A 121,896-nucleotide genomic window follows, 5' to 3' on the forward strand; every position below is an offset into this window, starting at 1 on the left:
ACCACTGTGCCACCATGCGAAGGTCTGAGGTTCAGAGTCATAGAAATCATAGAAATCATAGAAACCCTACAGTGCAGAAGGAGGCCATTCGGCCCATCGAGTCTGCACCGACCACAATCCCACCCAGGCCCTACCCCCACATATTTACCCACTAATCCCTCTAACCTACGCATCTCAGGACTCTAAGGGGCAATTTTTAACCTGGCCAATCAACCTAACCCGCACATCTTTGGACTGTGGGAGGAAACCGGAGCACCCGGAGGAAACCCACGCAGACACGAGGAGAATGTGCAAACTCCACACAGACAGTGACCCGAGCCGGGAATCGAACCCGGGACCCTGGAGCTGTGAAGCAGCAGTGCTAACCACTGTGCTACCGTGCCGCCCATGTCTGCTTTATGTAGTGCTACCGTGCCGCCCATGTCTGCTTTATGTAGGGTTGATTGTCTTCATATAGGGTCCCAACTAACCACTGTGCCACCATACTGCATGGTCATGCACTCAGCAGCTAGGTGCACAGATATTCCATAAGAGCAAAGATGGTACGATGGCAAGTTTTGGGAACCCTGGATAACAAGAGAGATTGAGAGTTTGGGGAAAAAGGAGGAATACATAAATTTCAGGAAATTGAAAACGGATGTTCTTGAGGGCGAAAGATAGCAGGAAAGAGCTTAAATGGGACTTAGGAGGGCTAAAAGGGGCCATTAGATGTCCTTGGCAGGCAGAATAAAGGAGAATCCCAAGGCTTTTAATGTGTATATGAGGAAGAGGGTAGCTAAGGAAAGGGTAGTCTACTCAAGGACAGTGGAGGGAATTTGTGTGTGGAGCCAGATGAGGTGGCTGAGGTCCTTAACTAGTACTTTGCATCATTATTCACATAGGAGAAGGATGTGGTGGATGGGAAGTAGAAAGGACATGTTGAGATAAAAAAGGAGGTATTGGGGGTTTTGAAATGCATTAAGGTGGACAAGTCTCCAGGGCCAGGTAGGGTCTATTCCAGAATACTGAGAGATGCGAGGGAAAAAATTGCTGCGGCCTTGGTCAAAATCTTTGTATCCTCTTTAGCCACAGAAGAGGTACCAGAGGATTGGAGAATAGTAGTGAATGGCAGTAGCCCCCGCCCAGTATCTCCAAGCATAAAGACCGGGGTGGTAATGTGTGGTGGTACGCAGTTAAAGAAATGCCTTGACTAGAATCCAGCTGGACAATAAGTAGGGCCAACGGAAGTGTTGTTCAGCCATATATGCGCATCGGTAATTGGATGGCAAGACATTTGGCTAACTCATAATGCACAATTTAGTGGCGCCTAATCCGAGTATTAGTATGGCTCACCATGTTGTCCCTTCCAGAAGTGACCGCAGCCAGGGGTCTAACTTTTTAGAGAGGGGGTTGACGGTAACTGATCGTGAACTTCAATGTTGATCAAATGTGGAATATCCGCCTCTCGCAACACATTGTAGAAAAAAATCCTGTTTTTTTTTATCCATTCGTGGGACATGGGCATCATTGGCTGGGCCAGCATTTATTGCCCATCCCTAGTTGCCTGAGGGCTGTTGAGAGTCAATCACATTGCTGTGGTTCTGGAGTCAAATGTCGGCCAGACCAGGTAAGGACGGCAGATTTCCTTCCCTGAAGGACATTAGTGAGAAGTTTAACAACACCAGGTTAAAGTCCAACAGGTTTATTTGGTAGCAAAAGCCACACAAGCTTTCGAGGCTCTGAGCCCCTTCTTCAGGTGAGTGGGAATTCTGTTCACAAACAGAACTTATAAGACACAGACTCAATTTACATGAATAATGGTTGGAATGCGAATACTTACAACTAATCCAGTCTTTAAGAAACAAAACAATGGGAGTGGAGAGAGCATCAAGACAGGCTAAAAAGATGTGTATTGTCTCCAGACAAGACAGCCAGTGAAACTCTGCAGGTCCACGCAACTGTGGGAGTTACAAATAGTGTGACATAAATTCTGATTCTAGGATCGCATGATAAAGACTCAGGAGGAAAAAAGCAGAAATATTTATGTGAAATAGTGTGACATAAACCCAATATCCCGGTTGAGGCCGTCCTTGTGTGTGCGGAACCTGGCTATCAGTTTCTGCTCCGCGACTCTGCGCTGTCGTGTGTCGCGAAGGCCGCCTTGGAGAACGCTTACCCGAATATCAGAGGCCGAATGCCCGTGACCGCTGAAGTGCTCCCCAACAGGAAGAGAACAGTCTTGCCTGGTGATTGTCGAGCGGTGTTCATTCATCCGTTGTCGCAGCGTCTGCATAGTTTCCCCAATGTACCATGCCTCGGGACATCCTTTCTTGCAGCGTATCAGGTAGACAACGTTGGCCGAGTTGCAAGAGTATGTACCGTGTACCTGGTGGATGGTGTTCTCACGTGAGATGATGGCATCTGTGTCGATGATCCGGCACGTCTTGCAGAGGTTGCTGTGGCAGGGTTGTGTGGTGTCTTGGTCACTGTTCTCCTGAAGGCTGGGTAGTTTGCTGCGGACAATGGTCTGTTTGAGGTTGTGCGGTTGTTTGAAGGCAAGAAGTGGGGGTGTGGGGATGGCCTTGGCGAGATGTTCGTCTTCATCAATGACATGTTGAAGGCTCCGGAGGAGATGCCGTAGCTTCTCCTCCCGGAGCGGAGAAGCTACGGCATCTCCTCCGGAGCCTTCAACATGTCATTGATGAAGACGAACATCTCGCCAAGGCCATCCCCACACCCCCACTTCTTGCCTTCAAACAACCGCACAACCTCAAACAGACCATTGTCCGCAGCAAACTACCCAGCCTTCAGGAGAACAGTGACCAAGACACCACACAACCCTGCCACAGCAACCTCTGCAAGACGTGCCGGATCATCGACACAGATGCCATCATCTCACGTGAGAACACCATCCACCAGGTACACGGTACATACTCTTGCAACTCGGCCAACGTTGTCTACCTGATACGCTGCAAGAAAGGATGTCCCGAGGCATGGTACATTGGGGAAACTATGCAGACGCTGCGACAACGGATGAATGAACACCGCTCGACAATCACCAGGCAAGACTGTTCTCTTCCTGTTGGGGAGCACTTCAGCGGTCACGGGCATTCGGCCTCTGATATTCGGGTAAGCGTTCTCCAAGGCGGCCTTCGCGACACACGACAGCGCAGAGTCGCGGAGCAGAAACTGATAGCCAGGTTCCGCACACACAAGGACGGCCTCAACCGGGATATTGGGTTTATGTCACACTATTTCACATAAATATTTCTGCTTTTTTCCTCCTGAGTCTTTATCATGCGATCCTAGAATCAGAATTTATGTCACACTATTTGTAACTCCCACAGTTGCGTGGACCTGCAGAGTTTCACTGGCTGTCTTGTCTGGAGACAATACACATCTTTTTAGCCTGTCTTGATGCTCTCTCCACTCCCATTGTTTTGTTTCTTAAAGACTGGATTAGTTGTAAGTATTCGCATTCCAACCATTATTCATGTAAATTGAGTCTGTGTCTTATAAGTTCTGTTTGTGAACAGAATTCCCACTCACCTGAAGAAGGGGCTCAGAGCCTCGAAAGCTTGTGTGGCTTTTGCTACCAAATAAACCTGTTGGACTTTAACCTGGTGTTGTTAAACTTCTTACTGTGTTTACCCCAGTCCAACGCCGGCATCTCCACATCAGGACATTAGTGAACCAGATGGGTTTTTCCAACAATGGTTTCATGGTCAGCAGTAGATTCTTAATTCCAGATTTTTTAAAAATTGAATTCAAATTCCACCACCTGCTGTGCCGGGATTCGAACCCGGGTCTCCAGAACATTAGCTGAGTTTCTGAATTAATAGTCTAGCGATAATACCACTAGGCCATCGCCTCCCCTCTGTAGTTACAACAGCGACAAGAATGGAGGACTGGACTTCCCGAAAGCAGAAATCTAGCTATCAGCCAGAAACTGGAGTGGTCACCAGATGCTTTTATTCGAGCCACCTTTGAGTACAGTGGAACTAAAAGAGCGGCAATTGAATCTCAGAGAAATCGAGAATGCCCTGGGAACTAGAGAGAGACACCCAAGACAAGGATAACCCCAATTACCTCTTAGACATGCAGTCCAGCGCAGAAATCATCCCAACAGCAAATCCTAAACGGATTGTTACAATTGCAGTGGTTAGCACTGCTGCCTCACAGCGCCAGGGACTCGGGTTCGATTCCCAGCTTGGGTCACTGTCTGTGTGGAGTCTGCATGTTCTCCCCATGTCTGTGTGGGCTTCCTTCAGGTGCTCCGGTTTCCTCCCACTGTCCAAAAGATGTGCTGGATAGGTGCAATGGCTATGCTAAATTCTCCCTTGGTGTACACCGGAATGTGGCAGGCCACTAAGGGGATTTTCACAGTAACTTTATTGCAGTGTTAATGTAAACCTACTTGTGACACTAATAAATAAACTTTAAACCTTACGCGGCTTGGAGGGAGGTTGAATATGTAAAGTGGGCTGATCTTCAAAGCCAAGGAACCTGTACTGAGTATTATGTCAATGACTAGCGATCAAACACTTGACTGCAAACAATGAGTGACTGGCTCATATCTCTGGTATCTGGGGTGGCACAGTGGTTAGCACTGCTGCTTCACAGCGCCAGGGACCTGGGTTTGATTCCTGACTTGGGTCACTGTCTGTGCAGAGTCTGCACGTTCTCCCCCGTGTCTGCGTGGGTTTCCTCCGGGTGCTCCGGTTTCCTCCCACAGTCCGAAAGACGTGCTGGTTAGGGTGCATTGACCAGAAGTGCCGGACTGTGGCGACTAGGGGAATTTCACAGTAACTTCATCGCAGTGTTGTGGCTAATAAATAAACTTTAACTTTTTTATTTGTCCATTCGTTAAAGGCTGCAAGAATAGAATGCCAAAATAACATTTTGGATCCACTTGTAGCACTTTGCCGCAAATCTGGCTGGAAATCCTACCTTGAATCAAGAGCCTTCGTCAAGGATGGGACACTTTGGAAACCTAGCCTGGGGCTGGTGAAATGTGAAGAAGTGGAAGCAGCGGACAGAACAGCACAGTATGAAGACATTAACAACCCGTCAGAGAAAGCCTGGTCCCAGAAGCAGGGAAAATATCAATGAGAAAGATAAGGGAGGTCTGGACAAATACATGAATAGGATGGGAATAGAGGGATATGGTCCCCAGAAGGGTAGGGGGTTTTAGTTCAGTTGGGCAGCATGGTCGGTGCAGGCTTGGAGGGCCGAAGGGCCTGTTCCTGTGCTGTAATTTTCTGTGTCCTTCGAGATACGAGAACTAACCTGCATCCATTAACTTCTTTGGATTTTTTTTTTGAGGGAAGCTTGTGGAAAGTGGCTGAAAATGAACAATGGTCTCATGCATTTTAAAGTCTATTTATTATTGTCACAAGTAGGCTTACATTAACACTGCAATGAAGTTACTGTGAAAATCCCCTAGTCGCCACACTCCGGCCCCTGTTCGAGTACACTGAGGGAGAATTTAGCACGGCCAATGCACCCTAACCAGCACGCCTTTCGGACTGTGGGAGGAAACCGGAGCACCCGAGGAAACCCACGCAGACACGGGGAGAACGTGCAAACTCCACACAGACAATGACCCAAGCCGGGAATCGAACCCGGGTCCCTGGCATTGTGAGGCAGCAGTGCTAACCCACTGTGCTACCCGGCATTCCCTAAGAATTCAAAAAGTACAAGCCTTTTGACCAGCTTTGGTCAAGACGAACAATCTCTCCGACACTTACAAAATCTTCAGAGACAAGGTGATTGAACAATTGTTGAAACGAGCCCAGCCTGGAACAAAGTCACAAACCCGAGGATCGGATGTGCAGAAGACAAGAGTGTTGTATATTTCCAGCGCAGGTAAAGACAAAAGCTAACACCCGAATCCTGGCGTTTGGCATTTTGTTTTGACGGCACCTTAAGCTGTTATTCTGGGTGGTGGGTGCATGTTTGGAATTATCTTTACATTAACTCTGCTTTTCCTGTGTTGATGCAAATAATCCCCGGCCTTAGGGGCGGCTCGGTGGCACAGTGGTTAGCACTGCTGCCTCACAGCTCTAGGGACCTGGGTTCGATTCCCGGCTTGGGTCACTGTCTGTGTGGAGTTTACACATTCTCCCCGTGTCTGCCTGGGTTTCCTCCGGGTACTCCAGTTTCCTCCCACAGTCCAAAGATGTGCGGATTAGGTTGATTGGCTATGCTGAATTGCCCCTGGTGTCAGGGGATTAGCAGGGTAAATATTTGGAGTTAGGGGCCATTGGGCCTGGGTGGGATTGTTGTCGGTGCTGACTCGATGGGCCAAATGCCCTCCTTCTGCACTGTAGGGACTCAATGATTCTCTATGAATTAAATAAAAGTGGGAATACAGATTAGATTAATTATTGCGGACTATCTACAAGATGCACTGCAGCAACTCACCAAAGTTCCTTAGACAGCACCTTCCAAACCCACGACCACTTCCATCTAGAAGGACAAGGGCAGCAGATACATGGGAACACCACCACCTGCAAGTTCCCCTCCAAGCCACTCACCATCCTGACTTGGAAATATATCACCGTTCCTTTGCAGGTGCTGGGTCAAAATCCTGGAATTCCCTCCCTAACGGCATTGTGGGTCAACCCACAGAACATGGACTGCAGCGATTCAAGAAGGCAGCTCACCACCACCTTCTCAAGGGGCAACTAGGGATGGGCAATAAATGCTGGCCCTGCCAGTGACGCCCATGTCCCACGAATGAATAGAAAAAAATATATAAGAGTGGGTCTTCAGACCACTAACGCTGCAAACAGCTACCCAGTCACTAGTACCTGCTGGGGTATTCCACATTTGATCAACATTGAGCTTCACAATCAGTTACCGTCAACCCCTTCTCTAAAAAGTTAGAAGTCAATAACTAATAAATAAATAAACTCCTGAAGTAAGTCACAAAGTTAATACTCAGATTAGGCGCCACTAAACTGAGAGTTATAAATTAGCCAAACGATGCATATGTATGGCTGAACAACACTCCCAACCTACTATCCAGCTTGATCGATCAAGGCATTGCCCTGGGGAATGGACCAGCGAATGGCCGCCACTTACTTTGTTTAGCTGAAACAGACGCAATGTCCTTTCTGCCTGCAAAGAACAGGGCCCTGTGTATTAATAGATGTAGGTACCACTATGTGCCAATGTGCCACACTGCAAGCCCGGCTGAATCTTCAACTGGTTGTCAGCATAATGCTTAGCACGGAGGAACATTTAGCAAAGATTGCCCAATCGCAGAATCACATCTAACGTTGGACACTACTTTCGAGTCCAACGCTGGTTGGGTACAGTCTGCACCTTGTCTGTTGCCTAGTTGTGAATTTCTGCTTACTCCCTCTCTCAAAAAGGTGGGGGGGGGGTCATTTAAATATTTTTAAGGCAGAGGTAGAGAGATTCTTGAGCAACAGGGTGAACGGTTATTGGGGGGCAGGTGCAAATGTGAAGTAGAAGTTACATGGGGGGCACAGCGGCACAGTGGTTAGTTCTGCTGCCTCACAGAGCCAGGGACCTGGGTTCAATTCCCGACTTGGGTCACTGTCTGTGTGGAGTTTGCATGTTCTCCCCCGTGTCTGCGTGGGTTTCCTCCGGGTGCTCCGGTTTCCTCCCACATTCTGAAAGACGTGCTTATTAGGGTGCATTGACCCGAACAGGCTGTGGCGACTAGGGGGAGATTTCACAGCAGCTTCATTGCAGTGTTAATGCAAGCCTTACTTGCGACTAATAAATAAACTTCAAACAATCAGATCAGCCTTAGAAACATAGAAAAACTACAGCACAAACAGGCCCTTCGGCCCCCAAGTTGTGCCGAACACATCCCTACCTTCTAGACCTACCTATATCCCTCCATCCTATTACGCTCCATGTGCTCATCCAGGAGTCTCTTAAAAGACCCTATTGAGTTCGCCTCCACCACCACAGACGGCAGCCGATTCCACTCGCCCACCACCCTCTGTGTGAAAAACTTACCCCTAACATCTCCCCTGTACCTACCCCCCAGCACCTTAAACCTGTGTCCTCTCGTAGCAGACATTTCCACCCTGGGAAAAAGCCTCTGAGAGTCCACCCGATCTATGCCTCTCAACATCTTATACACCTCTATTAGGTCTCCTTTCATCCTTCGTCTCTCCAAGGAGAAAAGACCGAGCTCCCTCAGCCTATCCTCATAAGGCATGCCACTCAATCCAGGCAGCATCCTTGTAAATCTCCTCTGCACCCTTTCAATCTTTTGCACATCCTTCCTATAGTGAGGCGGCCAGAACTGAGCACAGTACTCCAAGTGGGGTCTGACGAGAGTCTTATATAGCTGCATCATTATCCCCGGACTCCTAAACTCAATCCCTCGATTGATAAAGGCCAGCACACCATACGCCCTTTTCACCACCTCCTCCACCTGCGGGGCCGATTTCAGAGTCCTATGGACCCGGACCCCAAGGTCCTTCTGATCCTCTACAGTACTAAGAGTCTTTCCCTTTATATTGTACTCCTTCATCCCATTCGACCTGCCAAAATGGACCACGACGCATTTATCTGGGTTGAAGTCCATCTGCCACTTGTCCGCCCAGTCTTGCATCCTATCTATGTCCCTCTGTAACTTCTGACTTGATCTTATTTGAATGGTGGAGCAGGGTCGAGTGGCCTGCTCCTAGTAACCCCCCCCCCTCTCTCCGCCCCCAACCCCCTTTCCCCCTGTGATGGAGCAGCTATAATTCCACTATTGCTTCTGGAACCTCAATACATTGTCACCCAAGTTGTGTGAACATTTAAAATTGTACTGCAGAACGTTGAATGGTTGGATTCCACATTAAGTGCTTCACGTTTCATATCCCACCTTACAAAGCTTCGGTACATTATTTGTTAGGTACAAAGGAACATACGGGATAATTTTAGTGCCTTTTCATTAATAGTTAAGCCTCGTTTCATATTAACACGGGGAAAAAAACAATGAAACAACTACTTAAATTTACTCATTAAGTGCTTTAATATCTCTCGAGTTTAAATAGAGCGTTTACCATTTCCAGAGTTAATCGACATTGGTTTGGTTTTACCAGCCCCTGCCCTGCTCTTGGCAGCAAGACCCTGGAAAGCAAGCGATTCCTGCAGGCTCGGTTGAAGCCAAAACCAGCCCCACACCAGACAAACTCTGGCTGTTGAATGCCCTCTTGTTGCAGCAGGATTAGAGACTCGCTCCACTTGTACTGACGCAGCAGCAAGGTATTCCTTCCCCTCCCTCGGGGTTTTCCTCCTCGAGGAGCCTTTAGCAGCACAGCCAACGCCAGAAATTCCAAACAACCATACACACCTCATCGGCATTGCCCTTCAAAATCAGTTCTACAGCACAACCATATCAGAAGGTTAAGGAAATTCTATTACTCAATTATTTCAGTAAATATGGGGTGACATGGTGGCACGGTGGTTAGCACTGCTGCCTCACAGCACCAGGGACCCGGGTTCAATTCCCGGCTTGGATCACTGTCTGTGCGGAGTCTCCACTTTCTCCCCGTGTCTGCGTGGGTTTCCTCCAGTTTCCTCCCACAGTCCGAGAGACGTGCTGGGTAGGCGCATTGGCCATGCTAAATTCTCTCTCAGTGTACCCGAACACTGGCATCTAGGGGATTTTCACAGTAACTTCATTGCAGTGTTAATGTAAGCTTACTTGTACTAATAAATAAACTTTACAAAATTTGGCATGTCCACTGCAACTCTCACCAATATTTACAGATGCACTGCAGAAAGCATCCTTTGCGGATGTATCACAGCTTGGTATGGGCTCCTGCTCTGACCAAGATCACAAGGAACTACAAAGGGTTGTGAACGTAGCCCAGTCCATCAAGCAAACCAGCCTCTCATCCATCTACACTTCCCGCTGCCTCGGCAAAGCAGCCAGCATAATTAAGGACCCCACGCACCCCGGACATTCTCTCTTCCACCTTCTTCCATCGGGAAAAAGATACAGAAGTCTGAGGTCACGCACCAACTGACTCAAGAAGTTTCTTCCCTGCTGCCATCAGAATGGACCTCCCTTGCATTAAGTTGATATTTCTCTATGCCCTAGCTATGACTGTAGCACTATATTCTGCACTCTCTCCTTTCCTTCTCCCCTATGTACTCTATGAACGGTATGCTTTGTCTGTATAGTGCGCAAGAAACAATACTTTTCACTGTATCCCAATACATGTGACAATAATAAATGAATTCAATGTCAAATTCACCCGTGAAATTTTCAAAGCAACAAGAACGGAGACACTACAGCACAAGTGCTTTGAATGGAAAGCCTGCCCCAATAAAGCAGATAAGATTCCACATTGACACTGGTAGAGGACTAGAAACGCAAGTCTATCTTACAAACGGGGCTGAAACAGTGTACTACAGTAGTTTCATAGGATCCTTACAGTGCAGGAGGCCATTCAACCCATCGAGTCTGCACCGTCCACAATCCCACCCAGGCCCTATCTCCATAACCCCACGCATTTACCCTCGCTAGTCCCCCTGAGACTAAGGGGCAATTTATCATGGCCAATCCACCTAATCCGCACATCTTTGGAGTGTGGGAGGAAACCGAAGCACCCGGAGGAAACCCACGCAGACACAGGGAGACTCCACACAGACAGTGACCCGAGGCTGGGAATCGAACCCGGGTCCCTGGCACTGTGAGGCAGCAGTGCTAACCCACTGTGCCACCGTGCCGGCCTACTTCAACAGAAATTCCACAATCCACTGCAACTCACGATCGAAATGGCAGCCACCTCTCCCGATTAAAGCAAGGGTATTTCTCCAGCGAGATACAGTGAGTGGAGGATAGCTACAGATCAATTAGATGAATAAAAGCACTTACAGAAGTCGCTCGGTCTGACCGATGGGAGAATTATCCAATCATATCCATTCTGCCCAGAATCAAAGCGTCACCCTGTTCCCCTACTGGAGTGCAAATGATGGCAAATAAAAATTTCTTCAGCCATTCAGGTGCACTTAAGCTGGCGTCAGTGCCAGGGAGAACTGGATTGTACTCTAGGTGTTGTAACTGTCACCGGATTCATCTGTTCTGTTTCTAGCTGTGTGTGGGAGAACCAAGTAGAAAAGCACAGAAGGGAAAAGCAGAACTGAGAGTCTGAGATAACGTGATCCAGGTCAAGGAGAGCAGCAACCAAAAAGTGTCTTGGAAACGAGGTGAAAGGAAGTTGAAGGGAAGTGAAATAAAGGAACTTTTAAAAAGTCTCACAAAGCTCCCTTCACCAGAAGCTAACTTCAGTTACGTATAGAATTGCCATTCACAACTTGCTTTTTCCCCCCATTGCTGATCAGATCACAGAAACCCCACAGAGCAGAAGGAAGCCATTCGGCCCATTGAGTCTGCACCGACAACAATCCCACTCCAGGCCCCTATCCCCACAACTCCACACATTTACCCGACTAATCCCTCTAACCTACACAACCTGGAGCAATTTAGCACGGCCAATGCACCTAATCCGCACGTCTTTCGGACTGTGGGAGGAAACCGGAGCACCCGGAGGAAACCCACGCAGACACAGGGAGAACATGCAGACTCCACACAGTGACCCAAGCCGGGAATCGAACCTGGGTCCCTGGTGCTGTGAGACAACAGTGCTAACCACTCTGCCACCGTGCCACCCACTTTATTAATTCCGACTTTTTACACTGGCAGAAATCTGGAGGCAAAGGACAGGTTAGCAGTGTGGGTGGTCAACATGTTCTTGATGCAGGTCACAAAGCATGATTTATTCGGGATTTTCATTTTGGATCAGGTCAAACACACTCACGTGGGGGGGCGCAAAATAAAGAACATTTCTCATACATTTCCGACAGTGCAGAAGGAGGCCATTCGGCCCATCGAGCCTTACTCCGACAACAATCCCACCCAGACCTTATCCCTGTAGCCCTACGTATTTACCCTGCTAATCCTCCTGACACCAATGGTCAATTTAGCATGGCCAATCCACCTAACCTGCACATCTTTGGACACTAAGGGGCAACTTAGCATGGCCTATCCACCTAACCTGCACATCTTTGGATACTAAGGGGAAATTTAGTGTGGCCAATCCACCTAACCTGCACATCTTTGGATACTAAGGGGCAATTTAGCATGGCCAATCCACCTAACCTGCACATCTTTGGACACTGAGGGGCAACTTAGCATGGCCTATCCACCTAACCTGCACATCTTTGGATACTAAGGGGCAATTTAGTGTGGCCAATCCACCTAACCTGCACATCTTTGGATACTAAGGGGCAACTTAGCACGGCCAATCAACCTAACCCGCACATCTTTCGGACTGTGGGAGGAAACTGGAGCACCCGGAGGAAATCCACACAGACACGGGGAGAACGTGCAGATTCTGCACAGACAGTGACCCGAGGCCGCAATTGTACCCGTGTCCCTTGCTAACCACTGTGCCGCACATTTTAATTTACAAGCTCTTGCGCCTTTGGGAGCCGGTCTGTAAAAGCTGAGTCAAGCGGGGGTGAAAACAAGGACAGGGCCAGGCGAGAAATAAAATCCGAGGAGATGGATGATAGCGGAATTTTTTTTTTTGTTCGTATGGGTGGGGGTGTGGGAAAGAGGAAGAGGCAGGGAAAGCACACTTTCAACACACCTACAAGTTAATAATGGTTGATAAAAAGCACGTTAGTGAAATCTAACAGCTGCATGCCAGCTTTTGCTGCCCTATAAATAACAAATAACGAAAGCGATCACAAAGGTACTCAAAAGCTCAATATCAAGTCACTATTTCAAAAAATTAAAATATGAAAACTGCAAGCGAGAGAGTTAAAAGTCAGCAATATTTGAGAATCAGACAGAATCTGTATAAAATAAATGGCCCTTCTGTGTTACTGGGTACACTTGTTCCTGGCACACAGTGGCCAGGTGTCCTACAAGTTAAGAATCCTTAATAAACAATCAGCAACAATTCATGGAGATGACTTGGAATCTTAGAATCCCTACAGTGCAGAAAGAGGCCATCCAGCCCATCGAGTCTGCACCGAATTTCCAAAAGAGTATCTCACCCAGGCCCACCCACCCATACATTTCCCATGGCTAATCCACCTAACCTATATATCTTTGGACACTAAGGGACAAATTAGTGTGGCCAATGCACCTCACTAGCACGTCTATCGGACTGTGGGAGGAAACCGGAGCACCCGGAGGAAACCCACGCAGACACGGGGGAAGAACGTGCAAACTCCACACAGTCACCCACCCAAGGCTGGAATCGAACCCGGGTCTCTGGTGCTGCGAGGCAGCAGTGCTAACCACTGTGCCATTGGGCTGATGAATGAAGCAATGAGATTGTGGAAGAGATTTCATGGAATCCCTACAGTGCAGAAGTGCGCCATTCGGCCCATCGAGCCTGCACTGACAACAATCCCACCCAGGCCCTATCCCCGTAATCCCACGTATTGACCTTGCTCCCCCCCCCCCGGACACTGAGGAACAATGTTATACGGCCAATCCACCTAACCTGCACATCTTTGGGGTTTCTGTTACACTGTGGTAAAGACCGTGTGGGGTAATACGCAGCATTAACATACCTGGCCAAATTGGAAAACTGCTTTGTGATAAACTGAAATGAGAAGCCAGCAGATGATGCAATACCCTATGGCCCGATGTGAAGATAGAAAGATTTACGGGACACGAGGAGGGCATTCGGCCCATCAATTGTGCTGGTCAAAAGCTTTTGAGTCTAATCTCACTTCCCAATCCTTCGTCCCTACAAGTCTCCATGGAGAAACTTTAATCATCTCTTGCAAATGATGGAAAAAATACAGGCACGGCTCAAAAATAGTTACATTTTCAGTCTTTGAGTTAACCTGTGAGCAAGAAGTCTGATTCTTGCTCATAAGCAAAGTCGCCCGTCCCATGATTGCCATCATAAAGTGCTTTGTTTCTTTTGAAGTATTAGGCAATTGTTACCCATTTTCAGAATTAGATTCTCAGTGGGTTACCACAAATGGTGCGGCAGTAACTGCCAAAAGGCTGCTTTCATGGAATGTAATTGCATAAGATAGGCTTGGCCAAGAAAGTATATCACCAATTCTACCTCATTCTTCTAACTTTCCATCTTCCTATTATAGCTTAAATGCCCACCTGTCGATATTACAAGCTCAAGATTTGGTAAGACACATTAACCTCCTCATGTCTTTGAGAGTTTCCTTTGGGTGCTCCGGTTTCCTCCCACAGTCCGAAAGATGTGCTGGTTAGGGTGCATTGGCCATGCTAAATTCTCCCTCAGTGTACCCGAACGGGCGCTGGAGTGTGGCGACTGGGGGATTTTCACAGTAACTTCATTGCGGTGTTAGTATCAGCTTACTTGTGACACTATCCTTAAAACTTATCCTACAGCCTTGGTGGTGCTATACAAATTTGGTGCCATCGGTAATTCAAGCTGACATTCTCCACGCCACCTGCTTTTTAAACTCTCACCGACATCAAGGCCTGTCTCCCGTTGGCTGAACAACCTTAGTGATCAATTAGTTAATGCAGGACCCAATTCCCCCGAAATAATCTTCTTTGGATAATATTCGGGAAGGAGTGGACGTTGTTCCATTAGCCTGAAGAACTTTGCTTACTTTTCTGTTAGCAGTTGGTAGCATTGTCAGTGCTATAGAATCATAGAATAGAATCCCTACAGTACAGGAGGACGGCATTTGGCCCATTGAGTCTGCGCCAATCACAATCCCATCCAGGCACTATCCCCATAATCATACCCAATCACCCCGTCAGTCCCCCTGACACGAAGGGGCAATTTAGGATGGCCAATCCATCTAACCTGCTCATCTTGGGCCAGTGGGCTGACGGATGGCAGATGGAGTTGAATTTAGATAAATGTGACGTGGTGCATTTTGGTAGATTGAACCAGGGCAGGACTTACTCAGTTAATGGTAGGGTGTTGGGAAGAGTTACAGGACAAAGAGATCAAGGGGTACATGTTCATAGCTCCTTGAAAGTGGAGTCACAGGTGGACAGAGTGGTGAAGAAGGCATTCAACATGCTTGGTTTCATTGGTCAGAACATTGAATACAGGAGTTGGGATATCTTGTTGTACAAGACATTGGTAAGGCCACACTTGGAATACTGTGTACAGTTCTGGTCAATCCATTATAGAAAGGATATTATTAAACTAGAAAGAGTGCAGAAAAGATTTACTAGGATGCTACTGGGACTTGATGGTTTGAGTTATAAGGCGAGGCTGGATAGACTGGGACTTTTTTCCCTGGAGCGTAGGAGGCTGAGGGGTGATCTTATAGCGGTCTATAAAATACTGAGGGGCATAGATCAGCTAGATAGTCAATATCTTTTCCCAAAGGTAGGGGAGTCTAAAACTAGAAGGCATAGGTTTAAGATGAGAGGGGAGAGATACAAAAGTGTGCAGAGGATGGCAAGTGTCTGGAACAAGCTGCCAGAGGTAGTAGTAGAGGCGAGAACAATTTTGTTTTTTAAAAAGCCTTTAGACAGTTACATGGGTAAGATGGGGATAGAGGGATATGGGCCAAATGCGGGCAATTAGGATTAGTTTAGTGGTTTAACAAAAAAAGGGCGGCATGGACAAGTTGGGCCGAAGGGCCTGTTTCCATGCTGCAAACCTCTATGACTATCTTCGGACTGTGGGAGGAAACCCACGGAGACACGGGGAGAACATGCAAACTCCACACTGACAGCACCCAAGTCGGGAATCGGACCCGGGTCCCCTGGTGCTGAGGGACAGCAATGCCACCCATGCGTTTAACTTAGCCATTCATAGGACATACTGGTGGTGGGATTGGGCACAAACTGCAGCTGAAATCTAACCAATGATTCATTAAAAGGTAAAAATAAAATACTACAGATGCCGTAATCTGAAACAAAAACAGAAAAATGCTGGAAAATCTCAGCAGAGGTCTGACAGCATCTGTGGAGAGAGAATAGAGCCAATGCTTCGAGACGGAATGACCCTTGGTCAGATGATTTAAGGTTTAACATTATTCTTTTGCACTCTTATAAAGCCCAAGATATCGGATGTTTTTTTTTTAAAAAACAGCTCATCAATTTGATTCATTTTTTCTATGCCCCATTTTGACCACCCGGTTGTCCCAGTGCCATCAATAAAAAAAAACAGTAAGTCTCACAACGCCAGGTTAAAATCCAACAGGTTTATTTGGTATCACGAGCTTTCAGAGCACTGCTCCTTCATCAGGTGAATCACTCCGAAAGCTCGTGATACCAAATAAACTGGTTGGACTTTAACTTGGTGTTGTGAGACTTCTGTGCCCACCCCAGTCCAACACCGACATCCCACCATCATCAATAAACACAACTCTACAATTCAATCCAGGAAATACCACTAATCAAACAACTTGGACAGGACTAGTTTGAACAAAGGGATGTTCATTCTAAAAATCAGGATGTTGTCATTGTGTATCGGATGCATTATCTCCTGGGGCGCCCGGCGCTTGCAGAAGTCACCACATGTACCCCACGCTCTCGATCTGAAAGTAGACCACAGATACTCCAATCACAGAGGAAGCTAGTGGGCAGAATGGCCCAGGAGCGATTCCGGAGAGAAAGTAGCGCTGAAATCTTGCTGCCATTCATGTTGGCGGGGTCTTATGGTCCCACTGACTGCACCCCACCCACCCCCCCCCCCCCCCCCCCCCCCCACCCCCCGTGGGTTTCTTGGCAACGAGAGTTGCGTTCAACTGGACAACCCCATTGACAATGGCAGGACCATAAGATCCCACCGCCAGTAAACAAAGCGCCACCTCCAAACACACCGTGGAGAAACATTTCACTCTATATCTTTGCGCGGCCATTAAGTGAGGAGAGGGTCAGAAGGCTACAGTCCAACAGGTCAGGAAAAGCCTGCTAAACACTTCACTCCAGCTTCATCTATGAGCAACGGCAACTTGGGCAAGGTGCTGGCACTCATTTTTAACAGAAGGCAGGCAAACAGTGGAAGCAAACCTGCGAACACTTCCACAAAGTATCCCACATGTACAATTTGATAACAAGACTAGCAGTTTGCTTCTTTGGCAACACTCTTGGATTAGACAAACTCCTCAAAGCTTGTGCTCCATTTGATACCATGGCTTAAACAACCTTGAACAAGTAATGTTAATAATATTACACTAATTTATAATATCCTACATTGCAGGTTAACTCAAGTCAAAAGATGCACATGGTTAAGTGGATTGGCCATGCTAAATGGCCCCTTAGCGTCCAAAGATGTGCAGGTTAGGTGGATTGGCCATGCTAAATTGCCCTAGTGTCAGGGGGACTAGAGGGGGTAAATATATGGGGTTATATATGGGGATAAGGCCTGGGTAGGATTGTGGTTGGTGCAGAGTTGATGGGCCGAATGGCCTCCTTCTGCACTGTAGGATTCTATGACTCTCTCGTGACATTGCTCACCAAGTTGGAGGAAGGTTCTCAAGACCTTGGAGGATGCAGAGGTGGTTTACTAGAACGGTACGAATGATGTGGAGAGGCTGCGATTGTTCTCCATAGAGCAGAGAAGGCAAAGGCAAGATTTACTAGAGATGTCCCAAATGTAAAGGGTTTAGTTAAGAGCAAATATGAAGACATGTTTTCCATTGATAGAAGGATCTATAATCAGAGCACAGATTTAAAAGATAATGGACAAAAGATACAGGAAGGGAGATGAGAAGGCATTTAGACAGTGAGCTGTGAAGTGAATGCACTGCGCAAAGAAGATTAAATAGTAACATAAAATTGAAAGTAAAAGCATCGACTGCCTAAGCGGCAACAGCATGCAAGAGTGAAGCTTATTGGACAGCTCTTGAAAAGGAAGAATGTTATGGGGAGAAGGCGGGGAATTGGCATTGGTGCATTGTTCAGAGATGGGCAGCACTGCTGCCTCACAGTGCCAGGGACCCGGGTTCAATTCTCGGCTTGGGTCACTGTCCGTGCGGAGTCTGCACATTCTCCCCATGGGTTTCCTCCGGGTGCTCCAGTTTCCTCCCACAGTCCAAAGATGTGTGGGTTAGGTGAATTGGCCATTGCTAAATTGCCCCCTTACTGTCAGGGGGATTAGCTAGAGTAAATGCATGGGGTTATGGGGATAGGGACTGGGTGGGATTGTGGCCGGTGCATAATTGATGGGTCGAATGACCTCCTTCTGCACTGTAGGACTCTATGATTCTATGAGATTCAGACGTGATGGACTGAAAGGCCTCCTTCTGTGCTGTAACTCAGATTCTGCAATATCCAAGTAAATCAGAATAAAATTTCAGTCAACTCAAACATCTGAGTACTTCTTCCACACCAGATTGAGATGAAGCATGTCAATAGGTTTCTGAATATGCCATTTATGTTTAAACCAAAATTTGAGCTATTATGCTTTTGTCTGGAACGCTAGTGACAGCTGTACAGCCTAGGATCTTTCCTCAAATTACAAATAGTCACTATTACATCTGTCATTTGATACCATTGCCTCAATTTGATGCCATTCATACAAAAAAACTCAGCTGCTATGCTAACTCAAAACAAGGTGTACACGGTCATTTTACACAAAGAATTGGCCTAATCTCAATGAACCAGCTGGTGCACAGAATGATTAATCCCAATATAAGCATAGAATGGATGGTTCCTGAAAACACACTGGACAGAATTTCCAAGTCAGTTTTTTTTATTCATTCGTGGGACATGGGCGTCGCTGGCTGGGCCAGCATATGTTGCTCAACCCTAGTTGCCCAAGGGCAGTTGAGAGTCAACCACATTGCTGTGGCTCTGGAGTCACATGTAGGCCAGACTGAGTAAGGACGGCAGATTTCCTTCCCTAAAGGGACATTAGTGAACCAATTGGGTTTTTCCGACAATCGACAATGGGTTTCATGGTCATCAGTAGATTCTTAATTCCAGACATTTTTTATTGAATTCAAATTCCACCATCTGCCGTGGTGGGATTCGAACCCGGATCCCCAGAACATTGGCTGAGTTTCTGGATTAATAGTCTGGCGATAATACCACTAGGCCATCGCTTCCTCTATTTCTAAGTCAGTGTTGAAACAATAACTGACATGAAGAAAGCTGTCCACAAAAGATCAGGTTATGGGTGGCAGTGATTAGCACTGCTGCCTCACAGCACCAGGGACCCGGGTTCGATTCCTGGCTTGAGTCACTGTCTGTGTGGAGTCTGCACGTTCTCTTGGTGTCTGTGTGGGTTTCTTCTGGGTGCTCCGATTTCCTCAATCTGAAAGACGTGCTGGTTAGATGCACAGGGGCAGGAGCGTGGTGATTAGGGGATTTTCACAGTAACTTCATTGCAGTGTAAAGTAAGCCTTACTTGTGACTAATAAATAAACTTTTTGTTTTGGTTTTGATCTCTGTGGCAGAGATTTCCCCTTTCCCAAAGAATGGATGGTTCCTTAAAACATTCTGGACAGAATTTCTGAGTCAGTTTTTTAAATTCATTTGTGGGGGGATTCATTTGTGGGGGGATTCATTTGTGGGGGGATTCATTTGTGGGGCGGCACGGTAGCACAGTGGTTAACTCTGCTGCTTCACAGCTCCAGGGATCCGGGTTCGATTCCCGGCTTGGGTCACTGTCTGTGTGGAGTCTGCACATTCTCCTCATGTCTGCGTGGGTTTCCCTCCGGGTGCTCCGGTTTCCTCCCACAGTCCAAAGATGTGCAGGTTAGGTTGATTGGCCATGCTAAAATTGCCCCTTAGTGTCCTTGGATGCGTAGATTAGAGGGATTAGCGGGTAAATGTGTAGGGATATGAGGGTAGGGCCTGGGTGGGATTGTGGTCGGTGCAGACTCGATGGGCCGAATGGTCTCTTTCTGTACTGTAGGGTTTCTATGATTTCTATGATGATATGGGCATCGCTAGCTGGCCAGCATTAATTGCCCATCCCCTGTCGAATCCCGCCACAGCAGGTGGTGAATTTTAATTCATTAAAAAGATATCTGGAATTAAGAATCTACTGATGACCATGAAACCATTGTCGATTGCCGGAAAAACCCATCTGGTTCACTAATGTCCCTTTACGGAGGGAAATCTGCCATCCTTACCCGGTCTGGGCTACATGTGACTCTGGTTCCGAGTCAATGGGGTCTCCTAGTGTACAGCAACAATGATGTAATCAAATGGGGTAAGCAGCCAATCACAGCTAAGTAACCTCCTAGACAGCAAATCAGGGAGTAAAATTCTTCCATTTGCAAAATTAACATTTTACAGAGTGCAAAATAAATGATTTTGACTTGGGACTAAGCTGGAAACAAAAGTATCATAAACTTAAAATTAAAGATATGAATCGAAATGGAAACATTCTACAAATACAAGATTAAGCTGTTCAGTAATGATTCGGTTAGTACACCACTGAAAGTCCCAGTTACACCTTGTTCAACAATCCATCACGCAAACCAGCCTCCCATCCATTGACTCTGTCCACACTTCCCGCTGCCTCAGCAAAGCAGCCAGCATAATTAAGGACCCCACGCATCCCGGACCGGACATTCTCTCTTCCACCTTCTTCCATCGGGAAAAAGATACAGAAGTCTGAGGTCACGTACCAACCGACTCAAGAACAGCTTCTTCCCTGCTGCCATCAGACTTTTGAATGGACCTGTCTTGCGTTAAGTTGATCTTTCTCTACACCCGAGCTATGACTGTAACACTACATTCTGCACTCTCTTTCCTTCTCTTTGAACAGTATGCTTTGTTTGTATAGCGCGCAAGAAACAATACTTTTCACTGTATCCCAATATATGTGACAATAATAAATCAAAAATCAACAAGGGCAAATTTTTCCAAAGGTTTTTTACCGAGATGAACACTGTAAAAGGGCACCTTTCCATCAAGTCCTGTGATTCCTACACATTTGCATACTGGGTCCAGTTCTAGTATGCACCAGTTAATCTGGTGTTGTAGGACTTCTTACTGGGACCAGTTCAACAGCATGCCAGTAACTCACTGACAGCAACTTTTGGATTTAACTGCGCACGTGTGATTTCCAAAAGTTGCTGCCAGTTTCAGAGAAGCACTGGCAAAACGGTCACTGCTGTAAAACTCAGGCCACTGGTTCGAATTTTACTTCTTCCAGATTCTTCAAAAATAGAGATGCTATATATAATACATACTGGCACTTGTATTCCTTCCAAATACAGAACAGTACCTACCAGCATCTCTCTTGTTCCCCTTTACTGAAACAATACCAGTTTGGACTCTCAACTACTTGCTTCCTTGTCCTTTCATAGAATCAGAATCACTCCACAGTGCAGAAGGAGGCCATTCAGCCCATCGAGCCTGCACCGACAACAATCCCACCCAGGCCCTTTATATCCCTGCAACCCCACGTATTTATCCTGACAGCGCAGGGGGAATTAAGGGTCCATTTAGCATGGCCAATCGACTTATCCCGCAAATCTTTGGGACGTGGGAGGAAATCAGGAGCACCCGGAGGAAACCCACGCAGACACGGGGAGAACATGCAAAGGCAGTGACCCAAGGCCAGGATTGAACCCGGGACCCTGGCGCTGTGAGGCAGCTGTGCTAACCACCGTGCCGCCAAAATGAGATGGTAGGCCAAAAGCCTGAGCGTCTATTTGGGTGGATCCCAATACAACAAAAGGGTAGAGTTCTCCTGCTATCCTAGCCAATATTTCTCCTTCAGCCATCCACACTTTACTCTAGTCAGTTAGTTCATTTATTTGTGGTTTATGGGACCTTAGAAGTCTGCAAATTGGCTCCCACATATGCTTACCAACATAATTACAACGACTACACTTCAAAGCGATTCACTGGTTGTAAAGCACCTCCAGGGCAACCCCAATACATGATAATGTGCTGATATACGGAGCGGCACAGTGGTTAGCACTCACAGCGCCAGGGATCCGGGTTCGATTCCCGGCTTGGGTCACTGTCTGTACGGAGTCTGCACGTTCTCCCTCCATGCCGGAGAGAGTTTCCTCCGGGTGCTCTGGTTTCCTCCTGCAGTCTACCCGAACCAGCGCCTCAAAACTAACTCTTTGACCAAGGGTAGCACAGCAGTTAGTCCTGCTGGCTCACAGCACAAGGGATCTGGGTTTGATTCCTGGTTTGGGTCACTGTCTGTGCAGAGTCTATATGTTCTCCCCCACTGTGTCTGCGTGGGTTTCCTCCAGGTGCTCCGCTTTCCTCCCACAGTGCGAAAGACGTGCTGGTGAGGTGGATTGGCCATGCTAAATTCTCCCTCAGTGTACCCGAACAGGAATAACCTCATTGCAGTGCAAGCCTACTTGTGACACTATTAATAAATAAACTATAAATCAAAGTTCTTTCTTTTAGCGTGTTAATCGCAAATGTAATTTGGCAATATAACTCATAGAATATGCAAGCAGTTTATTACAAAGAGCATTGCAATGTGGGCCCACGATGAATACCACGATTAGTGATTTTCATCAAAATTAGAATTTAAAAATCTCTACTTCCATTTGCTTACCAAAGAACAAGAGTAAACACAGGATTCCAACCCATAGATTCCCACGAAAATCAGTGCCCTGCTCCCCCCGCCTCAAAAAAAACTTCACACATTAGAAAGAACTCAATCTTCACATTTGGGGAGGGAGGCTCAGCATTCATTAGCAGATCTTGTGGGTAGATGGGAGTTGTTACCGGATTAAAAGATATTGTACATACAGTGACATTTCCAGTTAAAAACTCTCCGTGATAACACGTATGCTAGAAGCTGTGCATTGAAAGAGACAGATTGTTTTTAAATATACACACACACACACGCAGTAGAAACCACCACTAGCAACAAACACAGCAGCTAGGGCGGCACGGTGACACAGTGGTTAGCACTGCTGCCTCACAGCGCCAGGGATCCAGGTTCGATTCCAGCTTTGGGTCACTGTCTGTGCGGAGTCTGCACATTGTCTGCGTGGGTTTCCTCCCACAGTCCAAAGATGTGCGGGTTAGGTTGATTGGCCATAATTGACCCTAGGTGTCAGGGGGATTAGCAGGGTAAATATGTAGGGTTATGGGAATAACGCCTGGGTGGGATTGTGTTCGGTGCAGACTCGATGGGCCCAATGGTCTCCTTCTGCACTGTAGGGATTCTATATTTCGGTGCCGACCATTGCAGGGACACGGCTAGCCTTAGTCGCCACTCTCACATCCTTCCCATACCCTTTAAGAGAGTCACTTGCAGCTGTAAGATGATGATGTGGAGATGCCGGCGTTGGACTGGGGTGGGCACAGTAAGGAGTCTCACAACACCAGGCTAAAGTCCAATTGGACTTTAACCTGGTGTTGAGAGACTTCTTACTGTACCTGTAAGATAGAGGGCTGGCAATCTATCCGGTTTTGTCACTGATATTCAGGAGCGGAGCCTAATCAGTTTATTTCATTTCCTTCTCGTGCCAATTGCATCGGTCAGGCAAACGGCACCGTCTACACAGGAGCCCAGGGAGTGCTCGGTTGGCGGGCTTGCAAGGGCAGGCCATTCAGCCCTTCGCGTCTAAGATCGTGGGCCGATATGATTGTGGCCTCCAATCCACTTCCCCCTCCCCGTCAGCCCCTCATAACCCTTTCCTTTGCCTATCAAAAAAAAATCTATCGACCCTCAGGCCTCAAATCAACGCGAGAGAATTTCTTCAAGAATGAACGCAATTGCATTCTAACCAAAAGGAACCACAAAATGTCCGTCATCGACACAATCATCTGTAATGTACAACACATCGTGAAACACTCCCTCCATTCCTTTCTGTAAAAAAGGAAAAGCAATCGCTCAGTTGCAACTGACCAAAAAAAACCAACAATGTTGCTCGTACATCAGAATGACAGCGCGTGCAGCGGCCATGTTGCCTTCCTTGGTGACCGTACATTTTAAGTTCAGTGAATCACTGCCGGCCACGAAGGAAGGTGATTTTATCCATCACCGGCGCGGCTCGATACATTCTACGGCGTAATATTGTTTCCTAGTAACCAGCATTGTTCGCCAAGCTAAAACGGGAGAGTATAATTGGTCAAAAGCTTCAATTTTAGGGGATGTTGGAGGAAGAGTGGCACCGGAGCGTTACTGAATTCAAATTCCACGCGCCTTTCCCTTCATTTCCTCTGTTCCATGTCCTGTTGGAACGAGCACCGCGGGGGCTCCCTGCTCTGCAGTCTTTCATCCTTCCCCTCTTGCGTTCCTTCCATGAGTCCCCTATCAAAAAGCAAGTGGCATCTCTTGTCTCTGTCCTCCTGCATCTCCTGCTGGGTGAACTGTCTCATTGCCTCCCAAATCCGGCACAACATGTCTTCCTTCTCGCCCTCGTTCTTCTGCTGCCGCCGGTTCTTGATCCCCTCCCAGTTTTTGCGCAGCCGCTTCTGCCGCTGTTCCTCGGTCTCCTGCTCGCGGCGCCTCTTGATGCCGTCCCAGTTGCGACGCAGCCTCTGCTCCCGCTCTTCCTCGGTCTCCTCCTGCCGGCGGACTTTGGTCAGTTCCCAGTTTTTCCGCAGTCTCTCCTCCCGCTGCTCCTGCGACTCCTGCTGCCGCCGGCTTTTGATGGACTCCCTATTTTTGCGCAGGCGCTCGTCTCTCTGCGCTTCCGTTTCCCTCTCGCGGAACCGTTTCATGGCCTCGCGGTTCTTGCGCAGTCTGTCGTCCCGCTGCTCCTCGGATTCCATCTGACGGCGGACTCGCATGGCTTCCCGGTTTTTACGCAGTCTGTCCTCCCTCTGCTCCGCCGTCTCATCTTCCCGGTGCTTCTTCATGGCTTCTCTGTTCTTCCTCAGCTTCTCTTCTTTCTTCGAGTCCACGGCCTGTTTCTCAGCTAACAGCTCTCCAATCACTGGATCTTTAAAAAGACAGACAGACAGAGCTAAGGGCATTTAGAATTGAGACAGCACCTAGATTTGAGACCCAACATTGATAGTCTAAAAAGTTTATTTTATTAGTCACAAGTAAGGCTTACATTAATGAAGTTACTGTGAAATTCCTCTAGTCGCCACACTCCGGTGCCTGTTCGGGTCAATGCACCCTAACCAGCACGTCTTTCAGACTGTGGGAGGAAACCGGAGCACCCGGAGGAAACCCACGCAGACACGGGGAGAACATGCAGACTCCGCACAGAGTGACCCAAGCCAGGAATCAAACACAGGTCCCTGGCGCTGTGAGGCAGCAGTGCTAACCACTGTGCCACCCCATGTTCATGTTTTCAATTTGCGGAATAATCCTGTCCTTTTGCTGGTTTTAACACAAATTATCTGACAACAGATATTTCAAAAAAGGAATTGGAGAGATTAATACTACCCGTATTATCAGAACTGGACCAGGAGGCCTTTTTAAAAAAAAAATTCATTCATGAGATGTTGCAACTGAGTGGGATGGGCTGGGCCAGCATTTATTGCCCATACCTGAGGGCTGTTGAGAGTCAACCACATTGCTGTGGCTCTGGAGTCACATGTAGGCCAGACCGGGTAAGGACGGCAGATTTCCTTCCCTAAAGGATATTAGTGAAGCAGATGGGTTTTTGCGACAATGGTTTCATGATCAGACTTTTAATTCCAGATTTTTTATTGAATTCAAATTTCACCATCTGCCGTGACGGGGTTCGAACCCGGGTCCCCAGAGCATTACCCTGGGTCTCTGGATCCTCCCCCTCCAAGCTTATCTATGTAGCCAGGAGGTCTTTGTGGATGACGCAGATAAAAATTTAAACAGAGCATAAACAGCAAGAGAAAGTTGAAGAAAGCAATTTCTTTCCCCATCTAATGATACTTGTCTGAACCTCAGGGTAATACGATTGGAGGCTACTGACCCCTAAACGTACAGGGAAGCTGAATTATCACGTGTACATTTGAAAGAACTAAACTCAGCTTTGAAGAATCATGGAATCCTGCAGTGCAGAAGGAGGCCATTCGGCCCATCGAGTCTGCACCAACTCTCCGATAGAGCATCCCCATAACCCCATGCATTTACCTCATGCTTTCCCCTGATCGGCACATCTTTGGACACTAAGGGGCAATTTAGCATGGCCAATCCACCTAACCTGCACATCTTTGGAAGAAGGGACACAAAGTCAAAATGTTAACTCTTGTTTCTCTCTCCACAGATGCTGCCAGACCTGCTGAGATTTTTCAGCATTTTCTGTTTTTATTCCAGATTTCCAGCCTCTGCGATGTGTTGCTTTTACCTCCTGAAGGAGTTTGACTATTTATGTGCTGACGTCAATTCAGCCCCCTCCCTCAGCTGGAGCCTGTAGATCTGGCCAACCAGTCCACCCCGTGCAGGGGAAACCAAAAAGGATTCTTTTGTCATGGGAAGAAAGGAGAGAGAGAGAGAGAACATGCTGGCGAAACTATCATAACCACACAAGTTATTTTTACACTACTTTGAGAAACTACATCACAAAACGTCAAAGAAGAAATCAAAGTTGAAATTAAAAATTGCCCGTCAGTAATGAAACACTGAACAGCACGAGAGAAAACATTCAGAACCAACCCAAAAAAAGGCCACTTTTGCCTAAAACACCTGTGCCAGCTCTCAAACAGCTAGCCACTTAATCCAATTTCACTTCACTTTTCCCAAACCCTTTAAAATTTTTATTTTCAAATAGCTAGCTCCTAAAAGGGAAGTAGATATCATGTCCCTTCTACTGTTTCCATTAGGGCATTAATCACAGCAACAATATTTTCCTGAACACTCCCTTCATTCTGTTGGTGATTAATCTTAACTTTATGCCCTTATTACCTCCTCAACCGTTACTGGGGATACCTTTTCTTTATTTTTTTTTATTATTCATTCGTGGGACATGCGTGTCGCTGGCTGGCCAGCATTTATTGCCAATCCCTAGTTGCCCTTAGAGGACAGTCGAGAGTCAACCACATTGCTGCGGCTCTGGAGTCACATGTAGGCCAGACCAGGTAAGAATGGCAGATTTCCTTCCCTAAAGGATATTAGTGAACCAGATGGGTTTTTCCAACAATGATATCATGGTCATCAGTAGATACTTAATTCCAGATTTATTTTTTAAAATTGAATTCAAATTTCACCATCTGCCGTGGCAGGATTCGAACCCGGGTCCCCAGAACATTAGCTGAGTTTCTGGGTTAATAGACTAGCGATAATACCACTCGGCCATCACCTCCCCTGTTTGACACCTTAATTAAACCTCTCAATGTCTCACATCATTATTAGATCTCTTTTTACCTATTGTTCTAATTAATTGAAAGGTTGACATTTGAAACATTAACTTAACATTACTTTCAGATACTGCTCAAACTGCCATGCACCTGGGCCAAATTGCCCCTTAGTGTCCAAAGATTTGCATGTTAAGTGGATTGGCCATGCTAAATTGCCCCTTCGTGTCCAAAGATTTGCATGTTAAGTGGATTGGCCATGCTAAATTGCCCCTTAGTGTCCAAAGATGCAGTGAGTCTCACAACATCAGGTTAAAGTCCAACAGGTTTATCTGGTAGCATGAGCTTTCGGAGCACTACTCCTTCATCAGGTGATTCACCTGGTCAGGTGAAGGAGCAGCGCTCCGAAAGCTCATGATACCAAATAAACCTGTTGGACTTTAACCTGGTGTTGTGAGACTTCTTACTGTGCCCATCCCAGTCCAATGCCAGCATCTCCACATCATGTCCAAAGATGTGCGGGTTAGGTGGATTGGCCATGGTAAATTACCCTTTGGTGTCCAAAGATCATAGAATCATAGAAACCCTACAGTGCAGAAAGAGGCCATTTGGCCCATCGAGTCTGCACCGACCATCCAGGCCCTACCCCCGTATCCCTTTATATTTACCCACTAATCCCTCTAACCTACGCATCTCAGGACACTAAGGGGCAATTTTAGCATGGCCAATCAACCTAACCCGCACATCTTTGGACTTAGAGGACAGAAGATGTGCGGGTTAGGTGGATCGGCCATGCTAAATTGCCCTTTGGTGTCCAAAGATGTGCAGTTTTGTTACATTTTTCTTTGCTTGTGATGTTTTAATGTTATTCTTGTGCCCACTTAGCAGTTCAATTTGCTATTTCTTGGTTCAGGGTAGACGGAAAATAATTATATAGTGATTCTATTCTCGAGTTTATACAGCACATTGGAATCTGCAGCAACTCTGCAAGCGGTGCAGAGGAGATCCACCAGGATGCTGCCTGGGATGGAACATTTAAGTTATAAAGAGAGGTTGGGTAGGCTTGGGTTGTTTTCTCTGGAGCAGAGCAAACTGATGGGCGACCTGATCGAGGTGTTCAATATTATGAGGGGCACGGACGGGAGGATAGGGAGCAGCTGTTCCCCTTAGTTGAAGGGTGAGCTACGAGGGACACAAGTTAAAAAAGTGAGAGGTGGGAGATTTAGGGGGGATTTGAGTAAAAACTTTGTTTTAAACAGGTGATGGTCTGGAATGCATTGCCTGGGAGGGATTAGTGGGTAAATATAAAGGGATACGGGGGTAGGGCCTGGGTGGTCGGTGCAGACTCGATGGGCCAAATGGCCTCTTTCTGCACTGTAGGGTTTCTATGATTCTATGATCTTTGAACACCAAAGGGTAATTTACATGGCCAATCCACCTAACCCGCACATCTTTGGACATGATGTGGAGATGCTGGCGTTGGACTGGGGTGGGCACAGAAACAAGTCTCACAACACCTGGATGAGTACTTGGCACGCCATAACATTCAAGGCTATGGGCCAAGTGCTGGCAAGTGGCGTTAGGTGGGTAGGTCAGGGCCTTTCATGCGTCGGTGTGCAGACTCGAAGGGCCTCTCCTGCATTGTAGTATTCTGTGAACTCAGAGTGTTAAGCACATGCTACTGTTGTGACGCAAGCTCCTATTGTTGGACCACTGGAGATTCGAGGAGGAAAGGTGAAGCAAGGGAACAGCGGCACATTCTCAAGACACCACCTTAACATTAGCAGGGGGGACAAGCAAAGGGTAGAGCACAGAGCTCCGCGCCTAAGCCTCGATGGCAAATTAACCCAATATTTCAATCAAGGAGGTTCTGCAGTCCATTGCTACTTCGTACTCGACTTCCTAACACCGTCCGATTTGTCAGTGGCCAACCTGTGCCACAAAACACCGGGGGCCAAGTTCCTTACATACCAAAACTAGATTGCCTCTGGAATCACTAGCCAAAAAAAAAATTCAGGTTGTAGGACTTCACTTCCGCTGTCAGGACAGATTGCAGACTCTGATAGCAGCACTTACACTGATTCAGCAAGATGTCATTTCCTCCCCTCTCCCTTCATATAGGCAGGCTACGTACAAAGAAATACAATGGGTTTTAGAAAGGAGTGGGAGGCACAAAATATGTGCTGATATTTATTAAAGCAACGCAAAGCAGGCAGGGCTGGAAAGTTCCAGTTAATGACGAGCTGACTTACTTTCCAGATTCAAGCTCAAAAGCAATGTTTGTAGTAACTTGATGTTTATTCCCCAACTTCAATCCCTTGATTCCTTCTCTATTTTCCCCCGAGGATTCTGAGCGTTTTGAGGTCTGTTCCAGTTCTTTACTACACAACTATCACACCTACACAGAAAGGGCGCAATTTATATTCCTTTTCAGGATTCAATTGGTCTACTTGAAGATTTCAGTTAAAGTTTTTTTTAATAAAGTTTATTTATTAGTGTCACAAGTCAGCTTGCATTAACACTGCAATGAAGTTCATAGAATCCCTACAGTGCAGAAGGTGGCCATTTGGCCCATCGAGTCTGCACCGACAACATCCCACCCTATCCCCAAAACCCCGCATATTTACCCTGCCAATCCCCCTGACACCAAGGGTCAATTTATCATGGCCAATCCACCGAACCCGCACATCTTTGGACTGTGGGAGGAAACCGGAGCACCCGGAGGAAACCCACGCAGACACGGGGAGAATGTGCAGACTCCACACAGATAGTGACCCAAGCCGGGAATCGAACTCAGGTCCCTGGAGCTGAGAGGCAGCAGTGCTAACCGCTGTGCCACCATGCCACCCTTTTCACAAGTTACTGTGAAAATCCCCTAGTCGCCACACTCCGGCCCCTGTTCGGGTAACACTGAGGGAGAATTTAGCACGGCCAATGCATCCTAACCAGCACGTCTTTCGGACTGTGGGAGGAAACCGGAGCACCCGGAGGAAACCCACGCAGACACGGGGAGAACGTGCAAACTCCACACAGACAGTGACCTAAGCCGGGAATCGAACCCGGGTCCCTGGCGCTGTGAGGCAGCAGTGCTCACAGAACCACCGTGCCAGCCTTGGTCAAAGAGTTAGTTTTAAAGAGTGTCTTAAGAGGGGTGCTGGGTATGTAATGCAAAAGAGGATTATCTGCAGTGCTATGGGGAAAGAGCGGGGGGGGGGGGGGGGGACTAATCGGAGACACCCTTCAAAAGAGCCCGCATAGACACAATGGACCACATTCTGTGGTTGACAATCCAATGATTCAACAAGTCGGCAACTTTGACGCTGACATAAGTGCATGCCAGAGATCAGATTCTTTGTTAATTACGAAGCAATCTGACTTGTCTGTGCTTGCAGTGATCTGTACTTGTGTAAAACAAGAACAAAACGGGCGGCATGGTGGCACAGTGGTTAGCACTGCTGCCTCACAACGCCAGGGTCCCAGGTTCAATTCTGGCCTCGGGTCACTGTCTGTGTGGAGTTTGCACATTCTCCCCGTGTCTGCGTGGGTTTCCTCCAGGTGCTCCGGTTTCCTCCCACAGTCCAAAGATGTGCGGGTTAGGTTGATTGGCCGTGCTAAAATTGACGCTAGTGTCAGGTGGATTAGCAGGGTAAACGTGTGGGGTTGCGGGAATAGGGCCTGGGTGGGATGGTGGTCGGTGCAGATTTGATGGGCCGAATGGCCTCCTTCTGTACTGTAGAGATTCTATTCTATTCTAAAACTGTATGCATTTTACATTGCAATAGGGGTCAAGATAGGGTTGCCAACCCTCTAGGATTGGCCTGGAGCCTCCAGGAATTGAACATCAATCTCCAGGACACTGATGTGCTCAATCCTGGGAGAAATATCAGCGGGACAATATTGTCACTTATCTGGGAAAGCTTTTCCCTTTACCAGATATAAAAAATTACTAAGGGGGGGGGGAGAGAGAAAGATTGGAAAAACTACTATTTGGCATCATCCAATTGGTGTAGGAAAGTCGTGCGTCACAAGGATGGATGTGTCAGCTGACTAACGACTGGAGCGTGCCTGCAGGAATACGTTTAATCACGGCTGGGCAACCCTACTTAGCAGGGTTACAACACCGCCTCTGGAGCGGGGTAAGAACGGGGCATGTCACTTTAAAAAGATAGAGAGGGACCAGAATAATAAGCTGGTGGTGTTACGCACCGATTTCAAAATACCAAGTCACAACAACATAAATTGGAGAAAAAAAAAGGCTTAGATTCTTAAAATTATTACAGATAGCTTTGCGATTTAAATTCTACCAGACACAGAAACAACTTACCATGCAGAAGTGGAAGACCTTTCAAAGACAGCTCGGTCATAGTCCTCCTGAGGTTATCCCAATCTACAAACATGTAAAAACAATAGCACAACTTTTGTGAATACAATTGCCAAATTTCTAAAGAGAAAATTACAGTTTTCAGGGGAAGTAGCAGAGATATAACAGAAAATCATAGAAATCATAGAAACCCTACAGTGCAGAAGGAGGCCATTCGGCCCATCGAGTCTGCACCGACCACAATCCCACCCAGGCCCTACCCCCACATATTTACCCACTAATCCCTCTAACCTACGCATCCCAGGACACCAAGGGGCAATTTAACATGGCCAATCAACCTAACCCGCACATCTTTGGACTGTGGGAGGAAACCGGAGCTCCCGGAGGAAACCCACGCAGACACGAGGAGAATGTGCAAACTCCACACAGACAGTGACCCGAGCCAGGAATCGAACCCGGGACCCTGGAGCTGTGAAGCAGCAGTGCTAACCACTGTGCTACCGTGCCACCCCAGGACTTTACTGCGAGGCACCCTGAAGGATTCTCACTATTGAACAGTGGAGGGCTTGATGATGCCCTTTTGCTTTCTGCAGCAGTAAGTACTGATAACTTCGTCAGCCTCAAAGCAGTTGCCCAAGGTCGACTGCGAAAGGATTACTACAGAGCTTGGAAGATTTAGCGTGGGTGGCATGGTGGTGGCACAGTGGTTAGCACTGCTGCCTCGCAGCGCCAGGGACCCGGGTTCGATTCCCCGGCCTCGGGTCATTGTCCGTGTGGAGTTTGCACATCCTCCCCCATGTCTGCGTGGGTTTCCTCCGGGTGCTCCGGTTTCCTCCCACAGTCCAGAGATGTGTAGGTTAGGTGGATGGGCCGTGCTAAATTGCCCCTTGGTGCCAGGGGAAAGTAGCTAGGGTAAATGCATGGGGTTATGAGGATCGGACCTGGGTGGGATTGTGGTCAGTGCAGAAGCGATGGGCCGAATGGCCTCTTTCTGCACTGTAGGATTCCATGAAGTCTATTAATTTTGCACCTTCATGATTCAAAGCAGCCGTTCTGATTATGCCACCAGTACTTAGCAGCAATTGCTGCTTAACCAAAAGCATTTTAGAAACAAGTGAAAGGGGGCACAAGTTCGCAGTGGGGGGGGTGGAGGGGGGGGTTGAGTGGAGATGTGCAGGGGAATTTTTTTTTTTAAACAGAGGGTGGTGGGGGCCTGGAATGCGCTGCCAAGTGACGTGGTTGAGGCAGATATGCTAGCGACATTTAAGACTTATCTGGATGGACACATGAACAGGTGGGGAATAGAGGGATACAGGCGGTTGGTCTAAATAGGACAATGGGCAGCATGGTGGCACAGTGGTTAGCACTGCTGCCTCACAGCGCCAGCAGCCGGGTTCGATTCCTGGCGGCATGGTGGCACAGTGGGTTAGCACTGCTGCCTCACAGCGCCAGGGACCCAGGTTCGATTCCCGGCTTGGGTCACTGTCTGTGTGAAGTTTGCACGTTCTCCCCGTGTCTGCATGGGTTTCCTCCCACAGATAGTGACCCAAGCCGGGAATCGAACCCAGGTCCCCTGGTGCTGTGCGGCAGCAGTGCCAACCACTCTGCCACTGTGCTGCAGGGTACACTGAGGGAGAATTTAGCATGGCCAATGCGCCCTAACCAGCACGTCTTTCACACTGTGGGAGGAAACCCATGCAGACACGGGGAGAACGTGCAAACTCCTTAGTCCAAAGATGTGTGGATTAGTTTGATTGGCCATGATAAATTGACCCTAGTGTTAGGGGGATTAACTAGGGTAAGTACATGGTGTTACTGGAATAGGGCCTGGGTGGAATTGTGGTCGGTGCAGGCTCGATGGGCAGAATGGCCTCTTTCTGCTCTGTAAAGATCCTATAAACGTGATCGGCGCAGGCTTGGAGGGCCAGGAACAACTGTCACATCTCAGGTTCCTGTGCTGTACTGTTCTTTGTTTATACGGAGAAACAAAATGTCAAAAGATTCCTCATTCTTTGCAATTGCTGATTTGTAAACCGGCTCATTTACATTAAGGCAAAAATGGAAAATTATAATAATTCATCTGAGTGTATGGAATTCTGATTCCAATCTGTTCGTCCTCCTGAAACCCAAATGTTACTGAACTTCCCCTGGACTTCCCACCAAATCAAAACCTGGCACATTTCTTTTAGAAACAGTGCCCCTGCCCCCAGCTCTTGGCGGGTATGGTTCTATGGTTGCTAGCAGTTCTCCAATACTCCACCCAAACGGTTATTCATTCTTCATGGCGAGCCTAGATAGTCAGTGGGCCGCTCGGCCAAGGGAAGCGTCACAGTTGAACCCTGTCCTGTCTGGTGTTCTGTACCTTGGGTAAAGCAATGAAGAGCCACAGGCAGTTGCGGAGCCACACCCCAGCAGGAGTCATCACCTACAGGAAAGGCAGCGAGGGAACAATGTTTAAAAAAAAACACAACATGTACCATTTAGCATCGTCTCCCACACAGCTGCCAATCTCTACTGCTCCCAAACCTCAGGCTCCGAATCCTCCTCCCTCGTACCAACCTCTAACCCAGATTAGCACTGCTGCTTCACAGCGCCAGGGACCCGGGTTCGATTCCCGGCTTGGGTCACTGTCTGTGTGGAGTTTGCGCCGTGTCTGCGTGGGTTTCCTCCGGGTGCTCCGGTTTCCTCCCACAGTCTGAAAGACGTGCTGGTTAGGTGCATTGACCCAAACAGGCGCCGGTCAGTGGCGACTAGGGGAATTTCACAGTAACTTCATTGCAGTGTTAATGTAAACCTTACCCATGACTAATAAATAAACTTTACTATAGGTGCAGCTCAACATCAATGCGGCAGAGAAAATGAAGGGCTGTGTAAAATTTAGTGGAGCTATAATGAAGCCTGAACATTTTAGCTACAGGAAAACACCAGTTGTCTGTTGTACAAAGAACAAAAAACTAGCTGAAACCAGTGACTGCTACCGCTGAGGTTCACACGCTCGGATATCAAACCCCCCCAAGTTGGTTGCAGCTCACTTCTAACCTTTATTCTCACAATTTTTTTGAGGTGACTGTCTTGTTTCCAACACATTTCCTCCATTAGTAGAATTCCACGAGTGCGCCGTTTCCTGATTTAATCTAATTAGCTAGTTTTCAAAGCACTGCAACGTAGTTACCAGGCAGTCCCTCCCCTCTTCCTTAATATTCTTGCCTACTTTCCTCTCCAGTAGCCAGCAGACACAATGGCCTGAATGGCCTCCTTCTGTGCTGTAACCATTTTATGATTCTTGCTAGGGAAAGATCCCAAAAGGTAACACCTTTCCTGTAACACCCATTTCCCATGGAATAAATCTCAGCGAGCGTCAGCAGGCTATTTGACTGCAGTGGGCATCAGAGTCAATCTCCAAGCACACACACCCGCACTTCCAGCAGGCATCACTTTGTGGAAATCCAAAGTGGGAACACTGGCTGGTTTTCCCACTTCCTGATTCCTGATTGCCAGGAACAACTGTCACATCTCAGGTTACAGCAGCAAAGAGACATGGCGGCAGTGGTCAGCACTGCTGCCTCACAGCACCAGGGACTCGGGTTCAATTCCTGACTTGGGTCAGTATGCGCGGAGTCTGCATGTTCTCCCCGTGTTAGCACTGCTGCTTCACAGCTCCAGGGACCTGGGTTCAAATCCCAGCTCGGGACGCTGTCTGTGTGGAGTTTGCACATTCTCCCTGTGTCTGCGTGGGTTTCCTCCGGGTGCTCCGGTTTCCTCCCACAGTCCAAAGATGTGCAGGCTAGGTTGACTGGCCATTCTAAATTGCCCCTTAGTGTCCCAGGATGCATAGGTTAGAGGGATTAGTGGATAAACATGTGGGGATATGGGGATAGGGCCTGGGTGGGATTGTGGTTGGTGCAGACTCGATGGGCCGAATGGCCTCTTTCTGCACTGTAGGATTCTATGACATCTATGTGTCCGCATGGGTTTCCTCCGGGTGCTCTGGTTTCCTCCCACAGTCCAAAAGACATACTGGTTAGGTGCATTGGCCGTGCTAAATTCTCCCTCAGTGTACTCGAACAGGCGCCGGAGTGTGGTAACTAGGGGATTTTCACAGTAACTTCATTGCAGTGTGAATGTAAGCCTACTTGTGACACTAATAAATAAACAAAACTTTAAACTAAACAGGGGATCTTCCTGCCCTGCATGACTCGGGGAATTACTGATTTAATTAACTTGAAAAGCACCAAATAAAATTCCTTCAATACGAAACAGCACAAATAATCTTTTTATAAGAGGTGTATCAAAATTTGAATCAGTAACTCTAAATTCTTGTATTTTTTGGCATTTCAGGTATTGTTACTACTCATTCATAGAAACATAGAAAAACTACAGCACAAAACAGGCCCTTCAGCCCCACAAGTTGTGCCGAACATATCCCTACCTTTTAGGCCTACCTATAACCCTCCATCCTATTAAGTCCCATGTACTCATCCAGGAGTCTCTTAAAAGACCCTATTGAGTTTGCCTCCACCACCACTGACGGCAGCCGATTCCACTCGCCCACCACCCTGTGTGAAAAACGTCCCCCTAACATTTCCCCTGTACCTACCCCCCAGCACCTTAAACCTGTGTCCTCTCGTAGCAGCCATTTCCACCCTGGGAAAAAGCCTCTGAGAGTCCACCCGGTCTATGCCTCTCAACATCTTATACACCTCTATTAGGTCTCCTCTCATCCTTCGTCTCTCCAAGGAGAAAAGACCGAGCTCCCTCAGCCTATCCTCGTAAGGCATGCCACTCAATCCAGGCAACATCCTTGTAAATCTCCTCTGCACCCTTTCAATCTTTTCCACATTCATATAATTCATAGAATAATGTCTGTTATTTTTACTGTTCTTTCTCTAGCTCCAAAGCCTCATTGTTACTTCAAATATTCCATTTATATCTGGCCACATTCATCAGGTAAAGATAGGCGTGCACAATTAATTTTCCAAAAAAGAAAACGTCTTTTACCATTTTCGCGTTAAGCAAAATGTACACTGCGAACCCAGTGGGTGGAATTTAACCGGCGCGTCCGCCCACTGGGTTCATAAGGATCAGGGCGGGTGTGCTGATAAAATTCCGGCCAGGGTGTCAAGAATTCTGTATTTATTCACTCATTAAAAACTTGCTTTCACAACAGCACGATTTCCTTTGGGTAGCCAGCACAGTCTTTTGGACATTTCTGCATTTACAGATAATCGGCAGCACAGTGGTTAGCACTGCTGCCTCACAGAGCCAGGGACCCAGGTTCGATTCCCGGCTTGGGTCACTGTCTGTGCGGAGTCTGCACGTTCTCCCCCGTGCGTCTGCGTCGGTTTCCTCAGGTTTCCTCCCACAGTCCGAACGACGTGCTGGTTAGGGCGCATTGGGCCGTGCTAAATTCTCCCTCAGTGTACCCGAAGTGTGGCGACTATCATAGAATCTATAGTGCAGAAGGAGGCCACTTGACCCATCGAGGCAGCACCAACAACAATCCCATCCAGCTCCCATTCCCGCAACCCCATATGTATTTACCCTCCTAATCCCTCTGACACTAAGGGGCAATTTAGCATGGCCAATCCACCTAACCCGCACGTCTTTGGATTGTGGGAGGAAACCGGAGCACCCGGAGGAAACCCATGCAGACATGGGGAGAATGTGCAAACTCCACACGGACAGTTCATCCGAGGCTGGAATTGAACCGGGTTCCTGGCGCTGTGAGGTCGCAGTGCTAACCACTGTTTCACCATGCCGCCCATAGATTGGGGGATTTTCACAGTAACTTCATTGCAGTGTTAATGTAAGCCTGCTTGTGACGCCAATAAATAAACTTAAACTTAACCCCGTTGCCAAATGCAGAGAAAAATCACAGGTCTTTTCACATTGCGCCAATATGGGCTCAATTATTTCTACGTCTTTGCTGATTTAAAACAGTGACTACAGTTGAGAGAATTTTGAAGTCTTACCACAAAGAAAAGGATGCCCATTCGAAGACAGTTCATTCATAATTCTTCAGGGATAATCCTGTCTCTACAAAGAAAAACCCTTCAAATGTTACAACACAGGTGTCTCCAGGCTGAAATAAAACATTTTAACTTGCAACAGAAGTGTTATAAATCTACATGTTAGCTCTTCAAGAGGGGGAATTCCTGCTCAGGGCGACGCCTTTGGATGACAAACTGGAGCAAATTTTGTCCTTGTAAAATAGTCCAACAGTGACTGCGCTCCCGAGAGTTCCAACATTGGTTTGTGAAGCTCTTTGGGGCATTCTGAGGTTATGAAGTGTCGTATCACAGAATACCACAGTGCAGAAGCAGCCCTTCAGCCCATCCAGCCTGCATTGACACGTGAAATGCCCCGTCCTGCCCACCTAATCCCACTTGCCAGCACTTGCCGCATAGCCTTGAATGTTATGATGCACCAAGTACTCATCCAGGTACTTTTTAAAGGATGTGAGGCATCCCGCCTCCTCCACCCTCCCAGGCAGCGCATTCCATATGAATGCAGGATATATACATATAGGCTGCTTTTAACATAGTAAATCGTCCCAGGAACTTCATAGGCTTGTCAATGATCAATAGCTCGGTCAGAAATAGGTTTGCGGGAACTTCCTAAAGGAGGCGAGGGAGGGAGAGAGAGAGAGCAGGGAACTTTAGGGATGGAATGGAATTTCAGAGCTCAGCTGCTGAGGCTACGACTTCCCGTATTGGAGCGATTAAAATCAGGGATGCTTCAGTAGCCAGAACCAGTGGAAATCTCAAGAGGCTACAAAGATACTGAGGGGGCAAAACAATAGAAAGATTTGAAAACAAGGATGGGAATATGTAAGTCAGTGAGCTCTGGAATGATGGGTGAAGAGGAATCGGAGAGAGTTGGGATATTGGCAGCAGAGATTTGGATGAGGCCAGACAGAAGTGCTGGGGAATAGTCACGCCTAGAAGCAACATGGATGTTATAGAAAATAAATCATAGAAACCCTACAGTGCAGAAGGAGGCCATTCGGCCCATTGAGTCCACACCTACAACAACCCCACCTATCCCTGTAACCCCACATATTCACCCTACCAATCCTCTAACCTACGCATCCCGGAACACTAAAGGGCAATTTAGCATGGCCAATGCACCTAACCCGCACATCTTTGGACTGTGGGAGGAAACCGGAGCACCCGGAGGAAACCACGCAGACACGGGGAGAACGTGCAGACTCCGCACAGACAGTGATTCAAGCCGGGAGTCGAATCCAGGTCCCTGGAGCTGTGAGACAGCAGCACTAACCATTGTGCTGCCCTGAATAAGGAGTAGTATTCACCAACAGTCAGGTAATGTTATGGAGATTCGAAGTAGGTAACTGCCATGATGGAGGGGACACATGGTTAAGGGGAGGCAATGGCCTAGTGGTATTATCGCTAGACTATTAATCCAGAACCTCAGCTAATGTTCTGGGGATCCGGGTTCGAATCCCGCCACGGCAGATGGTGGAATTTGAATTCAATAAAAAATATCTGGAATTAAGAATCTACTGATGACCATGAAACCATTGTTGGAAAAACCCATCTGGTTCGCTAATGTCCTTTAGGGAAGGAAATCTGCCGTCCTTACCCGGTCTGGCCTACATGTGACTCCAGAGCCACAGCAATGTGGCTGACTCTCAACTGCCCTCAGGCAACTAGGGATGGGCAATAAATGCTGGCCCAGCCAGCATTTGACTCAAACGAGATGGGGCAACTCAACACAAATGAATTTTAAAAACTCATCTCAGGATTATCAAGGCCATAAACAGTCTGGTTCAGCCTCAGACAGTTGCAGGATTAAGGGTTGGAGCTTGTAGTTAACGAATGGAGTTTCCGAAGCATGACCGAAAAAAGTGGCTTCAATTTTTCCAAAATTGAGTGGGAAAGAGATTTCCGATCGTTGACTAAGGACAACCGAGAGACAGCAGAGGGTTCGGGTGAAACCAGGGCTCCTTTTAAATTCACAAATGGTTTTGTGCTGCCAGACAATGTTACCAAGAGATGCTATGTAAATGGGAACTTATGGTAGGCAACAGATAGAAGTTATAATGCAAACAGAAGGTGGTACGGTGGCCCAGTGGTTAGCACTGCTGCCTCACGGCGCCAGGGACCCGGGTTCGATTCGCGACTTGGGTCACTGTCTGTGCGGAGTCTGCACGTTCTCCCCGTGCCTGCGTGGGTTTCCTCCAGATGCTCCGGTTTCCTCTCAGTCTGAAAGTTGTGCTGGTTAGGGTGCATTGGCCGTGCTAAATTCTCCCTCAGTGTTACCCGAACAGGCACCGGAGTGTGGCGACTGGGGGAATTTACAGCAACTTCATTGCAGTGTTGATGTAAGCCGACTTGTGACATTAATAAATAAAAAAATATTACAGACTAGATTCTAGGGGGGGGGGGGGGGGGGGGGGAGGGAGAGAGAGGGAGAGAGAGAGAGAGAGAGAGAGAGAGAGAGAGAGAGAGAGAGAGAGAGAGAGGAAGAAGCGATCAGAGCTATAGATCAATATGCAACAACCCTTGCTGAAAAGTACACGTGGGTTCCAAGTTGGGGCAACATTGTGCTCAACTGTGATGCCACTGCAGTTGAATAGTCTAACACGCACTGTCTAGGCTCACGTGGCAACTTGTCCGAGTGTCAAAGCACCATTGGTACCTGTAGCGAAGAGTCAGCAAGAGGGGGAAAAGCAGATCCTAGAGAGAGTCAGTGTCCTCTTCTGCATCAGTGTTAGCGACAGTCTGGTCACGCAAAGATGTGGTGGGTCACATTTCATAATGGCTTCTCATGTCAAGAGAGGAACTCATTACACTCAACAAACATTAAGGAGGCAGACAATTTAAAAAGTGTGAATGAGGGCCATAATTCTGAATTGGGTAAAACTCCTCCGATTTTGACCATTTGACATCAATTAGTCCCTACGTCAGACACCATTGCCTGGCTAATTCTGACAAGTCAGGCAATATGAAATGACTTTTTTAAACAATTTCTATGAGGGAACTCACTTCACCAGCAACTCGAGAGACATTGGGGGGAAACTTTCCCACCCCGCCCACCATGGGAATCGTAGCGGGCGAGGGGCAGAGCATGGAAAGGTCCCATGACCTCGGGTGGGATTTTACAGTTTCTGGATCATAAAATCATAGAATCCCGACAGTGCAGCAGGAGGCCATTCGGCCCATCGAGTCTGCACCGACCACAATCCCACCCAGGTCCTATTCCCGTAGCCCCACACACTTACCCTGCCAATGCCCTGACACTAAGGGGCAATTTAGCATGGCCAATCAAACTAACCCGCACATCTTTGGACTGTGGGAGGAAACCGGAGCACCCGGAGGAAACCCACGCAGACACGGGGAGAACGTGCAGACTCCACACAGACAGTGACCCACGCCAGAATTGGACACGGGTCTCTGGCGCTGTGAGGCAGCAGTGCTAACCACTGCGCCACTGTGCCGTCAAAATGAGCAAGGTCATAAAATCCTGCCCATTATCTCTTCTGCCAGCAGGATATGTGCAGCAAGGCCGCCAACACATCCAAATTCCTATTCAGGTCCAAGACATGATGACGCACAATGTATATATTTTTTCTTTATTGTTTCATGGGACCTGGGCATTGCTGGCAAGGACAGCATTTGTTGCCCATTTCTAACTGCCCTCAAGTGACAGGGCAGTCAAGAGTCAACCATGTTGTTGTGGCTCTGGACTCAAGTAGGCCAGACCGGGTAAGGACAGCAGATTTCCTTCCCCTAAATGACATTAATGAACCAGATGGGTTTTTACAACAATTGTTAATAGCTGTCACCATCACTGAGACTCGCTTTTGATTGCAGCCACTGGGGTGGGATTTGAACCCAGGTCACTAGAGCATTGGTCTGAACTTCTATCGTTAAGAAAGCCCACCAACGCCTCTACTTTCTCATAAGAGTAAGGAAATTTGGCATGTCAGCTACGACTCCCACCAACTTTTACAGATGCACCATAGAAAGCATTCTTTCTGGTTGTATCACAGCTTGGTATGGCTCCTGCTCTGCCCAAGACCGCAAGAAACCACAAAAGGCCATGAACGTAGCCCAGTCCATCACGCAAACCAGCCTCCCATCCATCGACTCTGTCTACACTTCCCGCTGCCTCGACAAAGCAGCCAGCATAATTAAGGACCCCACACACCCCGGACATTCTTCCACCGGGAAAAAGATACAAAAGTCTGAGGTCACGTGCCAACCGATTCAAGAACAGCTTCTTCCTGCTGCTGTCAGACTTTTGAATGGACCTACCTCGTATTAAGTTGATCTTTCTCTACACCCTAGCTATGACTGTAACACTACATTCTGCACTCTCTCATTTCCCTCTCCATGAATGGTATGCTTTCTCTGTATAGCGCGCAAGAAACAATACTATTCACTGTATCCCAATACACGTGACAATAATAAATCAAATGAATCACCAGTCCAGTATTGGCACGGCATCACCATCTCCCCCAAGGTATTGCATCTCCTTCATCTATACTGAGTCAACATTCTGAAAACCCCGATAGGTTAACATCCCAGAAACTACAGTGCAAGTAGATTCACCCCAAAGCTTCATTTTAACACCATTTTTGTGACATGTGGAATTCCCGACACAGGCAGAAACATCACTGCATCCTCAACTTCAAAATGACTCGAGGCCCAACTTTAACTCTTGATCTGTGCTAAATCAATTGGGACCACAATACAAACTCGCACATTGAAGGGGAGGACAGTGATTTTAGCAATGGCTTTCATTGTTAATTGCTAAGGATGCTACAACGGCAGAATCAAAGTCACATTTTCCATCGGATCAAATAACTGTACAAAATGCATCCAGCTAAAACGTGTAGCAATCTGAAGGTTGTCCTCTAATTACTCTAAAATTAAGCAACTCATGAATGACTTTCAATCCCTACAGTGCAGGAGGAGGCCATTCAACCCATCGAGTCTGCACCAACTCCAAAAGAGCATCTCACCCATGCCCAATCCCCCACCCTATCCCTGTAACCCTATTCATTTACCATGGTCAATCCACCCAACCCACAAATCTTTGGACTGTGGGAGGAAACCAGAGCACCCGCAGAAAACCCACACAGACACGGGGAGAAAGTGCAAACTCCATGCAGACTGTCGCCCAAGGCCAGAATTGGACCTGGGACCCTGGCGCTGTGAGGCAGCAGTGCCAACCACTGTGCCACCATTCTTTGTATAAATACACTGACATGTTAAAACTTGGAAACACTTGTTTCCAATTAAAGACCGCAACTCAAATTGTTAAGAATGGGATTAGGGGTTAAAAATAAAAATCGCAGGCACATTTCAGATTTTACAGAAAAGTTCTCTCGCGAATAAGAAACCTCATGGAAGGGGGAAACATTATTATGGGGTACAAATCACAAGGTCCATATCATAGAATCCATACAGTACAGGAGGCCATTCAGCCCATCGAGTCAGTACCAACCACAATCCCATCCAGGCCCTATTCACACAACCCCAGGTATTTACCGTGCTAACCCCGCCCCCCGACACTAGGGACAATTTAGCCTGGCCAATCAACCTAACCCACACACCTTTGGACTGTGGGAGGAAACCGGAGCACCCGGAGGAAACCCACAGAGACACAAGGAGAATGTGCAAACTCCACACAGATAGTAACCTGAGGCCGGAATTGAACCTGGGGCACTGTGAGGCAGCAGTGCTAACCATTGTGCCACCCATGGTGAAGGAAAACCAGAAAGGTGCTCACATCATGCAACCATTTCTTAAATGATTCAACACTACTAACCTACCTGAAGTGTTGATCACCACATTAAGATAACTTCAGACCTATACATGCATTTGGCTACTGTTACCCCTTGGTCTAACTATCACCATTTAGATTTAAGTGGAGAAATGACATACTTATGACAATATGATAAAAAGAGCCATTTGGAATTGGATAAAAGATATGGCGTATAATAATGTCATCACACATTCACCAATCTGTCCAAAACTAGAGGGTATAGGTTTAAGGTGAGAGGGGACAATTTAAAAGGGACCCGAGGGGTGACTTTGTCACACAGACCATAAGACATAGGAGCAGAATTAGACCACTCAGCCCATCGAGTCTGCTCCACCATTCAATCATGGCTGATATTTTTCTCATCCCCATTCTCCTGCCTTTTCCCCATATTTGGAATACTGCGTCCAGTTCTGGTCGCCACACTACCAGAAGGACGTGGAGGCTTTGGAGAGAGTACAGAGGAGGTTTACCAGGATGTTGCCTGGTATGGAGGGACTTAGTTATGAGGAGAGATTGGGTAAACTGGGGTTGTTCTCCCTGGAAAGACGGAGGATGAGGGGAGACGTAATAGAGGTGTATAAAATTATGAAAGGCATAGATAGGGTGAACGGTGGGAAGCTTTTCCCCAGGTCGGTGGTGACGTTCACGAGGGGTCATAGGTTCAAGGTGAAGGGGGGGAGGTTTAACACAGATATCAGAAGGACATGTTTTACACAGAGGGTGGTGGGGGCCTGGAATGCGCTGCCAGGCAAGGTGGTGGAGGCAGACACACTGGGAACGTTTAAGACTTATCTAGATAGCCATATGAACGGAGTGGGAATGGAGGGATACAAAAGAATGGTCTAGTTTGGACCAGGGAGCGGCATGGGCTTGGAGGGCCGAAGGGCCTGTTCCTGTGCTGTATTGTTCTTTGTTCTTAACCCCTGATCCCTTATTAATCAAGAACCTATCTATCTCTGTCTTAAAGACACTCAATGACCTGGCCTCCACAGCCTTCTGCGGCAAAGAGTTCCACAGATTCACCACCCTCTGGCTGAAGAAATTCCTCCTCATCTCTGTTTTAAAGGATCGTCCCTTTAGCCTGAGATTGTGCCCTCTGGTTCTAGTTTTTCCTACTAGAGGAAACATCCTCTCCACATCCACTCAATCCAGGCCTCGCAGTATCCCGTAAGTTTCAATAAGATCCCCCCTCATCCTCCTAATCGCCAACAAGTACAGACCCAGAGTCCTCAACCATTCCTCATATGACAAGAGAGGGTGGTGCGTGTGTAGAATAAGCTGCCAGAGGTGGTGGTAGAGGCAGGTATAATGACAACATTTAAAAGACACTTGGACAAGGTACATGGATGGGAAAGGTTTAGAGGGATATGGGCCAAACGCAGGTAAATGGGACTAGCTCAGTTTAGGAAACCTGGTCGGCATGGATGGATGGGGCCGAAGGGCCTGTTTCCATGCTGAATAACTCAATGACTATCTCATTGATGCAAAGAAATTCAGAATTCAATTTGGATTATAAAAATTGGGGGAAGAGGTGCCAAATCAGAGGAATGGATGAATTATTTGGAAAGTTGATGGGGGGGGGGGGGGGTAGAGAGGGAGGAGGCACAAGGGGGAGGGGGGGGATAACAGGACAATCATGTTACTCTTCCTCAGGTTGAACTTTGGACAAAAGAAATAGAGAAAATTTGCTGCTTTTTCTGTGGAAAAGCAGAGCCTGAGGTTTAAAGAAAAGGCCTTTTGTTTGACAGCAGGATGGAGGCTGCTGCAGGGTGAGGGACGCTTCCTGCTCCCTAACTGGGTAGAGGAGGGCAGTGTTTTGGGGGAATAATGAGGAGGGGAGAGGATTCTGGAAACATCTTACCTGTGCGGCTCTGGGTTAGAGTTAGCTCAGCACTCCCTCCCCCCCATCACCACCTCCTCCTCCTCCTCCACCCGCTTCATCCCCCTCAAACATCAGGGAAGCTTCTCATTCAGGAATTCCAGTCTCTCTCTGGGGGTGGGGAAGCAGCAAGGCCGCGGCTCCGGCTCCCGCTGCTGCTGCTACAGCCGCACCAACTCGGAACAGGCGATCGCCGAGGACAACCAAAAGCGGAAGGTCGACGCAGGCGCATTAGGGGAGGTTGCTGATGGGTTGACGCAGGCGCATTAGCGGGGAGGGCGATCTGGTAGATTGACGCAAGCGCATTAGCGGGGTTGGCTGTAGATTGACGCAGGCGCATTAGCGGGGGTTGGCTGGGAGGTTGACGCATGCGCATTAGCGGGGTTGGCTGTAGATTGACGCAGGCGCATTAATGGGGTTGGCTGGTAGATTGACGCTGGCGCAATAGCGGGGTTGGCTGGGAGGTTGACGCAGGCGCATTAGCGGGGTTGGCTGGTAAATTGACGCAAGCGCATTATCAGGCGTATAGGGCGGTCGGTAGATTGACGCAGGCGCATTAGCGGGGTTGGCTGGTAGAGTGACGCAGGCGCATTAGCGGGGTTGGCTGGTAGAGTGACGCAGGCGCATTAAGAGGATTGGCTGGTAAATTGACGCAGGCGCATTAGCGAAGAGGGGGGACGGGCCGCTAGATTGACGCAGGCGCATTAGCGGGGTTGGCTGGGAGAGTGACGCGGCGCATTAACGGGGGAGGCTGGTAAATTGACGCAGGCGTATTAGCGAGGAGGGGGGGGGCGGGCCGGGCCGGTAGATGGCTGGTGTTGTTGGCGGTTGGTACGGATGCCGGTGGGGACGGGTTGCGCGAAGGCGAAACGAAGCGTGAGGGACAGGAGCGCGAGAGAGAGAGCTGCCAGCGAGGAGGATTCGGTGGCGTCGTCGATAAAATAGCCCCGCTTTGAAAAAGGAAAGGATGAGCTTGGACAAAGCCGAGCTGTGCGACAGCCTCTTGCTATGGGTGAGATTGATAAGCGGTAGCTTTTTAAAGAGGCAACAACTGCCAAGTGGCAGCTAACGCTTCAAATGGCAGCCCCCAGCCAGGAGGATGTGAGTTAATGTTCTTTCCCCAGAGCTGGAAGATATCACCGCTGGAAGGGCGCCAGCTGCAGGGAGACCTGAGTGAAAGCCAGGAGCTGGCCGCACGGGATGAGGAGAGAAGTGGGAGACAATCCACGGGGGGGGGGGAGGGGGGCAGAGGATGAAAACAACAAAGACCTGCATTTATATAGCGCCTTGCACCGCCTCTGGCTTCTCCCAAAGTGCTTCACAGCCAAATATAGCACCACCTTTTGAAGTGTAGTCACTGTTATGGACAACAACCAGCAGCATATTTACACACAGCAAGCTCTGACAAACAGCAGCAAGGCAAAATACTGACTGGAATCTGAAACTAGAAAATGCTGGAAAATCTCAGCGGGTCTGACAGCATCTGCGGGAGAGAATAGAACCAACGTTTCGGGTCTAGATGACCCTTCGTCAGAGCTAAGAGAATCAGACGAGATTTATACTACAAGGGTTGGGGGGGGGGGTGTAATTGGACAAAGGAAATGTAAATGATTTGATTTATTGTCACATGTATTAGTATACAGTGAAAAGTATTGTTTCTTGTGCGCTATGCAGACAAAGCATACCATTCATAGAGAAGGAAAGGAGAGAGTGCAGAATGTGGTGTTACAGTCATAGCTAGGGTGCAGAGAAAGATCAACTTAATGCGAAGTAGGTCCATTCAAAAGTCTGATGGCAGCAGCACGGAAGAAGCTGTTTTTGAGTCGGTTGGTACGTGACCTCAGACTTTTGTATCTTTCTCCCAACGGAAGAAGGTGGAAAAGAGAATGCTTGGGAATGCGTTGGGTGCTTAATTATGTTGGCTGCTTTGCCGAGGCAGCGGGAAGTGTAGACAGAGTCAATGGATGGGAGGCTGGATTGCGTGATGGATTGGACTACACTCATGACATTTTGTGGTTTCTTGCGGTCTTGGTGATGATGAAGGAGGCTGAGAAAGGTGCTAAAAGCGTCTTATTAAGTAATCAGAATGTGTGAATGGCAGAACAAAGGTATAGATTGTTAGGGGGCTACCTGAGGAATGTGGCAGTTGTCACAGAGGGGGGAGGGCGGAGACAAGATGGAGAGCAAGAATGGAGAAGTGGAAAAATGAAGGGTGATAAAAATGGATGAATGAGATGAAACGAAGAAATGAAATAAAATAAATGGAAATGGAGTGAAGGTGGAGGGGAGAGTTCATGCTCTGAAGTTGTTGAACTCGCTCTGGAAGGCTGTAAAGTGCCCGATTGGAAGATGAGGTGCCGTTCCTCCAGTTTTCAACGGGGTTCGCTAGAACATTGCAAAAGGCCAAGGACGTACATGTGGACTGGAGAGCAGTGTGGTATGTTGAGGTGGCAAGCGACAGGAAGGTCTGGGTCCTGCTTGCGGACAGACCAAAGGTGTTTTGCAAAGTGTCACCCAGTCTGCGTTTGGTCTCTCCGATGTAGAGTAGCCCGCATTGGGAGCAGCGAATGCAATATAGACCAGATTGAAGGAGGTGTAGGTGAAGCGCTGCTTCACCTGAAAGGAGCATTTGGGCCTTGGGATGGTGAGCAGGGAGGAGGTAATGGGGCAGGTGTTGCACCTTCTATTGCATGGGAAGGTGCCATGGGCAGGGAGTGAGGTGTTGGGTGTGATGGAGGAGTGGACCAGGGTGTTCTGGAGAGAACGGTCCCTACGGAATGCTAACGGGGGTGAGGGAAGATGTGTTGAGTCGTGGCATCATGCTGGAGTTGGCGGAGTTGTCCCCCTTCAGGATAACTGTCATATTCCTCAGGTAGTCCCTTAACAATCTGTACCTCTGTTCTGCCATTCACACATTCTGATAAATATTGGCCAGGAGACTGGGGATAAAATTCCTGCTTTTCAAAATAGTGGCCATGGGATCTGGTGGGCCGAGGTAGAATGTTCTTTTGGCGAGTCAGTGCAGATTCGATGGGCTGCATGTCCCCTTTCTGCACTGTATGGATCCTATGGGCTGGAAATTAGGATTAAAATGAACACAGATTTCATTTTTTTCTCTTTCGGCTGGTGCAAACCTGATGGGGCTGAATGGTCTCTCCCTGAACCGTAACTTAACTCCAGTTCTATCGTTAGCGTGCAGGATAGAGGAACGGTGGCACAGTGGTTAGCACTGCTGCCTCACAAGGCCAGGCACCCCGGTGCGATTCCCAGCTTGTGTCACTGTCTGTGTGGAGTTTGCGCGTTCCCCCCGTGTCTGTGTGGGTTTTCTCCCACAGTCCAAAGATGTGTGGGTTAGGTTGATTGGCCGTGCTAAATTGACCCTTAGTGTCAGGGAGATTAACAGGGTAAATGTGTGGGGTTACAGGGTCTGGGTGGGATTGTGGTCGGTGCAGACTCGATGGCCTGAATGGCCTCCTTCTGCACTGTGGGGATTCTGTGATTCTATGATTTGTGCATGTTTGTATGTGCCAAACCTGACCCCTGACTCTGATGTTCTCTGATTCTACAACACAGGCATTTGTTTGAAGAGAGCAGTATAAATATTTTATGATCCAAGCGTGCGATTTTTGAGGTCAACCAATGCAGGTTAAATTTTATCCACAGAATTTACAACTTAGAAACATGTCTTCAATTTAAACAAATTCTGGTGTTGAGCATTGATGAGGTTCCTGATGTGAAACTGGAGACCCAGTGATGTGGCAAAAGTTACTGAGGAGCCCAGGCGTTCTTGAGTATAATCTGAGCTGACACGTCAGGGTGGTGCTGCTCTGCTGTTGCATCATCGCAGTTGCGAACCTTCAGCTGAAATGTTTAAACCAAGGCTTTAACTGCCTGTCCTGAGTTAATTGTGCATTATGGGTGCGCATTGTATTCTGTAAAGAGGGGGAAGCGCGCTCTCCCAGCCTTTTAGCCAGTGTTCATTCCTTAAATAATGCCCATAAGGGAAGAACAAATGATTCTTTTGTCTGGTGGGAAACAGCATTGTTCCTCCACGGGAAACACTAGTAAAGAATGTTAAACTTGATTAAGTTTAATGCTCTCAATCTGAGTCGTTGAGTCAAATAGCAAGGATGCATTGAATAGAAAGTTAGCAAGTACATGAGGGAGAAAGGAATAGAAGGATGTCTTAAAGTAAGATATGAAGAGCATCAACTCGGGTACAGATCTGTTGGGCTTGAACGACGTTTCTATCTAATCTTTTAAGTGTCAGTCTGGCTCTGTTGTTTGCACTTTTACCTCTGAATCAGCTGCTGATTCGTGCCTCATGTGATTTCATTTTTATTATTTGATTTAGGGAGGGCGGCACAGTGGTTAGCACTGCTGCCTCACAGCGCCAGGGACCTGGGTTTGATTCCTGGCTTGGGTCACTGTGTGTGTGTGGAGACTGCACGTTCTCCCCGTGTCTGCGTGGGTTTCCTCTGGGTGCTCCGGTTTCCTCCCACAGCCTGAAAGACGTGCTGGTTGGGGTGCATTGACCTGAACAGGCGCCGGAGTGTGGCGACTAGGGGGATTTCACAGTAACTTCATTGCAGTGTTAATGTAAGCCTTACTTGTGACTAGTAAATAAACTTTATTATTGTCACATGTATTGGTATTCAGTGAAAAGTATTGTTTCTTGCATGCTATACAAACAAAGCATACCGTTCATAGAGAAGGAAAGGAGAGGGTGCAGAATGTAGTGTTACAGTCATAGCTAGGGTGTAGAGAGAGATCAACTTAATATATAGTAGGGCCATTCAAAAGCCTGATGGCAGCAGGGAAGAGAACCTGAGCTCATGGTCTATGCTGACACGTGAATTCAGCATTGAGGGAGGAGTGCTGTTTATTAGTGCCAAAAATGGGCTTACATTAACACTGCACTGAAGTTACTGTGAAGATCCCCTAGTCGCCACACTCCGGCGCCTGTTTGGGTACACTGAGGTAGAATTTAACATGGCCAATGCACCTAACCAGCACGTCTTTCAGACTGTAGGAGGAAACCCACGCAGACACGGGGAGAACGTGCAGTCTCCACACTCACACACTGACCCAAGCCGGGAATCGAACCCGGGTCCCTGGCGCTGAGGCAGCAGTGCTAACCCACTGTGCCACCGTGCCTGTTCCTGAGAACGTTCAAGATCCTATCACACTGCTTGTAGGATCGGAGCAAGGAGTTCTTCAGGTATTCTGGCCAGCATTCTCCTTCCACAAGTAGCTCTTATGGGCTGTTACTATCTGCAATTTGTCTGTCATATTAGCCCAGGTAGCAGTTACTGCACTTCAGTGATTGGTTATGAAGCATTCGGGATGTGCTGAGCTGCGATACAGCTGCTGCATTTTACCTTTTTTAAGCAGTGACGATTGAATGATTTAACCATCAAATTCAGAAATAGTTTTATAAAAATCACCATCGTTAGGGCAGCACAGTGGCACAATGGTTATCACCGCTGCCTCACAGCACCAGGGACCCGGGTTCGATTCCCGGCTTGGGTCACTGTCTGTGTGGAGTTTGCACATTCTCCCCGTGTCCGTGTGGGTTTCCTCCGGGTGCTCCGGTTTCCTCCCACGGTCCAAAGATGTGCGGGTTAGGTGGATTGGCCGTGCTAAATTGTCCCTTAGTGTCAGGGGGACTAGCTAGGGTAAATGCATGGGGTTGTGGGGATAGGGCCTGGTGGGATTGTTGTCAGTGCAGGGTCGATAGGCCAAATGGTCTCCTTCTGCACTGTAGATCGTATGATTCTATCCTAGTGTACGGCTTTAACCCAAGTGTCTCAATAACAGTGTTAAGAAAGGCTTCCTACTGTTGTCTTGCCTTTTGGTTTAACATTTGTATCTTTCACCTCTTAGCTCCAGACATTCCATGTGCCGTCGCCCTGCATTACAAAACAGCAGCTGACCAGTGGAGTTGCAATCGCTCAGGTCCTTAATCATATGTAAGTTGTAAAAGACGTTTTGGTCGTATTTCAAAGTTAACATTTTGGAAGTGAGAGTTGCTGGTGTGAAATGTTCTTGAATTTCCCCCACTATCAACATCCTGGGGGGTTACCATTGCCCCGAAACTGAACAGGACCAGCCATTTAAATACTGTGGCTACAAGAGCAGGTAACAGAGTAACTCACCCCCTGACTCCCCAAAGCCTATCCACAAGGCACAAGTTAGGAGTGTGGTGGAATACTCTCCACTTGCCTGGATAAGTGCAGCTCCAACAATACTCAAGAAGCTCGACACCACCCAGGACAAAGCAGCCCCGCTTGATTGGCACCTTGTCCACCATCTTCAACATCCACTTCCTCCACCACCGGTGCACAGTGGCAGCAGCGTGAACCATCTACAAGTTGCACTTCAGCCACTCACCAAGCCTATGTTGACAGCACCTTCCAAACTGGCAAACTCTACACCGAGGACTAGAGCAGCAGACACATGGGAACGCCGCCGCCTGCAAGTTCCACTCCAAGCCACTCACCATCCTGACTTGGGAAATATATTGCCGTTCCTTCATTGTCGCTGGGTCAAAATCCTGGAACTCCCTCCCTAAACGTATTATGGGGGGGAACCTACAAATCATGGACTGCAGCAGTTCAAGAAAGTCTTTCACCACCACCTTTCTTGAGGGTAATTCAGGGTAGGCAGTAAACACTGGCCTAGCCAACGATGCCCACATCCCATGAAAGAATGAAATGAAAGAACGCTAATATGTAATGTTATATAATTATTTGAAAATGGTTGTAAGCCAAGTTTAGACAGTGGGATTAATGGTTTTCTAAGTGGTATCTGAACAGGACTATTGACTTTGAAGCAATTTAAACTAGACGGGGATGGGCATCAGAACAGTAGGTCAGCAAGTGTAGAGACTGGGGATGAGTATGGTACCAAGGCCAGGCTAGCTAATAGGAAGAGCAGGCTGGGGGAGGTCGAACTCAGTGGGCCTGGAAGTCTGGAGTGCATCTGCTTCAATGCAAGGAGTATAACAGATAAGACAGATGAACTTAGAGCTTTGATTCCTGCGCGGAACTTGGATGTGGTTGCGGTAACGGAGACTTGGTTAAAAGAGGGACAGCTAAATTTTCCGGTTAGATGAGACAGAGGGAAAGGCAAAAGTGGGGGAGTTGCAATACTGGTTAGGGAACATATTACAGCTATTCAGAGGGAGGACACCTTGGAAGAATCATGTAATAAGGCACGGTGGGTAGAGCTCAGAAACAGGAAGGGGGCAGTCACTATGATGGGGGTATACCACAAGCCTCCCAACAGCCCACAGGAAGTTGAAGAGCGGATATGTAAGCAGATTCTGGACAGGTGTAGAAATAATAGGGTTGTTATAGTGTGAGACTTTAATTTTCCTCTTATTGACTGGAAATCCCTTGGTGCTAGGGGTCTGGATGGTGAGGAATTTAAGTGTGTCCAGGAAGGTTTTTTGGGACAATGTGTAGATAGTCTGACTAGAGAGGGGGCTATACGGGACCTGGTACTAGGAAATGAGCCCGGCCAGGTCATCAGAATTGCAGTGGAGGAACATGTGGTGAACAGTGACCATAGTTCTGTAACTTTTTGGATGCTCATGGAAAAGGACAAGTGTTGTCCTAGGATTAAGGTGTGAAATTGGGGGAAGGCTAACTACAACCGGATTGGGCAGGATTTGGAGGCTGTTTGAGGGTAAATCCACATCTGGCATATGGGAGTTTTTTAAGGAGCAGTTGATTGGAGTGCAGGACAGGCAAGTGCCTGTGAAAAGGAAGGCCTGTGAAAAGGAAGGACAGGAAAGGCAGGATTCGGGAACCATGGATGACCAGGGAAATTGTGAGTCTAGTCAAAAAGAAAAAGGATGCATACATAAGGTCTCGGTAACTAAAATCAGATGAAGCACTTGAAGAATACAGCGGAAGTAGAAAATAGCTCAAAGTTAGGAGGGCAAAAAGGGTCACAAAATGTCCTTGGCAGGCAGGATTAAGGAGAATCCCAAGCCATTAGGAACAAGAGAATAGCTCAAGGAAGAGTTGGTCCACACAAGGACAAAGGGAGATTATGCATAGAATCAAAGGAAGTGGGTGAGATCCTTAATGGGTACTTTGTATTCACAAAGGAGAGGGGCGTGTTGATTGATGGAGTCCCGGAAGGATATGTAAACCCTCTAGAGCAAGTTATCATTACGAGGGAGGAAGTGATAGGTGTATTTAAAAAGCATCAAAGTAGACAAATCCCCAGGGCCAGATAGCATCTATCCCAGATTACTGAGGGAGACAAGAGACAAAATTGCTGGGCCTTTAACAGAAATCTTTATTTCCTCGTTGGCCACAGGTGAGGTCCCAGAGGACTGGAGGATAGCCAATGTTGTCCCGTTATTTAGGAAGGGTAGCAAGGATAACTCGGGGAATTATAGACCAGTGAGTTTGACGTCAGTGATACTGAAATTGTTGGAGAAGATACTTAGGGATAGGATCTATACACATTTGAAACTGAATGGCCTTATTAGCAACAGACGGCATGGTTTTGTACGAAGGAGGTCATGTCTCACTAATTTGATTGAGTTTTTTTGAGGAGGTGACAAAAATGATTGACGAGGGAATGGTCATGGATGTTGTCTACATGGACTTTAGTAAAGCATTTGACAAGGTCCTCATGGCAAGCTTGTGCAAAAAGTTAAATCACACGGGATCAAGGGTGAACTAGCTGGATGGATTCAGAGCTCGCTTGGCCATAGAAGACAGAGGGTAGCGGTGGAAGGGCGTTTTTCTGAATGGAGGTCTGTAACTTGTGGTGTTCCGCATGGATCAGTGCTGGGACCTTTGTTGTTTGTAATATATATAAATGACTTGGAAGAAAATGTAGCTGGTCAGATTAGCAAGTTTGCGAGTGATACTAAGCTTGCTGGAGTTGCGGATAGTGATGAAGATTGTCAGAGAATACAGCAGGATATAGATAGGCTGGAAAATTGGGCGGAGAAATGGCAGATGGAATTTAATCCAGACAAATGCAAGGTGATGCATTTTGGTAGATCCAATTCAGGTGAGAGCTATAAAATAAATGGCAGAACCATCAGGAACCTAGACACACACAGAGATCTGGGAGTACAGATCCACAGATCCTTAAAAGTGGCAGCACAGGTGGTGAAGAAGGCATACAGCATGCTTGCCTTCATCAGCCAGGGCATCGAGTATAAAAGTTGGCAAATTATGATACAGTTGTATAAAATGTTGGTTAGGCCACATTTGGAATACTTTGTCCCATTCTGCTCGCCACACTACCAGAAGGACATGGAGGCTTTGGAGGGAGTACAGAAAGGTTTGCCAGGATGTTGCCGGGTATGGAGGGTATTAGCTATGAGGAGAGATTGAATAAACTGGGATTGTTCTCCCTGGAAAGACGGAGGCTGAGGGGTGACCTGATAGAAATTTATAAAATTATGAGGGGTATAGATAGGGTGAACGGTTGGAAGCTTTTTCCCAGGGCAGAAATGACAATTACAAGGGGGCACAAGTTCAAGATAAGGGGGGAAAGGTTCAGTGGAGATGTGCGGGGGAAGTTTTTTACACAGAGGGTGGTGGGGACCTGGAATGCGCTGCCAAGTGAGGTGGTTGAGGCAGACATGTTGGTGACATTTTAAGACTTATCTGGATAGACACATGAGCAGGCGGGGAATAGAGGGATATAAGCAGTTGGTCTAGATAGGACAACGTGATCGGCACAGGCTTGATGGGCCGAAGGACCTGTTCCTGTGCTGTACTGTTCTTCGTTCAGTTGGATCTCACGCACCTTGCACATAAGCAGTAAAGATGTGGGGATGCTGGCATTGGACTGAGGTGGGCACAGTAAGAGGTCTCCTGGTGTTGTGAGACTTCTAACTATGTGCAGTAAAATTTATGCAGTGTTTAGGTAATGTAGAGTTAGTGACTGATTAATTGAAATAAAGTGTAGAGATCATAGAAGCCCTCTCGTGCAGAAGGAGGCCATTCAGCCCATCGAGCCTACACTGACGACAATCTCACCCAGGCACTATCCCCATCACATGTGTCCTCTGACTAAGGGGCAATTTAACATGGCTAATCAGCCTAACCCGCAACTCTTCGGACTGTGGAGGAAACGGGAGCATCCGGAAGAAACCCACGCAGCCACTGGGAGAATGTGCAGACTCCACACAGACAGTCACCCGAGGCTGGAATTGAACCTGGGTCCCTGGCGCTGTGAGGCAGTAGGGCTAACCACTGTGTCACCTTAGTATCCTTATACCTCATATTACTTCCATTATAAATTCCTCATCCTACATTTTAAATACAACTGTCCAATGTCGTGCTGCAGTATTTCCATTGCCAGGCAAGTATAGTTGCAATTTTACATAGTGTCTATTAAATATGCACGCAGGAATTGATAATGGAGGCTGTTGACTGGAAATGTGCACTTAAGGTTTTTAGGAGGCAGTAGTATAATTGAAACAGGATCCTCTTCATTATTTCCAAGACACATTACCACATCATGAAATTGTTTCTCTCCCGTCTCTGGAGGGCAGATTGCTGGCAGTGGTAAAGGCAAGTTTATTATTTCACGGAACACGGGTGTCACTGGCAAGGTCAGCATCCTTATTGCCCAGCCCCAATTGCCCTTAAGAGGGCTATCGTCTTGAACCCCTGCAGTCCATGATACAACCCACAGTGCTGTCTTAGAATCCCTACACAGGTCACTGAAAGTGGCAACGCAGGTGGAGAAGGTAGTCAAGGAGGCATACGGCATGCTTGCCTTCATCGGCCGGGGTATTGAGTTTAAGAATTGGCAAGTCATGTTGCAGCTTTATAGAACCTTAGTTAGGCCGCACTTGGAATAGAGTGTTCAATTCTGGTCGCCACACCGCCAGAAGGATGTGGAGGCTTTGGAGAGGGTACAGAAAAGATTTACCAGGATGTTGCCTGGTATGGAGGGCATTAGCTATGAGGAGAGGTTGGAGAAACTTGGTTTGTTCTCACTGGAGCGACGGAGGTTGAGGGGAGACCTGATAGAAGTCTACAAGATTATGAGAGGCATGGACAGAGTGGATAGTCAGAAGCTTTTTCCCAGAGTGGAAGAGTCAATTACCAGGGGGCATAGGTTTAAGGTGCAAGGGGCAAGTTTTAAAAGAAATGTACGAGGCAGAATTTTTACACAGAGGGTGGTGGGTGCCTGGAACTCGTTGCCGGGGGAGGTAGTGGAAGCGGAGACGGTCGTGACTTTTAAGGGGCGTCTTGACAAGTACATGAATGAGATGGGAAAAGAGGGATATAGTCCCCGGAAGGGTAGGGGGTTTTAGTTAAGTCGGGCAGCATGGTCGGTGCAGGCTTGGAGGGCCGAAGGGCGTGTTCCTGTGCTGTAATTTTCTTTGTTTTTTGTACAGTGCAGAAGGAGGCCATTTGGCCCATCGAGCCTGCATTGACAATCTCATCCTATCCACGAGACCCCTTTGTATTTACCCTGCTAATCACCCTGACTCTAAGGGGCAATTTTTCACAGCCAGTGTGTGGGAGGAAACCGGAGCACCTGAAGGAACCCCACGCTAGGGAGGGATTTCCAGGATTTTGACCTATGAAGGAACAGCGATATACTTCCAAACCAGGATGGTGTGTCGCTTGGAGGGGAACTTGCGAGTGGTGGTATTCCAGTTGCCACTGGTCCCTACCATTTGAAGCTGTCATTCTGTTCTGGTAGGACTGGGTGTAGGTTAAACTCTTAAGCGCACTTATCCAAGAGCGCGTTCCTCTTTCCCTCTTCTGTCTGACAGAGCGAATGTCCGAAGCCACTTCAAACAAATGAGCAACATTATCTCCAGCATATCCAGTGATTTCTTATCCCGAGTCTACTCCACAATATAAACTGTGAATTTGGATCATGTGAAACTGTATTTACAGTCTGCGATGCCGCAGGTGGGAGTTTGAAAAGTGGCGCCAGCACAAAGTAGTGATTTTAAATTTGGGGGAGGCAGTGGCGTAGTGATATTATCACTGGACTAGCAATCCAGAGACTTAGAGCAATGCGCTGGGGACTGGAGTCAAATTCCACCAAGGCAGCTGGTGGAATTTAAATTCAATCAAAATCTGGAATTAAGAGCCCGTCTCAGTGACCGTGAACCCATTGTCGATTGTCGTTAAAAACCCATCTGGTTCACTAATGTCCTTTAGGGAAGGAAATCTGCCGTCCTTACCCGGTCTGGCCTACATGCGACTCCAGCAATGTCGTTGATTCTTAAATGCCCTCTAAACCGGCCCAGAAAGCCCTTCAGCTGAAGGGCAATTGGGGATGGACCATAAATACTGGCCTAACCAGTGATGCTAACATCCTAAAAATAAATGTTTTATCTGTTTACTATGTGGAAATGGCCACCTTGTACTGAGTGTATGACAGGAAGAAGGGGATCGGTATTCCTTTGCATTGCAATTAGTGGATTAATGTTTTTCATTGCACTATCGAAAAGCTTTCTTCAATCTCCCCATTCATGGGATAAAATTGTCACTGGCATTTATTGACCATTTTTAATTGCCTTTTGGGAAGGTTGGGGTGAACAGTCTTCTTGAATACCATTCAGAAGGGTAGTTGAGACATTTCTGTGGGTCTGAAGTGTGTAGGTCAGACTGGGTAAAGATGGCAGATAGAGTCATAGAGGTTTACAGCATGGAAACAGGCCCTTCAGCCCAACTTGTCCATGACGCCCTTTTATTAAACACTAAGCTAGTCCCAATTGCCCGCGTTTGGCCCATATCCCTCTATACCCATCTTACCCATGTAGGGCAGCATGGTGGCATAGCGGTTAGCACTTCTGCCTCATAGCGCCAGGGACCGGGGTTCGATTCCCGGCTTGGGTCACTGTCTGTGTGGAGTTTGCACGTTCTCACTATGTCTGCGTGGGTTTCCTCCAGGTGCTCCGGTTTCCTCCTACAGTTTAAAGATGTGCAGGTTAGGTGAATTGGCCATGCTAAATTCTCCCTCGGTGTATCCGAATAGGCGCCGGAATGTGGCGACTAGGGGATTTTCACAGTAACTTCATTGCAGTGTGAATGTAAGCCTACTTGTGACACTAATAAATAAACTTAAACTTAGCTATCTAAATGCTTTTTAAAAGACAAAATTGTGCCCTCCTCTACTACTATCTCTGGCAGCTTGTTCCAGACACTCACCACCCTCACCCGGGGAGAATGTGCAAACTCCACACAGACAGTGACCAAGCCGGGAATCAAACCTGGGTCCCAGGTGCTATGAGGCAGCAGTGCTAACCACTGTGCCACCGTGCTGACCTACGCATGTGGGACGTGCTACCACATGGAGTTGCTAATGTGAACCGCGTCGAGGTATTTAGGGGGGAACTGAATAAACACACGAGGGACGAATGAGGTTATACTGATAGGGTTGGATGAAGAAGGGTTGGGTGAGGCTCTTGTGGAGCATAAATACCAACATGGACTAGTTGGGTCGAATGGCCTGTTTAATTCATGCTCTAGAGCAGTAATGGGCAACCTAGGCTAGTGAGTGGGCCGCACGAATCATTGGGTGGGATATTACGACCTCGCTCGGGCGAGGCTCATAAAATCCTGCCCGAGGTCAAAGGAGAATTCCATTCTGCGAGCCTCGCCCGCCCTGATTCCGGGGCAGACGAGGCGGTAAAATTCCAGCCAAAATGTTTACAGCGTGGAACGGGCCCTTCAGCCCAACTTGTCCTTGCCGCCCATTTTTTACCACCAAGCTAATCCCAAATGCAGGCATTTGACCCATATCCCTCTATACCCATCTTACCCATGTAACTGTCTAAATGCTTTTTAAAAGACAAAATTGTACCCGCCTCTACTACTACCTCTGGCAGCTCAGTCCAGACACCCACCACCCTCTGTGTGAAAATATTGCCCCTCTCAACCCTTTTGTATCTCTCCCCTCTCACCCTTAAACCTATGCCCTCTAGTTTTAGACTCCCCGAAAGGGCATTAGTGAACAAGATGGATTTGAAATGACGATTGGTAGTTTCGTGGCTGCTGTCACTGACATTTTTATTCAATTTATTTTTTCTCAATTGATTTTAAATTCCCCGGCTGCCATTTGAAATCCTGTCTCTGGAGCACTGGTCCAGGCCTCGAGATTACAAACCCTGTAACATAACCACTGTGCTATTGTTCCTGCAGTAAGTCCTCAGAGGCCAGAGTCCCTTCCCTTTATTTACAAACTCAATTCCACTCCTAAGAGTGCTTCAGGCACAAAGTCAGAATCCGGAGTGCCAGTAGACTTGACGTTCCCATATTTATTTAGAGGAGAGAGTCTCTGTTGTGGAGTAAATTGAGATGGCTGGTACTGTCTTTAACTACAGACAATACAAAACCCAAGAAGCGGATATCTCTGTATAAAGACGTAACACTTATTTAACAAAAACACACCAAGCAACTGATCGGAGATCATGAAAACAATTAAGCAGCCCTGTGATAGGGCGGCAGAACCTCTCTGATGAATCTGACGTTTACAATCAAAAACAGATCAATTATACTTTTTCTTATCAATTATTCCTGCCTCATATTAGTTTTAAATCAATTACTTTCAGTAAACATACATCAATAATAATTCCTGACATACACCTCATCCAATTGCATTTCACCATCCAGCATAATGATATCTCATTCGTCCATTTCATCCGGACGCTAACTCCCATCTTGGCTAACGCCACTTCTGACGCTCATCATAGAGGTCAAAGTGAACATTCCCCTCGGCTCAGTGCCAAACTGGATAGACGTGTGATCCTGCGTTGAGGTACGTATTTACTCAATGTCTAGACAATGAATATCCCTATTCATAATGTTGTAAGATATGTTCGCTCACCAGAAACTTTGATATGTATTTTGCTAACTACAGGGTTCCCAGGCCTTTGGCTGTGAACTCTTCACCTTTGCCATCATCCCTTACGCTAACCGGCTTTCGGCTGAGCAAGAATTCATTCATTTAAAAATATCAATATAGATGTTTTAAAGTCATAATGATTTGTTCAATTCTCTTACTGCATTCACATACGTGTAAACTATTAGTCTCATTGGCTTACTAAGTTTGTTTCAAGGATCATTTAACTTTACTGGTAGTCTTTTCAGTGTCTAAATGTATTTTGAAACCAAAAGAGAAAATGCTGGAAAATCTCAGCAGGTCTGGCAGCATCCGTAAGGAGAGAAAAGAGCTGACGTTTCGAGTCCAGACGACTCTGTCAAAGCTAAAAGGCGTAGAGAAGTGGGAGATATTTATACTGCAGGGAGAGGGAATGAAAGATGAGTCATAGCCGCAGAAGCCAGGGGAAAGGCTGCTAATGGCAGTCCACCGAGAGAATAAAGGGTGTGGATGGCCAAACGGCAGAGAAGCTAAAATTAAGATGTTGGGGGAGGTGGTGGGGGGAGGACAGAGGTAAGATTTAGAAAAGGAGAAGCAATGGGGGGGGAAAGGTAAGGGAAAGGGGATAAAGTAGGGGAAAAGAGTGGGGGGGGGAAGAGAAATGAAGAAAGACAATAAAGAAATAAAAGGTCGAGAACAGTAAAAAAATAAAATAAAATAGAATGAAAGCAAAGGGGTGGAGCTGGGGTAGAGCAAATCATCTGAAGTTGTTGAATTCGATGTTGAGACCGGAAGGCTGTAAAGTGCCGAGCCGGAAGATGAGATGCTGTTCCTCCAGTTTGCGTTGAGCTTCACTGGAACATTGCAGCAAGTCAAGGACAGACATGTGGGCATGGGAGCAGGGTCGTGTGTTAAAATGGCAGCAACCCAGAAGGTCAGGGTCCTGATTGCGCACAGACCGGAGGTGCTCAGCAAAGCGATCGCCCAGTACTTTTCCAGCATTTTCTCTTTTGGTTTCAGATTCCAGCATCCACAGTAATTTGCTTTTATCTAAATGTTATGTATCTTATTAACTAATTAGCAACTTCCCACTTCACTCCCTGATTGAGCAGACAATAATGGGTCAATCAGGGAGCTCATACTCCAAGAGGCCAACCTCGTGGACCTCGCCATTACAGTTCCCTGTATGGAATATGCCAAGTTAAGTCTTTCAGAGTACCTGAAACGCCACTCGCTCTCCATTTTCTGGGGTCATGTCATCTGTTGCTCTCGATTGTGCTGAAAGATTCGCACGCTTTTCTGTATTGTTTCCTGGAACTAGTTTCAGTTATCCTCTGTTTCTTTTTTTTTTTAAAACAGTGATCCCTCCTGGTTTAATGAGGCCTGGTTAGGGCGCATTCGGGAAGATATCAGTGACTGGAGGCTGAAGGTATGGTGATAGATTATGATTATTTTTACTCGTTTGGAAAAAAGGTCAACTTAAACAAGCATGGGTTTTGTAGGCCGATTAGTGTTAAAGCCTAGTCTGTTGGTGGACCCTGAATTGTACAGAATGACCGAAATATTCAGTATAATGTGGAAATGGAACAAAATTCTAGTACTCTCCATTGATGTAGATAGCAGCTTTAATCACTGCTGAAATGGGGGCACTAGGTCACAATAGCCTTTCAGCAAGCAAGGGAAGCAGCTGTCTGTGGTTCCACGTTGGATCGTTATCTGCAGTCACCTGCTGTAAGGTGCTCACGTCACAGGGGGTCCTGCTTGGCTGTAATACCCATTCAAAGTTTGTCTCGGAAGGCAGCTATTTGGAAGGTGCACTGGTAAAGTAAGTAAAGCTCAGTTGGCTGGATAGCTGGTTAGTGATGCAGAGCGACGCCAAGGACACAGGTTCAATTCCCGTATCAGCTGAGGTCAGCCTTCTCAACCTTGCCTGAGGTGTGGTGATCGTAGAACCGTAACGGAGGGAGCAGGAAAAGACTCCTCCTTGAAGTTTTATATCCTCCCTTGCCAGTATTTTATTTTATTTAGTGTGACAAGTAAGCTGACATTAACACTGCAATGAAGTTACTGTGAAAATCCCCTCGTCACCACACTCCGGCGCCTATTCGGGTTACACTGAGGAAGAATTTAGCATGACAATGCACCCTGACCAGCATGTCTTTCGAACTGTGGGAGGAAACCAGAGCCCCCGGAGGAAACACATGCAGATACAAGGAGAACGTGCAAACTCCGCACAGATAGTGACCCAAACCAGAAATCGAACCCGGGTCCCTGGCACTATGAGGCAGCAGTGCTAACCACTCTGCTACCCACGATGACTTGGCAGCCTGTAACCTATCTGATAAGAGTGTCAAAGAAGTAGTGTGTTTTTTTGTACTGTGTATGTGTTCACCTACTGTGAAGCTTGTTCGGATCTTTTTTTCCCCCTCAGCTATGCGCTGGAAGCACTTTTGATCCCAGCTGTCTTCCCAGTGCCACAGCTGTGCAACAGGTCAATTCTCAAGAAAATCTGTTTTTGGTATAAAGTTACACAATGTGGTGGACTGTGATTCGTATTAGTGATTCATAAAGTTGATAAAAGTGAATTGGCGACAAAGGATTGATTGATTAATGGGTTTGTTCTGTGCATCTGCTGAGATTTAAGTGAGAGATGACATTGTACACTCTGAGGGACTGCAGTCCGCGACCATCGCTTTGTACTGATGTTGCAGTGAGGCCTTGAAACCTTTAACAAGAAACTTAGTAGTTCACTGGATGAACGCACCAGCTAAGAATGAAAGATTCCAGCCTCGAGTGAGTTAGTTGATCTCAATTGAATCAACAACATCAACTTACAGTTTCTGGTAGAAAAAGGGGTCCCAACACCTAATCATCATTCATTGACATTTATTGGAAGTTTGTACAAGCGGTGATACAGTGAAGGTAGGTTCAGAACATAAGAACTTGGAGCAAAGCAAAATTAAAGTTTATTCATTCGTCATAAGTAAGGCTTACATTAACACTGCAATGAAGTTGCTGTGAAATTCCCCTAGTCGCCACACTCCGGTGCCTGTTCGGGTCAATGCACCCTAACCAGCACATCTTTCGGACTGTGGGAGGAAACTGGAGCACCCGGAGGAAACCCACGCAGACACTGGGAGAATGTGCAAACTCCACGCAGATAGTGACCCAAGCTGGGAATCGAACCCGGGTCCCTGGCGCTGTGAGGCAGCAGTGCTAACCACTGTGCTACCATGCCGCCCCGATTAAGGACATACAATGTTATGTTCTTAGTCATGTTATGTCCTTAATCAGGGTGGCATAGTAGCACAGTGGTTAGCACTGCTGCCTCACAGCGCCAGGGACCCGGGTTCAATTCCAGCCTCACTATCTGTGTGGAGTTTGCACGTTCTCCCCGTGTCTGCGTGGGATTCCTCCTATAGTCTAAAGATGTGTGGGTTAGGTTGATTGGCCATGCTAAATTGACCCTAGTGTCAGGGGATTAGCTAGGGTAAATATATGGGGTTATGGGGATAGGGCCTGGGTGGGATTGTGATCGGTGCAGACTCGAAGGGCCAAATGGCCTCCTTCTGCACTGTAGGGATTCTGTGATATGAGAACTTGGAGTATCAGTGGCCGTTCGGATTAAGGCTGATTTTCTATCTCAATTCCGCTTCCTGCACCATCTCCATATCACTTTAATCTCTTAGTGTTCAAATAATAAGCATAATGCTCTTTTTATTGGACATGTTTCAACAAAGTGCAGCACTTTGAAATAAGGACTAGTTAGAACATGGCCAAGTTTTTCTTTCCCACCCTTTAGAATCCAACAATCTGTTCAACAATGGTTTACCAATAGATTTTTTTTCTCTCTCAAGAAATTTGTAACTCAGGCAACTATTTTCTAATTACAAACCATGCAATTCACCGCATTCCATGCCTACCTTCAGTTTCTGGAAATCTAGTTGATCTTTGTTTTTCTCCCTTTTATTTGTTTCTCATGGCCTGTGCCCCACGCAATCAGATGATCTACTAATATTCATTCTCTGCCCCCAAGCATGAAGAGTGGGCAACATCCAGGAGACCCAACCATGTTTGTCAGCCCATATTCTAGCAGGAACCTAGAGCTCCAAGGAGAAAAGGGGAAGAGTTTTATCCTTGGCTATTGTAAATTGGGGCGACCGCCTTTTTCCAGTCCCAAAAATCATGTTTTTGCATATACTTGGAATACAAGTTGACACCCCCTTTTTAGATATGATCTTCTTGCATTAAAATTTATTTATTAGTGTCACAAGTAGGCTTACATTAACACTGCAATGAAGTTACTGTGAAAATCCCCTAGTCACCACACTCCGGCGCCTGTTCGGGTACACTGAGGGAGAATTTAGCACGGCCAATCCCCCTAACCAGCACGTCTTTCAGACTGTGGGAGCAAACCGGAGCACCCGGAGGAAACCCACGCAGACACGGAGAGGTTAATGTGTATTATCAAATCTTGACCTTGTAATGTAGACTGACAATGCTCAACCTCAGTTTTTCAGTTATAATTTTTAAATTGTACTCGTAAGGACAAGCAGCAGGATCGGCCGTTCAGCCCCTCGAGCCTGCTCCACCATTCAATACGATCGTGGCTGATCTCATCTCAGCCTCACCTCCACCTTCCTACCCGTTCCCAATAACCCTTCATCCCGCTACTAATAAAAAAAAAATCTATCTCCTCAAATTTGTTTAGTGTTCAGACATGCACTGTACTCTGGGCTAGAGAATTCCACAGATTCACCACCCTTTGAGTGAAGTAATTTAGAAGACAGCGCTTCCAACAGTGCAGCTCTCCCTCAGAACAGCAATTGAGTGTGGGCCTTGATTTTGGAGCTCAGATCCTGGAGTAGGATTTGAACCCACGATCTTCGGACTCGAGGCGACAGTGTTGCAAACCGGGCCATGGCTGAAAATCTCGGCGCACAAGTCAACCCCTATTTTTGGAGGGATCTTTGAGACTGACATCTATAGAATCATACAGAGCAGAAGGAGGCCATTCAACCCTTCGTGTCTGCACCAACCACAATCCCACCTATCCCCATAACCCTATGCATTTACCCTAGCTGGTCCCCCTGACACTAAGGGGCAATTTAGCATGGCCAATCCACCTAACCCGCACATCTTTGGACTGTGGGAGGAAACCGGAGCACCCGGAGGAAACCCACGCAGACACAGAGAGAATGCGCAAACTTGGGCAGCATGGTGGCACAGTGGTTAGCACTGCTGCCTCACAGCGCCAGGGACGCAGGTTCAATTCCGGCCTCGGGTCACTGTCTGTGTGGAGTTTGCACGTTCTCCCCGTGTCTGCGTGGGTTTCATAGAAACATAGAACAGTACAGCACAGAACAGGCCCTTCGGCCCACGATGTTGTGCCGAGCTTTATCTGAAACCAAGATCAAGCTATCCCACTCCCTATCATCCTGGTGTGCTCCATGTGCCTATCCAATAACCGCTTAAATGTTCCTAAAGTGTCTGACTCCACTATCACTGCAGGCAGTCCATTCCACACCCCAACCACTCTCTGCATAAAGAACCTACCTCTGATATCCTTCCTATATCTCCCACCATGAACCCTATAGTTATGCCCCCTTGTAATAGCTCCATCCACCCGAGGAAATAGTCTTTGAATGCTCCAGTTTCCTCTTACAGTTCAAAGACGTACAGGTTAGGTAGATTGGCCATGCTAAATTGACCCTAGTGTCAGGGGGATTAGTCGGGTAAATGTATGGAGTTACGGGAATAGGGCCTGGGTGGGATTGTGGTCGATACAGACTTGATGGGCCGAATGGCCTCCTTCTGTACTGTGGGGGTTCTATGATTCCACACGGACAGTGACCCAAGCCGGGAATTGAACCCGGGTCCCTGGCGCTATGAGGCAGCAGTGCTAACCACCATGCCGCCCTGTCGTACATTAAATGGACAGTTACAAGTATTACAGTAAAATTGAATTTGGAGAAGCTGAATCAGTATGCGTATTTCGTACGGTATCTTGAAGTGTATTTGTTGGACTGTGCTTGCTAAAGTTGTCTTTTGAATCCATCATTGGACGTAAACCTGAATTATCAGAGCAGAGTTAAATATTGCAAATGGTAATCTGCAGGATGTACTTCACGTTTGTGCCTGTGGCTATAAAAAGAAGTCGGGAATTGAGACTAACCCTGTTGATTATCAGCAGGGACAAGTATGAATGACCTTTAACCTTCTGTTGAAATGAAATATGAACTTTGAACCTTGGTTTTTAAGAGTATCAATTACTAACAAAACAAACCTAAACTCTGTATAATATTTGAGTAAATGTTTTCTCCATTAATAACACCCAAAAGAGAAAAACAAATCCGTGTTAATAGTGTTTTTTGCACTCGAGAACTTTCTTGCTAATGGGCAAGAGGGTAAAGTAAAGTTTATTTATTAGTCACAAGTAGGCTTACATTAACACTGCAATGAAGTTACTGTGAAAATCCCCGAGTCACGACACTCCGGCGCCTGTTCAGGTACAATGAGGGAGAATTTAGCATGGCCAATGTACCTAACCAGCATGTCTTTCGGACTGTGGGAGGAAACCGGAGCACCCGGAGGAAATCCACGCAGACACGGGGAGCACGTGCAAACTCCACACAGACAGTGACCCAAGCCGGGAATCGAACCCGGGTCCCTGGTGCTGTGAGGCAGCGATGCTAACTGCTGGTAAAATGGTCGCGTACGCTGCTGATAACTTGCAATGTTCCATTGAGGTGCTAAAAGTTTGAAATCACACTATTGCGGGTGTATGTGAGCAAACTTTAAATTACATATGACAGTGCAATATAAAATGATTTTTCCATACTCTCGTTGGAATGTAGTTCTAGAGAAGGTTGTGGTATTGTCGCTAGACTAGAATCCGGAGACCCAGGGTAATGCTCTGGGGACCTGGGTTCAAATCCCACCAGGGCAGATGGTGAAATCTGAATTCAGTAAAAATCTGGAATGAAAAGTCTAATGGTGACCATGAAACCATTGTCGATTGTTGTAAAAACCCATCTGGTTCACTAATGTTCTTTAGGGAAGGAAATCTGCCGTCCTTACCTGGTCTGGCCTACATGTGACTCCAGACCCTCAGCAACATGGTTGACTCTCAAATGCTCTCTGAAATGAAGGGCAATTAGGGATGGGCAACAAATGCTGGGCCCAGCCAGAGGCACCCACATCCCGTTAAATGAATATTAAAAAGAAATGTTTGAACAATACTTTTATTTTGAGTTTGCAAATTGTGATCTAGGGATGAACCAAAATCCTGACTATTGCCTTCCCATGTGCTTGCCTGAAAGATTCTGACTGTTTAAATCTCTTGTATTACAGGTAAGCAACCTGAAGAAAATCCTTCAGAGCATGTTGGAGTATTATCATGATGTAAGTATACCTAAATCAGCAGCACACTAGATTGTTTTCAGAGTATGTCAGCCATGGGAAATTTGCGAATGTTGCCATACGTGGCAATAAACCATAGTTGCGAGCCTCTTCGAAACACTAAGGGCGGGATTTTCCGGCCACATTCACCCCAAGACCGAAAAAACCCACCAGACGACAATGAACTTTTGCATGGTCTGTGTCCCGCCCGTTACGATTCCCGTGGCAGGATGGGAAATTTCCACCCTCGGAGTGGGACAATGCTGACTATAGTTTGGGAACTTGAATATGCCATTTTTCATTCAGAAAGACTCTGGGTCAAGCACAGCGAACGGTGTAATGTTCTGCAGTGTGGTTTGTCTCCATAAGACATTGGAGCAGAATTAGGCCACTCGGCCCATCGAGTCTGCTCCGCCATTCAATCATGGCTGATATTTTTCTCATCCCCCATTCTCCTGCCTTTTCCCCATAAGCCCTGATCCCCTTATTAATCAAGAACCTATCTATCTCTGTCTTAAAGACACTCAATGACCCGGCCTCCACAGCCTTCTGCAGCAAAGAGTTCCACAGATTCACCACTCTCTGGTTGAAGAAATTCCTCCTCATCTCTGTTTTAAAGGATCGTCCCTTTAGTCTGAGGTTGTGCCCTCTGGTTCTAGTTTTTCCTACTAGTGGAAACATCCTCTCCACGTCCACTCTATCCAGGCCTCACAGTATCCAGTAAGTTTCAATAAGATCCCCCCTTATCCTTCTAAACTCCAGCGAGTACAGACCCAGAGTCCTCAATCGTTCCTCACACGACAAGCTCTTCATTCCAGGGATCATTCTTGTGAACCTCTTCTGGACCCTTTCCAAGACCAGCACGTCCTCCCTTAGATACAGGGCCCAAAACTGCTCACAATACTCCAAATGGGGTCTGACCAGAGCCTTATACAGCCTCAGATGTACATCCCTACTCTTGTATTCTAAATGTGCATGTGTTCTATTAAAAAAATAATTCCCATCCTTGGTGCACCTTTCATATCTTCAGTATGTGTCAAAGTTATTTCAACACCAATTCATTAATATTCAAAGTGTATTTATTCCTTTATGGGCAAAAGGATACAAAAAGACATTTGTTGTAAAGTTTGGTGTGTAATCACAACTTCCGACTTGGATGGTATTAATATCATTGTGGCTTTTGTGGTAGCATTTTTCTCATCTTCCTTAGACTTGTGTTTTCATGGATGCTTTTACCGCAAATTATAAAATGCTGACTTGCAATGTGTGAAAGTCGGGATATTTCACTTTTCATTATCTTGACAGCTGCATCTTCATTGACTAAGAGCATCACTTGTAGTTATTTAGCCACGAAGAATCATAGAAGCCCTACAGTGCAGAAGGAGGCCATTCGGCCCATCGCCTGCACTAACAACAATCCCATCCAGGTCCTCTCCCCATAACCCCATGTATTTACCCTACTAATTCCCCTGACACTAAGGGGCAATTTAGCGTGGCCAATCCACCTAGCCTGCGCATCTTTGGACTGTGGGAGGAAACCGGAGCACCCAGAGGAAACCCACGCAGACACTGGGAGAATGTGCAAACTCCACACACACAGTCACCCGAGGCCGGAATTGAACCCGAGTCCCTGGTGCTGTGAGGCAGCAGGGTGGCACGGTGGTTAGCACTGCTGTCTCACAGCACCAGGTACCATAGTTCAATTCCCGGCTTGGGTCACTGTGCAGAGTCTGCGCAGACAGTGACCCAAGCCGGAAGTCGAACCCAGGTCCCTGGCGTTGTGAGGCAGCAGTGCTAACCACCGTGCAAAGGTCTGCGGTTCAGAGTCTGCTTTAAGTTGAGTTGACTATCTTCATATAGGGTCCCAACTGGAGCATTGCATTGGACTTTATTGTCCCCAAGCCAGGAAAGGAGAACCATCCAGGAGTTCCTGATTTACTGCCCAGTGGCTGCTGGAAAATGTACAAATGTGTAGCCTTTTGGTTACTATATTAAACACCTTAACAATTCTTTCTATGAGGTCTTAAAAAGCCACTTATGCAAAGGTGAACCCAAGCCTGTGTAGAATTGCACCCATCAGATCTTTTGGAAAAGAAGAAATGTGAATGCAAAAACGAAAATTGTAATAGACTGACCTGTGTTCTCTGCATTGGCTGGATAGATTAGGTGAGAAAAATGGTCATAAAAGACAGCAGTAAACCTTCAAAACTAAAGACTAGAACATCAGTTTTCACATATTCTGTAACACTAGACTAGCAATCACCATTAGCTGCGTACATTGATACTGAACATTGCAACTTTTAAAACACACCTTCAGAACAAAAGTCAGTACACCTACCTGTGGAAGCGTTCTCCAAATGTTAAATTTTGGATTTTGACACGCAGTCTGTTGCCCTGAAAGTAGAGAATTATTAATGAGTGCTTCAAGTTAACTTTGTTTCAATTGTTCTACTCTTCAGGTTCTAGGTCACCAGATTTCCGAGTACAGTCTGCCAGAGGTTAATCTAATAGGAGAACACTCGGATGCAGCCGAGCTCGGTCGAATGCTGCAGCTTGTGCTTGGCTGCGCCGTCAGCTGTGAGAAGAAGCAAGGTGAGGTGCCAGCCGGTATAGTGGGCCATACAGTACCTCCTAACTTGCTGCTGTGCAACTACCACAACATTACAAACCGAGGAACAGGGATGCTGCAGTGGATTATTGAATGCTGTCCTTTCCGATCCAACACTTGGCTTCCAACGCATCCCAAGTTTCCTAGAATCCTAGAATATCTACAGGGTAGAAGGAGGCCATCGAGCCTGCACTGACAACAATCCCACCCAGGCCTTATCCCCGTAACCCCACGTGTTTAACCTGGGACGGGTCAGTTTAGCATGGCCAATCCACCTAACCTGCAAATCTTTGGACACGAAGGGGCAATTTAGCATGGCCAATCCACCCACCCAGCACATCTTTGGAGTGTGGGAGGAAACCAGAGCATCCGGAGTAAACCCACGCAGACACGAGAAGAATGTGCAAATGCCACGCTCGAGTCACCCAAAGCTGGAATTGAACCCAGGACCCTGGCACTGTGAGGCAGCAGTGCCAACCACTGTGCCGCTTGTACAGGATGACGGTCTGTTCGGCCATTCTTGGTCATGAGCTTTTTTTTTTATTTCATAGGATGTGGGCACCACTTTCAAGTATGGCATTCGTCACCCATCCCTAATTGCCCTTGAATTGATGGCTTGCTAGGCCATTTCAGCAGGCAGTTAAGAGCCAAGCAGGGTCTGTGGGTCTGCAGCCACATGTAGGCCAGATTAGTTAAGGTCAGCAGATTTCCTTCCCTATGGGACCTGATGGGTCTTTATGACAATCGATGAAAGTTGTCGCAGTCACCATGACTGAGACAAGCTATCAATTCCGGATTTTTATTATTTGAAGTTAAATTCCACCAGCTGCCGAGGCGGGATTTGAACCCGTGTCTCCAGAGCCTGGGTCTCTTTTTTTTAGTTTATTTATTATTGTCGCAAGTAGGCTTACATTATTACTGCAATGAAGTTACTGTGAAAATCCCCTAGTCATAGAAATCATAGAAACCCTACAGTACAGAAAGAGGCCATTCGGCCCATCGAGTCTGCACCGACCACAATCCCACCCAGGCCCTACCCCCATATCCCTACATATTTTACCCGCTAATCCCTCTAATCTACGCATTCCAGGACACTAAGGGGCAATTTTAGCATGGCCAATCAACCTAACCCGCACACCTTTGGACTGTGGGAGGGAACCAGAGCACCCGGAGGAAACCCACGCAGACACAATGAGAATGTGCAAACTCCACACAGACAGTGACCCAAGCCGGGAATCGAACCCAGGTCCCTGGAGCTGTGAAGCAGCAGTGCTAACCACTGTGCTACCGTGTCGCCCCTGTATTACTAATCCAGTGACATTACCACTGTGCCACCATCTCCCCTTAAGATGAATTGGACTTGTGCAATTGTGAGCAAGTTCCCCAATGCAAAACTGCCCTTCGTTTGTCACTGTGTGTTATCATTGGTGCCCATCAGCTGAAAATATCACCAACTTCAAGAACATTCACGTATAAATAGGGAGTAGAGTAGCACAGCCGTTTACTCTGCATCGAGTCGCACTTCACATATCTGAGAATGCTTGATGCTGTCACAACAGATTCCTGTAATAGAAAGTATTTCTGCATTAAGCAGCAGCCATTTGCTGAAGACTTAAAAAAAGAATGCACGAAAATGTCATTAATCAAATTTGAAATTTGATGCTTCTAGGGAATTTGAAACTTAATTTTGGGCAGTAGGGCGAGGGATGAGGGGGACACAACACCAAGCTGCTCCAGGAAGGCTCAGAAAAGGCAAAGAATTCCACATATATATTGTCCATTGTCTCTTTCCCCAAAGAGCTGTGCTACTTTCCAGGGCGCGGATCGCTCTGGATCTGCTATTAAGCCAGTTGTTTTTTCATTTGCAAAGTCCTTTCTTTTTCTGCCTCTAACCCGGCCCACAAATGGAATGCTGCGTTGGCATGTGGCATTCCATGAAACTACCCAGCTGCTCAATGGCAAAATCCAGCACGGGGAGAGTGCCGAGTTCAAATGGCACTGCAGGCTAGAATTAGAACTCTGCCCTTGAGGCGGGGGACTTTTAGGCTCTAACGCAGCACTTGTTAGCTCGGGTTTCTTCTGGAAGTTCTCCACTTAACCGAGGTTCTGGTCCCTGCGATTACTTCAGAGCCATTTATACAATGCATTTTTTTTTTAACGCGGCGAATGTGATACCGTTCGATGGCTGAAGCACTTTTCCCTTTCAGAATACATCCAGCATATCATGACGCTGGAGGAGTCCGTTCAACATGTTGTCATGACGGCCATCCAGGAGGTAAGCACAATGTAGCTGTGGGCATTTATAAAACGTTAATATTTTTCTAACATTGTAATGAATTAACACCGGAGAGAGCAGACACTGCTGCTTCCACTAACTAGAAGATGAATTTGATTCTTTAGTAAGACTCTGCGCTCTTAATTAATATTTTCTTGTTTTCTGTCTGGTGTTTTTAATGAATTGATAATTAAAAATGAAATTAGTGAAATTACTAATGTGTTAATGATGAATAATTCAATTATAATCTCTAGAATTTGGACAAATTTCACTTCAAAGGCTTGTTTAATGTCAAGCCCTTTTTAAAATGTTTCTGTTGAGATGAATGTTTAAACCCCTCTTTTTAGATAAAAATAAACCAATGTAACTCTAAGACAGTGGGCAGGGGGCCTAGGAAGAGCAGTCATGAAAGAAAGAAATGGAATTTAAAAAGCACTGTTGTCCTTGGGACATCCCAAATGTGTTTTACAATCAACACTTTTTTTTTTAGCATACTCACAGTTGTTTTGTACAGAAGCGCAACAACTAAATGTACTCAGCAGGGTATGGCAAACAATGAGTAAATGGTCGGTTATTCCGTTTCTTTTTGGGTTGCTTGAAGTGCCCGGTGGCGAATAGTGCCACCAGGTCTCTTATTTCCACCCTGAACCCGCAGACTTGGTTCCCGTTTTACTCCAAAAGAAAGCCTGACCACGGTCGCACCTTGGCACTGCTGCCTCTCAGTGCCAGGGACCCGGTTTCGATTCCTGGCTTGGGTCACTGTCTGCGTGGAGTTTACATGTTCTCCCCGTGTCTACGCGGGTTTCCTCCTGTTTCCCCTCTCAGCCCAAAAGACGTGCTGGTTAGGGTGCACTGGCCGTGCTAAATTCTCCCTCAGTGTACCCGAACAGGCGCCGGAGTGTGGCGACTAGGGGATTTTCAGAGTAACTTCTTTGCAGTGTTAATGTAAGCCAACTTGTGAAACTAATAAATTAACTTTGTGTGTTCAATCTTGAGTGGGGTTCAAATCCAAGTGGGGTTCACCACTGTGTCATCATGCTGCCCTGGTCAGGGCTTCCTTTGGAGTAAAACCGGAACCAAGTCTGCGTGTTCAGGGTGGAAATAAAAGACCTTTAAACTTTGAGGCGAGTTGATTCTTGGTTCAACTGATCGCATTCATGCCTTCTAATTAGGAACCCCACATTTGATAGAAGCTCAGTGATGAACAGAGGACATTTACATTACTTGTGAGATTCTAGTAATCTTCCTGTGACCAGGTCTCTTTAATACCCGCTGTCCTGTTTTACGATGGTGCCTCTCTGTTGAATTCATTATGCAGTTGTGGAACTGAAAATTGGATATTTTCTAAAGGCAAAATAATTCTATTAAAAATATCCAATTTTATCTTTTGAAGCTCTACTACTGATTATAAACCTCTTAATCAGTCCATCTCTCTTGTTACCACCCACTTCCTGCTACCATCCACTGGCATTCATTACTTCGCTGTTATTAATAATTTTTCTTTTTGTTCCAGCTTTTGACCAGGGACCCATGTGAATCAATGCATAGCGACAATTATAGTGATGTGGATTGCCAGGTAACCGACTTTTGAATTTAGCTATTGCTCGGCATGGTGGCACAATGGTTAACACTGCTGCCTCACCGTGCCAGGGATCTGGGTTCAATTCCGGCCTCGGGTGACTGTCTGCCTGTGTGGAGTTTGCACGTCCTCCCCGTGTCTGCGTGGGTTTCCTCCAGGTGCTCCGGTTTCCTCCCACAGTCCAACGATGCGCTGATTGACCATGCTCAATTGCCCCTTAGTGTCAGAGAGATTAGCAGGGTAAATACGTGGGGTTACGGGAATAGGACGTGAGTGGGATTGTTGTTGGTGCAGGCTCGATGGGCCAAATGGCCTCTTTCTGCACTGTACAGATTCTATGATTCATACTAATCCATTAGAAGTTGGTAGTATTATGCATGGAGGCCTTGTGGCACAGTGGGTAGCGCCCTACCTCTGAACCAGTAGTTCCGGATTCAAGTCAACTTGATGACCACAGAAGGTGCATCCATAAAGTGGTCGTACAGGTTGCTTATCAGCCTGTTCATCCTTTTGGTGCAACTATAGCAGGAGTGTCTCCCGATTAGCCGTTGATATGGAGTGAAGCCCCTCCAGTTCTACCCTCTAATGACGGGCTGGTGACTTGTTCCAGCTACAAAAGCAGATGCCTCTGTCTCGTGCGGCTCCACGCTCAGGAATTGTTTTGCGTATAAAAGAGTAAATACTGGGTTGGCATTTACAGTGGAGGTCAGTGGACCATTTACTTCACGGATTTGTTTAGATCCCGATGTCGCTGTCAGGTTTGCTACACGGCCGCTCTCCTATACCGAAGAGTGAATAAAGTGATATGTTGAGATTAGCGAATTGAAGTAATCTTTTCCTTCCAGTTGAAGAAATTCAGCTTGTGTGACGAGGTGGAATCGAAGGATGAACTCTCTCAGCGCTGCCATGAACTGGATCTCCAGGTGTGTGCTTAAAAATGAGTTGGATTTTTAAGGTGGCTCAGTAGAACTTGAGATATTTGAAAGTGGCCAATAACTGATCTCACCCTGATTTGTTTAACTTTATGACTAGCTGGGTTTTTTCTCACTCAACCACCCACTGCACTCACCCTGGGCAGCACGGTGGCACAGTGGGTAGTACTGCTGCCTCTCAGTGCCACGGACCTAGATTCCATTCCCGGCTCAGGTCACTGTCTGTGCGGAGCCTGTGCGTTCTTCCCGTATCTGCGTGGGTTTCCTCCGGGCGCTCCGGTTTCCTACCACGGCCCAAAGATTGGCCGTGCTAAATTCTCCCTCGGTATACCTGAACAGGTGCCGAGTGTGGCGACTAGGGGATTTTCACAGTAACTTAAAGTTCATTTATTTATCACAAGTAGGCTTACATTAACACTGCAATGAAGTTACTGTGAAGACCCCGTAGTTGCCGCAATCCGGTCCCTGTTCGGGTACACTGAGGGAGAATTTAGCATGGCCAATCTTTTGGAGTGTGGAAGAAACCAGAGTGCCCGGAGGAAACCCACGCAGACACGGGGAGAATGTGTAAAGTCCACACAGACAGCGAGTGACCCAAGCTGGGAATTGAACCCAGATCCCTGGCGCTGTGAGGCAGCAGTGCTAACCACTGTGACACCGTGCTGCCCATTGCAGCATTAATGTAAGCCTACTTGTAGACACTAATAAATACACTTTAAGAAACTAGCTACACTATCAGTGGCCGCCTCATGTGGAGGAGATTGAGCTTCAATCCCTTTTCCCTAAATACATTGAACATTCTACTCTATTAAAGGTGATATATAAATGCATGTTGTTTGGGAGTAAGAGATAAAATAGTCCTCTAGACATTATTTCCCTGTTAACAAAACATTTCACCCCGTATACAATGTCTCAGAAGTTACTTCTTCCAATATAAAATTGCGACACTAATACCGATTTTCTTTTTTATTCCGGACCCAACCCCTACTGTCATCTTTTCTGGGGTCTGCAAAGATCCGACGTTGCGTGTGATGTCAGCCTGCCCAATGTTGCAGAGCACTGCGCAACACTTCTGTTGAACCTTTGCGCGCAAACTTGAATTGTTATTTTTAATGAGAGCCAGTGATACCCTTAGAGAGTACTAACTCCTTAAAACGAAACTAGATTTTAAATGCGCTCTGCTGGGGGTGGGTCGATGGTGTTCCTTGGAAAACTCTCTGCACATATAGAACATAGCACATTACAGCGCAGTACAGGCCCTTCGGCCCTCAATGTTGCGTCGACCTGTGAAACCAATCTAAAGCCCATCTAACCTACACTATTCTAATATCATCCATATGTTTATCCAATGAACCTTTAAATGCCCTTAATGTTGGCGAGTCCACTACTGTTGCAGGCAGGGCATTCCATGCCCTTACTACTCTCTGAGTAAAGAACCTACCTCTGACATCTGTCCTATATCTATCACCCCTCAATTTAAAGCTATGTCCCCTCATGCTAGCCATCACCATCTGAGGAAAAAGGCTCTCACTGTCCACCCTATCTAATCCTCTAATCATCCTGTAAAATCATCTTATAGACTTGTACATTGTTATGTTTTCACAATGCTGTAACCCGTACAGAACCATGGAGAATTAGCTGGAAAGAGAGTGCCCTGCAGAGCTTGTAAACCCTGTTGCACAGCACTGTCTTGGTTGCAAATTAGATTCCAAGCTGGGCTTCCTGGGTTGGAATAAATTCTGTAGCCAGCAGTTTTGGTTCAACAACAGCCGACGTAATCACCAAGTTATTTATCACCTATCTCGCAGGATAAAAGCTGAGTTTATGTCCAGTTACGGGAAGGCAATGACCTCGTGGTATTATCACTAGATTATTAATCCAGAAACTCAGTTAATGTTCTGTGGATCCGGGTTCGAATCCCGCCACGGCAGGTGGTGGAATTTGAATTCAGTAAAAAATAAATCTGGAATTAAGAATCTACTGATGACCATGAAACCATTGTCGATTGTCGGAAAAACCCATCCGGTTGCCTTTTAGGGAAGGAAATCTGCCGTCCTTACCCGGTCTGGCCTACATGTGACTCCAGAGCCACAGCAATGTGGTTGACTCTCAACTGCCCTCGGGTAACTAGGGATGGGCAATAAATGCTGTCCCAGCCAGTGACGCCCACGTCCCACGAATGAATAATTAAAAAAAGGTTTTTGCTCTCCCCTCCACTGCCCACTTGAAAAGTGACATTGGTAAATACCTGTAATTAGGTTTGCAGTCCTTTTTCCCAAATAGTAAGTAGTTGAAAGGGTTCTCTTTCAAATGGAGGATTGTCCAACCAAAAGTATCGATGTATACCTAAATAGTGACTCCGGTTTCTCTGGTGTTTTGCAAACAGCTGCAGTTCTGACCATTTTTTACTTGAGACTAAGACCATAGACACAGGAGCAGACTTGGGCCACTCGGCCCATCGAGTCTGCTCTGCCATTTAATCATGGCTGATATTTTTCTCATCCCCGTTCTCCTGCTTTTTTCCCCATAACCCCTGATCCCCTTATTAATCAAGAACCTATCTATCTCTGTCTTAAAAACACTCAATGACCTGGCCTCCACTGCCTTCTGCGGCAAAGAGTCTCACAGATTCACCACTCTCTGGCTGAAGAAATTCCTCCTCATCTCTGTTTTAAAGGATCGTCCCTTCAGCCTGAGGTTGTGCCCTCTGGTTCTAGTTTTTCCTACTAGTGGAAACATCCTCTCCACGTCCACTCTATCCAGGCCTCACAGTATCCTGTAAGTTTCAATAAGATCCCCCCTTATCCTTCTAAACTCCAGCGAGTACAGACCCAGAGTCCTCAATCGTTCCTCACACGACAAGCTCTTCATTCCAGGGATCATTCTTGTGAACCTCTTCTGGACCCTTTCCAAGACTAGCACGTCCTCCCTTAGATACAGGGCCCAAAACTGCTCACAGTACTCCAAATGGGGTCTGACCAGAGCCTTATACAGCCTCAGATGTACATCCCTACTCTTGTATTCTAAATGTGCATGTGTTCTATTAAAAAAATAATTCCCATCCTTGGTGCACCTTTCATATCTTCAGTATGTGTCAAAGTTATTTCAACACCAATTCATTAATATTCGAAGTGTATTTATTCCTTTATGGGCAAAAGGATAAAGGTATCCTGTAAGTTTCAATAAGATCCCCCCCTCATCCTTCTAAACTCCAACCAATACAGACCCAGTGTCCTCAACCATTCCTCACACGACTAAGGTTTATATATGATATCATTTGAAGCAAAGAAGAACTTGTTTTTAAAAAAAAATGTTTTACTGGATCATGAATGTGGTATGGCACCGGTAAGTTTGTACAACTGTAACGTCTCTGAGAGACTTTATTCAGCTTGTAGTTGTAGTGGCTGCATCAGTGATCTATTTAACCTGTGAAACCATGCGTACAATGCTACTGACATTGCATTCCTTCAACTAGCAGAATAATACGATTGCTGGTACGCCTCTGGTAATTGTGAACTGATTTTCTGATTGACGAATCTAATTATTATAACTAGAGAAAAGTGTTTCTGTGGAAATGGCTCCTTTTATTAATTTGGGGAGCTGGGAAGGCACGCCATGTGGAAAGCTTGGCTCCTTTGCAAATGCACTGTTGCCACCGGACATCTAATAATATTAGAACTAAACTCTGCCAGCTGTGTTGATGCTATTCCAAAGTCTGACCTTTTACTTAACTATTTAAAAGCAGGGACGTTTTTAGCTGTCTTTATGCTGAAGCTTCTAATGTGGCCACTCTGCTGATTTTAAAACGACATGCTCCCATGATAATCATGTCACCAAATGGCCTTTGTCTTTGAATGCAAGGAAGTTAGTTAAAATCACTAAAGGAATAACTTTCCGAGGTGAAATGGCAGCACTCTTTAAGAAAAGGAGCAAGATCAAAAGGGAAAATGCTGGAAAATCTCAGCAGGGCTGGCAGCACCTGTAAGGAGAGAAAAGAGCTGACGTTTCGAGTCCAGACGACCCTTTTGCTGCCAGACCTGCTGAGGTTTTCCAGCATTTTCTCTTTTCTGGTTTCAGATTCCAGCATCCGCAGTAATTTGCTCTTATCAAGATAAAAAGACATTGGGGTGGAGAGAGTAAAATAGCAGAAGCCTAAATCTGTGTCCATTTACAAGTAGACTTGCATTGATACAACAAGCGCAGGTAATTCATGTTTATTCCACCTGTAAACCTCTTTATTTGTGGCACAGTGGGGTTAGCACTGCTGCCTCACAACGCCAGGGACCCGGGTTCGATTCCCGGCTTGGGTCACTGTCTGTGCAGAGTCTGCACGTTCTCCCCGTGTCTGTGTGGGTTTCCTCCGGGTGCTCCCGTTTCCTCCCACAGTCCGAAAGACGTGCTGGTTAGGGCGCATTGGCCATGCTAGATTCTCCCTCCGTGTTACCCGAATAGGCGCCGGAGTGCGGCAACCAGGGGATTTTCACAGTAACTTTATTGCAGTGTTAATGTAAGCCTACTTGTGACACAAATAAATAAACTTTTATTTTATTCAATAAAGAAAAGATTGGCACAGTTCAAACCAACATGGAGAAGACTATGATCTGCCTTCAGACAGAGCACACACAATGATGGTGATTAGTTCTTGCTGTAACGTGTGCAGACTTGTACTTGCAAGGAATATAGCACAGTACGTGACAAAAATTGCTGTACAACATTGGAAAAATGACATTCATTTAAATCAAGGTTGCAGAGGTCGGACAGCAGGTTAGATTCTTACAAGGGACAGGGTTTTTATTTTCTCCAGTCAATATTGTAAGACATGATAACATATACATGACCCCTCTCAACATTTCGACTGTTTACGCAGCACTTGTCTTCCATAAAAGGATGAGAGATTCGCACCATGAAACTTTTTAATGATGCTCCCTAAAAGCCAAAGAAACCGGTTTTTTTTTGTTCTCAATGCCCTTGAGGATTTGTTTGTGCGAAATCTGTTTGGCTTTTAGTGGCAGAACCTTGGGGGCAAAGTACAGAACTCATCAGACTAAGTATACAAATGGATCAAGTGTACAGAAACATCATGTGGACTGCAGCGGTTCACTGGGTAACTCACCACCACCTTCTTGAGGGCAGTTAGGGAGGGATGGGTAACAAACGCTGGCCTGGCCAGAAGCGCCCATTTTTCACTGTATACTAATACATGTGACAACAAATCAAATCAAATCACGTCAAACAAACACTTTTTTTTAAAAAAAAGTCCAATCCTGAATTTGAACTATCCACGTGAAAGGTTGATGATTCTAGAAAGAGATAATCATTCTGTCACCACACTACAGGGCGGGCACAGTGGAGTTAGCACTGCTGCTTCACAGCGCTAAGGACCTGGGTTCGATTCCTGACTTGGGTCATTGCCTGTGCGGAGTTTGCACCTTCTCCCCGTGTCTGCGTGGGTTTCCCCCGGGTGCTCTGGTTTCCTCCCACGGTCCATGTGCGGGTTAGGTGGATTGGCTATGATAAATTGCCCCTTAGTGTCAGGGGGACTAGCTAGAGTAAATGTATGGGGAAAAGGGTCTGGGTGGGATTGTGATCGGTGCAGACTCGATGGGCCAAATGGCCTCCTTCTGCACTGTAGGATTCTATTCTATTCTACCTTAGCTCCTATATGGTGAATGTGACACCTTTTAAGGAGAGAAGGGTCTTCCTGTAAAGTGTGTTCCAGAATGTTTCAAAATTGCCCAGAGCCACTAGCTGGATACTCGAGAGGGAGAGAGAGAGACACACATATCTGGAATTTGAATATTTGTGAATACATCACAGACGGGTGGCACAGTGCTGCCTCACAACTCCAGGGACCCGGGTTCGATTCCCGGCTTGGGTCACTGCCTGTGCGGAGTTTACACGTTCTCCCCGTATCTGCGTAGGTTTCCTCCGGGTGCTCCGGTTTCCTCCCAAACTCCAAAGATGTGCGGGTTAGGTGGATTGGCCAGGCTAAATTGCCCCTTAGTGTTCCAAGATGTGTAGGTTAGAGGGATTAGTGCAGACTCGATGGGCCGAATGCCCTCCTGCACTGTAGGGATTCTATGTTTTCTATGGGATTCTATGATGTACCATTCAAAGCAAAGTTACGTTATTCAGTTCAGTAATTTGTCTAATACATTTGCTTCATAAAGGCAAAAGAATAAATGGCAAAAAAAATCTCACTAAGGGAGCCAGGTTAAGGTAAGGTTTTAAAAACAGTAGAGTACTTATTTTTTTAAATGTACAGTTTTAACAACGGTACCTTACACTGCTGGACAAGTATATTAACCTACTTGGATTGGAGTCAGAGTTCGGCATGAGTAAAACTCTTATTAACAGTGTAACGCAAATGCTACCTTGAGCATGGCTTTTGTAATAGTGACTTACTTTTTCTTTTTGCGATGATATCAGTTATATGCAGAATATGTTATAATTTGGAGCGGGATCTTGAACCCCAAGATTGCCGGCATGGGCTCAAGGTGTGAAACCTGGAGGTCACGGACCTCGCCTGTGACGTAATTAGGTTTAGGCCCACGATGGCGTGAACCTGATTTAAATACACTTTAATAAATTTTAATATCATTAACCCTCCCCGCCACAACCCCCGGCCAGACATTGACTCCCCACTATATATTCCCACTGCACTGAAGTGATATCATGTCCGTGTTTCTTCAGAAGGAACTCTTCAAAACGCAGCTAATGAAACAACAACAAAACTTACTCCAACTTATAAATCAAAGGAAGGGTTTAATAAAGAAACTTCATTGCTCCAAACTTGGGGCCTCGCCCTGGGCTACTCCAAACTCCCCACAATTCTACATAGTTCCTTATTTATAGTGAATCAGTTGGTCAGCTGACTATTACATCACTCTCTGATTGGTTCCATGTTTTACTGGGTCAGCTGACCCTTACATCTTGTTCCCATTGGTCACATTACATCCAATACAAATTTGTTACTGGTTACATTCTAATACAGTAAGAAGTTTAACAACACCAGGTTAAAGTCCAACAGGTTTATTTGGTAGCCTGTTGGACTTTAACCTGGTGTTGTTAAACTTCTTACTGTGTTTATCCCAGTCCAACGCCGGCATCTCCACATTGTGACTACATTCTAATAGTCAGCACAGTTTACAAGAGGCTCACCTAGATGTGAACCGGTTTTAGGAACCCCCCCCCCCCCCCGGGGCTAAAGGTCAGTATAGCCCCTGGGGGAAACGAGCATGGTCAGGCAGTGGCACCATGACAACCAGCAGTGCCAACCTGTGCCAGGGGACAGTGTCGGGGAGGATGCCAGTGGGAGCATCATGGGGAGGGGGAGGATTCAGTTGTATGTGGCAGTAGCTAGGAGCGGATGTGGGAGCTGAGGATGCTGGCGATGGCCTGGCCAAGTTCTGGAGAGAAAACCTACCTGTGCCGTTTCTCTCTTTCTTTCCCCCCCCCCCCCCGCCCTCACAGAAGGAGACCATTTGGCCCATCAAGTCTTCACTGACCACAATCCCACCCTGGCCCTCTTCCTGTAACCCTACACATTTACCCTGCCAAACCCCCTGACACTAGGTCCATTTAGCATGGCCAATCAACCTAACCTGCATATCTTTGGAGTGTGGGAGGAAACCGGAGCCCTCAGAGGAAACCCACGCAGACATGGGGAGAACGTGCAAACTCTGCACAGACAGTGACCCGAGGCCGGAATTGAACCCGGGTCCCTGGCGCCGTGAGGCAGCAGTGCTAACCACTGTGCCACCATGCTGCCCAATGCCCATTCATACACTGGGGTATTACAGGTGCGTTGTTTTTTTAAAATTCTTTACTCCATCCTTAACATTACAAAGCCAATGCTCAGAATGGACCAGGCAAACCCAAACCCATTCCTTGCTTGCTCCAGAAACCAAATTCCAATTGCATCCAATTCGTGGTCCCCACAAGACAGACAAACAAGATCCAAGCTGACAAGATAAGGCCATCTTGTGCTTGATCCAACGCTTGACCTTAACCAAAAGGCTGAGAAATGACACTTTCGTGTTTGGTTCACTTTGGGCCCAAGCACCTCCATTTCTTCTCTTTTCCCCCTTCCCAGCTCGTCGTCCTCAAGCTCAGTAATTATCCCGCCCTCACTGCCTCTCTAATAGAAATAGTGTTAATGTAACGCATGCAGGGCATTAAGGTGGCTCTATTCAACCCTTGGCGAGGGGAGACAGGGATATAATGGGAATGTCAATGGACTGGTAATCCAAAGGCCCAGGCTAACGCTGCAGGGAAGTTTCTGCCCATCTTGGCTAAAGAGGAACCAAGTGATCGGCAAGGAGTCAAAGTTGACTTCAGAGCTTAGTTTGTATTAAAATGGCTGTGCATGATTATTTGGCCTAATTGCTGCTTCTCAAGCGTGCATGCAGTTTTGTTAATATTTATAAACCATGAAATGCCACCACAGCACCGTCCTGATGCTTCTGTTCCCTGTCATGTGCTGTGTATGCTATTGCCTGTGGTGGTTTCGTTTATTCAGAGCATTGGACAAGCGACATTTCAACTGGGGGCCTCACCGTCCGTGCCAAGCGAGACCTTGGCATAGAAGGAGGTGAGTGAAGGAAAGGGAGGTAGTCTGCTGCTGCAGTTACTTTGTGGAGACACCTGACAGCTATGTTGTGCTGTCCTGCTGAAAGGTGAACCTGGGGACTGGAAAGCAGATGCAAGAACAATACTGAGAAAGCGGTTTGAATCTTTATTATAATGTTGTCTCTGGATGGTAACCTAAATCCCACCCAGATACAGGTCCTTTTTAACAGCAGCACAGTCTGTGTAAATGAGTGCATTAATCCATCATATACATCCACTTTTGATTTGATTTATTATTGTTACATGTATTAGTATACAGTGAAAAGTATTGTTTCTTGCGCACTATACAGACAGCATACCGTTCATAGAGAAGGAAATGAGAGAGTGCAGAATGTAGTGTTGCAGTCATAGCTAGGGTGTAGAGCAAGATCAACTTAGTGCGAGGTAGGTCCATTCAAAAGTCTGATGGCAGCAGGGAAGAAGCTGTTCTTGAGTCAGTTGGTCCGTGACCTCAGACTTTTTTATCTTTCTCCCAACGGAAGAAGGTGGAAGAGAGAATGTCGGGGGTGCGTGGGGTCCTTGATTATGCTGGCTGCTTTGCCGAGGCAGCGGGAAGTGTAGACAGAGTCAATGGATGGGAGGCTAGTTTGCGTGATGGATTGAGCTACATTCACGACCTTCTGTAGTTCCTTGCGGTCTTGGGCAGAGCAGGAGCCATGCCAAGCTGTGATACAACCAGAAAGAATGCTTTCTATGGTGCATCTGTAAAAGTTGGTGAGAGCCGTAGCTGACACTTCATCCTTCAGGCCAGGCACGTTCTTAATGTCTCATTTTCACTTCACTCTGGAAATAAACCTAGTGGGAAGAAAGTATTTTTATTTCTCCTCCAGGAGATGCTCGCTTATGTGATGGGTTTTAACAAAAGGGTTTAGAGCGCTGGAGACGAACGTGCCAACCAACCAACCCCTTCTGGTGCCAAGGACTTTCCAATCGCTCTTCTCCGCTCCACCCAAGGCATTGACCCTTACAGATTTATCCCAACAGGTTGCAACTCTGCTGGATGAAAAGAGCAGTTTGATGGCTGAGAACAAAGTACTGCGTGAAAAGATGAACCGCTCGGACTTGTTCGAGGAATCGACCACTATCACCAACAAAAAACTCCTCCTACTGCAGAGCCAACTGGAGCAGTTACAGGAGGAGAACTTCAGGTAGCTTTCCTACTTTTCTAAATTTATTGAAGGTGTTTTTTTTTAATCTTTGAACACGCTTGGACAAATTTGCATTTCAAATGCAGCAATCGTAGAATCCCTGCAGTGCAGAAGGGGGCCATTCAGCCCATCGAGCCTGCACCAACGACAATCCCACCCAGGCCCTATCCCCGTAACCTCACGTATTTACCCTGCTAATCCCCCTGACACTAAGGGGAAATTTACCATTGCCAATCAACCTAACCCGCACATCTTTGGACTGTGGGAGGAAACCGGAGCACCCGGAGGAAACCCACGCAGACATGAGGAGAACCTGCAAACTCCACACAGACCCAAGGCCAGAATTGAACCCGGATCCATGGTGCTGTGAGGCAGCAGCGCTAACCATTGTGCCACAGAAAGTTATTAAAATATTGCTGAAAATAGACACATGTTGCCGAAGTTTTTCACCTTTGTACTTATAGGACAAAAACAAAAATGCCAAATTTTCAAACAATCACTATATATATAATACAGTAGTAGGTGCTGATTGGTTGACAAGTTGACACTGATTGGCCGGAGCATTGCTGTGGAGAAAGCAGTGAGGATCCCCAAGCTCCCGCGTAATTTCAAAAAGGTGCAAGGCTTGGCCATATTCCTTTTGTTTGCAGAGGATGGGTCCCTAGAAATGAATGAACGTTGCTTCTAGCAAGTGTATAATGAGCCACCTTACAAGCTCTACTGATTATCTTAAACATTGTGGCCGGAATTCTACCACGCACCCGCCACGGGAGTCAGAGCGGGCGAGGGGGCGGACAATGGGAAGATCCGTTGACCTTTCGGTTGGGATTTTTCAGTCTCAGATCGAGTAAAATCCCACCCTGTCTCCTGCCAATGCAAGATGGTCACAGCTACCCGAATGTGCATGTGCACCGGTCCGGGTGAGCACAGAAATCCAACGATGCCATGTCTCAAGGGCAGCAGGACAATGTGCCACAGGCTTGTTGTTTGGAAAATTCTGGGTGCAAAGAGACAGCCAACGTTCCGGCACGGCGGCACAGTGGCTAGCACTGCCGCCTCACAGCTCCAGGGTCCCAGGTTCGATTCCCGCCTTGGGTCGCTGTCTATGTGGAGTCTGCACGTTCTTCCTGTGTCTGCGTGGGTTTCCTCCGGGTGCTCCGGTTTCCCCTCTCAGTCCAAAGGTGTGCTGGTTAAGTGCATTGGCTGTGCTAAATTCTCCCTCGGTGTATCCGAACAGGCGCCGGAGTGTGGCGACTAGGGGATTTTCACAGTAACTTCATTGCAGGGTTAATGTAAGCCTACTTGTGACTAATAAATAAATGAACTATAAAACTATAATGCCCCACCTTCTTCCTTCGTAAGTGAAATCCTTCCGTGTTTTGTCCTCTCTCCCCCAGGTTGGAAGGAATCAAGGATGATTTCCGTATCCGGTGTGAGGTGATGGAAAAGGAGGTGTATGATCTACAGCACAGGAATGATGAGCTCACCAGCCTGGCGGAGGAGTCCCAGTCTCTCAAAGACGAAATGGACATTTTGAGGTACGATTACAGCCTCTGCTCACTAATTTGTCAACATAAGTTGCATGGTCGCAAAATCTTGTACGTACGGCTTGGTTTAAGTGTGTTATAGCGTGAGTAGCAAAGAACTGAACCCCAACCAGCATTAACAGAAATGCCCCCAGCTCAGGGGCCTTCCATTCACCTCAGCCAATTCACAGATGGTGCCTGAATAGAGGGTTGCTGTTGGCATTCCTGTTGCATAGAAACATAGAAAATAGGAGCAGGAGGAGGCCATTCGGCCCTTCGAGCCTGCTCCGCCATTCATCACCATCATGGCTGATCATCCAACTCAATAGCCTAATCCTGCTTTCTCACCATAACCTTTGATCCCGTTCGCCCCAAGTGCTATATCCAGCCGCCTCTTGAATACATTCAATGTTTTGGCATCAACTACTTCCTGTGGTAATGAATTCCACAGGCTCACCACTCTTTGGGTGAAAAAATGTTTCCTTATCTCTGTCCTAAATGGTCTACCCCGAATCCTCAGACTGTGACCCCTGGTTCTGGACTCCCCCACCATCGGGAACGTCCTCCCTGCATCTACCCTGCCTAGTCCTGTTAGAATTTTATAAGTCTCTATGAGATTCCCCCCTCATTAGTCTGAACTCCAGTGAAAACAATCCTAACCTAGTCAATCTCTCCTCATACATCAGCCCCGCCATCCCCGGAATCACCTGTTCGTCAACAGCCACGGTTATTCTTGTTCATCTTTGTGAGTCTAATGCCTACGTCTCCTCATCTGCTCAGTTTGTTATTGCAATCCTCCACCGTTGGTTGCACTTTCTTTGTGACCTGGGATAGAACAACAGTTCCAGTGGTGATGGTTTTTAGGAAACACTTGTTCACACACAGTTACTGTTAAATACTCAAGTTAGTGAGTGGAAACTTCCACGGTTCAGTTAATGGGGTATCTGTAAAACCTCCTGTAACATTGGAAAGTTTCAAGTGGCATACAAGATATTTTGAAATAAGCTTTTTAGAACATAGAACATTACAACGCAGTACAGGCCCTTCAGCCCTCGATGTTGCGCCAACCAGTGCTACCAATCTAAAGCCCCTCTAATCTACACTATTCCAATATCATCCATATGTTTATCCAATAACCATTTGAATGCTCTTAATGTTGACGAGTCCACTACTGCTGCAGGCAGGGCATTCCACGCCCTTACTACTCTCTGAGTAAAGAACCTACCTCTAACATCTGTCCTATATCTCTCACCCCTCAATTTAAATCTATGTCCCCTCGTGCTAGCCAACACCATCCGAGGAAAAAGGCTCTCACTATCCACCCTATCTAATCCTCTGATCATCTTGTACGCCTCTATTAAGTCACCTCTTAACCTTCTTCTCTCTAACAAAAACAACCTCAAGCCCCTCAGCCTTTCCTCATACGATTTTCCCACCATAAGAACATAAGAAATAGGAGCAGGAGTAGGCCATCTGGCCCTTCGAGCCTGCCCCGCCATTCAACAAGATCATGGCTGATCTGAAGCGAATCAGTTCCACTTACCTGCCTGCTCCCCATATCCCCTAATTCCCTTATCGATCAGAAAACTATCTACCCGTGATTTAAACATATTCAACGAGGAAGCCTCCACCACTTCAATGGGCAGAGAATTCCAGAGATTCACTACCCTCTGAGAGAAGAAGTTCCCCCTCAACTCTGTTCTGAACAGGCCCCCCCTTATTTTGAGGCTGTGCCGTCTAGTTCTGGTTTCCCTTCTAAGTGGAAAGAATCTCTCCACCTCTACCCTATCCAGCCCCTTCATTATCTTATATGTCTCTATAAGATCACCCCTCATCCTTCTAAACTCCAACGAGTACCGACCCAATCTGTTTAATCTCTCCTCATAAGCTACACCCCTCATCTCCGGTATCAACCTGGTGAACCTTCTCTGCACTCCCTCCAAGGCCAATATATTCTTTCGCAAATAAGGGGACCAAAACTGCACACAGTACTCCAGTTGCGGCCTCACCAGTGCCTTGTACAGTTGCAGCAAGACCTCCCTGCTTTTATATTCTATCCCCCTCCATACCCGGCAACATCCTGGTAAATCTCCTCTGCACCCTTTCCAACACTTCCACATCTTTCCTATAATACGGCGACCAGAACTGTACGCAATACTCCAAATGCGGCCGCACCAGAGTTTTGTACAGTTGCAGCATGACCTCCTGGCTCCGAAACTCAATCCCTCTACCAATAAAAGCTAACACACCGTATGCCTTCTTAACAACCCTATCAACCTGGGTGCCAACTTTCAGGGATCTATGCACATGGACACCCAGATCCCTCTGTTCATCCACACTACCAAGTATCTTACCATTAGCCCAGTACTCTGTATTCCTGTTACTCCTTCCAAAGTGAATCACCTCACACTTTTCCGCATTAAACTCCATTTGCCACCTCTCAGCCCAGCTCTGCAGCTTATCTATGTCCCTCTGCAACCTGCCACTTCCCTCCGCACTGTCTACAACTCCACCGACTTTAGTGTCATCCGCAAATTTACTAATCCATCCTTCCACGCCCTCATCCAGGTCATTTATAAAAATGACAAACAGCAGTGGCCCCAAAACAGATCCCTGCGGTACACCACTAGTAACTGAACTCCAGGATGAATATTTCCCATCAACCACCACCCTTTGTTTTCTTACAGCTAGCCAATTCCTGATCCAAACCACTAAATCACCCTCAATCCCATTTCCCCCCCCCATTATGCCAACCAACTTATCAGTTTTGAATCCCTGCTGGTTTATTTTCTCCCTCGCGTATTCTGTTATGTACCATTTCTACAGGCAACAAAACGATGTGGTGTCAGCCTCCTCCTTCTGCCTTTCCAACTGAACACAAGACAATGCCTAGCTCTCGGGGCATTTCTTCTACTTCACCTATCATGGAATCCTGCAGTGCAGAAGGAGGCCATTCGACCCATCGAATCTGCACCGACCACAATCCCACCCAAGCCCTATCCCCCATCACCCCAGGCATTTTTCCTAGCTAGTCCCACTGACACTAAGGAGCAATTTAGCATGGCCAATCCACCCAACCTACGTAGAACTGTCTGACCTCCCAATGTCTAAACCTGACTAAATACCTGTTGGAAAGTGTGGTGAAGACAGCATGAAGTGGTTGGAAGGTTAATGAAGATCATAGGATCCCTACAGTGCAGAAGGAGGCTATTCGGCCCATCGAGCCTGCACCAACAGCAATCTCACCCTATTCCCACGTATTTACCCTGCTAATCTCCCTGACACTAAGGACAATTTAGCATGGCTAATTCACCTAACCTGCACGTCTTGGACTGTGGGCGGAAACCAACGCACCCGGAGGAAACCCACGCAGACATGGGGAGAACATGCGAACTCCACACAGTCACCCAAGCCGGGAATCGAACCCAGGTCCATGGTGGTGTGAGCCACTGTGCTGCCCATATGTATGCCATCATTTGAATTCAATTTTTAAAAATCTGGAATTAAGAATCTACTGATGACCATGAAACCATTGTCAATTGTCAGAAAAACCCATCTGGTTCACTAATGTCCTTTAGGGAAGGAAATCTGCTGCCCTTACCTGGTCTGGCCGACATGTGACTCCAGAGCCACAGCAATGTGGTTGACTCTCAACTGCCCTCAGGTAACTAGGGATGGACAATAAATGCTGGCCAGCCAGCGACACCCATGTCCCACAAATGAATAAAAAAAACATAGAACTGCTGCAATAAGCACATACTTTCTCCTTCCCAGTCGATACAAGGAGCTGGTACTCTCCAAGCGCACAAGTTGTTGTAGCAGTAGGTGTTTTTTTTTAAGTTACTAAAGGACTCAGACTGATGAAGGTTTTGCGGATGTTGTTGACAGGCACTCTTCCGACAAAGTCAATAAGCTGGAGGCTACTGTGGAGGCTTACAAGAGAAAACTTGAGGACTTGGGGGACCTGCGTAGACAAGTCAAGCTCCTGGAGGAGAGGAACACCGTGTACATGCAGAAGACCTTTGACCTGGAGGAGGAGTTGAAGAAAGCCAACTCGGTGCGCAGTCAGCTGGAGGCTTACAAGAGACAGGTAATGTGAAACGTGCCGATTAACCTGGGCTCGCTGCTTCTGATTTTGAACCTACTCCACCTGCACCACAACCTTCTCCCCCAACACCCCACTCAGCAACACTTCATTCGCCTGACAGGTGGTATTTCCATTTTCACATTAATCCTCTCGTGGTTGTATAACTAGATATTACGTCACATGTTGGCCCATCCTTACTATATTGTGACAATCTAAAGTAATTTCACGAAGGATCTGTTTATTCATTCGCGGGACATGGGCATCACTGACTGGCCAGCATTTCTTGCCCATCCCTTGTTAACCTTGAACTGAGTGTCTCGTTTGGCCATTTCAGAGAACAGTTGAGAATCAACCACATTGCTGTGGCTCTGGAGTCACATGTAGGCCAGACCGGGTAAGGACGGCAGATTTGGTGCTGGGGGGTAGGTACAGGGGAGATGTTAGGGATAAGTTTTTCACACACAGGGTGGTGGGTGAGTGGAATCGGCGGCTGTCAGTCGTGGTGGAGGCGAACTCAATAGGGTCTTTTAAGAGACTCGTGGATGATTACATGGAGCTTAATAGGATGGAGGGTTATAGGTAGGTCTAGAAGGTAGGGACGTGTTCGGCACAACTTGTGGGCCGAAGGGCCTGTTTGTGCTGTAGTTTTTCTATGTTTCTATTTCCTTCCCTAAAGGACATTAGTGAACCAGATGGGTTTTTCCGACAATGGTTTCATGGTCATCAGTAGATTCTTAATTCCAGATTTTTTTTTTATTGAATTCAAATTCCACCACCTGCCGTGGCTGGATTCGAACCCAGGTCCCCAGAACATTAGCTGAGTTTCTGGATTAATTGTCTGGCGATAATACCACTAGGTCAACGCCTTGAGCTTGTTGGACACTAGTTTGGGCTAATTTCCCTGTCGAGCTGGAGCCGATTCCTTGGGTCACTGTCTGTGTGGAGTCTGCACGTTCTCCCCCTGTCTGCGTGGGTTTCCTCCGGGTGCTCTGGTTTCCTCCCACAGTCCAAAGGCGTATTAGTTGGGTGCATTGGCCATGCTAAATTCTCCCTCAGTGTATCCAAACAGGCGCCGGAGTGTGGCGACTAGGGAATTTTCACAGTAACTTCTTTGCAGTGTTAATGTAAGCCTACTTGTGACACTCATAAATAAACTTAAATACGCTGACTTTTTTTGTTCATTTCCCCTTTGTTTTTAAATATGAAGGTTCACGAGCTTCACAACAAGCAGTCGGAGGAGTCGATGAAAACAGAAAAGTGGCAGTTTGAGTTCAAGCACCTACAGGAGAAACACGACGCACTGATGAAAGAGAAAGAGGTAAGCGCAGGACAACGAGATACACTCAGAAATGCACAGAATCAGCGCGCGAGAGAGGAAGACCAGTGTTTCGAGTGATCACATCAGGATCTTCAGAAACAGAAAATCCTGACAGCACAGAAAGAGGCCATTCAGCCCATCATGTCTGTGCCAGCTCCATGCTCAGCAGGTCAAGGCAGTTCCTGTTAACTGTGCGGGATGATTTTGACCTGAAACTTTAAACTCTTGTCTCTCGCTCCGCAGATGCTGCCTGACCTGATCATTCCAGCACGTACTGTTATCATTTCGGGCTTCCTTCCTCTGCAGCATTTTGCTTTTGTAGTAGGATCTTGAAAGGGTGTGTTTTTGTGGGAAAGGGGTCGAGAGTTCACAGTACCTCGGGTATGAAGGACTTGAACTGATCGCATAATAAATTGATGCGATTATGCTTGAAGTGCCAAGCAGTGACTAATACGGTAACTTCCCCCACAATCAGATCGTAGACTCCCTGCATTGCAGAAGGTGGCCATTCAGCCCATCAAGATAGATGGGCTTCTTGATTAATAAGGGGATCGGGGGTTATGGGGAAAAGGCAGGAGAATGGGGATGAGAAAAATATCAGCCATAGAATAGAATCATAGAAACCCTACAGTGCAGAAGGAGGCCATTCGGCCCATCGAGTCTGCACCGACCACAATCCCACCCAGGCCCTACCCCCACATATTTACCCGCTAATCCCTCTAACCTACACATCCCAGGACTCTAAGGGGCAATTTTTAACCTGGCCAATCAACCTAACCCGCACATCTTTGGACTGTGGGAGGAAACCGGAGCACCCGGAGGAAACCCACGCAGACACGAGGAGAATGTGCAAACTCCACACAGACAGTGACCCGAGCCGGGAATCGAACCCGGGACCCTGGAGCTGTGAAGCAGCAGTGCTAACCACTTTGCTACCGTGCTGCCCATGATTGAATGGCGGAGCAGATTCGATGGGCCGAGTGGCCTAATTCTGCTCCTATGTCTTACGGTCTAAGTCTGCACCGACCCTCCGGCAAGAACACTAGTTCAGGGTGGGCTGGAAGTGAGACTGCGGGGAAGAATGTGTTTTCCCGCATCTCTTTTAACATTCCAGGATTTCCTTTTACGCTACTGGCTTATTTGAATTTGGAATGAGGGCAGATCAGCGAGTTCTGCTCGCATCGCCAGTTTTTTTTTAGGTTTCGTCCTCCGATGAGGGAGAGGACTGAACAAAAGTTGGTGGAACCACTTTTTATATAGAAGGAGGAGCACTGCCTGAAATAGGAGCAGGGAATTTTATCAGTCTTTCAAGGCAAGGAATTTTGTTAGCCAAATTCCTACCTTGCCATATCATGGGATACACCCGGGAGCTGCTGCAGCCATGAAACGAAGGATACCCTGGAAAATTCCTGCTGTAATGCAATGCGGTGTTCCACATTTCAAATGGTTAAATTGCACGTTTAATTGTAACCACAAAACAGCAGCTGATGCCACGCAAATACATTTGTTTTTTCAGCGGCTAATAATGGAACGAGATGCCCTCCGGGAGACCAATGAAGAACTTAGATGTGCGCAAATGCAACAGAAATTCCTGAACAAACCAGGTACACCAACTTGGGGAGTGGGGGGGGGCAGGAATTTGGTAGCCTAGTGGTTCTTTTGCGAGACTGCTAATCCAGAGGCCTGGACTAATGATCATGAGGTGTGGGTTCCAATCCCATCATGGCTGCTGGATAATTTTAATTCAATTCGATTAATCTGGAATTAAAACCAGTAATAATGAACACATACTACTGAATTGTTCGTAAGAACCTGTCTGCTTCAGTTGCCTCCTTTTTAAGGGAGGATATCTGCTGTTGTGACCTGATCTGGCTCCATACCAGCAGCAATGTGAGTGGCTCTTAATTACTCTCTAAAATAGTCCACCATAGGGCAGCACAAGTGTTAGCACTGCTGCCTCACAGCAATGGGACCCAGGTTCGATTCCCGGTTTGGGTCACTGTCTGTGTGGAGTTCGCATATTCTCCCCGTGTCTGCGCAGGTTTCTTTCAGGTGCTCCGGTTTCCTCCCACAGTCCAAAAGACGTGCTGGTTAGGGTGCATTGGCCATCCTAAATTATCCCTCAGTGTTACCCGAACAGGAGTGTGGCGACTAGGGGATTTTCACGGTAACTTCGTTAACATAAGCCTACTTGTGACACTAATAAATAAATTCAATTGTGTTGAAGGAGGAGGTTCGCCAATGTCTCAGAAAAAATCAGGGACTGGCAAAATCTGGCCTAATGAACAATTCGTGCAAGTTTCACGCTCGCCCTCGCCCTCGCCCACTCGTTCACTCGCTCAGGGAATTTTATGATTTTACTTGGTTAGGAGCGCAGACCTGTTAAAGAAGCAGCCCGCAACACTAACTTGCAATAGAACAATGGGTGCCCAAATCAGAAAGGTGACAGTGCTACCATTAAAACTGGAAGCTTGGATATCACTGCATATTCACATTTCTTGTAAAAATAAATGTTATAAATGTCTCCTTTTTTTTTTGCAAGTACACTAACTGGAAGAAGAGTTCTGTATGCACCTTACATTTTACAGTAATTATTGTTGTCCTGCTGGTATCAATGACTAGGTTTCATCCCATTTCCTGTGTTGTTTCCCATGTACATTGCATTTTTACCCCTTTTATTTCTGAACTTATCCATTCAGTTCACAATACTACTTTTCTACTTTGCTGTTTTCTGTAGTATAGCTTTCGGTGTCTCTCAAACTAACGATTTAATTAAAACACCACTCGTGTATATTGTCCTTGCTTCGGGAAGCTATTACCTGTTGGCCTCTTTAAACCACCAAGAACGTGCATACTGCTCTGCACGGTGGCACAGTGGTTAGCATTGCTGCCTCACAGCACCAGGGACCCAGGTTCGATTCCCAACTTGGGTCACTGTCTGTGCGGAGTTTGCACGTTCTCCCCGTGTCTGCATGGGTTTCCTCCAGTTTCCACCCACAGTCCAAAGATGTGCGGGTTAGGTTGATTGGCCATGCTAAATTGACCCTGGTGTCAGGGGAATTAGCAGGGTAAATATGTGGGGTTACGGGAATAGGGCCTGAGCGGGATTGTGGTCGGTGCAGACTCGATGGGCTGAATGGCCTCCTTCTGCACTGTGGGAATTCTATGATTTTAATATCACTGATTCTGCACTCTGCAAATGTGGGGAAATGTCAGTAGCTTGTCTCACGAGACACATCCAGTGCATGTAACTTTGTCGGTCTGTGTTTTGTACTCCAGATACAACGTTTGACGAGGATTTATCAATAGGCAACCTTGCAGCCGAGATGGTTCCTGCGGACCTCCAGTAAGTCTGTGTTTGACTGTAAGGTAGGGAGGTGGTAATGTCACGGGACTATTAATCCAGAGGCCCAGGCTAATGATCTGGGACGTGGGTTCAAATCCCACCATGGCAGCTGGTGGAATTTAAATTCAATTAATAATTCTGGAATATAAAATCATTGCCCGTCTTCTTCAGTAATGTACTTTAGGGAAGGAAATTTGCTATCCTTACCCAGTCTAGCCTATATTAGAATCCTACAGTGCAGAAAGAGGCCATTTGGCCCATCGAGTCTGCACCAACCACAATCCCACCCAAGCCCTATCCCCATAACCCCATGAATTTACCCTAATGTTTCCCCTGACACCAAGGGGAAATTTAGCATGGCCAGTTCACCTAACCTGCACATCTTTGGACTGTGGGAAGAAACTGGAGCACCCGGAGGAAACCCACACAGACACGGGGAGAACGTGCAGACTCCACACACACACACACACACAGTGACCCAAGCCGGGAATCCACCCCAGGTCCCTGGCGCTGTGAGGCAGCAGTGCTAACCACTGTGCCACCGTGTTGCCCCACGTGACTGCAGACCCACACCAAAGTAGTTGACTTTCAACTACCCTGCTTGCGAGCAAATGCTGGCCTTGCCAGTGACACCCACGTCCCACAAAAGACTCAAGAAATCAAACATTTCCTCCCGCAGCCCTTCTGGTCCCTTGTCCTTGCCCAGTTCCTCTCGCCAGTGTTCATGTTTGTACTAGCTTGTTGTCAGTGTGCAGATTCCATCAGTTGATGGAGCTCCCCTTGTGAATGGCACAGTGCACCTCTCACCAATGTTCCAGCTGAGCAGCACAGTTACAGGGTGGCACAGCAACCCGGAAGGCAATGGGCAGGCCTGGGAATTGAAAGCTACGGAGCATTGAAAACACCAGGAAACACACAACTACCAAAATAACAAAACATTGCCTCAGACGCCGCAAGTAAAAATATTGTGACTGCATGAGCAGCACGGTGGTTAGCACTGCTGTCTCACAGCGCCAGGGACCCGGGTTCGATTCCCGGCTTGGGCCACTGTCTGTGTGGAGTTTGCATGTTCTCCCCGTGTCTGCGTGGGTTTCCTCCGGGTGCTCCAGTTTCTTCCCACAGTTCAAAGATGTGCAGCTTAGGTGGATTGGCCATGCTAAAATGCCCCTTGGCGTCCAAAGATGTGCAGGTTAGAGGGTTTAGTGGGTTTACAGGCCTGGGTAAGATAAAAAATGTGGTCAGTACAGACTCGATGGCCCAAATGGACTCCCTCTGCACTGTATGGTGCTATATGGGTTAAACTTAAACAAAAAAGTGAAACAAATATCCAGAATATTCTGCTAATCTTGTCTGAGCTTCCTCTAGTTGGCACTGTTGTTGTTCAAGTGTTCCATGCTCACCCCTAACATTCCTATGTTTGACTTCTTTCCCCCGCTGAGTTCAAGGCGAATTACTGCAGATGTTGGAATCTGAAACAAAAACAGAAACTGCTGGAAAATCTCAGTGGTCTGACAGCATCTGTGGAGAGAGAACAGGGCTCTGATCTGTCTCTCCCTGCTGAGTTAACTTGAGGGGTTAGTGGTGTAAATATGTGGGGTCATGGGGATGAGGCCTCTTGCAGAGAGTTGGTGCAGACTCAATGGGCCAAGTGGCCTCAGTTGAACTGTAGCAGGTACAAGATGCAGTGCAACAATGCAATAAGGCTCCTGTGGCAGCACCTTCTGAACCCACAACCTCTACCATCTAGAAGGACGAGGGCAGCAGACACATGGGAACACCACCACCTGCTCTGAGCCGCTCACCATCCTGACTTGGAAATATATTGGCCGTTCCTTCACAGTGGCTGGGTCAAAATCCCCCTCACGCCACCTGGACTGTAGCAGTTTCCAGAAGGCAGCTCACCATCACCTTCTCGAGGGCACTTGGGGGACGGGGAATAAATCCTGGCGAAGCCGGCCATGCCCACAGCCCATGAACAGATCTAACAAAAAAAAGTACAAATTTACATCACACAATGATTTTTCACCTGGATGCAAAATTAGTTTTTAAACATCTGGGGCTCGGGTTTTCCCGGCTCGCTGCACTGCTGGGAATCGGCGCAAGGCTGATTACAATATTGAAATTGGCATTTCCATCTCATTAGCGAGCCTGGGCGATACTGTCCCGGGCTCGCTAAGGTTCCTGACCCCATCGAGGGAGGTTCCCACTGGCGGGGTTAAAGATGGTCCCCAGCTACAGGGAGCTGGCCTGTTGTACTCGCTAGTGGGGACAGAGGCCATTGAAGCCCGTGGGGGGTGGGGCGGGAACCACCTTGCATCCTGGCACTGCCCACCAGGCACGGAAGGGGGATCTTGCAGGAGCGGGGCGATAGGCGGGGAGGTGAATCGCTGCGCACTGTGCACAGCGATGGGTGGGGGAGGGAGGGGTGCGATCGGGGCTGGCATTGGGGGGAGGGGGGGGTTGGTGGCGATCAGGGAATCCATTGGGGGATGTGTTGGAACCAGCGATCAGGGAGGGGGGCACAGTCAGGGAAGCCATTGGGAGGCCTGCGATCGGGGTGGGTTAGTGGGGTGGGGGGGCCACTGCTCAGCGCACTGATGCTGGCCTCTCGGACAGGATTAGCCCACTCCCACACTCCTCTTAGTGGCGTGAATTCCCCGGCGGACTCCGTGAAGCACAGAGTGCCAGAAATTCAACCAACCAAGTTCACCCAAAAATAGGGGTTTCCCGTCCGTTGGACATTTAGATTATTTTTGGGGGGAAAATTGCCCCGCTCAACTTGAAGAAATACAAATAATATTCTCAGTTCACGGTTCAAGGCAACGTAGCGATGTGATATATTTTGTGTGAAAATGGGAAGTGTAGTTTCCATTTCTACCACAAGAGGATATTACTAAGCTGTCAAAGTGATCCAGAAGTTAATATTAACTACTGCAGGAGTGTATATTGTTGCTGGTTTCAAAGCCTGTCAAAGTTTGGACGGTACCCTGCAAGTGTGTCTTAGCTTTCCCTTCCTCCTCCTCTCTCTGTAATGTCCCATGCCCCAGCTCTCATTAAAAGAACCCGATTTTGCAAATGGGAATATATCAAAAATATTTAGAGGGATCCTATGGCATTGTTGGCGGGTTTTCTTCCCCTTGGCCTGGCTGGTGTTTATCTCATGAGAGATTTTGCTCCAACAGAATTTTTTTTACATCAGATAAACGCAAAACACTGCGGATGCTGGAACCTGAAACAAAAAAACAGAAAAATGCTGGAAAATCTCACCAGGTCTGACAGCATCTGTGGTGAGAGAATCGAGCCAATGTTTCGAATCTGGATGACCCTTCGTCAGAGCTCTGACGAATATATTTGGCTGACAAATTAACCAAATACATTCAGCAACATGTGAAACTACATAGATGTGTGGCATCATTATAATTTGTTAACAGGGTCAAGTATGGATTTTTAACATTTGCAAGCACAAAATAACTTTATTAAGAAATTGTCAGTGGTCCTTTTTCAGCTGTTGGGCAGCTCAGTTTTCCATCTAATGTTCAATTACTTCGTTTAACTTACTGCTGCAGACAGAGCTCTGAACGAAGGGTCATCCAGACTCGAAACATTGGCTCGATTCTCTCCCCACAGATGCTGTCAGACCTGCTGAGATTTTCCAGCATTTTTCTGTTTTCTGTCAGAATTCCTTTACAGTTTGTGGGAGCCCTGTGCGCAGGATGGCTGTCACACTTATCGAAGTGATAGTGAGTATGCTAGATTGCTAGCCTAGAATGATGAATCGTTCAGCTGTTTGTGGGGATGAGAGGCCTTGACACGGTGTTGTACAAATGCAATTCCTTTATTGTGTGACTGGATCAGAAATTTTCGGGCATTACCAAGGGATTAATTGGATAGATCTTTCAAAGACTTGACATAGATGGGCTGAAGGACTTCCTTCTTCATTATTATCTGAATGGCTAGAGATTGGGAGAGTGGAGTGTGCAGTGGGACCTGGGTGTCCCAGTCGTTGAAGGTAAGCATGCAGGTGGTGAAGAAGGCAAACGGTATCTTGGCCTTCCTGGCGAGATGATTCAAGTAGGGATGTCGTGCTGCAGTTATACAATGCTTTGGTGAGATTAAGTGCACTAGTGTGCAGTTTTGGTCTCCTTTTTATATGAGGAAGGATGTTCTTGCTATGGAGGGAGTTCAGTGAAGGCTTACCAGACTGATTCCTGACTAGCAGTTCAAGAAGGCAGCTCACACCCACCTTCTCGAGGGCAATTAGGGACTGACGTTTGAGGAAAGATTGAGTTGATTAAGATTGGATTCACTGGCGTTTAGAAGAATGAGGAGGGATCTCATGGAAACCTATCAAATTCTAACAGGACTAAACAGGAAGGATGTTCCCAATGTTGGGAACCAGAGGTCACAGTTTAAGGGGTAAACCATTTAGAACTGAGATGAGGAGAAATTTTGCACTTGATGAGCTTGTGGAATTTTCTACCACAGAAAGCAGTTGAGGCCAAAACATTGTATGTTTTCAAGAAGGAATTAGATATAGCACTTGTGACTAATGGGATCAAAGGACATAGGGGGTAGGAGGTGGGGGGGGATCAGGTTACTGAATTGGATGATCAGCAATGAGCATAATGAATGGCAGAGCAGACTTGAGGGGCCGAATGGCCTACTCCTGCTCCTATTTTCTATGGTTCAGTCTGAGTCTGTAACTCCAGTCCATTGTTTGGGGGGATCTTGGTATCATGAAGGACGCTACATGAATGCATGTTCCTTCTTTCTGAAAAGTTCAGACTGCTGGTATCTTCCTAAAACAAAAAGTACCATTCAAAGTACCTTGGCACTTAGCTTGGTGATGCTGACTTGTACTTTGTAATGCTTTCAGGGAGAACATCATTCAGCTGCAACGGGAGAACAAGATGCTGCGTGTCCAACAAGAGGAGACATACAACAATCGGATAACAGAGTTCCAGAGTGTGCTGGATGATGCCAACAGAAACAAACACAAACTGGAGAATGAGAACAGGTTAGCAGCGAGGTGGAAGTGTGTTCCTGCCTGAGGGGTTGGATGGAGAGGTTACACCCAATAAGACTGTACCAGTACTTGTCCCTGTTTGTGTTCGAGTTGCACAAGCACGTGGTTGAACCGTGTTTCTGTAGATATGGCTCTCGGGGCTGAGGGATATGGGGTAAAAGATGGGATCAGGAAATTGAATTTGGTGATGTGCCATGATGCAGGCTGGAAGGGCCTAATGGCCTACTCCCGCTTCTATTTTCTGTGTGGCTGGCTGTATAGAATTAAGCCCCGTGAATACATAATTTACTGTTACAGAAGTGGATTTGCTCCATTACATGAGATCTGTACAGATTCTGTAAGCCCCACTGGAGCAAATAATCTTTTGTGTCTGTGAATGTATAATATAAATGTGAATGTGTGCATAATATACACATATAATATATATACACATACATTACAACACATATATACTTGCCAAATGGAAAGTCTCTGCAATCCAGGCTTTACACAAGTGTAGCAAGAACACCTTTTGGACTGTGGGAGGAAACCGGAGCACCCGGAGGAAACCCACGCAGACACGGGGAGAACATGCAAACTCCACACAGACAGTGACCCAAGCCGGGAATCAAACCCGGGTCCCTGGCGCTGTGAGGCAGCAGTGCTAACCGCTGTGCCACACGGGCACAACCCCACCTGCAAGTTCACCTTCAAATCCACTCGCCATCCTGACTTGGAAATATATTGCTGTTCCTTCACTGTCACTGGGTTAAAATCCTGGAACTCGCTCCCTAACAACACTGTGGGTGTACCTACCCATTCTAATTCGCATTCTAATCAGTATTCTGCAACTTGATTTTGTGTCTGTGCCCTGTTTGAGAGCACATTTCCACTCCATCTGACGAAGGAGCAGTGCTCCGAAAGCTTATGGTATTTGCTACCAAATAAACCTGTTGGACTTTAACCTGGTGTTGTGAGACTTCTTACGGTGTACCTACCCACAGGGACAGTGCCACCTTCCCAAGAGGCGCTTATAGATGGGCAACAAATGCTGGCCTAGCCAGTGACACCCACATAGAATCATCATAGAATCCTACAGTGCAGAAAAAGGCCATTCGGCCCATCGAGTCTGCACCAACCACAATTCCACCCAGGCCCCTATCCACATATCCCTACATATTTACCCTCTAACCTGTGCATCCCGGGACTCTAAGGGGCAATTTAGAATGGCCAATCAACCGAGCCCGCACATCTTTGGACTGTGGGAGGAAACCGGAGCACCCGGAGGAAACCCATGCAGACACGGGGAGAATGTGCAAACTCCACACAGACAGCGACCCGAGCCGGGAATCGAACCCAGGTCCCTGGAGCTGTGAAGCAGCAGTGCTAACCACTGTGCCACCGTGCCGCCCCAATCAAATAAACTGAGGGATCTGTTACTAAGAATAACTTTCAATTCCAGATTTTATTAATTGAATTTAAATTCCACCAGCTGCTGTGGTGGGATTTGAACCCGTGTCCCCCCCAGAGCCTCTGGTTACTAATCCAGTGACAATACCATTACACCACTGTCTTCCCTTACTGTCATCCCATGAACATCTTATTTATTCTAATGAATACAGAAGCTTAAGGGTTGATCTACTTGTGGTAGGAATAGGGTAGGCAGAGAAACAGTTTCCTCTAATGGGAAGTCCAGAACAAGGAGCATAATAATATTAGAACAAGGCCATTCGGGACCAATGTCAGAAGCACTTCCCGCACAAAGATTAATGGAAATCCGGAACTCTGCCCCCCAAAAAGCTGTGAGGCTTTAATTAAAAATGTTAGATCTAAGATTGATTAGTGTTTGTTGAGTGAGGATGTTGGGGAGCGGGACCATGTCTCGTAAATAAAGTTGAGACGCTGGTCACCTAACCGGCAGAACAAGCTTTGCGGGTTTATGCCTTCGTCTTGTTCCTATATTCCAAAGTAAAGCACTTCCCTGGAGGTCATCGTGACCTTTTTGTTGTCGATGCTATAACCTTTCTTTAAAAGCAGGAGTCACCGAAACCACGTGAGCATTTTTTGGGAAGCTTTAACGTCAACGACTGCATTTTTAACCCTGGCAACCAATAGGTTAAACCGGCAGCAGATCACTGAGTTACGCCAGCAAGTGGAACAACTCCAAAGGGCTCTACAGGAGCAGGGAAGCAAGGCTGAAGATGTGAGTACGAGTGCTGGGTAATTGTCTGGCCTGGTCTTGTAGAAAGTGGATCTTTGAGGAAGAAAGTAAAAATATATTCGGTCTTTTGAAATACTGGAGGGAAACGAGCCGATTCGAGTGACGTCTTGAATTCCTTGAAGTACCCCCCCACCCCCACTCCCGCACCACCACCCCTCCTTTCCTCTGTGTATGTCTGTTTGGCTGTTGCTTGCTCCATAAGCACTCCCGTCTTTGCATTTGTGCCACACCCTAAGTGAGGTTTAGCCTGAGGTAAGTTCAAGGGCCCGGATCCATTGCGCTAATTTTGCCTGCAGACCTAGATGTTGTTTGACATCCCGCGCAGATGATGAAAGATTTGCCCCTTTGTGATTGACTGTAGCTGAGGAATGTTGTTGGAGCGGTTTGCTGATGTTTGTTCAAACGCAAACAAGAATTATTGCATATTATATCGTTATCCTCCTTCATTCTACTGGCGTTTAAAGGAAGATCAGTTGTGACAAACACCTTTTAATCTAATGAACCATCTGGTTCACTGATGTCCTTTAAGGAAGGAAATCTGCCGTCCTTACCCAGTCTGGCCTACATGTGACTCCAGACCCACAGTAATGGGGGAGGCGATGGCCTAGTGTTATTATTGCTAGACTATTAATCCAGAAACTCAGCTAATGTTCTGGGGACCCGGGTTCAAATCCCGCCACAGCAGTTGGTGGAATTTGAATTCAATTTTTAAAAAATCTGGAATTAAGAATCTACTGATGACCATGAAACCATTGTCGATTGTTGGAAAAATCCATCTGGTTCACTTAATGTCCTTTAGGGAAAAGAAATCTGCCGTCCTTACCCAGTCTGGCCTACATGTGACTCCAGAGCCACAGCAATGTGGTTGACTCTCAACTGTCCTCCAAGGGCAAATATGGATGTGTAATAAATCCACAGAGGCGAAGGTCCCGTCACCAAAAGTTCCTTTTTTTAACAAGACATACCATACAACAGAGTGCTGTCTGTGTGCTCCCCACTTCAGCCGGCAGAGAGACTGACACACCTGCTTTAAATATGGAACACGAGGCTCCCTGATTAGGCCTACAATTAGGACATACTCTAGCAGGCCAACCTCATTTGCCTGGCTGAAGTCATCACAGGATGGGCAATGAATGCTGGCCATCCAGCGACGCCCATGTCCCACAAATGAATAAAATCTAATCACATGTTCCAAGATGCCTCACAGTTCTGAAGCAAAGTTAGACACATTCGGCAATATTAGGGCAGTTGACCAAATTCTTGATTAAAATGGGAGGCCTTAAGGAACGTCTTAAAGGAGGGAGCAGACAGAGGTGGAGATGTTTGAGGAGGCAATTCCAAATCTTGGGGTCCAGGCAGCCAAAGGCTTGGGGCCCCAGTGATGGAGCAATTTAAATCGGGAACACTCAGCACTACGTCAGAGAGTTGTTATAGGGTGGGAGGGATAAATTTGAAAAGAATCCGAATCATTCGCGCGATCAAGTGTACAGAGAATTTTCGGATGGCAAACACAACTTTTGTGCAGATAAATCTTTGGCGTTCTCACTTGACTGGGCATTTATATAAAATATTACCAGAAACCACACCTTCGTTAATGAGGGGAGCTTAATATGTACAACATGGCACTGACTAATATGCAATAACCTTTGCTTTATAAATGTCTAATGTATTTCTTTCTTTTCCTTTTTGTGTGTTCTCATCTGCAATAGGCCATTGTAAGTATATCAGCATTAGAAATTCATCCAGAATTAGTGTACAGAAAAAGCACAAATCAATGGAAAAACTGCACAGACTGGTTGCCCTTGTGCACCGCTTTACTGGCAACTGTTAAATCACCGCTTAATTTTGAAACCTTCCAAGGGTTGGCTTTCACATTTAAAGTGCTTATTTTTTCTTGATTTATGGTTTGGGCATAGTTTTAACCCTTTGAAGATGACAGATGAGTGATTGTTGAAGGTGGCCTGACAATATCACTGGGATCAATAAGCAGATATTCCTTGAGCTCCTATATTAATTCATGGATTGGTTAAAGTGCTCTTATAGAATCCCTACAGTGTAGATGAAGGCCATTTGGCCCATCGAGCATGCACCGAGGGGCAATTTAGCATGGCCAATCAACCTAACCTGCACATCTTTGGACTGTGGGAGGAAGCCGGAGCACCCGGAGGAAACCCATGCAGACCCGGGGGAGAATGTGCAAACTCCACACAGACAGTGACCCGAAGCCAGAATTGGTCCCTGGTGCTGCGAGGCAGCAGCGCTAACCACTGTGCCACCCATCTTGTGTGCTATTATTTCCAACTATCCCTTACCAGGACCTTAAAACACAGAGTTCTTCACCTTCCCAGGTCTTGTCTTTCTCCTACGATCTACAGGCTTTTAAAATCCCAAGCTTGATAGAAATCATAGAATCCCTACAGTACAGAAAGAGGCCATTCGGCCCGTCGAGTCTGCACCGACCACAATCCCACCCAGGCCCTACCCCCATATCCCTACATATTTACCCACTAATCCCTCTAACCTACGCATCTCAGGACACTAAGGGGCAATTTTAGCATGGCCAATCAACCTAACCCGCACGTCTTTAGACTGTGGGAGGAAACCGGAGCACCCGGAGGAAACCCACGCAGACACGGGGAGAATGTGCAAACTCCACACAGACAGTGACCCAAGCCGGGAATCGAACCCAGGTCCCTGGAGCTGTGAAGCAGCAGTGCTAACCACTGTGCTACCGTGCCGCCCATGTTACTGGCAGGGTGGAAACACTGTCTTTTCCAGCACTATACAATCCTATCTCCCTGTTATTGGTTACTGGGTAAACGTTCATGCCACTTCTGTACTGAGCACCTTCAGTTACGATAGAATTATCACTTCCAGGAATGCTTTACTCACACCTAATTGGAAATGTATAGAGAATAATTCTGAAAGTGCAAATGTGTGATACCTGAGACTTTTCAAAGGGTTGACTGCTGTAGATAGAATTCACTGCTGGCTATCATGGAAGTAAAATGGTCACCTAACTCTTTCACTGGTCCTTCGTGTTCAGTCAAAACTTGATCAAATGTTTGCATCAATTAGGAGTTCTAAACTCGCTGGATTGTTGTGGACATAATGCAGTATCTTGACCATAATATTCTCCTCTTCACTGCATGACTGGAGCTGGGATTTCCTCTTCATGTGTGGATAAATCGAATCAGTTCAGGTCCCTCATGAAAACTTGAATTTGTGGGATTGCCTGTCTCAAGATCTGGACGTCCCAAAGTGAATTACAGCCAATCTTGAATTTTGTCGCTGTTGTAACGTAGGAAGCACGGAAGACATCTTTTCATTGAGCCAGAGTCTTCCATCTGTATATCAAACTGTTTGAGCTTCTCCATTTCAGTGGAGTTCTTGTGTGTGTGTGTGCGCTTGTGTGTGTGTGCGCTTGTGTGTGTGTGCGCTTGTGTGTGTGTGCGCTTGTGTGTGTGTGCGCTTGTGTGTGTGTGCGCTTGTGTGTGTGTGCGCTTGTGTGTGTGTGCGCTTGTGTGTGTGTGCGCTTGTGTGTGTGCGCTTGTGTGTGTGTGCGCTTGTGTGTGTGTGCGCTTGTGTGTGTGTGCGCTTGTGTGTGTGTGCGCTTGTGTGTGTGTGCGCTTGTGTGTGTGTGCGCTTGTGTGTGTGTGCGCTTGTGTGTGTGTGTGCGCTTGTGTGTGTGTGCGCTTGTGTGTGTGCGCGCTTGTGTGTGTGTGCGCGCTTGTGTGTGTGTGCGCGCTTGTGTGTGTGTGCGCGCTTGTGTGTGTGTGCGCGCTTGTGTGTGTGTGCGCGCTTGTGTGTGTGTGCGCGCTTGTGTGTGTGTGCGCGCTTGTGTGTGTGTGCGCGCTTGTGTGTGTGTGCGCGCTTGTGTGTGTGTGCGCGCTTGTGTGTGTGCGCGCTTGTGTGTGTGCGCGCTTGTGTGTGTGTGCGCGCTTGTGTGTGTGTGCGCGCTTGTGTGTGTGTGCGCGCTTGTGTGTGTGTGCGCGCTTGTGTGTGTGTGCGCGCTTGTGTGTGTGCGCGCTTGTGTGTGCGCGCTTGTGTGTGTGTGCGCGCTTGTGTGTGTGTGTGCGCTTGTGTGTGTGTGCGCTTGTGTGTGTGTGCGCTTGTGTGTGTGTGCGCTTGTGTGTGTGTGCGCTTGTGTGTGTGTGCGCTTGTGTGTGTGTGCGCTTGTGTGTGTGTGCGCTTGTGTGTGTGTGCGCTTGTGTGTGTGTGCGCTTGTGTGTGTGCGCTTGTGTGTGTGCGCTTGTGTGTGTGTGCGCTTGTGTGTGTGTGCGCTTGTGTGTGTGTGCGCTTGTGTGTGTGTGCGCTTGTGTGTGTGTGCGCTTGTGTGTGTGTGCGCTTGTGTGTGTGTGCGCTTGTGTGTGTGTGCGCTTGTGTGTGTGTGCGCTTGTGTGTGTGTGCGCTTGTGTGTGTGTGCGCTTGTGTGTGTGTGCGCTTGTGTGTGTGTGCGCTTGTGTGTGTGTGCGCTTGTGTGTGTGTGCGCTTGTGTGTGTGTGCGCTTGTGTGTGTGTGCGCTTGTGTGTGTGTGTGCGCGCGCTTGTGTGTGCGCGCGCTTGTGTGTGCGCGCGCTTGTGTGTGCGCGTGCGCATGCATGTGTGTATGTGCGTGAAAGTGGACAACGTGCTAATCCTGACACACTCAAGAAATTCAAACCCTAACTTGCCAAAGGCAATGCTTGCTGCTCCTCAGAAAACAGCGTTTGAATTCCAGCAAATGGTTAATTGATATAAAGACAGCCCAAGTACCACAAAAATAAGTCACAAAATGCAGAAATCTACGGATCTTCCTTGACAGCCTTTTAGGTTACAGTTTGAAAACTCAGAGTCCCACATTAACTCTGTTTCTCTCTCCATGGAAGCGGCCTGACCTGCTGAGCAATTCTGGCATCCCGGTTTTATTTGTTAACGTTACAAATTTTCTTTCAAATACCAAGAATTTAATTCACCCACACTTCTGCCCAATACTTGAATGATAAGGTATATAAAAGGGTGTAATTGAGATGTGAGACAAAGTTAACCATTGATAACACGCCCTCGGTTTATATTTGCCTCAAGGATTGACTTGTTTCTAAACCTAGGGGCAGAATTTCCCTTGCTGCCCGTCCCAGGCCTCGCGCCGGAGGCTCCGCCATTGGCCTGGGCCGGAGGCCCGTCGTGGGCCGGCAGTGATATTTTGTGGCCCCATCATTATCAACGGGGTTTCCCATTGAATGTACCCCTCGCTGCCAGGGAATCCACGGTGAGGGTGCGCCGCCAGCGGGACCAGAAGATCCTGTCTGTGCGAACGGCCAGAAAATTCCAGCCTCAAATTCTTAAATCCATCTCAAGAGTTTAATGACATTACATGAACATTTCAACATTAGGAGTGACAGTTCTTTATTTCCAATATTGCAAGCCTAGTTGTTTTGCTTTGGGTCATTGCCTCCCCTTTCGATGTGATAATTACCTGTTTAGGAGTCTTCTGAAATCAGTAGTTAGGCAGGAACTCTCAGACATGTTGAATCATATAATCCCTACAGTGCAAAAGGAGGCCTTTCGGCCCATTGAGCCTGCACCGACAACAATCCCACCCAGACCCTATCCCCGTAACCCCATGTATTTACCCTGCCAGTCCCCCTCATATGTATTTACTCTCCTAATCCCCTTGACGCTAAGGGGCAATTTAGCATGGCCAATCCACCTAATCCGCACATCTTTGGACTGTGGGAGGAAACCGGAGCACCCGGAGGAAACCCACGAGGGGAATGTGCAAACTCCACACAGACAGTGACCCAAGCCGGGGATCGAACCCGGGTCCCTGGTGCTGAGGGACCATAAGACATAGGAGCAGAATTAGGCCACTCGGTCCATCGAGTCTGCTCCGTCATTCAATCATAGCTGATACTTTTCTCACCCCCATTCTCCTGCCTTTTCCCCATAACCACTGATCTCCTTATTAATCAAGAACCTATCTATCTCTGTCTTAAAGACACTCAATGATCTGGCCTCCACAGCCTTCTGTGGCAAAGAGTTCCACAGATTCAGCAGTGCTCATCACTGTGCCACATTAGGTACCCTATGACCCAGTGTTCAATCAACGCTGCCTTTTCTGCATCTGTTTGATTTGAAAATCGAGGTGAAGGCCCAAGGCCTGAAACGCAGGATATCAACAGCACTTGGAAGAAATAGTGTGTGTGGGAAATTAAACTTGTGTTGCGAATCTTAGGAGCCTGTAGGAAGTAAAAAAAAACGCAAAGCGTTTTGGAGGCCTGGGAAAGAGTTAGCGTGGATGTGAAGCAAGACGTAGTGGGGGCTGTTGAGTTGAAGTGGTGGAGGAGGAGTAGCATTTTTGTCTACCCCTTATTGGATTATGTCTACCTTAGAAACGGCAAACCAGCTGTAACTTCAATTCGATTGATCCACAGTGGCCGTGGAATGAGTCCTGCTGGATTGAAATTGTTAAGGATGTAAGGAATACGATAAACTTGATGGTCAAGTGAAAGGGTTGTGACCTGGGACAGGGAGCCCCTTCAGATTATCTGCTATATTTGTGTCCTTTGCACTCAATCATGCTCAATCCTTCCCCCACCCTCGCCCCGTGTTAAATCATTTATGTAAAAATGAGAATTACTTCAGTGGACCTGTGATGAAAAGAACAGTTGTTGTATTTCTGTGTGCTCTATACTCAACCGAACCTTCCTCTACCCCCTCTTTCTTTTATGTTTTCTCTCCTTGCAGTCTAACCTGCTGAAACGGAAGTTGGATGAACACTTGTAAGTGAAAAAAAGAAACTCCCTCGCGGGTTTGCTCTTGCACGGTGCAATTTGAAAACGGAATGTTTTGCCCTTCACGTCGGCGGGATCTTCCAGTCCCACCGATGTGAGCAGAGATCTCACTGGCTAAAGTTCTTGCTAGTATTTAACACAATCTTGGGAGACTTTATTCTGCTTCTGCAATGATTCTTGGCAATCCTTAACATTGTCACCATCATGAGGACACCCCTGATTAATAATGTGAGCTAACGGTTCAAGGCAAATTATATTTTATGGACCATAAAATATAGGAGCAGAATTTGGCCCATCGAGTCTGCTCCGCCATTCAATTATGGCTGATATGATTTTCATCCCCGTTCTCCTGCCTTCTCCTCGTAATCCTTGATCCCCTTATTCATCAAGAACCTATCCATCCCTGTCTTAAAGACACTCAGTGACCTGGCCTCCACAGCCCTCTGTGGCAGAGTTCCACAGATTCACCACCCAAGTTAGTATTAGAGACGGGTACAATTTTATCTTTTGAAAAGCATTTAAACAGTTACATGGGTATAGAGGGATATGGGCCAAATGCAGGCAATTGGGACTAGCTTAGGGGTTTTTTTTAAAAATGGGCGGCGTGGACAAGTTGGGTTGAAAGGCCTGTTTCCATGCTGTAAACCTCTATGGTTCACCCTCTGGCTGAAGAAATCCCTTCTGTTTTAAAGGAATGTCCCCTCACTCTGAGGTTGTGCCCTCGAGTTCTAGTCTCTCACACACATGCTCTCCACGTCCACTCTATCTAGGCCTCTCAGTATTCTGTAAGTTTCAATTAGATCTCCCCCCCCCACCGCCACCACTTCTAAACTCCATCGAGTACTGACCCAGACCCCTCAACCGCTCCTCATATGACAAACCCGATCTTTCCTTCCAGAAGGATTGCAGGCAGTCAGCTTAGGGACCACAGACAAAATAGTTTGAAAGTTTATTTATTAGTCACGAGTAGGCTACTGTGAAAATTCCCTTGTCGCCACACTCCGGTGCCTGTTCGGGTAACACTGAGAGAGACGTTAGAACGGCCAATGTACCCTAACCAGCACGTCTTTCGGACTGTGGGAGGAAACCGGAGCACCCGGAGGAAACCCACGCAGATACGGGGAGAACGTGCAAACTCCATACGGACAGTGACCCAAGCCGGGAATCGAACCCGGATCCCTGGCGCCATGAGGCAGCGGTGCTAACTACTGTGCCACCGGATGAAGGTGCATAAAGTGGTCGTAGAATGGGGACTTTTCCTCAGCCTGTTGCTTGTTGCTCCCATCGCTGCACATTGTCTGATTTTCTCATTGGTTCCATTATAGAGTTTTCTGTTTTAAATATACCCCCTATCCAAAGTTCAGGGGACGAGGAAACCTGATTCTGGCCCAGTTCCTGTTCGGTTCACTCGGTGTGAACGGAACTCAACTAATACCAGGTTAGAGGACAGGGAACACTTGAGAGGGGACAGATGAAGATTGTCCGTTTTTCAAACTGTGGGTTTAGTTCATCAGCCTGAGTCTAAATTGCCTCTAGCTGCCTCAGTGCACTGGGTCCACCTAAGCTGTGGTGAAAGCCTTTGCCCCTCTTGTACTCATCCTTATGAAGAAAGTTGTGCGTCATTTGACAACTGATTTCCACCTTCAGCGAAGTAATTTAACATTTATCGGGTTTGTGCTGGAAGTTCAGTTTATTTTGGCAAATGCCTTGTTAAAATTGCCTCTTGAATATGCCTGCTGCCAATTTCCCCCAGCTTGTAATGTGTCTGACTCCTCGAGGAAGGTGCTGCCAGCCCATATTGAGTCCTTGTATCTTGTTGCAGAGAGAAGCTGCACGAGGCGCACACTGAGCTCCAGAAGAAAAGAGAGTACATTGATGACCTAGAACCGACCGTTGACAGTCACAGTAAGTAGCGGAAGCCGGAGGGCCTTTGATCAGGAAAAAAAATACTTGCAGCTGCGCACTGAAGCATTTTGACCCATTTCACACTCTTGAGTCTTTGCACGGTGGTTAGCACTGCTGCCTCACAGTGCCAGGGATCCGGGTTCGATTCCTGGCTTGAGCCACTGTCTGTGCGGAGTTTGCACATTCTCCCCGTGTCTGCGTGGGTTTCCTCCGGGTGCTCCGGTTTCCTCCCACAGTCCAAAGATGTGTGGGTTAAGTGGATTGGCCGTGCTAAATTGATCCTTAGTGTCAGGGGGACTAGCTAGGGTAAATGCATGGGGTCATGGGGAAAGGGCCTGGGTGGGATTGTGGTCTGTGCAGACCCGATGGGCCGAATGGTCTCCTTCTCCACTAGGGATTCTGTGATTCTATGGATATGTTGATTGTCAAATGCGGCAGCCGTTCTGCACCAATAATGGTCCACATGCATCAATGAGAGGAGTGAGCAAGTTAATCTGTTCAGTTTGGAGGTGTTAATCAGGGGAGCCGTGTTGTTTGCTGGGACACATGGGAGTATTTTGTGTTCTTTTTCAAATGGGATCCAGTGGAGATTCAATTAAACCTCTTGTTCACCTCTGTCAGGGCGGCACTGCGCCTGTATCGGACTGAGTGCAGCCATGTCCTGTCGTGGCTCTGTTGCCAGATTAGAAATTAAATAGACAATCCGCAGTTCAAATCATGGATTTTGTTAGTCGTTGGAATGAGGGCTGACCCGAAGTAATCAGCCATAGAGCGCAAGGGACCGTAGTTATCTTTTTTTAAAGTTTATTTATTAGTGTCACAAGTAGGCTTACATTAACACTGCAATGAAGTTACTGTGAAAGTCCCCTAGTCGCCACACTCCGGCGCCTGTTCGGGAGCATTGAGGGAGAATTTAGCATGGGCAATGCACCCTAACCAGCACGTCTTTCAGACTGTGGGAGGAAACCGGAGCACCTGGAGGAAACCCACGCAGACACGGGGGAGAATGTGTAAACTCCACACAGACAGTGACCCAAGCCGGGAATTGAACCCGGGTCCCCAGTGCTGTGAGGCAGCAGTGCTAACCACTGTGCCACCTCCCCCCGCCCCCCGCCACTGTGCCACCCTCCATTAGAGAGAGAGAGACAATTAGTTATCTTTGGCTTGAGGGGCAGCACTCCGCGGGCGTGGAGCAAGGTGAAGAGGGCAGGTCTCCATGAACTACCACAGCCGGTGCTGGTGTTGATCCTTCGTCGTTGGCCTCATTCTTCATCGCACTCTAGCCGACTGAGCTAACTGACCCAAAGCAGCTCAGTGGACACCTTTGGGAGAGGGAGAGAAAAGATGCGGAAGCAAAAGGGATGCGCAGCTCACTCGCCCTCCTCGCAATACGAAGCTTGACCTGTCACCAGATTGCAGCAGTGTTTGGAAAGTCATGATGTGAGATGCCGGCGTTGGACTGGGAGATGGGCACAGTAAGTAGTCTCACAACACCAGGTTAAAGTCCAACAGGTTCATTTGGTAGCACGAGCTTTCGGAGCGCTGCCCCGGAATTAATTGTTGTTTAAATGAAATGTACCTTTAGATTGTAAGCATAGCTCTCTCTCATTGTACAATTTACTTCTTTTAAATTTGTAGCAGCTCGAAAGATTGATGAGCTTGAGGAGGTTTTGAAGAAGAAAGATGAAGACATGAGAGCAATGGAGGAAAGATACAAGAAGTACCTGGTGAAAGCACGGACGGTACGTCCTTTGGTCACTGCAGGGTGGCATCATATGCTTCATAAGAGTAACATAGACGATAGGAGCAGGAGGAGGCCATTCTGCCCTTCGAGGCCTGCTCCGCCATTCATCACAATCATGGCTGGTCATCCAACCCTAATCCTGCTTTCTCCCCATAACCTTTAGTACCATTCATCCCAAGTGCTATATCTAGCCACCTCTTGAATACATTCGATGTTTTAGCATCCTGTGGTAATGAATTCCACAGGCGCACCACTCTTTGGGTGAAGAAATGTCTCCTCATCTCCCTATATCCTCAGACTGTGACCCCTGGTTCTGGACTCCCCCACCATTGGGAACATCCTCCCTGCATCTACCCTGTGTAGTCCTGTTAGAATATTAAAAGTCTCTATGAGATTCCCCCCCCCAGCCCACCCTCATTCGTCTGAACTCCAGCAAAAACAATCCTAACCTAGTCAATCTCTCCTCACACGTCAGTCCCACCATCCCCGGAATCAGCCTGGTAAACCTTCGCTGCGCTCCCTCGAGAGCAAGAACATCCTTCCTCAGAAAAGGAGACCAAAACTGCACACAATATTCTAGGTGTGGCCTCACCAAGGCCCTGTACAATTGCAACAACACATCCCTGCTCCTGTACTCAAAACCTCTCGCAATGAAGGCCAACATACCATACATAGTAGAAAGGAATTATTTTTAAGATTCAAACCAGAATTAAAAAGGAAAAAAAATCCTAGTAGATACTAAGAATTCTTCATCCCTGCAATGTGTGTGGTCTGATTAAGAGACCTTTGGGACCAGAAGTTAATTTGAAAAGAATTTTGGGAATCTGTTCCATTGCTAAATTTTTTCAAATTAACTTTGGGCGGATTCAGATTACCCCGGGTAAGGGAGGCATTTAAATTCCAAAAATGAAATGAACCGAGCATTTTCCCCAGCACAAAATAGTTTGCCCAACTTATCCAGAGTGTTTATATTTTTATCTCCTTTCTTTTTCCTAGGTGATCCAAACACTCGACCCAAAACAAATTCCAACAACCGCACCTGAAGTCCAAGCCCTGAAAAACCAACTGCATGAGAAAGAGACTAAGATTCAACTGTTAGAGGTGAGGCCTTTGATTAGCCTGGCCTGAAGAGCCGATTTCAAATGAACCATCTAATTAGTGTCGCTTACTCTCTTCCTTCCTGCATATTCTTTCCTCTTCAAGTATTTATTAAATTCCCTTTACAAAGTTGCAATTGAAAGTGGGCAGCACGGTGGTTAGCACTGCTGCCTCACAGCGCCAAGGACCCGGGTTCGATTCCCGGCTTGAGTCACTGTCTGTGTGGAGTTCACACATTCTTCCCATGTCTGCGTGGGTTTCCTCCGGGTGCTCCGGTTTCCTCCCACAGTCCAAAGGTGTGCAGGTTAGGTGGATTGGCCGTGCTAAATTGCCCTTTAGTATCCAAAGGTGCTTGGGTTAGGATTATCCATGGTAAATGTGTGGGGTTATGGGAATAGAGCCGGGGAGAGGGCCTGGGTAAGATACTCTTTCAGCGAGTTGGCGCAGACTCGATGGGCTGAATGGCCTCCTTCTGCACTGTAGGGATTCTATTATTCTAGCACATCTGGATCATTATAACACCTTGCTCTTCTTTTAAATGTGCCCTCTGACGATCGACCCTTCTGCCAGTACGATTTCCCCCTATTGCCTGGACATGAGGAGAAGAACAGTCTACTCAATCTTTGAAATACCCTTTGATAGAAACCCTCGCAAAATCTCAGACATTTAAAGTTACAGTTTTTTGTTTACGACTGTCTAACTATTTTACTGGAACAACTGTGTGTATAACAATACACAGGTTCCCTAGAGTAACACTTTCATTTGATTTATTATTATCACGTGTATTGGGATACAGTGAAAAGTATTGTTTCTTGCACGCTATACAGACAAAACATATCATTCATAGAGTACATAGGGGAGAAGGAAAGGAGAGAGTGCAGAATGTAGTGTTACAGTCATAGCTAAGGGTATAGAGAAGCTTAATATATGGTAGATCCATTTAAAAGTCTGATGGCAGCAGGGAAGAAGCTGTTCTTGATTCGGTTGATACGTGATCTTAGATTATTGTATCTTCTTCCCGACGGAAGAAGATGGAAGAGAGGATGTTCGGGGTACGTGGGGTCCTTGATTATGCTGGCTGCTTTTCCGAGGCAGCGGGAAGTGTAGTTGGAGTCGATGGATGGGAGGCTGGTTTGTGTGATGGATTGGGCTACGTTCACAACCCTTTGTAGTTTCTTGCGGTCTTGGTCAGAGCAGGAGCCATACAAGCCATACAAGCTATGCAGGGTGTGCAAGATGCCTTTGTATTCAGAATAACAGTAATTTCTTGGTTTGATTGTCTTTGCAGTTGTTTAATTTTCTGGTTGATCGATAGCTAATTGCACAGAGTGGAATGTTCAGAGTGAAGGAGAGAATACAAATGATTTATTTTGCTTTGTACAAAAATCTTTACCAACTGAACAAACTATGCCATCCTTTTCTTCCCAAGTTCTCAAAAAACCTTTCAAAGCTTTAAGCAGTCTCCCCAAATCCCATTAACTTTAATCGGTGGCGCAGTGGTTAGCACTGCTGCCTCACGACGCCAGGGACCCAGGTTCGATTCCCAGCTTGGGTGCGGAGTCTGCACACTCTCCCCGTGTCTGCGCGGGTTTCCTCCCGGGTGCTCCGGTTTCCTCCCACAGTCTGAAAGACGTGCTGGTCAGGTGCATTGGCCATGCTAAATTCTCCCTCAGTGTACCCGAACAGGCGCCGCCAGAGTGTGGCGACTGGGGGATTTTCACAGTAACTTCATTGCAGTATTAATGTCAACCTACTTGTGAGTAGTAAATAAACTTTGATGTTCTCCTTATTAAGTTGGTTATGACCTGATGGATGGTGTGGAGGAGAGTTTGTGGTAATAGCATTCTTGTATGTCTCTGAAATGTTTCCCTCCGAAATTCGGAGCTTGAACCGAAAAATAACTTCTTTCGCTCCGTGAATTATCGGTTGATATCCTGCCGTGGTGAGGACATCGTTGTGCATGTCATGTCAGTTACTCTGTTACAATTAAGAGGAAAAGGTGATGGGTATGACTTTTCTCTGCACACATAGAAATAGGGGACTGCTGGGGCACTGGGTTGGGTGGGAGGAGAGCTTTGAGGCTGAACAAGTCAGTGAACTCTCAATAAAGGAAAGCTCTACAAGTAACCATATCATCTGGGGGTGCCTTGGTTTTCATCAAATGACCTTTTTCTAGGAACATAGGAATTAGGAGCAGAAGTAGGCAAATTCAGCCCCTCGAGCTAGCTCTAAGCATAGAGATTAGCATTTGATTCTTTAGCTGTAAATAACATACCACTTTAGACGAATTGCTGGTTCGAAGTAGAATGCCTTGTAACCAAACAAGTACGGTTTTATTAAGGGAACACATTAGGGTGCCTCAAATTACATTGTTAGCGCTCCCCCTCCCTTTCCTGGGGCTACGTGGAATGCCGTGTATTGGTCGTTGGTTGTGTCTGTTCTGTATTTTTCTACCTGTAATAGCTGTATAGGCGGCACAGTGGTTGGCACTGCTGCCTCACAGCGCCAGGGATCCAGGTTCCATTCCGGCCTCGGGTCACTGTCTGTGCGGAGTTTGCACGTTCTCCCCGTGTCTGTGTGGGTTTCTTCCGGGTGCTCCGGTTTCCTCCCACAGGTGTGCAGGTTAGGTGGATTGGCCGTGCTAAACTGCCCCTTAGTGTCAGCGGGATTAGCAGGGGAAATATGTGGGGTTACAGGAATAGGGCCTGGGTGGAATTGTGGTCGGTGCAGACTCAATGGGCCGAATGGCCACGTTCCGCACTGTAAGGATTCTATGAGACACAAGGCCATTGTTTGACAATGGATAAATCCCAGGGAGAGGTCCAGACACTTATTCCAGTGACTTGCTGACTCTTTTATGTGATTTTTTTTTTTTAATTACTTTATGTTCCTTGTTAGAATGACTTTGAAAAAAACAAGTCCCAAAGAGACCAAGAAGAGAAATTGATCATCAGTGCCTGGTACAACATGGTAAGTCCAGAAATATACTCAGATAAATGTCTGCTTTAATTTTCTTCCAGGTAAAATCATGGAAGGTCATTTTTTAAGATGTATTTTATACATATTTTTTGTTTATATAGCTCCTTACCACAGCAATTGAGTTGGGGGGGGTGGGTATTCAGGCAGATCTATAGGTGACAAGAAGAAACTAGAGAGATATGAGGACATAAATACAAATTTTTTTTCCAACATTTTGAGTATCCCCAGTCAGTCCAGACTTTGCGACTGGGCCTATCAGATGTTGTAGTCTTACGCATTACCCATATCTGCCATTAGGTGGTGGTGATGGTACATTTTCTGAGGTTAAATTTGACAACTGGAGTTGATCCTTCGCTTTAATTACCTGGGCTCAGATACCTTTACAAGAAATATATTATCTCAACCCAGAATTTCCAAGGATTGCACATCTCGGAGGTTTGCAGGGCTGGAGAAGATTAGAGAGGTGGTGAGGCGAGGTCACGAAACAGTGGCACAGTGGTTAGCACTGCTGCCTCTCAGCGCCAGAGACCCGGGTTCGATTCCCAGCTTGGGTCACTGTCTGTGTGGAGTTTGCACGTTCTCCCCGTGTCTGCGTGGGTTTCCTCCGCGTGCTCCAGTTTCCCCCCTCAGTCCAAAGATGTGCGGGTTAGGGGAATTGGCCATGCCAGATTGCCCCTTAGTGCCTAAAGGTGTGCAGGTTAGGTGGATTGATCATTCTAAATTGCCCCGAGTGTCCAAAGATGTGCAGGTTAGGTGGGGCCATGCTAAATTGCTCCATCGTGTCTAAAGGTGTGCAGGTTAGCTGGATTGGCCATGCTAAATTGCCCCTTACTGCCCCAAGATGTGCAGGTTAGGTGGATTGGCCATATTAAATTGCCCCTTACTGCCAGAAGATTAGGGGGATTAGCCATGGTGAATGTGTGGGATTAGGGGGATAGGATGGGGGGGAAGGCCTGGGTAAAATACTCTGTCAGAGAGTCAACTCGATGGACCGAATGGCCTTCTGCAGTGCTATGATTCTGTTCTATGTTGACTTATCGGTGTGTTGGGTTGGCATCATTTCTGCTTCGCTCTCCCCACAGGGAATGGCTCTGCACCAAAAGGTAACAGAAGAAAGGTCTCGGGGCCAGGGACATGGTCAAGCCCAGTCGTTCCTGGCTCAACAGAGGCAAGCCACCAACGCACGTCGCATACATCCAAACCGGCTGCACCAGTCCGTGACCAGATAAACTCTCAATCCGGCACGGGAATGTCAAGACCAATTCAAGTACCTCAACGCAACTGCAACCCCCCCCCCACCCCCACAAAAAAACACACACAACTGCTATTCTTTCCAAAAGGTTACTGCATTCACCACTTCCTTTTACCTCCCTCCGACCATGAGGTTTTTAAGTTGTCCTGCGGAAGGATTCCTTACACCTTCCTTCCCTAATCATCTTGTAAAAAAATCAGTTACAAGGTTTTGCTTCACCGGCAAAAGCTTTTTTTAAAAAATAGAGCGATACCAAATGTCAGAGATCCCCTTGGGGAGAGCGAGTAAGGACCACGGGCTTTGACCCTACAAGAGAATCGTATTAAATCCAGGGCTGCCCATGACCCTAAGCTGTGCTCATTTATTTTCCCCCTCGTACGGTCGTTCTCCGATGTTCCTGGTCGGTTCTCTCTCTCACTCTCTCCCTTCCGTTTCCCCCGCCACCCCCCATTCGGCACTCAGTGTTCAAACAGAGATCTTATTTTACCCCAAGTCCAGGCATACTGAGAGGTTGACCAGAAGCTATAGAGGTACTGCTTGTGGATGGGGGTCGCCCTGCGTGGGCCTTCCTCTTGCAATAACACTAATGACCGACGGTACAATAATAATTTCTTCCACTGTTGCTGTTCCCTCTTTAAGAGCCGTCCTTCAGATCTGAGTGTCCGAGTCCCATTCAGTTACTCTACAGAAGCAGTTGTAGTTCTGACTGGCAATGCCAGGCTGCTCTATTTCAGAACATTGCTGACATGGTTTATAACCAAGGTACTTGCACTTTACTCGTAACTGGTAGCTAATTGATTCTGGTTAAGTTGAATAGCTCAAGAGCGTGCATCGGAGTGGGGGCAGGTGGATCTGCCCATTCCAGTGAAATGGAGAAGCCAGCGTTGGATTGGGGTGGGCACAGTAAGAAGGTTAAAGTCCAACAGGTTTATTTGGAATCACGAGCTTTCGGAGCGCTGCTCCTTCATCAGGTGAGTGGAGAGGTAGAGAGATGTCTTTGCCTATATTTGCCGTGTTTGTGAACCTACCTCTCCACTCACCTGATGAAGGAGCAGCGCTCCGAAAGCTCGTGATTCCAGATGAACCTGTCGGACTTTAACCTGGTGTCGTGAGACTTCCTACTGTGCCCCACCCCAGTGAAGACAGTGGGATGTGGTTCTTCCCACCACTCCCCCGAACGATGCCGTGATTTCTGCATCTCTTCCATTTCTGAGGAAGTGAAACTTTTTTTTTAGGTTTGATTCTCTCCTCTCTCTGGATGATTTAGGTGATCTGAATTTTGCTAGATTTGTGGCTAATTTAGGTTTTGTGGTTTTCTTGCTGGTGTGGAAGGACTCTGGGGAGTCAGGCTGTGAAATGATCAGAAATCATTAGCTAAAACTGAATTTTTTTTTTTAAAGAAAATACTTTAGTTTGTATTTAAAATGAATCATAGCTGTACTCAATACAGCATCTAGATTACGGAATCTGGATTCTATAGGTCGTCCTACATTTTGTTAACTTAAATAAAGTTTGTGTCCTTTATATATGTATATGTAGCTGACTGCTTGCGATTTTTTTTTTTAAGAAACCAGAAGCGGAAGGAGGCTATTCGGCCCTTCGAGCCTGCTCCGCCATTCATTTTGATCGCGGCTGATCATCAAATTCAATATCCTGATTTCCGCCACCCCCCCCTATATCCCTTTAGACCCAAGAGCGATATCTAATTTCTTCTTGAAATCACACAACGTTTTGGCCTCAACTACTTTCTGTGGGAGTGAATTCCACACATTCACCACCCTCTGGGTGAAGAAGTTTCTCCTCACCTCAGTCCTAAAAGGTTTACCCCTTATCATCAAACTATGACCCCCGAGTTCTGGACTCCCCCTCACCATCGGGAACATTCTTTCCCAATCTATTCTGTCTAACCCTGTTAGAATTTTGTAAGTTTCTATGAGATCTCCTCTCACTCTTCTAAACTCCAGTGGATATAATCCTAACCCACTTAGTCTGTCCTCCGATGAAGACCTGCCATCCCAGGAATCAGGCTGGTAAACCTTCGCTCTTTAGCAAGGACATCCTTCCTCAGATAAGGATAACAAAATTGCATTCAATACTCCAGGTGTGGCCTATACAACCGCAGTAAAAAAATATCTATTCCTAGGTTCGGCACAGTGCTAGGTAGCTCAGTGGTTAGCACTGCTGTTTCACAGCTCCAGGGACCTGGGTTCGATTCCCGGCTTGGGTCACTGTCTGTGTGGAGTTTGCACATTCTCCTCGTGTTTGCGTGGGTTTCCTCCGGGTGCTCCGGTTTCCTCCCACAATCCAAAAATGTGTGGGTTAGGTTGATTGGCCGTGCTAAAAATTGCCCTTAGTGTCCTGGAATGCGTAGGTTAGAGGGATTAGTGGGTAAAATATGTAAGGATGTGGGGGTAGGGCCTGGGTGGGATTGTGGTCGGTGCAGACTCGATGGGCCGAATGGCCTCTTTCTGTACTGTAGGGTTTCTATGTTTCTATGTTACACTTAACACATCTTTAATAAGACTTTAGACTAACTGACTCTCTTTAATGACGTTTACAACTCGGGAAAAACCTCAGCAAACTTAAGTAACTCGTTATTTATTGCCCTCCTGAAAAGTCCCAGAGCATTTTAATATGAATGCCATTACACCATCAGACTGGTGAGTCACATTTATTAAGATCCTTCTGCAAGTACTGACAAATAAGTCCAGGAGCAAGGCAAAGGCAGAAATTTCAGCTCCATAGTACGGTTTATTTGGAACACGAGGAATGAGAAATGCTATCTTTACGGTAAGTCTCCGATCAGGAAGAACTATAAGAGTTGGAAAAAAAAGATGCACTGATGTGTTTTAAGGCATTTGATGATGAGGAAGCTGATGAACATGTTTTGGTTTGATTTGTTATTGTCACACGTACTGAGATACAGCACAAAGCATTATTTCTGCGCACTATACAGACAAAGCATAGAATACATTGGGGAGAAGGAAAGGAGAGAGTGCAGAATGTAGTGGTGCAGTCATAACTAGGCTGTAGAGAAAGATCAATTTAATATAAGGTAGGTCCATTCAAAAGTCTGATGTTAGGGGCGGCACAGTGGCACAGTGGGTTAGCACTGCTGCCTCACAGCTCCAGGAACCCAGGTTCGATTCCCGGCTTGGGTCACTGTCTGTCTGGAGTTTGCACATTCTCCCCATGTCTGTGTGGGTTCCCTCCGGGTGCTCCGGTTTCCTCCCACAGTCCGAAAGACGTGCGGGTTAGTTGCATTGGCCATGTTAAATTCTCCCTCAGTGTAACCCAAACAAGCACCGGAGTGTGGCGACTAGGGGATTTTCACAGTAACTTCATTGCAGTGTTAATGTAAGCCTACTTGTGACTAATAAATATTAAAGGCAGCAGGGAAGAAGCTGTTCTTGAGTCAGGTGGTACGTGACCTCAGGCTTTCGTATCTTTTTCTCAGCGGAAGAAGGTTGGAAGAGAGAATGTCCGGGGTGCGCGGGGTCCTTGATTATGCTGGCTGCTGTTAGTCTCTTGATCTAAATGGCAAAGACCTGAGACTGATCAGAAATGTTTATTGGGAACAAAGTGCAGGCGTCAACATTGAGAACAATCAGAAACCTACAGTGCAGAAGGAGGCAATTTGGCCCATCGAGACTGCACCAATCATAATCCCACCCAGGCCCTATCCCTGTCTAGAGTCATGGGAGGTTTACAGCATGGAAACAGGCCCTTCAGCCCAACTTGTCCATGCCGCCCATTTTTTAACCCCTATAGGCTAGTCCCAATTGTCTGCGTTTGGTCCATATCCCTCTATACCCATCTTACCCATGTAACTGAATAAATGCTTTTGAAAAGACAAAATTGTGCCCACCTCTACTACTACCTCTGGCAGCTCGTTCCAGACACTCACCACCCTCTGTATAAAAAAAAAAAATTGCCCCTCTGGACCCTTTTGTAGCTCTCCCCGTATCCCCACTTAGTTACGCTGCTAGTCTCCCTGACATTAAGGGTCAATTTAGCATGGCCAATTGACCTAACCTACACATATTTGGACTGTGGGAGGGAATCTTAATGATTTTGTGAATATTGAAAGAAGGATCATACTGGGGGGGGTGTTTTCTCCCCAGATTTATTCAGTGAACACACTGAAAATATT

General features: G+C 47.0%; 2 protein-coding genes across 3 annotated transcripts; one reads left to right on the plus strand and one right to left on the minus strand.

Annotated features, from left to right (window-relative positions):
- Window positions 1–23,655: 23,655 nt before the first annotated feature.
- Window positions 23,656–45,280, minus strand: LOC144507786 (uncharacterized). Of its 2 annotated transcripts, XM_078235080.1 has the most exons (5): window positions 45,058–45,280; window positions 37,370–37,433; window positions 33,760–33,822; window positions 31,401–31,463; window positions 23,656–24,792 (listed from the first exon to the last, which is right to left on the minus strand). In XM_078235080.1, exons 2-5 carry the CDS (start codon window positions 37,407–37,409, stop codon window positions 24,059–24,061), a joined length of 900 nt encoding a protein of 299 aa, XP_078091206.1. In that variant the 5' UTR covers window positions 37,410–37,433; window positions 45,058–45,280; the 3' UTR covers window positions 23,656–24,058. The 2 variants fall into 2 exon arrangements, with proteins under 2 accessions (XP_078091206.1, XP_078091207.1); XM_078235081.1 differs by lacking the exon at window positions 37,370–37,433 and having other exon boundaries at window positions 45,058–45,266.
- Window positions 45,281–45,853: 573 nt separating this feature from the next.
- On the plus strand, window positions 45,854–119,273 carry hook2 (hook microtubule-tethering protein 2). Its single transcript, XM_078235054.1, has 22 exons — window positions 45,854–46,087; window positions 50,962–51,047; window positions 61,276–61,345; window positions 67,270–67,320; window positions 69,777–69,909; window positions 72,133–72,200; window positions 73,714–73,776; window positions 74,625–74,702; window positions 84,327–84,490; window positions 85,888–86,028; window positions 89,905–90,106; window positions 91,311–91,421; window positions 92,938–93,025; window positions 94,701–94,767; window positions 99,644–99,784; window positions 101,888–101,975; window positions 108,719–108,753; window positions 110,588–110,670; window positions 112,309–112,412; window positions 113,411–113,515; window positions 116,411–116,482; window positions 117,574–119,273. Exons 1-22 carry the CDS (start codon window positions 46,043–46,045, stop codon window positions 117,718–117,720), a joined length of 2,142 nt encoding a protein of 713 aa, XP_078091180.1. The 5' UTR covers window positions 45,854–46,042; the 3' UTR covers window positions 117,721–119,273.
- Window positions 119,274–121,896: the final 2,623 nt, after the last annotated feature.

Source organism: Mustelus asterias, chromosome 19 (genome assembly GCF_964213995.1).
Source record: "Mustelus asterias chromosome 19, sMusAst1.hap1.1, whole genome shotgun sequence".
NCBI lineage: Eukaryota > Metazoa > Chordata > Chondrichthyes > Carcharhiniformes > Triakidae > Mustelus > Mustelus asterias.

Bases quoted from the DNA above. Each gene is read 5' to 3' on its own strand.
- LOC144507786 (XM_078235080.1), bottom strand. From the start codon at position 37,409: ATGAATGAACTGTCTTCGAATGGGCATCCTTTTCTTTGTG. The intron at 31,464-33,759 runs GTACAGAACACC...ACATGTTTGTAG, and splicing joins TCTTCATTGCTTTACCCAAG to ATTGGGATAACCTCAGGAGG. The intron at 24,793-31,400 runs GTAAGTTGTTTC...GTCTTTTTAAAG, and splicing joins AGGTCTTCCACTTCTGCATG to ATCCAGTGATTGGAGAGCTG.
- hook2 (XM_078235054.1), top strand. From the start codon at position 46,043: ATGAGCTTGGACAAAGCCGAGCTGTGCGACAGCCTCTTGCTATGG. The intron at 61,346-67,269 runs GTATGGTGATAG...CTTGTATTACAG, and splicing joins TCAGTGACTGGAGGCTGAAG to GTAAGCAACCTGAAGAAAAT. The intron at 112,413-113,410 runs GTACGTCCTTTG...TCTTTTTCCTAG, and splicing joins ACCTGGTGAAAGCACGGACG to GTGATCCAAACACTCGACCC.